Source organism: Hypomesus nipponensis, chromosome 17, assembly GCF_054491055.1.
Source record: "Hypomesus nipponensis isolate SF chromosome 17, ASM5449105v1, whole genome shotgun sequence".
NCBI lineage: Eukaryota > Metazoa > Chordata > Actinopteri > Osmeriformes > Osmeridae > Hypomesus > Hypomesus nipponensis.
In genome coordinates this window covers 13,659,800-13,803,978 of record NC_140377.1, presented here as the reverse complement: position 1 = coordinate 13,803,978, position 144,179 = coordinate 13,659,800, and the positions used below count along the sequence as shown (strand labels likewise).

Genomic DNA, 144,179 nt, shown 5'->3' with positions numbered 1-144,179 from the left:
CCTGACTGATTCTCTGAAATGTTCCCGGGAAAAAACACTAGCTCTTCTCCTTTTATGGTATGCTCATTAATATTTAGATAAGCTGCGCGCTGATTGGTTGGTTTTCAACGAGTGAAGCTGGGGGGCTAAAACGCAACACGGCCAACAGCAGCACTCGCTGAAACATCGAAGTTGGACTTCAAATAAAAATGCGCAAATAAATCTATTGTGTCTACACAACACTGTTTTCAACAGTTTGACTATATATAATTTGAAATCATAACATTACTTGTTTCCACTTCATTTGTTGAAGCCAACTGGATTGACTTAGGTGGGTAGAACGTTAGGCTACAGCTTAGCAACCAAACCATATCCTGATTCTACTCGGCTTCAGTTAGCTAGCTAGCTCTAGATATCTTGCTGAAAAATAACATGACAAAGATCTGGACAAACATGCATCATGAATTGTAGATTTACATTACACAGGTTATTTATTTGAATGAAACACAGTCAGGAACATGAATCAACGTTAGCCCCATTGCCAATAAACTAGGCTAAATTATCACACATTCTACCTATGCTCTTGTGTTAGCAAGCTAAACTTGTTTACATGCCTACAGTTTAGGTGTTACTACTAGTAACAGTAACTAGCAATGCTAACGTATCCTGTATCTAGCACACTGTATCTAGCATAGATTATCTATACAGGCGTTAGCAATAAGCCAGACTGCTGTTCGTTTTCTGGCAATTTTTTGGAAGCTTCCCTTCTAATGCTGACTACAGCTAGTCTAGCTAGAGTCATTTGATGTGTGTAGAAATGTATTTAGCATTCTACCTGGTATGCTATCTACAGGAAACGTTAGCATTGTGTTGAATGATCGCCCGGGGACTCGAAGGTGTGCGCTGACCAGGGTGCTGATCCCCCGGGAAACAAATAGTCACTATACTATTCTAATTTTGCACCTCTTCCCAGTTCACGCTCGGGGTCTCACGAGTTTGCATAGGCCGCGTGCGCGGAGATCACACGCCTAGTCGAGTTACGAGTTAGTCGGAGACTCCCTCGGGAATCACCGCACCCAACATAGCGACCCCGATGTCGCAGACGTTCACCGGGCCCTCGATCACAACCTCAAGAGATCACCTTTTTATAGCAGCAAATGTTTATAGGCCCTTTTTTGGGCAACACATCATAGTTTATCGATCACTTATTACTCGGTTGTGTCTCCCTCCCGGTTAACGTCCTTCCCACCTGGGTAATACATAAAACAAAAACGCTTTCCTCCCCGTTAGTTTTATCCCACGTGAGACGCAACACCGCACCTATCGAGAGAGTACATGTGTCTGAACAGACGAACACTTCAGGACCCTGTGTTCGCGTAAACACCAGCTGGACAGTATTCGTGTCTAAATGACTGGTCGCGAATCCCCGGGGAACTCACCTGATGTCTAGGCGTGTGGCGCTGAGTGGATGCCTTGGTCTCGAGCAGGGGGTTCGCTTATGGGCGGTAGGGCAACGACTGTCTTTGTCAAAAAAAAATTATTGGCTGAAAAATTATAGGAATAAAATCAAAGGGTCAAAACAAAATAAAAAAGGAAGCTAACCTCTTTGACCAAGGGCGTACAGGAGAAAATAAGAAACGCGGACCCTAGAGGCCACTAATAAAACAGAAATTAAAAGGTGGTCAGTACAACTGAAGAAAAGAAAAACTCAGACAGAGAGAGAGTGTTCAGTGTGCGGAAAACAAGAGAGTTGTGTATTCACACACAATTTTTCATTCTTATATCTTTCAGTATGGATGGCCCTGTCTAGACTTCGGGCCATATATGACGTAGACTTCTATCTGTTCACACCGCCCATCACACTTTTCCTGCACTCCTCAAAAGGTCAAATGTGGTTTCACCAATGCAGCATTCACTAACCACATCCTCTGCATCTGTCATACTGAAACATTTTTCTTAAACTTCTACACATTAGCAGTTATACATTTTTCATCTATTTTAAGATGCACATCTATTAAGCATTTAAAAACTCAAAAAGGTAAAAAAGTTCAAAAAAACATTTAGCAAGCTATTCTTAAAATACATTTGCCAATGCACATTCTGAAAATATATGCAAGCACTTTCTTAAACATTTGCCAATGCACATTCTGAAAATATATGCAAGCACTTTCTTAAACATTTGCCAATGCACATTCTGAAAATATATGCGTATACTAGAGATCAAAACTTCTCTTGAAAACACAAAACTTGATATAAGTATGCATGAAAAAATGCTAGAACTTTTATATATGTCTGCAAGCATTTAAAACTTCTTTAATGCACAACTTGGATATACGTATGCACAAAGTCAAACACATTTGCCAAATGCACATTTTTCGTTAATAAGCATTATTTTTATTTATTTTTTCTCAAAATTATTTCTCCAAAGTCCATCAAAACGAAAGCTCCTTCAGGTGCGTTCGACAATTGCTAATAACTGTTAGCACAACATCATACTGTCCTTATAGCTTGCAGTTGCAATGAGCATAGGGTCGGAACAGCACCTCTTTCCAGGTTCAGCTTCCTAGCAAATCCTGCTTGAGATTGTCCAAGGTTGTCAAAACTGTCTTGGGTGAAATGTTCAGAGCAAATGAATGAGTGTCGAACTTCGCCGGGATCTTCTCATAGACAACAGCAGCCATGCCTGTTGAATGTTTGGCTCCTTTGGAAGACTGTGAGTGTTAGCCTTACCTGTACAGCCTGGAACACAGCATTTACGACCGTGGTCCATTTTAAATATCCTTGTTATAATTCAAAACGTTCTTCTTTGTAATTCCTTGTAAGTAGCCTACACAGAGCAGCGCGCAGCTAAACTAGTATCGGAGATAGACGCTACCTTGGGCTGGTATGGATGTAAATTCTGGGGCGTGACAAAGATATAGACCAGAGCCAAAAGGGGCGGTCCCCGGTCCTACGTAGGACCGGTGGCTTTGTTGAAAAGCTAGCGTTTTACAGCCACATTTTTTCTTTTTGAGATTTGAATAGGAAAGAGGTGTCAATGGACTTTGATATTCATTGTATGTTCATTTTACCCACCGAACTGTCGTTATTCAACTATGACAAGGTAAAATCGGTTTTGCAATCAATTGCCCCTTTAAAAAAAAGTTTAGTTGAGCACGGAGCGGAGGTAGAGGAAAGGCCATCGAAAAGATGTTGTTGAGGAACTTTGTTTAGAAACACATGGCGGAGGCAGAGAAATCATTATGACCCAAGTCATCCAAGGTGTGGGAGCATTTCACACTAAGCACATCGAAACAGTGTGTTAATTGACCGAGGTGAAGTTATTTTCATATTCGACATCCGTCTCACATTCGGAAGATGCTACTTTGCAGCATCGCGTTAGGGACTGGGTGAAAAAAAAACATACCATTTTGAAAAATTTAGACTTTTAAAATATTTTTAGGAATATAAAACCTCATATTTTTAGGAATAAAAAACTTCCACAGCCTTTACCTTTTCAATGAAGTTTCAAAGAAAATGATAGAAAATCACTAATCTTTGAAAATAGCTTAATCCTCACAAATCGTAACTTTTTTCAAAATGGTGTCAAACTAATTCTGAAATATACACCAGATTATTCGAATAAAGATCGGCCTTCTTCCACAACCTTTCAATTTTCAACAGTTTTAAACAAAAGGCAAATAAATTACTCATCTTGGAAAATAACATTAAATCCACGCTAATATTAATAACTTTTTCAAAATTGTGTCCCTGTTTGTGCACATTCTGAAGATTTTTTGCACTGTGAATTTGCACTGTCAGTTGTGTTTTTGAATAATGGGTTTGAAATTAATGCTTTTTAAAATTTTATTTTTTATCCGATTCATCAATGAATCAAAAAAAGAATCGACAGATTAATCGATTATTAAAATAATCGTTAGTTGCAGCCCTAGTTTACATAGTAAAATGCTATATAGATACCTAATGGGACTGATTGTGGCAACTGGTCTGAGCAGTTTAGATTTTTGAGCAATTTATTATCGGGCCATTATTAATAACTAATAACAACCAAGGATCAGTGATGTGAAAAATTAAAGGTCACATGACATGAAAACTTCATTTTAGGAGGTTATTTAACATTAATATGAGTTCCCCTAGCCTGCCTTTGGTCCCCCAGTGGCTAGAATTCTCGATAGGTGTAAACCAAGCCCTGGGTGTTCTTCTCCGCCTTTGACAAAATGAAGGCTCAATTGCTCTGTTTGAAAATCTCCTCCTAGTGACGTAGATAGGAGGAAGGTTACCACCCCTCTCTCTGCTTTGCCCGCCCAGATCATCTGGCCCGCCAATGAGAAACTGAGCTACCACGTGCAAGGGCGAGTGCGATATCGGTTTTTCCTGCAGAGACATCATGGCGAGCAAACAAACGAAGCATAACAGTTGCTCAGTGCTTGGATGTACAAATGCAAGCACAAAAAAAAAAAAAAAAAAAAAAATTCATCCGAGCCTCTGCACAACCAGTATCATAATTGTATTTTCCCTGGAAATGCGCTGACACAACTTCCCAAAGTTTTGTATGTCTGCGCCAAACATTCAGCTACTACTGTTTCCTCAATTTGAGCCAATACAAAGCTGGCCGTCCTGAAATTAAATTCTGGATCATTACTAACTCTCTTTGGTCAAGCTACAAACCTTGGACAAGTAAGTTAACTAACGCAATCATTTTGTTGCTTTACTGTATATGGTTACCTAGCTTGCTACCCTTAGAATGTGGCTGTAACATTAGCGCTGAAGCTAACAGCTGAGTTACTGTTGCTAATGTAAAGGTAGATGGCATCAAGTGTGTGTGTGAATACAAACGCTGTAACGCGAGTGTTGTACACTTCTTTGTTATTTGGATAACCGTTCTGCTGTTGGTGTTATCGCTGGCGATATCCGCCTTTCTCCTCATTGAAATGACTATGAGTGTGCACCTCTGCAAACCAGGGTGATCACATGAGAATGGCTATATTCGAGGCATCTTACAGCAACGGGGGCTACGAGCCATGCGATACATCTGTTGTAAACATTAGCGCATGTTGCCGGCCCTCTCCTCATTAGCATTTAAAGCTACAGACACAGAAACAGCGCGTTTTGAGGAAAGCTCATTGAGGGACTGCTCGTAGTGGCTGTAACTATGCACCAAGGCTGAAAAAAAGATACTTCAGACAACAGTATTAGGGAACCACTAAGGCCTATATAAAAGCATCCAAAAACAGCATTTCATGTGACCTTTAAGCTATAACTTTGACTTTTTTGTAGCAACATTGTAATGTAGATATGCTTATTGTAACAGAACGCATTTGTTTAACCCTATGTATTGCAAATTATTAGGCTACAAGTTTTTTTCTCGTACTGAATAAACATTTTCAGAACTCTTATTCTTTCTCACACCAAACTCAACAAAATATTTCTGTATGGACCTAGCTTTGTGCATAGGAGCTTAATAAAGCCAATAAACAGGAAAGGGCCTTCTCCAAAATATTGCCACAAAGTATGAAGCACAGAATTGTCTAGACTCTAGAGTAACATTTTATCTTTCAGCACAGATACGTCCATCAGTAGAACTAAGGTTACATCCCAAAACCATGAAAAACAGCTTCCTTTCAATTTTCCACTTTCCAAGCCAGGCCCCCTCAACATCAGTGTTTGACCTCACAAATGCTCATTCTTTTGGCCATGTATACTTGGAATGAGTTTAGTCAATTCACATCGGCTGCACATTGTATACAATAGTGATGGGAAGTTCGGATCATTTTACTGACTCGGTTCTTTGCATCTCCTTCAGTAAAGTGAACAAATCTTTTTTTTGAGTCATTCGTTCATTTCAACGGCACTAACATATTTTCATGTATATGTTAGTGCTAATAAACCAGCAGATACTATTTTAAAACAAAAATTCCTGCATTAAAATAATGCATCATGACAGTTTGTAAGATTTGAAATAGTCATTTATCATCACCAGTGGCGACTGGTCATTAGGGCAGTGCCCCACCTGTTATCAACAGAAAGAACTGCAACAAAATTGTTATTTTTAATTTCTCTAACATTTATTTTTTCGTTTCCTTCCAATAATTTAGTATCTATGAATATAGCGTCTTCCTAAATTGTTTTATTTCATTCGTTTGTGTTAAGATTTTATTTCATGTTCATTGGTCCCTGCCTTGTTGCTTCACACTGCGTTCTGCCAATTCGAGTTAGCATAGGCTAATCGTGAAGGTGGGGCTCTGGTGGGGCTAGCCCCTCTCTCACAATGCAATGTACATTGGACGTGGGAAAGTATTAATACGCATGCTCAGAATATAATGTAATGTAAAGTAGATCACACAAATTTGATGCTAGTGGGGCTGAGAGCCAGTTGCCCCACCAAAGCGTCATTTCGTATTTCAGACCTGATTGGCTGCTTGTCGCCAACATTAGTCGGCAAGAAGAACGAGGAGATGTAGCTAGATTGTCTTAGCTAGCTTGTTAGCTTCACAAACGCCAGATAACTTGAGAAAATGAATAAAGTGGATTTCATACTTGAGCACTGGTTATATACCTTTATATACCCTATAAACCCTTAATTTGGAGGATAAAGTTGAAGTTAAGCAGCTTAAGTGGTGCCCATCATCCACAATATTGTCATCGCTCAAACTGCTGGTAAAAGTAACCGCAGGTTTAACGTGGAGTGGTTTTTGAAGAAAAAGAAAAACGGTTAGTCTACATTTAGCATACAAAAGAAGGCACCTTTCTCTTCAAGTGAGCTCTCAGCCTTGGTGAGTGAAAGCATATTTTGTCATCCTGCCTTTGTGGCGCTGGTCCGTGCAGTGGTCATATTATGGGGCTGGATCGATAGATAAAGAGGGTGACGTGTCAGTGTGTCCATGCTTATCTGGTTGTTGTCATAGAATGGATCTGTATCCCTAAAAAGTTGTATTTCTGCTTCGTTGTGGCCTTCCTGTTGTGTTGAGCTCATTGCTGTTTGCGCATGGCCATGTAGGCACATTGGTTCTGAGCTTGGTTGCATTCATAATTTAGGTTTGTAAATATGACAGTGGTAATTGTGGTAACGTGTGTGAGAGAAGAGGAGAGCAATTACACAAGAAGGTCTCTCTCCAGTTTGTGTACTACAACACCTGGGGCCTGTACTACGAATCAAGATTTGGCGTTAGCGAGGTAACTTCAGGTTCAACCCAGGGTTTTCTGTACTACGACGGTGGATCACTTGTTACCGGGGTAGATCGCCATGGTAACACATGCTGAACGGCTAACCTGGTCGGGAGCAGGATAAGTTGGAGATCAGAGATCAACCGGTATAAAAACCCCGCTCATTAACTCATTCTTGACGATAATGTCGTCACCGTTCATAGTAGATCCTGTGCAGCTTGGTCCGCGGATAGTGAGAGGTGCGCTCAGAAGAACCAGAACATTTAGAGACCGACAAAACCCTTTTGCATTCCCTCATGAGTACCTTTCTGAAAGATATAGATTCTTAGCAGAGGGAATTACGTATAATTGACAGCTTCTTGAGCCGTAGCCTATGTTGCCAATGCGACGCGTTGAAGCTGTGCACTCAGTCCCACAGACTGAATGCATTGCGTTTCGTTATTTCGCTATGGGTAGCTAGTTTTATAGTGTGGGTGATGCGGAGAACCTGAGCAAGAACACGGTCTGCCGCGCAATTTTGAACAGATTTTATTTAATGGCTGTTGCCACCATATTCTGATTAATGGAGTGATGAAAAATAGATATTCAAAGTGCCCTTTGTAAAAACTTTGGACTCCTAAGATGTTGACAAAATGGTTTTTCACTCAATGTTCTGATTTCTGTTCTGGAAATGTATGCTAAGAATATCATATTTTACAACGTCATCATTTGCTCATTTAAACATAGGCCTACATTATAGGAAACTAGTAATGAAAACATTATTTGACCTACTATTAGTTATCAACTTGGGAGGTTTCATGTTGATATGTTATCCCTATTCACTGTGTCTCCCCTTAACCCTTTTGTGCTTGGGTTGCTTTGACCCATTTTCTAATCATTTCCATATCAGAAATTGGGGTTTCTTTCAATCAAAACCTTTCAAACCAAAAAGAACAATGGGTATCTGTACAAAGCTCTTCATGTCACTATATGTAACTAAGTTTAGTGTCGTTCATTCAGTCATGTACAATCTCTTCTCATATTCCAGTTTTTCTGTCTCCAGCCTTGTTTTTTTAAATTAAAAGCTTCTTATAATCGAGCTCCAGGGTTCTTTTATACAGGGCCCTCACACTGTCTGCTCCAACCTGATACAAATGAAGAACATTGTCCCTTTGCAAGGCACACTTGGAGAAAGTTGAAGGTGTCCATTTGACTACTGTGGTTTTTTTCTTATACCTTGTGTCTTTGTCTTGGCCTTGAAGTGGAGGCCCTAGGCTCAGGGGGAGGAAGAAGTTCCTCTTCCTGCTGAGTTCAACACCATAGAAATGTAATCAATTGAGTCATATTTGAAATGAGCACTTTAAGGACTTGTGTCTTATGTTGAGACCACCACAATTAGTAAGTCATTACAGACACTTCCATCACAGCCACACGTTCACATACTCTCACCATCTGTGTTGCAAGTGGTAACTAAAACTCAAAGGTGTACCCCCAAAATGAGCAGGCAGACACAGTTTCCTGATCATCTAGGACCTCCACTTGAGAAAATAAATGGTATATCTGATCCATATTCAGCAACCACATATGGCATACATACTGGCGTATGACTATTAGTTTCACTGTTACCTCTGTATGGCACAGTGGGACGACAGTGGGTGTTGGCAGCAACACCACTGTATTTCCTGTCACTGCAGAGAACAGTAATACATTTCACTCCTACAATATTCATAAATAATTGTTGAATGAACATGGTCACATAGATTACTTGAAACATACATATGCCTGGGCTTCCAACCTGCTGCCACCAGTTGCCTAATTTTTCTTCCTGTTGGCTGCAGGCAATTTCATTGTTCTATAGGCCTTTTGTAGCTATACAATATCCTACAAAAGAGATTAATTCAGGCAATTCAGCCTTGTACTTGTTGGCCTTAAAATATGTGCAAGTATTGCCTACTGCTACTTACCGTTTTGAATTATGGTTTTATATTTATTTAGCATTTGCTCCCACGATCGTTTGCCACTGCAGGGTTGCAACTAAAATAATACAGCAACAAAAGTTTAACGTTGTGGAATGCACCCGTGTAATTATGGTCACATCTTCAATAAGTCATGTAGCTTACGCATATTCAGCGTATGCTATTTTTTGCCAGCTTGGCAGCAGCGACTTTGTTGAATTTTGCCTGTATTATGTCTGTATTCCTGATATGCTTGTATTACAATATTTCACGCAGGAGGAGTAGACAAAGTTTGTAAGATTATTATCTGCTCCTCCTGCGTGAAAAATGGGGCTCTTGTTTCGTCCAAGTTTGCGATTGGACATACGATGCAAACACCGCCCCTTTATGTGAACGCGCACGTCTCTAGATTGGAAAGATCTGGGTTGAGTTAGAGAGTTGATAACCGCCGTTGTAGTACCGCTTATCGTGACTGCGATTGTTAGGCTTCGCGTAACTGGGTAACTGAAAGTAATCCAGAGCATGTTGATCTTGATTCGTAGTACAGGCCCCTAGTAGAAGCAAGCAGCTCTGTCATTAAAAGTGTTGTGTGGAGCCACGCTGTTTGTAGACATGTTAAATAAACGCATCAAGAGGGACTTTTGTAGCTTACTGGTATCCTATATTTTGAAATGTTTTTTGCCCCACCAATTTTTTACATATAAAAACGCCACTGATCATCACACTAGCATATAATCATGACGGCAAATAATTATACCGTAGGTAAAGTACAAAAAAGGTAAAAATAAACAAAACCTGTAATTATTACTTGTGAACAAATATCATTAACGTCTTACTAAACCTAGTCTCCGGGTTAAAGATTTGTTCATCTGTTGACTGTGTCTTCAGGTATTTTATTGGTCCCCCGTGCACGGCTCAAGCGTAGAGGAGAGCGTGCCTTTTCTGTGGCCGGCCCTAGACTATGGAATTCCCTGCCACTAGAGATTAGGATGGCAACCTCCACTTTGCCCAGGTTGTGGCTGTTTGTAAATGTGCTATATAAATACAATTGAACTTGAACTTCAGGTTAAAGATGAGTTCTTCTGCCAATCCGTGTCTTCGGGTCAATAATTCATTCATCTGCCGACAGTGTCTTTGGGTACGAGTTTTTGGATCGTTTGTGACCTGTATAGGCTCAGTAGCCTCCTGGTAGAGAAAATAGGGGTGGAAAAAAAAAAGATTCTAATTTGAATTGCGATTCAGTGTTCTAGCGATTCATATCGATTCACAAAATTCGATATTTTTTATAATTATAACAATGAGATTACTAAACTGCAAGTGCCTATAACAGTCAAATAGACGTTTTCGGAGTTTTCGGGCTCCACCAATAGGCTAACAGTGTCTGAGAAGTTGTCATGCGCTATGATTCACCGTAAAGAACAATCGAATGCCAGGGTCATGATGAGATACTAGATTAGCATTCATGAGGTGCTTTGCATTGACTATTTATGGTAAAAAATTGGCTTGTTCAGCAACATTGCGTACAGGTGTGCGTACGCACGGTTTTATAAATCTGAATTTTTGTGTGCGTACGCCATTTTAGGCTTTTGGGCGTACGTACACTTTTAGTAAGAATCCTACACACAGTTTTACAAATGAGACCCCAGGGTTGGGAACCACTGAGCTAAAGCATTGCAGTAGAGTCAGAAAACTGGCAGAATGGGGTACAAGTCCGATCAAGAAGCAGATAGGCCTACATTATGTGAACTTAAATCAACGCTGAATATGATACAGTTCACTTGGTTTTTTAGAAATATGGAACTCACCACATCGGCCTACAGTGTTTGTTTTTTTTGCTCCATGTTTCGAGTATGATTGCCAACGCATTTTAACGGATTAAATAAACTGTAAACTTGAATACTTCGCTCTGTCATTGTTCTCGCCTGGCAAAAAAGCGAAATAGCTATTTGGTTAACCGAAATTTCCAATAATGCACACTTTCTGTAGCCTACTGTCAACTTTCTCTTCAAACGAAATGTCTAAATATAGCTGCAAGCAGCGATGCGGGTCCCTCTACAAAATGGCAAAATATTATAAAAATGTACATTGTAGAAGATCAGGAGTTGAACAACAAGGGAGCAAAATTACTTAATGTTTGGCCAACAACAACAGGCTGAATGGAGATTGAGCATGATACTTCAGAATGATGTCATCCTGTTTAACTAAACAGATGGATCAGTATCATGACCGGTCCAAAGGCTGTGGCTGGATTTGAACCTGTGACCATGCACATTGCAGTGCACTGTCTCAACCCATTGAGCTATTCTCAGTGTTAAGAAATGGTGCGGTCAATTACTATATAAAAAAGTAAGCTTTTTCGCCTGTGGTAAGCGTTGTTAGATTTGGCCAAAAATTTAACAGCTCAAATTCAATCATATTTTGACATACCAAGGTGGATTTGTTTATGGTACTTCAGAGTGATTTCATCCTGAAACCTATTAGGTTTGAAAAACAGGTTTTACACAATTTGGACAGTACAGCAAAATCTATCATGGCAGACTTAATGGGTCCCTGAGGCATTTTTGTTCCCTATGAGAAATAAGGCATGCATTTTCAGACATTTTGGAGTAATGGGGTGCAGGGCAAAGTGTTAACAGATCTAATTCAATCATATTTTGACATACCAAGGTGAAATTGTTTATGGTACTTCAGCAGGACTTTTCCTGGGTCAAAATGGGTCTTCGCCCCCCGCCGAAACTAAACCTATATTTCGGAACAGGTTAATGCAATAGTCTAATAGCTAATGTAATATTGCACATATTTTTGTCCTATTTCCCATAAAGCGATAAAGTTAGGCTACTTAGACACCTTACTCTCATAAATTATGTTCTAAATGTCATAAATACTGCCAATTACAGAGGATCCGATCAAGTTTTTTGGTGCCGATCACTGAAATCAGTATCTGCCGATCCGATAATACCGATCACAGTGTCGATTGAAGCATTCTATTTATTGTGTAGCGTTATTTATGAAATAAATTATTCTTAACAACATTGATATTGTATTTTAAGTATTTAAATTACGAGACGAGAGAGTATTATGAATTGACAACCATCCATTTTATTGCAGGGAACATGCAACATTCCAGTGTAAAATAACTCACTCTGGTGGAAGCGTCTGAAATATTTTGAACTCACGCATCTAAAAGGTTAAAGAATCATTTATTACCATTGGCGGCCTGAAATACCCATCAATGCCTAACTTTTTATTAAAACGGCGCTGATAGTAGTTTGCGCAGATTTTATGTCATTTGATTGGCCATGTTTGATCGGCCGATCAAAACCTATAATTGGAATATCGGCCGATATGGATCGGCGCCAATCAGATCGGAGCATCGCTACTGCCAATTCATAATTGACGTACCCACTTTTTATTAATTAAAACTTCTTCAGCACAATAATGCACCTAAAATACAAACTTGAGCAAGGTGTAGCAATCGCTATCTAATCAACAGACGTGCAATTTAACTAGCAGGGGAAGAATACAAACAACGAAAATCACCAGTTAAATTGATTAAAATGTTCAGGAACTATATACTTATACAATAACAGGCTTAAATGACCTGACAACATAATTTATACGATTTACAATTCTGAAGGACGCACAAACGCAATGTCAACTGCGGTGTGAAGCGCGTGTCCGTGCAATTTTCCAACATGCACTCAAACAATCACTGCTGATAGACGGCCAAAAATGTTGTACAGCCAGATTTCTGATACAGTGGCGGCAGAAATGTTGACATAGAGGAAACACTGCACTATATATTATCATTCCAGGTTAAGAATACCAATGGAAGCTGCGTTGGAAATCGTAAATCAAACTTTTGTCAGCATTTTGAGTGGAAATTTCATTTGCATTTGTACAGGTGTATTCGTGCAAGTCGGGCTGGCCCTCACAGCGGAACGACAGTTTAGTGGCCACTCTGTCCATTCGCGCACCGCACAGTTGCGTATAGATCAGACAAGAAGACACACTTATCAACTCGATTACTGTTGATCAAAACAGAACGAGGGTTTGGCTGTAGCCTACTTGAAACAAACTATTGAGGAAATATTTGCTGACATGCATTGCACGCATGATGAACACAGCTTATATATTTTTTTTTCTTTATTGCAAACTTTTTTTTTGCCTTTGGCGCTCGGGATTTGTCATTGGCGCTCGAAAACGGCTTTGGCGCGCGCCAACATTTTCTCTATGCAGGAAAAAGCCTGCTTCAGAGTGATGTCATCTTGAATCCTATTAGGTTTGAAAAACCATCAGTCAAAATTATATTTGATTTATTGACACAAAGATATTGAGGCAATGTGGACATTTACATACAATGCCTGAAAATTGGTATACATGCCTTATTTCTTATGGGGAACCAAAAAGCCTCAAGGACCCATAAGGTCCGCCATGATAAATATTACTGTACAGTAAAAATTTGGGTAAATCTACAAAACGGCTCTGCTCCTGATCCGTAAGTCCAACTGTCTTCAAACTGGGTATACATGTATAAAATACGTGTCATCCTATAGGGTGGAAATGAATAAGGAATACAATGCAAAATGGCTGAAAGGGGTTTATTTATGGAAATGTCCACATTGCCTCTATCTTTGTGTCAATAAATGATACAACAGGTCACTCACTACTCCCTGACTGCTAGTGGTCCACACATGCCCATAGGTGGCGCTATAAGCCACGCCCAAAGTCTAAGTGATTTCCCCTGCGCCCCATTACTCCAAAATGCCTGAAAATTGGTATACATACCTTATTTCTCATAGGGAACAAAAAAGCCTCAAGGACCCATAAGGTCCGCCATGGTAGATTTTACTTTCCAAAATGACATGAAATAAGAAATGCAATACAAAATGGCTGAAAGGGGTGTATTTATGTAAATGTTCACATTGTCTCAATATCTTTGTGTTAATAAATCAAATATAATTTTGACTGATGGTTTTATAAACCTAGTAGGGTTCAAGATGACATCACTCTGAAGTACCATAAACCATTTCACCTTGGTATGTCAAAATATGATTGAATTAAAGCTGTTTAAACTTTGGGCGAATCTAACAACGCTTACCACAGGAGAAACGGCTTACTTTTTGATATAGTAACTGACCATGACAATTCCCAACACTGATAATAGCTCAATGGGCTGAGGCAGTGTACTGTAAAATGCAAGGTCATAGGTTCAAATCCAGCCATAGTCAGTTATGACTCTGTCATAATTTTGATTATCTGTTTACTTTAACAGGATGACATCATTCTGAAGTACCATAGCAATTTAATCTTAATATGTGAAAAAATCAATGAATTACAGCTGCTTAAACTTTGTCCCAAAGCTGACCAAAGCTATTACTCTGCCTTTTCTATTCATATGAACTGAACAGTTGATGTGTAGCAGAAGATAGAAAGGCTGACTTGCAAGCACATGCTCTTGAGTTCGAATCTCCATTCTGCCTGTTGTTGTTGGCCAAACATTAAGTAATTTTGCTATCTTGTTGTCCAACTCTTGACCTTCTACAATGTACATTTTTATAATATTTTGCCATTTTGCGGAGGAACCCGCTTCGCTGCCTGCAGCTAGATATTTTTTTAAATCTGCTTTAAAATAACAGGAATAAACTCTATAAACAACATTTAATGTATGTGTGCCAACTATTTGCAAAACTGGCTACAACAGGACAGGCAAATGTAGATTATCAAGCCCTTTCTCCCTGTGCTCAGTCATCTCCAGGTAAATTACCAATTGCCAAGCCTCAATTGGTAGAGCAGAGCTCAAATATTTGCTTTACGATTACAATCTGCCAAAATATACCCTGACTGTGTTGGTGCGACATGTTTTCTTTTCTCCACAGGTCTCACATCTTGCAGTCTAGAGCCCTGTGGAGGCATTCTTTAAACTTTTAAACAACTTAACTTCAAGTATATAGACACACTTGAGTGAGTGTAGTTGCATAAACCATGTGTTTTCCCAGTCCAGGGCAGCCTTGTCTCTGCTGGGTTACTGCTACTATCACATGCAGGAGTTCACCAATGCGGCGGAGTGCTACGAGCAGCTGACCCAACTGCACCCCGAGGTGGAGGAATACAAACTGTACTATGCCCAGTCTCTGTATGGGGCCTGTGCATACCCAGAGGCAATGAAGGCCACCTTCCTCCTGGACAACCCCAACAGCCATACTAAGGTAATGTAGGTCTTAAAACACACCTGTACATTAAGAGTAATTATAGTTATTTATATAACGACTGCAGTTTTGTTATTGCTGTAATGATGGAGTAAGTTATCTTTTTTATTCCTCTTATGTCTTCTTCTTTCTTTTTTTCCTACCCAAATTCTATTAATCTGGCACCCAGATGATTAAACTGCAAGCAGCTATCAAATATGGTGAGGAGGAGTACTCTGGAGCAAAGGTGAAACGTTTCAAGTTACTAATAATCTACTTGCATTACTTAATCTTTACATTATAGATTACTGTATATTACTGTTTCCCTCCCCTCTTTTTTTATGTATCCTTTTATTTGGAGACATTGTTTTCTCCTCTTCATTTCTCTCTTTCCATATTTTCCCTCTCCTTTTGTAACTGTTACTACAACATACAACGTTTTGTAGGCTCTGTTTAGCCTATATCAAAGTAGAAAGCTCTGTCATGTCCTGTCCGTGTAAATTTTCCCTCGCTGTCTGTCAGACCTCGCTTCACGCTCCTCTCTCGGAGGGCCAGGTCAGGGGTCACCTCAGCCTGAGATTGAATCTCCTGTAACATGGAATGTAACAAAGCTAATTACAATAAGTACCTACTCACCAGGAACTCAGATGGAAAAATGTGCTGCTACAAAATCATTGCCACCGCTGCTTCAGAATTCTATTAAATATCACAAACTGTTCGCTCCACGGAACTCAAACTAATTGTCTTCTGCTGCTCTGTCCGCTTGGAGGATGAGCAACTGAACAGTGACAGGACGTCAATCACTCACAAAGTCATGACAACCTAATAAACAGCAGCAAATATATCGAACTATATATCAGCAACTATAGCGAACTCAATGAAAATACTAGTAAAGTTACTTCAGTAAAGAAAATAAATAAATACAATTTATTTGAAAAATTGTTTAAATATTTTTTATTGTATTTTTAGATGAGTTTGTAAAATAAAATCTCTCAGAAGAGAAATATGCCTGATTAGAAGAAAGCTGTAGCACTAGTTCCATCAGGAGAGACCTGGGGCCCGTTTTCCGTACGTCACTTAATACATCCGAGATCAAATGACACATCCCAGATGACATTATTTTGCTAATCATAATCTGGCTAATTCGGTTCTTCCAACACCCTTGTTGTTTATGATTAGTATAGCTGGATTGATTTATGCGTTGGTCTAAAAGGGGGTATGTATCGATAGTAGAAACCTTGATCAGCAACGCTGCTATTGGCTTATCACATAAGTCTATGGCTGCTCACCATGGCCAAAAAGAGCGGCCTGTGTTTTCCGCAACATAGCAAGAGCTTGCCCGAAGGCTACTCCAAATTGGAAGATTTAACCAAACTGCAGGGAACACCTCAGTCTGCAAAATCCAGGAGAGGGCTGGCAAAAAGTTGCAGACTAATTACATGTAGTGACCACATTAGATGTTTTATCGTGTATTACAGTAGGCTATTAGTCTTTGTATTTTCTTATTTTCATAATTACTTTGTTTATCATCTAATGTCATATAATAATTAAATGTGGTTCCAACAAATTTATGATGTAAATGACACCCTCACGAGAAAACCAATAGGCTGTCTCTCAAAAAGTAGGCTATAGTAGCCTGTCTGACTGTGCTAATTGGATCTATCTATCACGCAATGTGCGATTAATTTTAAATTCTGCTTATTGAATTCCCGCAATCTGAATGTCAGAAATGTGTATTTCTGGATCAAAATAATTCAATTTTTAAAAATTTGGATACAAATCATTCAGATATGATATATTCAACAGCAAAATATTTCAGTTTTGTGAAATTCAACACACAAATATTTCAGATCTTTCATATTCAAATTCAGATACTTTTGTCAGCTCTCTAGCTCCATAGTAAAGCCACAATCAAATCCTGTATACATAAAATAAACCTGCTCCCGAGCAGGTTCAAGCTTAAGGACCTGTTACTATGACAGCAAGTCCAGGATGAGCTTCGAAGAACCGAACAATCCAAGATCATGACAAATCGTCAACAATCAAATCCAGCTAACTGAGTTAGCGAAATACGGAGAACAGGCCCCTGTGATGAGTAAAGTGATGTTTATTACAGAATGATAAATGTACTACAAGTGTTTGGAGCTTAGACCTCATAGGGAATTATTGACAAAAGGGCGCCTGCCCAACATCCTAAGAAGAATCCCCCACCAAATCCAGACACTGGTGGCAGCTGACAACCCAGCCAAGGAGTTGAAGAACAGAGACAGGGCACCGGGTGGTGACGGGGAAATGGAGGGTCGCGCACTTGATAGCATGGACAAACTTAACAGGGAGAGAATCGTATTTAAAGGCACGGGATCATTGTGATAGGCTGACAGCAACAAGGAAGATTTGACAGCGTTGATTGATAGACGGTTGTGCCAATCGCTGAAACCCAGATAACAGTGTTCTTAGCGGGGGGAGTAAGTAGTGAAACATTATTGAGTATGCCCGAGTGCAGGGATCGGTATTGCCTGACTGAACTTGCGCTAAGCTTCATTAGTACAGTACGATTCAGATAGCGAGGGGCTCAGAGTCTATTTATGCCCAAACATTTTTAAGGATAATTTAAAGTTTTGCTAGTGCTCCTAACTTCTTTAAGTTGGGAGCACCAATGCTACCAAGTAAAAAAGTTAATTTAAAGCCCTGCTAATGGATCTTCACTCCCTGTGGTTTCATGGTGTAAGGCCTCTTCTCCTCTGCGCCAAAGCCTCTCCAGGGCAAGACTGGTGATGATGGCTGTCCTTGCCTGTATCTTCAGCCCTACTCCTCCTTTTTTTTTTTGTTATTCTGTCTCTCAATGTTCTAATAAACGTACCCTTAAAATTATAGACTGATAATTTCTTTGCTAGTGGGCAATCCTACAAAAATCATCAATACATGTTCCGCTCACTGTACAGCTTAAATGAAAACAGGTGTACTTTCCATTTGCCAGAAAAGTAAGAAAGGGTTGGTCGAACATAGTAGACAGGACGCACTAATGAAATGATGGATTAAGAAAATGAAAGAAAGAAAAAGAAAGGTCTGCAGAACTTCCAGCGTATTCTTCTGTCTCAGTTTTCCCATCCCCTCGTCTGTTCCAGACACTGGTGGAACAGCTTCCCCAAGACGACCCAGACTATGACGTGGACATGGGCTGTCTGCTGTACCAGGAGGGCGAGTACAAGGAGGCCTGCAAGAAGTTCATGTCTGCCATGCAAGTGCTGGGCTACAAACCAGGTGACCACATACACAGACACACATACACACAGTTGATGGATAGAAACAAAAGCACCATTTGTAATGCACGACAACTAATCCGCGACCGTTTCACATAAAACACCATTTGGATGATGGTAAAAATAACTCTTATTCCTCTCTTGATGTCTTTGTCTGTCTCTCTCTCTTCCTTTTCATCTCTCCCCCGTCTGTCCCAGACCTCTCCTACAACATCGGCTTGTGCTACTACAGCATGAAGCAGTATGCTCAGGCTCTCAAGTACATCAGTGAGATCATAGAGCGTGGGATCAGGGAGCACCCGGGTAAAAGCAGCGGCCATCTTTAGTCTTGTTTTAGAGGGATGGATCGTGTTATGCGGGTATCCTCTCCTTTCATCTGTCGATCCATTTGTGTTGTCTGACTCCCTTGTGTGTGTGTGTGCAAGACCTGTCTGTCTTTGTGTGTTTCTGTGGCCTATGAATAAGTGTGTGTGTGACCCGTGTACTTCCATGTGACCTGGAAATGTGTGTGGCTGGTGCACCTGTGTGTGTATACGTCTTCAGAGCTGAGTGTGGGCATGACCACGGAGGGCATTGATGTGAGGAGTGTGGGAAACACCCTGGGACTTCACGAGACCGCCCTGATCGAGGGCTTCAACCTGAAGGCCGCCATCGAGTACCAGTTAAAAAACAGTGAGTGTCTGATCGCCAGCAAGATCAAAGGCCACCCTCCACTCCCAAGGACACTCCACCTCCACATATGTTAAAGGATGTCAGACAGGACCTCGTTCAGCTCCTCTGTGCCCTCTAAGCTATATCAAATGACAATGAAGCAGGATCTATTATGAGTATATAGAAATACCAAGTGTAGGCCAGAAATATGGAATGAAATGTCAAAGAATAATTTTTTTAATGAAGTGGCAAACTACTGTGTACGCAGAGTTTCAGGACTGGGAATGGATTTTCAAGATTGGAAGCTGATTATCATTGCTAGTTATGTTATATATAGACATATGCTGTATAAAGAAAAGTATATACAGGCTATGATTGACCAAATAACACGGTCTGACTTTGAACGTGACTCTGACTCTGTCCTGATATTGAAATCCTTGCAGATGACGGCGCGCAAGAAGCATTGACGGACATGCCCCCCAGATCAGACGAGGTACCGTGTGTTTATGTGTGCGCGACCTTGCCCATTTCTCTATCATCCTCAGCCTTATGTGTGTGTTTTTTAAATAATACAGCAAGATGCTATCCTACTACGTGGAAAGTTATTCTCTCCCACCCCTTCAATACGTCAGTGCTACACGCATGCAAGCATGTATAAGTATTGTGTATATAGTGTATGGGTGTTAGATAGAACATGTCTATGTATGGGCAGGAGCTGGACCCGGTGACCCTGCACAACCAGGCGCTGATGAACATGGATAAGAAGCCGTCGGAGGGCTTTGAGAAGCTGGCCTTCCTGCTGCAGCAAATCCCTTTCCCCCCTGTCACATTTGGCAACCTGCTGCTGCTCTACTGCCGATACGAGGTAGCCATACTCTAATGGGACTTTAACTGTTGCTCTGTGTACTTCTCTAACGTCCATTCATCCGTCCATCCATCGTCAACCGCTTATCTGGTTTCGGGTCGTGGGGACAACAGTTCCTGCAGGGGGCCCCAAATTTCCCTATCCCGAACCACATTGACCAGCCCTGACTGGGGGAACCCGAGGTGTTCTCAGGCCAGTGTGGAGATATAATCTCTCCACCTAGTCCTGGGTCTTCCCCGAGGCCTCCTCCCAGCTGGACGTGCCTGGAACACCTCCCTAGGGGGGCAACCAGGGGGCTTCCTTACCAGGTGCCCAATCCACCTCAACTGGCTCCTTTCAACGCAAAGGAGCAGCAGCTCTACTCCGAGCTGCTCACAGATGACTGAGCTCCTCACCCTATCTCTAAGGGAGATGCCTGCCACCCTCCCGAGGAAACCTATTTCGGCCGCTTGTACTCGCGACCTCATTCTTTCGGTCATGACCCAACTTTCATGACCATAGGTGAGGGTAGGAACAAAAATTGACAGCTAGAATGAGTGCCCCCTCACAAACAAGACCCTGAGGTACTTGAAACTCCTTCACTTGGGGTAAGAATTCATTCCCTACCTGGATTAAGCACTCCATCGGTTTCCTGCTGAGAACCATGGCCTCAGATTTAGAGGTGCTGACCCTCATCCCAGCCGCTTCACACTCGACTGCAAAACGATCCAGCGAGTGGCAGCGGTCACAGACCGATGATGACAAGAAGACCACATCATCCGTAAAAAACATTGATGAAATCCCCAGCCCACCAAACAGCAACCCTTCCCCACCCTGACTATGCCTCGATATCCTGTCTACGAATATCACAAACAGGATTGGTAACAAAGCGCAGCCCTGGAGCAGACAACCCCCACATGGAACAAACTCAACTTTGTGCCAAGGACCCAGACACAGCTCTTGCTTTGGGTGTACAGGGATTGGATTGCCTTAAGGGCCCCCCTCACCCTATACTCCCGCAGCACCTCCCACAGTATCTCCCGGGGGACTCGGTTATACTCCTTCTCCAATCCACAAAACACATGTAGACCGGATGGGCATACTTCCAGGATCCTTGCGAGAGTGAAGATCTGGTCCGTCCTTCCACAACCAGAACAGAACCTGCATTGTTCCTTTTCAATCCGAGGTTTGACAATCAGCCGAACCCTCCTCTCCAGGGGTCTGTTGGAAAAATTGAAGATGTAACTGTTATCCTGTATAAGAATGATTCTGTGTTCAGTATTCCCTGGTGCAAAGAGAGGCCTACCCCCATCTCTAAATTCTGTGTAAACATACAAGACTCTTATCTTGGGGCTGAGGACTAAGAAGAGGGGAGTTTTGGTTGTTTTAAGGATATACTGTGTGACAAAGACTATAGGTGGAGACGCAAGGTCTGGTGACCATTTGTTGACACTTATGTGACACTTTAACGACATCAGGAGATCCTGTTGTGTTTCAATCAGGATTGAAGTCGTAAACACGCACACACGTAAACACGCACGCACATCCGCGCCAGGTCTATGCAAGGAGCCAATGACAAAGAGCCATGAAACATTTGCATGCTTTGTCTTAACCAAGGACAGTCAAGAGTGCTTGTGTTTATATAGCTAGCTAGCGCAACATGCTAGCAGACAAATTTTGTAGCACAATGGCGTGTTAGGTTTTTGTCTCCTTTAGGGCTGCCACTAACAACTATTTTTCTATCGATTAATCTGTAGACTTTTTGTTTTTTACCATTTCAGTTCATTTTATTTTGAAAACAACAAACTGTATATATCATTGACAAACAAACAAAGGCTTAGAAATTAAAGTGCAAAACTGTAGGTTTAAACTATAAACTTCAACGTTAATTAAAATATTTAGATAAGGTACATAACATATCCCAACATACACGAACACACACCCCTTTTAAACCAAAAATTCCAAGGTGCTGGTTCTGGGCTGGTGCTTATGCCAGTTCGGTAATGATTCGATAGCGATACTCGCCAATTATCTAAGAACCAGGTAGTGTACATTTACCACACACTAGAGCCGGAGTAGGGCTAACGTCTTTAAATCACTTCATACGCCTTCATTGTCCTAGCAACGCGTCATGGTTACGGTTAACAAGTTAGCTAAATAGCAAGAGCTAACCTAGACAGCCATCCTATCAACCAACGTAAAATAAACCCAGATTTTAACCTACCTAAACATTTATTCAATGGAAACTCTAAGGTAGCAGGCAGACAACTTTTTAGCTTTAATAATGTGTGTATTTAGCAGCTACAATGACAACATATATTAAAAAGGCATTTTCAGCGTCAACATCGACGATAACGTCGACGAATCGTGGCAGCCCTAGTCTCCTTGCGACCACAAGCAATAAAGCTTTCTTAAACTTGTTCACCGACGGAATATGCAATGCTTTATAGATTAATATTTTTGACAGGGTCTCATTTATAAAGGTTGCGTACGCACAAAACGGGGCTGAAATGTGCGTATGCCACTTCCCACGCAAAGGTTGTGATTTATAAAAAACTAAGTTGACGGGAGAATGTGTGGTCCTCCACGCAAACTCTGACCCATCCGTAGGCCTACGCACATTTTGGAGACAGTTGGTAATTGGCGACTTAGTTGACCGTACTGTAGTCAGACTGCAGAAAGTAAATGTGGGAATAACAATTACTTGTAATATTTATATATTTTGTTTTCAGCACCTTAGAGTAAACTTTATCAGGGAGACTGAGAAGTGTGATTCCCCTGTAGTTGGCACACACTCTCTGGTCTCCCTTTTTAAAAAGGGGAACCATCACCCCGTTCATGCCACTCCTTAGGCGCTGTCCCAGACTTCCATGCAATGTTGAAGAGGCGTGTCATTAGGGTTGGGTACCAAAACCCGGTTCCACTATGGAACCGGTTCCTACACAACCGGTAGGAATTGGACCGGATTAGAACGCAAATTTTGGTTCCTCATTTAGGTTCCATATATTTTCCCTCTGTCGCTCCAAGAAGGACGTAAAAGCATATTAACCTTTCACTGCACATGATCGCTAGTAAAATATTACACTTGCTCTGCTAGTCTATTGTAAGCTATCTAGCTTTTAATGCATTTAAAATGCCTAAAGCGACGCAAAAGTCGAAAGTGTGGCTGTATTTCACAGCCAAGGATTCCGACATCGCAAAATGCAACAAATGTTTCAAAATGATTACGTGCAAAGGAGGAAGCACGTCGAATTTATTGAAACATGCGGCGACACACAGGATACTTCTTCAGAGGGATGCACTGTGTACTGATGCACTGTGTTCGACAGCTTGCGGACATCAGTCCGTGGTCCCGGGATAGCCTCCCCAATTTGTCTGCCCTTTCAAACTCATACTTGTGTGTACAGGCCTCTTGACACCACCTGAGAGAGTTTTCTCCTGTGGAAGACATGTCATAAGTCAGAAGAGGTGTCATATCTTGCCGGAGAAGGCAAATATGGCAAATATCTGCACATGCTTAAGTTTGAATCTGGTTTAGTTAGCATACCAACTCAACATGTATTTTGTTGTTACTTGTCAAAGAGGTCCTGTATCGCCCGCGATACAGAAATGCTGCGCCCCCTCCCTCAGTGAGAACGCACTCAATTCAAAAATATATTTTTTTAGACGGCTACACATATGATACCTTGTTGGAAAGCTACGATTCTTGTGCTTCCATTGAAATAAACCAATTCTCAAGCTCAACTCGCAACAGAAAGTACCGTCAACGTCTTTGTCCGGTGACCGTTCCTTCAACAATGCCAGAGAAAAAAGTTTGACTTACCTACGATTACTTCGGAATGTTCCAGGTATGCACACAACTCATCAAAACCTCATCTGCTTACATTCCCAAAGGTCCAAAGTATCAAACCATGTTGAGTAGTTGTCCAAACAATGAATTATATCCACACATAGCCACGATCTTGTTGCTTCATTCTTCCTTCGTCAAAAAATGTTTTTCCAGTGTCTCACAAACAATCGCTCATAGGATAAGATGTGAGTAGAGTACAAATCCGGGGATAGTCTTAAAATGGCCGTTACACTCTAACCCTTTGAGTGACACCTTGTTCGACCCAATTGGAGCTTCCATGCCCCGGTGACAGCCCTCTAAAGCCAACTAGGTCTGTGCGTCCCGCCCCCTCTACACAATATTTTCTAACTGGCTTCGACTGGCTCTGAAATTAGCTAGTTATCCTTGTAGCTTAGAGCTAGCTGCATACCCCATATACTAGGTGTTGTGGAGCCTTCAAAATAAAAGTCGATTGCGCAATATGTCAGTGTTCTATGAGGGCCAATCCAGGGAATCAGATAAAGCTCTCCAATGTGTTCATGCTTCAGTTTTTGTGTTTCAGTAATACTAATGAGGGATTTAGTTGTTATATATGATAGTTCTAAGTACCACCTTTCATTAGAGATAACAATTATACCTTTTTATCCTAAGAATTTGACCTTGGTTACAAGGGTCATTTGGGCGTCTCCAAAAGAAAACGCCTGGATGTACTCTTATAAAAACATTTTTCAAATCTGAATATATTGTGGTATTATGTTTGACTTTTGATTTGAATTGGGTAAGGCTTCAACCTGTGGTCCAATGTTGTTAAATTGTTGTAGTTTTGTGTTAGGTGACTTAGGCATAGGCCTACTTATTATATATTTAAGTAGGCTACTTTAAAACGTTAATATATTGGTAAATTAAAATAATTTTCAAAAAAAAAAAAAAAACTATAAAAGAGCCTTTCTTTGATGGTATTACTTCAGTTTTTCAAGAATCTGAATAGTTTAGGAATTGGAATCGTTTTAAAAGTACTGCTTCGGCATAGAAATTGTAAAAATCCAAACAATACCCAACCCTACGTGTCATCCATGACACCCCCTCCACATCCAAAGCTTTCAGCATTTCCGTTTTGTGTTAATTGTGTATGATCATGACCCAGATTGTATTTCCATGACCTTTACAGATGTTTCAAGTGGCTTGCATTGTAATGTTGGAATTCACCATCATTGTGATAGTGGGGTGCCCCACATAGTATTGCTGCATTCTGTTTTACCCAGTTGTTACGAGAGCCCATGTTGAGTTTTAATTAAAGGATCAATGGCAGAGTGGCCTTGTGCTTTTGGCACTAGTGTGAGTCTTAATTAAAATTGTATTACTGTCTCTGTTGGGTTCTCTGTGTTCTCCCTGTGCCTATTTCTCTCTTACCCCCCTCTTCTTTTTTCATCCCTCCCTCTATTAGTACTTTGACTTAGCTGCCGATGTGCTGGCTGAAAACGCTCACCTCACCTACAAGTTCCTCTCACCGGTATGAAGTATACCTATCTTGTATTTGATCATTCTTCCTTTTTTCATATCTAACCTTAAATAGTTTTCCTCAAACTATTTGTTAAAAAAGTTGACAGGTATTTTTCACCCTTCACTGCTTAGTGGTATTGGATAGAGCAAGAAAGTCTGTGTTAATAGATGGTTCATATGGTGTATTGTTTGTCATTTCAGTATTTGTATGAGTTTTTAGACGCCATTTTGACCTGCCAGACAGCCCCAGAAGAGGTAATACACACACATGAACTAAAACAGAAACACAAGTTTATGTTTACGTTTTTTTCGTCCCAATGCCATTCATAGGCATCATGTGGCTAGTTTTATCCGACAAGAACTGTATATTTTCTGTCAAGAAATTTGAAGACATTCAATTTGATTATACTTGAGACTCATTCTCCATGTAAGAATCATGTGCTTCTCTTGTGTTTAACCAATACAGGCCTTTAGGAAGTTTGATGAGATGAACGCCATGCTCACAGAACAATTGCGCAAGCTAGGAAAACAGGTTAAATTCTTCCATTATTTTCTGGCTAGATCCACTCATTATTATAAGGATTTATAAACTTATAAACCTTAGCTCCAAAATGAATTTTTTAGTCACCAATAAAAATCTTGCTGTGTGCATGATGGCAGTGTTCACAATGGGCCTCATTCACCAAATGTTCTTACGAACAAATTTGTTCTCAAACCCCACTTACGCAGTTTTCACGAAGATTCTGGCATTCACCAATGTTTATTTGGGATTTTTTCTTAGGTAAGAACAGAATTTACGCACACCCAAGAGCACTCTTACGCACAATTGAGAGCTGACATGTTTGCGCAAAATAAGTAGTTATACATTTTTCGTCCGTTCTAATTTAAAATTGAATATTTCTCTCCTTTATAATTTTCCAACTAATAATTTTCATAATTTTACACTTTTGTTTTGTTTTGTTTTAATAAATACACACTACACTTACACTTCTGCTCATTTGTAATGCACTTGGAATTTCCATTGTGTATGAATTGTGCTAGGCCTATATAAATACAGTATTTTACAATCGCTATGAAGGTTTTTTCAATAACTTTAACAAGTTTCCTAAACTCTTAACACAGTGAGCACAACATCCGTCTGTGTAGGCTGTACAATTAACACATTTCTTGTTGCTTTGACACAAAATGCATAGAGTAAACACAAATTTTAAATGCTTGAACTTCTTTTACACACAAGTTCAACCAAGACCAAAACAATCGATTTTTACTTTACCAATGCTTTCACACTGTCAGCAAAACAGATAACATCATGTTCAAAACCTAAATTATTGGCTAAAGTCAAAGTGAACAGCTGTTTATATTGTGAATTGAAACAGAAATATATGCCCTGTATTTTATTCTATTGCTACTGAGAAACAGCTTAAGTTATGCAAATACTGTACATCACAGCTGATTCCCAACTAGGAAACAATCAGGTGTTGAGGTTCTTTCAATTGCATGACCATATGGTATAGACAGTAAAGAGAACCTCTTTGGGCTGATCTGGTGTGGGAAAAGAACAATATAGAGCAACAATATAGAGCAACAAAAGAAAGTAAGAATACACTAATGCTTGCACAAGGGAGAGGAAGACAAGTACCAGGACAAGGGAGAGGAGTGGGACAAGGGAGAGGGAGACAAACACCAGGACAAGGGAGAGGAAGACAAGTACCAGGACGAGGGAGAGGAGTGGGACAAGGGCAAGCGAGGGGAAGACAAGTACCAAGACGAGGGAGAGGAAGACAAATACCAGGCCAAGGGAGAGGGAGAGGAGTTAGAATGTGTGGTGGCGCCCAGAGAAGGGCCAGAGCTCGGTTAATACTGTAAATGGAAGCTATATTGCAAATTTCTTGTCGTGTTGCAAATGAAGCCTTTACTGCAGCAATTATGTTTTGTCTTTTTTTTCAATACAGTAACCGTACATTCTATATGGCTATACTCTGAGATGGGTCATTCAAACACTGTAAACTAGCCTTGCTTTGCCTTCAATATAAATCAATTATGTTAACAGGGAACTTTGCCATCAAATAATATGTGACTTATCACTGTATTTATAGACCCAAAGTAGGCTTATTCCGTACACTAGGACTACACCACACAATGGCGTATTTATTGCTGCTGCAAAATGTTGCAGATCGTTCCCTGAGGAGGGATCACGTCTTCCTTGACCATCCCGATTTATTTGCAGAGAGCGACGAGTAGGCTACCTGTTGGAACGCTTTAGGCTACCAAGAGCAGTCCTCATATTTGTAACAGTCAAAAAAAGCAGTCAGTTTTTTTGCTTAAGAATTCAGATTTAAGTTTAACCATTTATTTTTTCATTTCATCAGTTCTGCGCACTTCTCCAGATACAGCGTTCACTGCATGAGTAATTGCATACCATGCATCGGTTTTATTTACTGATTTGTATCCACAGCCGACGCTATTACGTAAATATGATGTGTCGTTTGTCGCTAACTTCTTGCAGCTGTACCTCCACTTCAGAATTATTATTAAGTTTTTCTGTCTTTTGTCGAGGCCTCCACCGTCTTTACCACGTCGTTTTGACATTTCTCTGAGTGTGCACACAGCCCTGCCATATCATGCCCTTTTATGGGAATTAACGGGGCGTTGACCTATGCTAAATAGGAGCAACGGGGCACGAGCTTTCAACTTACGAAATATTGGGATTCATCATTCTAAGAACACACCTGCGAACAATTCTGCTGTTTAAGAACGCTTCATGAATCACACGTAGATTTTTCTTAGGAACTTTCTTAAGAACAAATTTAAGAAATAACTATATTGGTGAATGAGGCCCAATGAAGATTTGTTCTCAATAGCTCCTCCTCAAGCATACTATGTTCTATGGTAAGAAAACTTCTTGGCATATTTGAAGTCTCGTAATATTTTACTATGGAGGATGGGGAAGCCAAATGTGTTCTGAGCATGCGTTTCAAAAAAATAAAAACATTTGGACAATATTTTTTTTGTGTGTTACAGCATTTGCATCCTGTAACTGTAGAGGAGTTCAAAGGGACTTTTTGTGTTTGGATTCCCATTAGCAGTGATTTGAGACAAATACCATATTTCTTCGCCGCCCTCAAATAAACGCTGCCCTCGAATAAACGCTGCACCAAAAATGAACATTTGTAATAAACGCCGCCCTCGATTAAACACTGCACAAAAAAAACTGAAAACGGTTATCTAATTGTTTAAATTAAAACACAGTATTTATCACACAAGTAAATCACAAGTGTTTTATAATTCCCTCGAAGCACTGGCAGACACAAGTGGCTTTCTTGCTACAGGTTTGAAGCTTCTCAAAATGCACCATGACATTTTTTTTTTTTGTTCATTTTATACTAGGCTTTGTGTTTGACCTCCTAGTCTATTCTTTGTTTGTCTATGGCCGCACTGCAGCTGCAATTCTCTAAATCTCTTACTAATTAAACGCCACCCTCGAATAAACCACACCCTCAAATAAATGCTGCACCCAAAATTATCATTGTGTAAAAATTGCCGCTGCGTTTATTTGAATAAATACGGTAGTACACACATGGAAACAGCCCGAAATGTTTCATCTTTGATATGTTGAAAAAACATTAGGTTTTATCCGGCCCTGATTTTTATTTTTAAAAATATTCTAAGGTGCAGGAAGCCCGGCTAGCGCGTGACGATGAAGCCTTAAAAAAAGTTCTGCAAGACTATGATGGAATATTGGAGAAGTGAGTAGAAAAACAAAGCTGTTAGTTTGTTGTTGCAAACTAAAACTTGTGTTAGCGTACACATACTAATGTTTACATTAGCATGGCTGACTTGTTTTGCCTACTCAGCTTCTTTCCTGGTTCACGGTACATTGAGCAAATGTTTGTGTTAATGTGCACGTCTACAGGTATATCCCAGTCCTCATGGCTCAGGCCAAAATCTACTGGAACAGGGAGAACTACCACGTGGTGGAGAAGATCTTTCGTAAATCGGTGGAATTCTGCAACGAGCACGACACATGGAATCTTAATGTGGCCCACGTGCTCTTCATGCAGGAGAACAAGTATAAAGAGGCCATCGGCTTCTACGAGCCCATCGTCAAGAAACACTACGACAACGTGAGTTGACGGCTGATGCATCCAGTGAAATTTTCCCGGGAAAAAACGCTAGGTTTTCTCCTATTTATGGTATGCTCATGAATATATAGATGAGCTGCGCCCTGATTGGTTGGTTTACAACGAGTGAGGCTGCAGGTTATTTATTTGAAGGTGATCACGTAGTTTTTGCCCATTTGAAGCCACGCTCGACACGTTTGTGTTGGTACCAATTGTTTCGAAACGTCGATACCGCTTCGTGAACACGGTATCGAGCGTAACATCACTACCCTCCACACATTTGCGTGCACCATTTCACCAAGGACGGTTTTGAAAACCTGGGACAATGCAAAGCAGGATTTGCTATGAAGCTGTTGCTGAAAAGAGGTCACAATCGCAAGCTGTAGTATGATTTTGTCTGTAACAGTTATTAGCAATGCTAACGTATCCTGTATTTAGCACCTGCCTTTCTCCAGTTCTTTCAAATAGATAATCTAGACAGACGTTAGCAATAGGCTAGACTGCTATATTTTTACTGGCTATTTTTTCGGAAGCTTCCCTTCTAATGCCGACTACAGCTAGTCTAGCTAGAGTCATTTGCTAAGTAAGGTATGTTGATGTGTTTAGAAACATTTTTAGCATTCTACCTATGCTAGATACAGGAGACATTAGCATTACTAATAGGCTAACTGTTAGTGACAAAATGATACTTACAGCTTGCGTTTGTGATGAGCATACGGTTGGAACAGCACCTCTTTTCAGCAACAGCGGCTTAGCAAATCCTTCTTTAAATTGTTCAAGGTTTTCATTCAAAACTGTCTTTGGTGAAATGGTTCGAGAAAATGAATAAATGAGTGTCGAACTTCACAGGAGTCTTCTCATAGACAAACATCAGCCATGCCCGTCGAGTGTCTGGTTCCTTGGGAAGATTATTAAAAGTGTCAGCATTCCGAATCAGAATGGGATTTATTCGCAATGAAAGTTTGCACAGACAAGGAATTTACTTTGGCAGGAAGGTGCATACAATAAACATATAGGAGCCTAAAATGTAAATATGTAGACTATCTATACTAAGGGTACATAGGGTACATAAACTAGCAGTACTAAGTGGATTTAGAATTAAATAAAATGTACAATAAAATAAAATATAAGTTGTCATAAAATAAAATATAATTGACCACTTACAATATAAAAATACAAATATTATAAAAAATACAAATGTGCAAGATACAATTGCGTAATGTAATGTGTTTTAAGTAGTCATTAGAGTCAGTGTGGACCCTTGGCCTTGTTGAAGAGGCCAACAGCGGAAGGGAAAAACATTTTTTTGACCGCAGCCTTCTGCCGGAGGGGAGTGACTGAAACAGGGAGTTTCCAGGGTGGGAGGAGTCGGCCACAATCTTCCTCGCTCGCCTCAGGGACCTCGAGTTGTGCAGATCCTCGAGGGAAGGCAGATTGCAGCCGATCACTTTCTCAGCACTGCGGATGATACGCTGCAGTCTGCTCTTGTCCTTGGCAGTGGCAGCAGCGTACCAGACGGTGATAGAGGAGGTGAGGATGGACTCAATGATGGCTGAGTAGAAATGCACCATCATTGTCTTTGGCAAGTTGATTTCTTCAGCTGCCGAAGGAAGTACATCCTCTTGTGCTTTCTTGATGAGGGAGCCGATGTTCAGTTCCCACTTGAGGTCCTGGGAGAGGATAGTGCCCAGGAAGCGGAAGGACTCCACAGTGTTGACTGGGGAGTCACTCAGGGTGATGGGGGTGAGTGGGGCTGAGTTCTTCCTGAAGTCCACAACCATCTCCACTGTCTTAAGAGCATTGAGCTCGAGGTTGTTCTTGCTGCACCAGGTCACCAGGTTGGCCACTTCCCACCTATAATCAGACTCGTCTCCACCAGAGATGAGCCCAATGAGGGTGGTTAACTTCAGGAGTTTGACGGATGGATGACTGGAGGTGCAGCTGTTGGTGTACAGGGAGAAGAGCAGAGGAGAAAGAACGCAGCCCTGAGGTGATCCAGTGCTGATGGACCGGGAGTCAGAGACTTGTGTTCCCAGCTTAACGCACTGTATCCTGTCAGACAGAAAGTCTGTGATCCACTTGCAGGTGGAATCAGGCACGTTCAGCTGGGAGAGCTTGTCCTGAAGCAGGGCTGGGATGATGGTATTGAAGGCAGAGCTGAAGTCCACAAACAGGATCCTGGCGTAGGATGCTGGGGAGTCCAGGTTCTGTAGAGTGAAGTGTAGGGCCATGTTAACTGCATCGTCTACAGACCTGTTGGCTCTGTAGGCAAACTGCAGGGGGTCCAGTAGAGGGTCTGTGATGGATTTAGGGTGTGCCAGCACCAGGTGCTCAAAAGACTTCATTACCACAGAGGTCAGGGCGACAGGTCTGTAGTCATTATGTCCAGTTGGCCTGGGCTTTTTGGGCACAGGGATGATGGTAGTGGACTTGAGACAGGCTGGCACATGGCATGTCTCCAGGGAGGTGTTAAAGATGTAGGTGAACACCGGAGACAGCTGGCCAGCACAGTTCTTGAGGGTGGCAGGGGAGACAGCGTCTGGCCCAGCTGCTTTGCGTGGGTTCTGCCTCTTGAAAAGTCTGTTAACTTCACTCTCCCGAATGGAGAGTGTCGTCACTGAGTTGGTGAGGAGGGGGGGGAGGGAAGGGATGATTCAGGGCAGTCCAATTGGCTTACAAAACAACAGTAGAACTTGCTCAGGTCGTTGGCCAGACGAGAGTCGTTAGTGGAGTGGGGGGCTCTGGGCTTGTGGTTGGTGATCTGCCTGAGTCCTCTCCAGACAGAAGCAGTCGTTAGCAGAGAACTGGCGCTTCAGCCTCTCTGAGTACAGTCGTTTAGCCTCTCTCACTTGCTAAACCTGTTCTTCGACTCATTGAATCTGTCCTTGTCCCACTCCTTAAGTTTAGCTGTAAACCAGGGTTTGTCGTTGTTGTAGCTCACCCTGGTGCGTGTTGGTATACAGCAGTCCTCACAGAAGCTGATGTATGATGTCACAGCCTCCGTGAGCTCATCCAGACTATTGGAGGCAGTCATGAACATATTCCAGTCAGTAGAGTCCAAGCACGCCCGCAAATCCTCCATAGCCTCACTGGTCCACTGTTTCGATGTCCTCACTGCAGGCTTACAGCGCTTTATCTTCTGCCTGTATGCAGGAATCAGGTGGACCATGGCGGTGGTCTGAGTGACCCAGTGCTGCTCGGGGAACCGCATGGTATGCTTTACTGATAGTAGAGTAGCAATGATCCAAAGTGTTCCCTTCTCTGGTGGGGTATTTGATGAGTTGTCTGTATTTGGGGAGTTCTTGAGTGAGATTGCCTTTGTTAAAGTCGCCCAGCACAATAACCAAGGAATCCGGATTTTCATGCTCCACGCACAATATCTGGTTGGCGAGTACACGTTGAGCCTCGTTGGCGCTAGCCTGAGACGCCATGTAGACGCTGACCAGTATGAATGAAGCAAACTCGCGTGGCAGGTAAAAAGGTTTACAGTTAATAAAAAATGATTCCAGATCAGGAGAACAGTGCTGCAGAATCACTGTCACATCTTCACACCAGCCACTGTTAATGTAAAAACAAATACCACCATCTTTCATTTTGCCAGAGAGCACAGGGTCACGATCCGCTCTCAGCAGTTTGAAACCTACTAGCTGTAGTGCAGAGTCTGGGATCAGTTCACTCAGCCATGTCTCCGTAAAGCACAAAACGGAAGATGAATGAAAGTCTCTGTTTTTCCACACCAGTAGCTGAAGCTCATCCAGTTTGTTGCTCAGTGAACGCACGTTGGAGAGAAAATATCCCAGAGTCGCACCAGTACACCGGCTCGTTTGCCTCTCCTACGGCGCTTCGCTGCTAAGACAAAGCCGAGGGTGGCTTTGACTATAATTCCCACTAATTCTGCCGCTAGGAAGCAGAAAAGTGGGAAATAAATCCACAGGAGTTGTAGTCCTGATGTTTAGAAGTACTTCTCTTGTTAGGGTACTTCTCTTGTTAGAACCCACTACAGCCTGGAACACTGCATTTATGATGGTCCATTTTCAATATACTTTATATACTTTCAAACGTTCTCTTTTGTTGTTTGTGTGGAAGTACACAGAGCAGCGCACAGCTAAACTAGTGTCTGAGATCCTGGGCCAGACCATAGGGGTGGTCTGTATGTAAATGCTGGGGTGTGACAAAGGTGATGCTGCACTGTTTCAAAAGCTAGCGTTTGCCAGTTGCAGTTTCAAAATAGTAGTGAGAAGTGTCATTTTGATAGGAAAGAGGTTTCAATGGACTTTGAGGCCCCTTTAAAAGAAACAGAAGGTCTTATTTTTCAGAACTATAAAGTTGAATCAACTAAACACAGCTTGGTCATTTTATTGTCTTCTTTGGCACAATTATTGTAAGGGCTAGACTTTTAAGAAAGCATGACCAAAGCAATTTGGAGAGGGAGGGTTCCTCCATAGACAGTTTGTGACAGAGAATTTCAGTCAATAACTTAAACATAGTCTTACATTAAGAGTAGAGTAAAAAGAATTGAGAGTAAATGTGCTAATGGTTGTTGAAACTCATTGCTCTGAGTTGGTGCATGTCAGTTTAGGCAGTGGTAGCCGTTTAAACCTCTAGGTTTAAACACATTTCTGATTTGATTGGAATTCTATTTTTTTCACATTTATTGTTGGATTTTACATTTAACTGATATTTTATTCATTTAGTAAATGTTTAACAACTATAACTATCATTGAATGACGTATTCAATTAATGAGAAAACCTAGTTTACTGTTAAAGTCCATGTACAAAACTGCAGTCAGATTTGGCAAAATTGCTAGCTTGGATGTTATCTTTACATATAAATGGGTTCTTGTGTTTACAAACAATGAGGATGCACACGCAGCTTCAAGGCAGACAGATGCGTACCATTTCACCTTTACTGTATGTTCCCACCACCCCCCTTTTCTGAGAAAAGTTTGTTGATTTCTGTTGCTATGAAAACCAGTTTAGCCAAGCTAAACTTGTTTTAGCTAGCTTACATTAACATTCAGTTACTATCAAAATATTAGTAGAAATAGTTTGCTCATCAGGCAGAACTGGTTCATGCAGGAGACTCCGAGACCTTAGCTCGTCACTAGCATCTCGTCATATCGCGCAGTCGGGGCACACTTTCTTAGCAAGGCAGACTATTTAAAAAGGATATCACTGCATTCTGCATTGCTTAGTGCGACACAGGATGCTCACTGTTTCAATCTACTGTGTTACTTTAGTAGGGGGAATGCATTCGCTGCTCTCTGCTCGGATGTCGAGACAGTGTCTCCGTTGGGTGTGGCAGGGAGCCGCTGCTAGCAGAACAATTATTCCAAAACATGTATTGTATCATGTGTAAGAAAGGATCAAGTAATCACTAGTACTGAGTCCTCCTGCCTGAACCTCAATCATGTCATACGTTACTGGCTGAACTGGTTTCAATGACAAGGAGTAAGCTACATGCAAAAATTGGTACTAGCTGATGGCAATAATATGCTACATTAATGGTTAAATGTGTGTAATGTTATTGGCCGCGTTTCCCAGATTCGTTAAGAAGCTCTTAAGCGCTAAGAGCTTCTTAGGAGCACTTTTAAGAGCGCTGTGAAAGAAGGATGTGTTTCCCAGAGTCGTTCTTAGCTTAAGATCTTTCACTAAGAAGGAAATGTAAGATCAGCCTGACCCACTCTTAACAGCCTTCTTAGCGACCAAACGCTCACTGCAGCCGCGTCAGGGAAAGTTATATCTGACACAAAGGAATACTAAAACCATGCATATTGATAAATGCAGAACAAGAAAAATAATAGCATAAGAAGAAAAATAACGATATAAAAATAAATAATTGCCCATGTGTTCCTGTAGCTACATAAATAAAATGAATCATCACTACTATCACTCATTACGTTTTCACAAACATTCCGCATCTGCATGAGTTTACATTAGATATAAAAACATCAACAACCCTGTGGTATTTCACAGATATCAGGGAAACTGACAGGTGTAATTAAACTCGGCTGGAACCTCATAGTGAAGCCAGATAGTTTATATAAATGCCTATGTGCGTCAGCACTTCTCCCCACTGAATGTGCTGTCGGACCGGGCTGTCCAGTCCAAGTACCGGCTTCCCCGTATGGAGATCCAACGCCTTGTCACGGTAGTGTCACCACACATCCGGAGGGCAACCCGCTGCAATTTTGCCCTCAGTATCCATCGTTCGTCGGGGGGGCTGCGCTTGTTACCTGTAAAATGTTGCCGCGTGGTTGTTGTCACAGCCATGCTGCACAACAAAGCAGTGCGCGTTGGAGCAGATGAGCGGCCTCCTGAGGATGAAGATGGGGAATCATCGGAAGATGAAGCCCCCTACCTCGCCCCCCGCAAATCCCGAGCAGCACGCACTCCACCAAGCTGGTGTCCAGACCAGAGAGGAGCTTGTCAATCTCTTTTGATGTCTATCAGCCCCTAAGCCGTCACCAACAGTCACCAAGCACGGATATCAGCACCACCCTACTCCCAACAATAAACCCACTACCATCACACAACCCATATCAACTATCATGTATAGGGCTCAAGGCTGTAGCCATGGAGTCAACATTGGGGGGTCCAAATTTTATTTTTTATAATAATTTCGGACAGCGTGCGTGGTTGCCTGTCGTAGCGTAGCACATTTTATATTTTTATATCAATATATTGGGGGGGACATTTTGACCAGATTTGAATATTAAGGGGGATGTGTCCCCCCAATATGTATTATGATTACGGCCTTACACGGTGTTGTGTGTGATTCATGCGCTGATAAAGTGGTGGGTGATCGATTTTCCTGGCATCGATTGATTTAGTTTCAACACCACGGCGGTGGACAGCTCCCACTAAGAGCTTCTTAAGAGGCTTCTTTGGCGGGATCTTAAGAAGGCAGTTAAGAACGCGTCTGGGAAACACCCCTATCTTAGCGCTCCTTCTTAGCCGAACCCTTCTTAAGAGCCTTTCTTAGTCCTTAAGAACGATCGAATCTGGGAAACGCGGCCATTGTTTGTTAGTTAAGATTATCCTGTTGGTCACCCGGATTGTGCATGTTGTGTAGTTTAATGGGACCAGAGGGATATTCGTCGTAGCTTGCTAAGCGGCTTAGCGAGCTAATTTTCAGGCTAAGATAAAAAACGCCTCTCTTTTTGGTTTGTGGAAGCAACTTAGGATAAATCACCATAGTAACATATCAATTAGCACTAACTTGCTCCACAGCAGGCTAACGTAAGTGTAGCTAATAAGCTTGCCACACCCCCGGAAAATAATTGGCAGCTCCCCTTTTGAGAGACGCAGTTGACCAAGGAGATATGTTGTAGTTCGATTGGTTTTCCATACCAATAGTTTTTCGCGATCGCCAAGATCCTTTATTTCACACGGATGAGTTCTTGTTTGATTGATTCAGCCGACAAGGACTCATTTATTTGCAAGACCTTCTCGGGCCGTACATTGCAAATATCACACGCCGCAGCAAGCTTTATGCTTTATGAGCTTATGCTGCTGTATGTGAATATGTAATGCTATGTTTTAAGAAATGTCTTGTCTTATCTGTGTGCCTGTACTTTTTATGTTTTTATGTTTTACTGTGGGAGAATGGGAAACGTCTTATCGATTCCTTTTTATGTCTTAACATGTGAAGAAATTGACAATAAAGCTACTTGAAACTTTTACTGTGCTTCAGATTCTATGCATAGCCTTGAGGTTTTTTGGGTCAGGTTTTTTGCGTTAGGTAAAAAACAGTATAGGCGATGTAGAAAACATTGGCAAAGCTGCAGCATGCGTTGCTGTAAGAAAAGTGTAGGCTATTGGCGCTTAAACAGCTGAGGAATCAATTCATCATTTTCACTGGCCATGTCCCAGTCAATGAAATCAAAGAGGGATTTACACATAGGCCTACATGCATATACACATTTATAGTACATGATATAAGCGCTTTCAGTAGGCCTACATATATCCTCTTAAGTATCTATGAATTCGTATCAATTAGATACTCTTTGGCCTTGTTTTTATACTTATTCTGAAAGAGTTGATATCCTTATTTTCGCTAGCAAGATCTCATTTGATGATTAATTTCCATTAAGCCTACTGCCAGCAGGCACATTTAAAGAAATGTGATTGGGGTAATAAGGCACTAAAGATGAGCCTATACATTTGACCAAAATACGCATTTAGTTTATCGGCCATTTTTTTGCCAAGCTGCCCGTCTTGTGGCGGTGTTTGACTTAGCCATGATAATATGCTTATTGTCTTTGTAGAGACTCATTATAATAGTTTGCTCAGATGGCGAGAATATCACCGCTCTCTCTTTCGTCTTTTCCGCCATCATACCGTTAGAAAATCACGGTTTTGGTGATCGACCTTTCCTGCCTTTTGAAGTAGGACATGCTCGTGCAGTTGCCCTGATAAGTTTAGCCTGATTGAAATTAACCACATGATTAGGATGCGGATCAGCCGTCGACGAACCGATATTTGCGGTTCTCAGTTAGCTCGCTAATGTTAACGGGCTAAAGGGACAATTGATTAACTTAGCTTCAACCCTTACGACGAACGGGCCCCAGAGAGTCTAAGGCTGATTTTGTATTTTGAGTTTGCTGTACTCTCCCCAGTTACATACACAAACAGCTGAACATGCGCTCTGTCCTAGCCCAATTGTCCTCATGACTAGTCACTTGTGCATTGACTGAGATTTTGGATAAAGATCAACTTAGGAAAAGTTACAATATCTGTGGTTTTCCTGCCTAGTCGGGGCTTTTTCACAGGTTTCACAGGTGAAAATGGACTGGTCACAGATGTTTGGGCTACTTTCGGCCGCCGCATTTCTGCATGGCGTGACCTGTGCTGGGAGAGAGGGAAACAGCATGGATGGGGAAAGTGTGTGGGCAGAGCGAGCAGTAGTAGTTCATAACCTACACACACTTCCTTTAGTACAATGTATCGCATTTTCAGTTGTTTTGAAATATCAGTTGTAAAATGTAATTTCAATACAGACCCCTGCAACCAATGCAAGCAAGCACACCCTACAATTTCCCCTGATGTGATCGCAAATTCTGAGTAACCTTCGAGCAAGCTGTTGCTCTGTTGGCTCTGTTGCGGAAAAAACGGGGTGCTCTTTTTGGCCACGGTGAGCAGCCAAAGACTTATGTGAGCAGCCAATAGCAGCATTGCTGATCAAGGTTTCTACTATTGATACATACCTCCTTTTAGACCAAAGCATAACTCAATCCAATTATAATAATTATAAACAACATGGGTGTTCGAAGAACCGAATTAGCCAGATCATGATTAGCAAGATGATGTCACCTTGAATGTGTCATTTGATCTCAGATGTAATAAGCGACGTATGGAGAACGGGCCCCTGGGCTGCGTTTCCCAAAAGCATCGTAAGCCTAAGTTGATCCTAGAATCCATTGTTTGATTGATCTTAGTTTTGCGGTCCGTTTCCCAAAACCCTCATAGCTAAAGAGGCTCTTGAAAATTCTCGTAGATTAACGAGAGTTCACGAGCAGTCGTAGATCGCTAAGTGCGACACAAGGCTACATGGGATGCGTAAAGATAGTTTGAGATGATAAAAAGATAATTCTGATAAATAATTTTTTATATTATTAAATTATATCAGTTAAACTGAAACTGGGATATTTTTCAATTAACTAGGCTACACATGTCTTCAATCAATAATGGTGTGTGAATTACGTAAGCATTTTATAAATGCATCACGCTCAGGGCTCGTAATTAACTTTTTGGCTTACCAGCCAAAATGGTTGGTAGATTTAAAAAAATACCAGCAAATAATATTTTTTACCTGCCAAAATTAAACCTGGCATTTCAGACTTACTCTGAAATTGTTTAACATAAACAATCTTTACCTATGATTTTAATATCATTGTAAATCACTCTCAGAATGGATTAAACAAAATCAACCAATTTTACTTTTTGAAATAATGTATTAATTCAGGGGGTTCCAGGAGCCTACTACTCCTCTTGTTCAATGTGAGATGCATCGGACCAGCTGGCTAAAAGCAGAATTCCCATATCTCTTGAAATGCCCTGCTTGACTTTTTTGGTGTAAAACCTTTGTTGTAGAATTGACCAAATTGTAAAATTATGAACTTTGTGACATGACAAGACAGATACATGGCTGCCGCCTAGTAAGACTATGGGGTCTATCTGGCGACGCACTCACTCATATTTCAAGACTTCTGTGACCCAAATCAAAATTCTGATGCGACAGATTAATGGGGAATTGCTTTCTCTCTTAAATGCTGTCATCCTCTACCTTTTTTGTCTTTTGAAATCTAACTATTTGTATTATCCGTGTCATTCTCTAGCTCAAGGGTACTCAATTAGAAATTCAAAAGGTCCACTCACCAAATTTCCATTCAGTCGAGGGTCCGGAACGGACCATGGTTTATTTTTCTGGCCCTTACCTCTCCCATTGACTCACATTCAAAATTGACTTAAGTTTAGGCACAATGCCTGTGCCCCTGGGCATCTTTCTCCCATAGACCAGAGTTCTGGGGGTAATTTTGTTCAGTGTCTATGCTTTGTGTCATAGTGACGTTTCACGTTAGCTCTACCACTTTTGACAAGGGCAACCGTCTCATTGCAGATTCAACACATCGGTTTTGTGCTCCCCACCAGCAACACAAATGCGTTCTTGTCAGGCCATTCTGTCTGAAATTTGCGATTTTTCAGAATCAACTTTTTGCTGGGTTTTGTCACGCCATTATTTTTGCTAAGGAAGAAACAGGTAGGCTAGCCACTGTTAGCAAATCGATTAGCCTGCATGGTTGCGAATGACACACAAAACCTGCGTTACCCACAGAGGTTGCGGCCAGTGTTGAGTGAGTGAGTTGTCATGGTGATTGCTATTACAGCTCCTGATTGGATCTTTGGATTGGACACCAATCCACACCAATTAGAAACCACACCTAGTAGGACAACGCAATCTCAACTGCGCGGTGAAGCGCGTGTCCTTGCTATTCTCCGACATGCACTCAACTGCTGATTGACGGCCTGTCTTGTACAGCCTGTCTTGTACAGCCCTATTTCTGATACCGTGGCGGCAGAAATTTAGCCGTGGCGGGCCGCCACGACAAAATCAACATAGGGGAAACACTGAAATGGTTACTGAGATATGCCCTTGCGTCTCATTTGGTGGCTTCGCCACCGCTTTTGATCGGCTCTATTGAAGAAACGGTTTTGAAATTAGAAAATCCATCTGATACCTTTTGTGAAGCTTGGTCTGAAGATAATCTGTGCCAAATTTGGTAAACCTTGGACAGAAATTGAGGCGTGCAAAAGTTTTTTACCCTTTTCCATGAAATCCAAAATGGCGGCCGCGTCAATTCGGTTATTATGAAAAGTTATCAATGCTCAGGCTTAATATCTCAGACATCAAGAGACAAATAAATGACTTTACTAAGGTAAACACTTCAACAAGTTATTAGCCTAAACACGTTTATGCTTCCGGCCACACCCACTTTTAGTCACATGACATAATTTTTGGAGGACATCCTCAAAATAAGGTTCCGAGTAAGCGTGCCAAATTTGGGGGCTTTTCTGCTGAATTTGATTGGCTGTACCGGACAAACGGTTGTGAGGATCAAAATTATTTTCGATAACCTTTGTGAGGCTTGGTCTGAAGATCATCTCTGGTAATTCTGAAGAAGATTTGACAAAAATTGTAGGAGGAGAAGGCTTTCAATTTTTGTTATAACCTGAAATTGCAGAAAATCTACATAACCGGAAATTGAACGTCATAGGGTGTGTTGAACTCGTCTTGATCCAGGGAATCCAATGGTACCCCATTTTTGAAAATGGGTCATACGGTTCAAAAGTCGCATGTGTAAACACAAGTCCAACTTTGACCCATTGGTGGCACTAGAGTGCCCAAGTATGGGACATGAAACTTTGTGAATTGGACCATGGGACTGTCCCCAATGAGTGTGCCAAATTTCACAACTTTCGACTAAGCGCTTCTAGGGCCTGCCATAAGACCCCATGGCGGAAGAAGAATAATAACTGGAGAGGGTACAATTTCTGGGGAAATTGTAGGGTGTGCTTGCTTGTGTCAGTTGCAGGTGGGTCCGTTTTCCCTTCTAGTGATGTTTTCAAGCATTTAACCTACTTATATTGCATGATTAATTAAGAACACCCTTTGAAACAAGGAACCCCCTTTGAAACAAGCTACTGTAACAACGTTGTCACTGGCAGTATTTCAGATGGAATTGCGATTCAAGTAGTACCGTTTGCTAACTGATAATAAGCCCCCCAAAATGTAAATAAGTTCGATATTAATTTAGGGGGACATGGCTAATTAAAAAGCAGTTTGCTAGAGGCAAGCCAGCTGCCGTTGCTATCCACACTCCACTGATTGTTTGAAAGCGCAGGAAATTAGAACGTTTCTTTTGTTAGGGATAATGTATAGTAGACCCGACAGGGCGAACAGCAGCAGTTTTGTTTCGCCCTAAAGGGGCTTATTTTCCCAATAATGACCGGCGTTCTATACATTATCCCGCTTATTACACGGCTACTTGCCAACAAAAATAACTTAACACAGTGTGTTTTTTTTACAATGTATTTGTTACCATTCGTATTGTTGATCAGCAGAGAAATAGTTTGCCAGACGTTGAACTTCATAGACTTTGAGCATTATTTAGGCTTCAAATCAGCTGACATCGCTAAGCAACAGAGTACGCTGGGGTTGAAAAGTTACCGGACTACTTGCGGAGTGCTACAAAAGACGTGAATCTGAGGCAAAAAGGCCACTTCCCTTGACAGCGGTCAAATATGCATAGCAACTGTCAAATATGAGAAAATTGTTCACCGCAAAACGTTGGGAAGCCCCATTCAAGTGAATGGAGCATTCTACAGCATTAAGAACAGCCGTGTAATAAGACATAATAAAGTTTAGCCATAGCTGTGGCATTGTAGACAGTACTGGAGTCTAATACTACACACTGCCAGTGGGCGAGCCGAGTCTGTGACTCTAAGGCTAACGTCAAAACAAGACGCGGTCTCACTCAAATTCCAAGTTTTACACAAATAACAAACATATGCTGACCCGCTGGCTCGCCATATCTTTAAAACACTGCTGTCCATTTGGATGTAGAATTGACCCTGGTACAAAATTAAGAAAATACTCAGCATTCGATATGGAAATTCAGTAGCTAAAGAAGCAAAGCAAAACTTTTCACAAAAACATTCATGTCATTTTGAGACAAAATGCGCTGACAAGATGAAGCAGCGTTATATCTACAAAGCACAATAAATCTGACTCTTCATGAGTATAAATGTCCTGAGAATTAAACATTATCGTTACCATTATGATTATACTGCTAGACAGCTACTGTGGCATGACTGGCTTCGCTAAACAGATAATCTGGTTTCAAGACTTGCCTGTGGCTGGTTTTGATCCCACGACCTTGCGTTTCAAAGGAGCCCGTCTTATCAAAGTGAGATATTCTCACTGCCGGGAAATGCTGTGTTTGGTTACTATATGAAAAAAAAAGGAAGCCGTTTCTCCCGTGGTGAGCGTTGTCAGATTTGACCCGTGTATAAACAGCTGTAATTCAGTCATATTTTGACGTATCAAGGTTATTGTGGGAGGAAGATCATTAGATGACATGCTCGTGATGACATTATCAAAGTTCCGTCTCCATATGGTAAACCGTCGCAGAGACAAGGCCTCAAGCCGCTTTGGCGTGCTCCTTGTCAAAATCGTTGGCGCGTTACTCGTGAACGGTTTGACTTATCGATAAAATTCTAAATATTTTTTGGCGGCATGGTCTGAATATGATCTTTTACGATTTTCATGAAAATCGGAGCAACCGCCTAGGAGGAGTTTGAAAAAGTTGGCATTTCTTAAAATACAAATGACTGAAAAACCTTCAGGACGACAATGACGCCATAGGGTTCAGTCGAATCGTCTGCACCTAAGGAATCCAATGAAACCTCACTTAAGAAAAACAGTCTCATGGTTCAAAGGTTATGGGCGTAAACGCACCTCCAAATTTGCGCCTTGGTGGCGCTATAGTGCTTCAGGGATTGACATGAAACTTGGTGACGATAATCAGGAGACCATTCCAAATCAGTGTGCCAAATTTCAAAACTTCGCACCAATCGGTTCTATGGGCTGCCATAGACTCCTACTCCTAAGTATAATAATAATAAAACTAACAAAAACAATAGGTGCCACAGCAGCTTTGCTGCTGCTTGGCCCCTAATAAAACTAACATTTACATTAGGTGCCTCTCAGCTTCGCTGCTTGGCCCCTAAATATAGCTGCAGGCAGCAATGGCGGGTTCCTCCTCAACATTGCAAACCATTACAAAATTGACATGACACAGACATGTATTTCATGTACATTCATGTTTTAGCCTGGCTTCCAGCCCAACTTAGCCCTGCCCACAAAAACATTTGGTCGGGAAGTTGGGTCTGGAGGGGCTCGTATTGGGGACAAACTATATAAAACCAGGAGCTGGGCGGACCAACGAAAGAGTGCTTGGGTTGAATTTGTTTTCAACAAACAACATATTACGTTGCTCTGATTGGTTGTAGGTCTATCCAATTGAGCGAAGAGGCATTTGTTCGGTTGAAACATGCCCCATAGTCACAACCCAACGGAGAGTTATCAGACTCATATTCTGACTAGAATTATGAGTTGACAACGTCAGGCTACAAAATGGCTGGTAGATTTAAAAAAATTCCAGCCAATAATATTTTTTACCGGCCAAAATTAAACCTGGCATTTCAGACGTACTGTGAAATTGTTTGACGTAAACAACCTTTACCTATGATTTTAATATAATTGTAAATCACTCTCAGAATGCAATAATATATATATATATATATATTCTAATCAATAAACCAATTTATTCCCAGGTGTTTTGCAACTTCCTTTAATTTTTTCTTCGTGCTTACACTATCATTGGTTAAGAATACCAATGGAGCTTTTGTCAGCATTTTTTGTGGAAATTTCCTTTGCATTTGTACAGGTGTATTCGTGCACGTCGGGCCGCTACTGTCCATTTGCGCACCTCACAGTTGCGTACTGAACAGACACGCTTATCAACTAAATTACTATTGATTCAAACTGAACGAGGGTTCGCCTGTAGCCCACTTGAAACATACTATTTCGAACATATTCGCTGACATTTTTCATAGGCAACATTTTTCATTTGCTTGGGAATTTTCATAGGCTCTTGGGAAAACAGCTTAGGCAGCTTATTCTCTATGCAGGAAAAACCCCACTTTCGTGACCCACATCAAAATTCTGATGGGATAGATCAATGGGGAATTGCTCTCTCTCTTAAATGCTGTCATCCTTGACCTTTTTTGTATTTTTAAATCTAACTATTTGTATTATCCGTGTCATTCTCTAGCTGTTATAAAAGCTATAATCTCGGTTTTCTGCCACCTAGATGCACGCACAACTGTTCGTGTTGGCGGTGCAAGGTTTTTTAGCCATAACGGGCGCGGTAGTCGGGAGCTATACTCCGCAATTTCAATCGCCAAATGGCGGAGCATCGGACACAATTTAGTCGCCAGCCCAGAAATCTACACGCCATTGGCGCTTGTCGGTGCCAATTTCAAGCCTTGTCATTGTGTATTAACGCTGCAGTGTTTAATCAAAGGACACATTTGGAACTCACTATACTAATTAAAATGTCATCAACAATGACATGTAAAAACAGAAAAACCCAACCGCACAGTTACGTACAGTATACTAATTTCAAATGCGTCTAACAGAAGCAAGTATAATGCTCAGCTAGCCAAGCTAGATGAGCTGCTATCCTGTTTACAACAGTATAAAAGTCTTCAAGTTATCATACAAATTCAAACGCTAAAATACATGTTTTGTACTGCCGTTGTAGGCTCTTATTACTCACTGTCAAATGTAACAATGAAAATCTCTGAGGGCTGCAAGGAGCCTCGTGAGTCGTTGTCTTCAAGTCTTCTCCAACAATAAAAACAAATGGTCTTCTTCTTGTGCGTCGTAGCAAGCTCGCGCACATGTGTGAGAATGTGGAGCACGCGCGCACAGGAGCAGGGGACAGATGATTTGGGGAAACAGCCCTAGAAATTATCCAAGCATGCATATTTTAAATATTCACAATAAATCTACTTTTCATCTTACATTGAACTATTTTTCAGATTTGTGGGGGTGGCCGCTATAGGTTCTAGAGGCTTTTTTGTTCATCATGAAAAATAAGGCATATGTAATAAATTTCAGAATTTTGTGACAAATGGGATGCAAATGGAATCACTTTGAAAATGGACAATTGGGGGGTGGCCGTAGCGCCACCTATGGATAATGGTGGGTCTTTTGTGGTGTGGTAGTTACTCATGGCCTATACTATCAATGTTTCAGCATTTGGACAACTTTTTACCATTGCATACAAAATCGGAAATGCATTACTATCAAGATCCACAAGGCCTTTGCTAAAGACCAAAGAATGAGTGGGGCCTTGGTCAGCCCACACTCTCCTGAAATTTTCCGTGTGCGTCTTTCCAAGGGAAGGCTGAGTGTGTGAGAATTTGGAGCACGCGCGGGTAGGAGCAGGGGAGACAGGGGTTATGCGCACATAACTGTTTGTGTTGGTGTTGCAAGCTTTTTTTAAACCATGACGGGCGCGGTAGTCGGGAGCTGTACTCGCAATTTCACTCACCAAATGGTGGAGCATCGGACACAATTTAGTCACCAGCCCAAAATCTAGACGCCATTGGCCCTTGGCGGTTGCTTATTTTGAGCCCTTATCATGCTGATTATAAAGTAATGTAACCTGGTATATGCACAGGCCTACATCATGTGAACTATTTTTAACCACATTTAAATAAAAACGATAATAATGATAAAGGTCAAATGTTTTGCGTACCAACAGTAAATAATCATTTTTGTGTACCGTGAATAATAAATTATTTTGCTTAAAGTTTATTTGACAAAATTCCTGAAGTTTGGACAGAACAATAACATTTCTGAATCCGGAAAGCGTCTTAAGTAGTTCTTAAGAGACAGGTATGTCCGTTCTTGTGAAGGGCATGTTTGGGAAATGCATGTAAAATAAAAGGATCAATTGTTATTTTGCTCGTAGAGAACACTCTTAATAACTAAGATCAATCATTATCTGTGAACGCAGCCCTGATCTTTCAAAGGCTTTTGCATGAGAGGTTTTCGTTTAGCAGTTTTTCACAAATTGGATTGATCTGCTCTTTTCTGTTACAGATCCTAAACGTTAGTGCTGTGGTCCTGGCAAACCTTTGTGTATCCTACATCATGACCAGCCAGAATGAAGAGGTACGTTTGGAAAAATCACGAGTGTGTGTACATGTAGCACATTACCTGTACACCTCTGTGGTTGTGTGCATGCTGTATCCACATTACAACCTGTGAACATTAGTTTGTGTGCACGTCTAACTGAATTGAATTGGTTAAACTTACTCCTCAGTATAAATACCATACACCCTCCTCTTCAAAGAGCTAGCTTTTCGGTGGCGTAGCTGGCTGAAAGCGATGTTTACAGAGGTGGTTGTCGCGTTCGTACTGTAGGTCAGAGGGCCCAAGTTTGAACCTCGATATGGGCTCATGGGCTGGTGTGTATGGGTGAATTTAATGAAGAGTTATTATCTGTATCTTGTTTTTCATTTTTTTAAACAGAGGGTGTTATGAGGGTAAAATGTGTTGTTCACTTCATTCCCATGCTCGCAGTGATTAGATGCGTCTTTCCCTTTCGTTCACCTGGCCCATTTTTTTAATTCAGTATGATAATATTATAAATGCTACTTAAGCCTAATTTATACTTAAGTCGCCGACACTTTTGAAATGGTCGCCGACGAGAAAAAAAAGTGTAGCTCAGGCTGCTGCATTTATACTTCGGGAAACAGTCGCCTGTGCTCAAGGTTTGCGTGGCTATGGTTACATTGTTTATGCTTTACCCTAGGTGATCGATGGGAGAAAATGGCTGTAGCTAATTTTTAGAGGCATTATAAAGGTGTGGATGTGTTCTAACTTGCTCCGCCAATCTCTCCTCTACTCCTTCCATCATAAACAGCTGTTAAGCGTTCACTGAAAATTCAAAACAATGAAGTCAACGACGTGTGCCGTCTATCTAGCCAATCACACTTGCGTGACACTGTGACGACATCAGCGCCAGTAGAAATTTCTCCTGGTAGGCGACACTTTCAAGCGACAGTTAAGTGTCGACCGTGACGCCATTTCTGTCGGCGACCTTTTGTGTAGACATAAGTATAAATTGGGCTTTAGAGTTATGGAAAATGTGGATAAACTTCAGATGCATTACATTACCCTAGGCAGGGCTCCAGAGTGCGACCAAAATTTGTACGGGTGTGACAAAAAAAAATCTTAGGTTGCACCGGTGCACCTAACCTCCTCACACTCATGGTTGGATCATATCGTGGTCTAAACTAATCAGAGACAAAGATGGGGCAGGTCTTCGCCTCTGGTTGGCTGTGGTCCAGATATTCCTGTAGGCCTACACTGCTCTGTGCTGTGTGATTAAAATTATGACCTGAGCACCAGAGAATCAGTTATGGCAGACCTGGGCATTGTAAGGCCCGCGGGCCACAACCGACCAACAGGCTGTACCAATCTGGTCCGAGTGAGGTAAATCAAAAATTAAAAATAAATAAATGTGTTGAGCTGTAGTAAATATGTAGTCCTCAAAGACTAGCAATCAGGCAATTTACATATGTGCGCTTGCGCAACCTCACCGACAGGAGACTTAGCATGGAGCTAGGATTTTGATTCCAGGGAGAGTGTGGCAAGCTGGTTTAGCCAAGGCCAAAGGGCAAGAAAGCCAAATGACAGGTGTTGGGCATCTGAAGGGCATGCGACAGCAAGGGGGGACCCGCTATAAGACTTTGAGCCATGAAACTTTTAAACAGCAGCATGACACTTTTAAACAGCAGCACTTTCTATCTTGAAATGTTTTATTTTGCTTGCAATGTTTTAGTTTGGCTGCTCAGTGTAGCACTTAAGATTTTAATTTTTATATACAGTTTAATTGTGCTTCAAAAAGGGATGGGCATAATTAATTGACAATAATGACATTATTTGTTCATCGATAAAACTAATGCATGTTCTGTTGCGTATGTGTGAGTCTTGAAGGAATGCAATGGTTTTTGCTATGTGGCAGCAAGTAAACACGACGGCAATGTTTGTAAAAAAACACCACAGGCCTACTCAGTTACCGGCGAGTTTCCATGTATTTAAAGGGGCAATTGACTGGGTTTTTTGGGTATTTCACACTGTTCCTTAAGGTCTCCAAATAGGGTATGTAACATTGGTTGGGTTGAAAATGGCCCGGGTGCTGTTCTATGCCCCTTGACAGATTCTCTGAAATGTTCCCGGGAAAAAACACTAGCTTTTCTCCTGGTATGCTCATTAATATTTAGATAAGCTGCGCGCTGATTGGTTGGTTTTCAACGAGTGAAGCTGGGGAGCAAAAACGCAACACGGCCAACAGCAGCACTCGCTGAAACATCGAAGTTGGAGACTTGAAATAAAAATGCGCAAATAAATCTATTGTGTCTACACAACACTGTTTTCAACAGTTTGACTATATATCATTTGAAATGATAACATTACTTGTTTCCACTTCTGTTGTTGAAGCAAACTGGATTGACTTAGGTGGGTAGAACGTTAGGCTACAGCTTAGCAACCAAACCATATCGTGATTCTACTCGGCTTCAGTTAGCTAGCTAGCTCTAGATATCTGGCTGAAAAATAACATGACAAAGATCTGGACAAACATGCATCATGAATTGTAGATTTACATTACACAGGTTATTTATTTGAATGAAACACAGAAACATGAATCAACGTTAGCCCCATTGCCAATAAACTAGGCTAAATTATCACACATTCTACCTATGCTCTTGCGTTAGCAAGCTAAACTTGTTTACATGCCTACAGTCTAGGTGTTACTACTAGTAACAGTTACTAGCAATGCTAACGTATCCTGTATCTAGCACCTGCCTTTCTCCAGTTCTTTCAAATAGATATCTATACATCGTTAGCAATAAGCCAGACTGCTGTTCGTTTTCTGGCTATTTTTCGAAAGCCTGTGAGTGTTAGCCTTCCCTGTACAGCCTGGAACACAGCATTTACGACCGTGGTCCATTTTCAATATCCTTGTTATAATTTAAAACGTTCTTCTTTGTAATTCCTTATAAGTAGCCTACACAGAGCAGCGCACAGCTAAACTAGTATCAGAGATAGACGCTACCTCGGGCTGGTCTGGATGTAAATTCTGGGGCGTGACAAAGATACAGACTAGAGCCAAAAGGGGCGGTTCCCGGTCCTATACGTAGGACCGGTGGCTTTGTTGAAAAGCTAGCGTTTTACAGCCAAATTTTTTCTTTTTGAGATTTGAATAGGAAAGAGGTGTCAATGGACTTTGATATTCACTCTATGTTCATTTTACCCACCGAACTGTCGTTATTCAACTATGACACGGTAAAATCGGTTTTGCAATCAATTGCCCCTTTAAGTAAACATGAAGACGTCACGGCGAAGTGTAGCGTGAGACCATTTTGACTTAAAAATGACTTTGTTCACTGCCAACACTGCAAAGTTAAATATAAATACAACTCCTCCACAACTCAAATTATGTTCCACTTGAAGAACATACATCCGACCCTGGTAAGTGGCGGTGCATCCTGCTCTCAGTGTTAGCACGGAAGAGCTGCGATGCACAACGAGCAGAGAAAATTACCCAGCGGATCTGGAAGTCCATCGAGAGGGATATGCTACCCTTAAGTATTGTTGAGGGCGAAGGTTTTTTGAAGCTGTGTTAATTAGTCGGGAAAAAAACTAGGCTTGTGTTTGAGTACTGGCTTCTAGCTGTCGGCTCCGCTACTAGAATGACAGAAAGAGTTGTTCTTCTTGTAATACAGATCTCAATGCGGAAACACGCAGTTTTTTCTATTATTACTACATTTTAATATAACCTATAAATAGTGAATTGTTATATAAAATATTAATGATTAATCGAAAATCGATCGTTAATTCTCTCGACGATCGATTAAGACAATTTAATCGAATGTCCATCCCCAGCTTCAAATAAAACCAATATTTACCTACACCTATTCTTGTTTAAGATCATTTACATAATAAATGTGAATGTATATGGAGCTTGATAAAAAGGTGACCTTGAAATTGTGGCGACGCTGGAAAAATGTGGGTGCACCTACGTTTTGCACTTTTATTTCTGCCTATGTGCTTGAGGGCTGTGTAAACACTAACCAGGACAGGGGCATGCACGTTAGATGTACACAGTCTGTGAATTTTTTGGCCCAATCACCTCAGGCAGAAGAACTGATGAGGAAGATTGAGAAAGAGGAAGAGCAGATCTCCTATGATGACCCAGACAAGAAGGTCTTCCACCTCTGCATAGTCAACCTTGTGATCGGGTAAGTGCTTTGACTTGTTGGCTGTTTTGACGAAGATGAAGCATCATCAAAGCCTCCTCATTTAAAAGTTGACCACAGCAGACACTGGGAACCCCACCTACAGCTGTGATAGGTACAGTAGGTCTTATATGAGTTACACTTTGGTTATCCTTACCCCTACACCTTGTAAGTCACCCCCAACTATGCAATCCCAAATAGAACATACTACAGCCATGGCGTGCAATCTTAAATCCATGTTTATTTTCCAGTACCTTGTATTGTGCCAAGGGAAACTATGAATTTGGCATCACCCGCGTGATCAAGAGCCTGGAGCCCTACAACAAGAAGGTTGGACATCTTGTTTATAGTTGACAATCCCCCATCAAAGGTGTCAGTATAACTCATGGTCTGAACCATTATTTCAGAAACCTGTTGTGGAATTAAAAGAGCACTGTGCAGAAGAAACGCACTGGATTGTGGGGGAGGGTATACAAATAGTGTCAGGTGTTAATCACAATTGTGGGATTTTTTATTGGGATTTTAAACTACAGGAAGTTAACCCACAACTAACACTTTTGTCACCAGGCCACCTGGGTCCCCCTTGTTTCTCATAGTAGTCAAGGGTGCATTTAGTTTTTCAGCCAAGGTAGCTGGTGGTTGGAGTTCAAACCAATTAAATAGCCTATGAAGGGGAATTATTTCTCAGTGGTAAACTGTGTGAATAAGATCAGGCAGACTGTTTGAGAACCCAGTCCATAAACTTCAATTTCTTCCCCTCCGCTAACTGGTTCTTCATTCTGGGGTGTCAAGCTGGGTACAGACACATGGTTCTATGCCAAGCGCTGCTTCCTCTCCCTGTTGGAGAACATGGCCAAGCACATGATTATGCTGAGGGACTCTGTGGTGCAGGAGGGTATTCAGTTCCTGGAGCACTGCGAAGGTACGACCTAGCTTACACACACATACACATAGACTTTTCACCAAAGCCTTTTTGCATTTCCACAACCGTCCTCTTGAGAATGAAGTGTTTCCCTCACATTCTCTCGCTTTCCTCATCTCTATACCTGACTCTCTATGCTTCTGCAGTGTATGGTAAAAATGAGCCAGCGATGATAGAGCAGCCCTTGGAGGAGGACCACGTGCACATTGGCAAGAACACGGTCACCTACGAGTCACGCCTGCTCAAGGCTTTGTTCTATGAGGTTATCGGATGGAACCAGTAATCAAATGGAATGAAATGAATTATGTCATTATACCAAGGCATGGATAGAATTTGGGATGTACAAACTAAAAACTCTTTATGATCCTCAATAGAAGACAACTACCACAATGGACCTTGACATTACTCTTCCCAGTCTATATCAGTAAATGTATAGGGAGTTTATGATAGTTGCTTTGACTTTAGTTTAGTTGGGACAGTTTTGGAAATTTGTTATTTAAAACATGTTCAAACCTGTAATAATACAAACCATTGTTGTTTTTTTGTTTTTGTTTTTCTACAGAATAAAAAATGTATGTACAAGATAGTCTTATGTGTTCATCTATCAAATAGTATGCAGGTATTGCTTTTTAGTGGTCCCAAGTTACTGAAATGTGAGAGGGTTGCATTCAGTAGGCACAAATGTACAAATTCTGTAACCTTTTTTTGCTGAACATTTTCTGACTATCAACCTTTCAACCAAAAAATGACATGTTAAGTAGAACTTATTTGAAAAATGTAATGGTGGTCTAATGGTGTAATCATTAATATGAATTATTATATGGCAATGACGGTACGAGCGTTCTGATAGGCTAATGGGTAGTCATGCCAGCCGCGTATTGCTCGCCGATCTGATACGGATCCGTATTCCCCTCTGACGTCATCTTTAAAATGAGCGATATTGATAGTGTGGTAGAAAATGTGGTCATATGCATAGATGTATGTGTATAAAATCTATAAGCTTCTACGTTCATTGGTAAGAGACTGGAAGGGAAGATAATTAAGTTGAGTTCAAAGGAATGTGAGGTGCTGATGGCTCTGTGGGCATTTTACTCTGGGGGATGGGTGAAGCATCTTATATGGCCTTCTGTCCTCTGGTCAGTGTAAGGGGCTATAGAGGCAGTTGCTCTGAACTTTGGCTAGAGAAGGACTGTGTCCTGTTTCATTGTTTGTGTTAATTAAAAGTATTGTTTGAAGATGACCACACAAAGGACAGTTGACCATTTGGCTGGCCAACTCCTAGGGCTTTATTATATACTGCCCTGGAGAGAGATGCCACATCAAAGAACAGTGAGACAATTTATATGGAAATGTATTGTTTCAAGCTGTCACTGAGTTGAGTTAGCCAATCACAGAGTTTGCTTCATTGATTGATTAACCTTATAGAATGCCATTTGATCTAAAGTTTATATAAGGCAGTGCATGTGTGATAGTTCTCTATCAATCTTGCAAACGATTTGTGACTAGCGCATCCTTCATAATGACTGATCAGCAAAGCTTTGTTTAATCATATGTAATTGTATAGTCTAAATAAATTGTATTGAAACCGCCAGCTTCGACTATTCAGATCTACACAGTCCAGCTAGAATTTTCTTTCACAGTAGGCCTAAATAAACACACAACGACGACGACTTCCACACAGACAGTTTCTCTAAGGTCTTCTTCAAAAAATTGCGCCACCAACTCTTCTGGCGGTGAATTGTTTTCAGCACAGCCTACGGAGAACCATAAACAAAAAAGTGTCTATTGCATCCGTCCGTATCCGTCCGCCTGCCCATCCGTAAACGGATTCGGAGTAGCATATAAAGGCCTTTACAATAGACTCCTTTTTGTTAATGGTTCTCCCTAGGCTGTGGGTGCTGAAAACAATTCACTGCCTTAAGGGTAGGTGGCGCTCAGAGAGGACTTTCCACCTAGACAAAGGCATTCCAATGCGTCAGTTTTTGGGAAAACGAAAAACCCTAAATCGACCTGAAGGCGTTCCCATGTGTCCATTTTTTGGAAAACGGAGTACCCTAAATCGATCTTTAGATTGTCCCTTTCCGCCCCTCATAATCTTTTCCACCAGATGTTTTCCCTACTTCAGTACGGACCCACAAGTCTGGTAAGGTAACAAATGAAGCATAGCGCAAGCGCCATCAGGCAAGACCGCTCCCCACACTCGGGCATCTTTGACTATGTTTCACAACTAATTCCCCCCACTAAGAACGCTCTTTTTTTCCTCTTTCCTATGTTGGGCTGTCAGATGGTACGGCTTAATCATTGTTCTCGTCTATTGTTTAACATTGTCGAAGAATCACATGATCGTGCCTTTAAATAAGATTCTCTCCCCGTGTAGTTTCTGCTGGCTATCAAGTGCGCTACTGTGTGATGCGTTGGCTGGTCTTGCTATTGTACTTAGCTTTTTGGGGATCCTTCATAATGTCTGATTCCGAGCCGGAGCTCGAGGAAGTCGTCTCGGTTTCTCGCCGTAGCCCTCCGCTTGCTTCCCGTCGGGGCTCGGACGGGTCTGCGGCAGCTGCGAGCTCGGGGCGTCCTTCCTGCTCCCGGGTTGGGGCTCTCCCAGCTCCAAGCGCTGACCCCCGAGGCGGATGGCGTTTCCTCCGACCAGGTCCAGTCGCCCCCAGATTCCAGGGTCATTGGCTCTCCTTGTCGGAAGCGTGCAAGGAAGTCGCTTCACCAGGAGCTCCTGCATCTGGCCGCCGGCTCGTCCACCGGTCCCGCCATTGCTCCCCCGCCTGTTCCCGCTTGTACTCCTCCTGAGGAGGCCATGTCCTCCACCCTGCTGGTCCTGGCTTCTTCTTTGCAGTCCATCAATGTCCGTCTGCGGTCGCTGGAGAGCGCCGGGGCGTGTACCTCCGCTGCTGGGATGATCACGCCCATGGGCACTCCACCTCTTGCCCCGGCGTCCCTGGTCCAATCGAAGAGCCGCTTTACACCCTGGCCTCTGCTGTGGCTGCACCGTTTTCGGGTAGGCCTTATGTCCCTGTGAGGTTGCATATATTGCAAGGCCGGAACATAAATCGAATCCGGCCTGATCCTCCCTTCCCCCGAGTGCGACATGCTGTCATTAAAACAGCCGACCCAAGGCTGGCCAGGGATATGTCTATTGGAGAGTTTGTGGTAGCATTCGGCATATTCCGTGAGGTTGTGTGCTCTGTCTTCCCCCAGAGAAAGAAGGAACTGCATGGGTACCTGACCATCATTGGCGATCTCAATTCGTTTTATGGGAAAAATGTCATCTACCTGTACCCCACAAGGGGTTCTCCAGCAAGGCTGCCCTCCATGTTACCCGATGCAACACGCTGCTGGACTGGTCCGTGCTGGACACTGAGCTCCTGGTCATGCTGGTCGGGGGCTCGCAGGCTGTGTCGTGCAGCTTGTGCGGCGACCTGGGGCATACTGCTACTCTCTGCCCATTGGTGCCTTTTCAGGCGAGGGATCCCGGGACCCTGCCTCATGCTCCTCGCAGGGCCAGCGCGACGGGCGTGGATAGTCGTGGCCGCAAGGTTCATGTTGCACACAACAAACCTTCAGCGTCATCCAGCTGCCTTCTTTCCCTGACTCCTGTGTATCACTGTGCTCTGAGGTTCATCACTGGTTGTAGCCGCCTCACTCATCACTGTGAACTATATGTAAAAGCTGGCATGCCTTCTTTGGAAATGAGACAGTACACACACTGGATGACTCTGGTGTATAAGGCTCTTCTTGGCCTAATTCCCACTTATTTATGCACTTTCCTTCAGAGAACTGAAAGTCGTTATGCACTACAATCAAATGACTTTCTGCATCTTTCTGCTCCTCGAGCCCGAACTTAAACGGGAAAAAATGCATTCAGTTTCTCTGCCCCGTCTGCTTGGAATACCCTTCAATCAGAACTTAAAGTTGCAAACCTTTTTCCTCTGGAAGCATTCTGCTCTATAAAAAAAAAAAAGACAATGGGAATCTTTTGAACGGTTTCTATGCTCTTAAATTGTTACTGTATTGTTATCTTCTGCACTTATTTGCTTATTTTTCTCCTTCTTAAGATTTAATATTGTTGTTTGTCTGTTTTGACCACTATGACGTGCGCTGCTGCCTTTCTTGGCCAGGTCACCCTTGTGAAAGAGGTCTTGATCTCAATGGGCTTTTTATCTGGTTAAATAAAGGTTATAAATACAATTTAAAAACTTATATGCAACAATTTCAATGAGGGTGTGTGCGCATATGGCAACTTCAGTTTTCTTCATGTTTGCAGCAGCTGTCAGGAAACTCACCCCCGGTCTGTGTGCCCGTGCCGGGTCAGTCCTCAGGGAGGGCGTTGTGGTGGCACTGGCTTTCGAACTCTCTTCTCATCCCAATTCTGTGTTTGTCGATTACCTGTTAACTGGGCTGACTCAGGGGTTCAGGGTGGGAGTGTCGTGTCCATTGTCCTCCTCTCTGGTCTTGGGTAACCTTCATTCGGCGCAGCGAGAGCCGGACGTTGTGTCGGGGCTTTTGGCTAGGGAGTGCGACAGGTGCTGCGTTATAGGCCCGTTTGGCTCTTCTCCGTTTCCTCTGTTTCGCTGCAGTCCCCTCAGTGTTGCTACGCGGAAGTACTCCGGGAAAAAACGGCTTATCCTGGACCTGTCTGCTCCGCGTTCTAGTCCGGTCCCCGGAATAAACAGGCTTATTCCCCTCAAGCGTTTTTCGTTGTACTACGCCTCCGTGCTACTTCATCTGCTGATGATTTTCTGTTGGTAAATCCTCCGAACGATGCTTCTGGCTCTTCACTACGGCTTCTCAAGAACCTTTTCTGCAACAACTTCGCTGCGCCCGGTGCTTCATCAGCTTTGCACGAAATATACCCGGTAGTGGATGCATGTCACCTGTGGGGCCAGTCGTGGTGCCGCAAGCGTATCGCTGTTTTGTGCGACAACCAGACTGTGGTTAGCATTATTAACAAAGGCCGCTCAAATTGCCCGCTAATCATATCATTCATGAGAAGCATTACATGGCTCTCTGTTTGTCATAACTTTATCCTCACTGCACGTTTGCTTTTGTTTGTCACTGCACGTATGTTCGCCATTTCCAGCCGTGATACATTTATCCAATTCAATGCCAGATGGCTGGATCCTTCTTTTCCCAGCCTCTTGTCCATTCCTGCAAACAAATTGCTGTTCAAAGGCATAGGCAAAGCTTTTCCCCCTAAGGTGGATGACAGAGTCCCTTTTACTCTATCTATTCTGCATGCCATGCTTTCGGTGCTCAGACGTAGCTGTTTCTCCCGCTATATCGCCTCCCTTTGGAATGTTCGTTTCTAATGGCTTTCTATGGGTTTCTTTGGTGCTGGGAATTCCCCACTCGGGCAAATGTGTTTAATCACACCACAGAGGTGTGCTTTTCTGATTTGGCGTTTCACCCTGAATTCTTCAACCTTCTTCTCAAACACTCTAAAGCTGAAGGCTCTTGCTCCGTAGTCATTGCTCGCATGGGGGGTCCTTTCTGTCCTTTCTCTTCCATGTTTAGGTATGTCAAGATGAGGGCTTCCTCAGATCCGCTCTCCCCTCTCTTCATTACCCCTGCCAACAAACCCATGTTTCAATCCTGGTTCAGTCATCATTTAACGCAGGTAGTGTCCAAGCGCAACCTTCCCCCTGGAAGGTATTCAGGCTTTTCGTTCAGAATAGGTACTGCCACGTCCGCTGCCGTACAAGGGTTGTCCACGGCAACTTTGCAACAGCTGGGGCGTTGGTCTTCCTCTGCGTACTCTTCCTACGTCCATCCAGATGCTGCTGCCGACATCGAGGCGCAAAGATCCCTTCGGCCTTGAAGGCTCTCTGTGAGTATTTGCAAATAACTGGTGGTCGGTGGTGTTTCGTGTCTCGTGTTAACTGTCTGTTTTCTCAGGCTTGACGGCCCTTCGTGCTGGTGGAACCTGATCCGGCCTTCTGTATTGCTACTGAAGGCTTGGGGTTTCAGCCACATGCTATCACATAAGGCTACCAGTCCTCCAGCCAACGAGGCTTCTCGACGGGGCGTCGGCCCGCTAGCGTCTCAGGCTCTACGCACACAAGGACGTCGGTCCTCCAGCCGGCACAGGCTGTTCACATAGATTTAAGGGCGTCGGCCCTCTAGCTTACATAGGTCATGTACGTGTGGACGTCGGTCCTCCAGCCGGCACAGGCTGTTCACATAGACTCAAGGGCGCCGGCCCTCTAGCCGCCAAAGGCTATCTATCACCTGCATAAGGAGGGCGCGGGCCTCAGCCTGAAAGGCTATCTCCGACAGCATGAGGGTGTCGGCCCTCTAGCCTACTTAGGTCATGTACGAGGAGACGTCGGTCCTCCAGCCGGCACAGGCTGTTCACATAGTCTCAAGGGAGCTGGCCCTCCAGCCGACAAAGCCGCCAAAGGCTATCACCTACATACTCGAGGGCGTCGGGTCTCAGCCGCTAAAGGCTATCTCCGACAGCATGAGGGGTGTCGGCCCTATAGTAACACACGCCCATTCTGACACGAGGGCATCGTTCTCTGGCCGACGGGCCATCGCACTTCAGGGCATGCTGCCCTCTAGCTCTGTCAGGCTGCTGCCTTCCTCGCCCTCGTCTGGTTTTGTCGGTACAGGAACAGTTAGACGGATCTGTCCTTGCATAGCCTTCTCCCGCAGGATCCGGCCCGGGTTTAGTATGCTTAGTATATTATGTTGATCTCGTAAATGTGTTTGTGTTGCTTAGAGGGTCATTGGTCTATCCCACTTGTGAGTATGTTTGATGGTTTCAACTTCTTACCCTCTCATCTCTTTTGGGTATCTTCTCAGATGTCGGGCAGGCGCCCTCTGATCCATGATTCCCCACGGGGTTTAAGCTCCAAACATTGTAGCACAATTACCATTCCGTAATAAACATCACTCTACTCATACCTGGGGCCCGTTCGTCGTAAGGGTTGAAGCTAAGTTAATCAATTGTCCCTTTAGCCCGTTAACATTAGCGAGCTAATTGAGAACCGCAAGTATCGGTTCGTCGACGGCGAATCCGCATCCAAATCATGTGGTTAATTTCAATCAGGCTAAACTCATCAGGGCAAGTGCATGTGTACTTCCTACTTGAAAAGGCAGGAAAGGTCGATCACCAAAACCGTGATTTTCTAACGGTATGATGTTGTACAAAGTGTTCATTAACTACTACTGAGTCTTACTGCCTGAAATAAGGGGAATAGAAACATGCTAATATATTGTAATGCCTTTTTTTGGTAACAGATGTTAAGGGATATCAGTGTTAGGCTACATGATCTGATGTAGAGCATGTTGTTGATAAAACAAGTACATAGACCTAAAGCAAGAAAAGTAAAATGTATTGATTTACAGTCAAGAAATTGTTCTAGAAAAGCATTTATTTGTCTCACAATACCCAAATTCAAATGCATAACATTGATATTCTGTTGATGCCTAGGTGTTGACATCGTCGTCATCATCTGAGCTGGTGTCAGAGCTTAAACATTCCTGGCCCTCTTCCATGAGTTCTTCCAGGTCCAGGTCGGGTTTATGACAATTATAGGCTACATACCAGATGTTGGAACGTGCCAGGGGAATATGTATTCCGGCTGGAAGATTAACTCCACTGACTCCACTCTTTCGGATGGCTGGACAAGTTTACTATGTTCCAGGACCAGGGCAGCCAGCTTCCCTTTCTCCTCTCTTTTTTTGGCCTTCATCCTGTGGCGGCCCTTGTTTGTGTCTGAAAAACATTAACATAGACATGTGTCCTAGATTGACATTATGGCCATGGCTGGTTTCTTGAACCGATCTTTTCTCTAACAAACCATTCTGCCTGTACAGCCGATGTGTTGTCTGCCTGATCATAAGGCCCCTCCATCTTCTTCTGCAACTCCACAGGTGCATCACTGTCCTCCACTGATGCTGGTTAAGAAAAGAGAACATCCAAGTACAAACATGAGTTGAGGACAGAAAATACTTTCATGCTTTCTTGCTAAACCCAGATCGACAGTCATTCATATGACATTTGTAGTCTATCAGCAGTAGTAAAATTATATAATGTTCATTTTGTGTACAAACATACCACGCTCAGCCCACTCCTGAACATCGGTCACCCACTGCAGGATTGTGGAGTTGTCGACTGACAACTCTGTCTCTGTCGTTAAGGCCTCCAGGCTGTCTTTTTGTTGTTTCAGACCATGGGCGTCGCCACAATGTAACTTTAAAAAAAAATAGTAGTTTGGACCCCCACACTTTTGCGATCAAAATATGAGTTCATGACTGGTCTACTAATCCAGCAATCTTTCCATTGCTTCACAATCAAATCCGTTCCACTTTATCATTAGGGAAAATACCCATAGCAATAGAATTCCACTCCACGTTTTTTAGACAAACGGCATCACGCACGCAGATTCAACTCCCATACTCTTGGATCGACGCATCGCGCTAGCCGCTAGCACTTCAGACATGACTGTTCAACAGACGAGATGGACATCGAGGTTTTTAAGTAGTCAGGAAAGTAGTCAGAGTTGCCAAAGTTTTTCCTTCAGTGGCCAAAGCACCCTTATGAGACATTCTCTGACTATAATGCATAAGTTAGCGTTAAGTCACAAAGATCCTTCTGCCAGCATTAGGATTATGAGCTAGATAAGCAAGCTTTTTACCTACATCCAGCACTAGGCAATAGCATACTTTATTTACCCATTACAAGTGGAACAGCATTTGTTGATTTCTTAATCTGGGTCTGAAATATGTTGTGCTTTTGGCCCTGTTTTTTTGATGTTTTTTCCAAGTAGCTACAAAAGAAATTGCTGGTGTTTTTTTTATTGACGTAACAACCGTGAGCTAATCTGGAGTTAACCTTAGCTAACAAGCTAGTTTTGCTAAAGACTGGAAAAGAAAGAAAACCCCTTTTTCAAAATTGTCTTCCAAATTTAACAAGGTTGCTCAACTTGTAATTTTGCAATTCGTAGCATTTAATTACTACTGTAGAGTTGAAACATAAAGTGTTCGGTTGTCAAGTTATAATGTTTTTGCTAAGGCCGGTGTGGCAGGTTGATGACGTGAAGAGAGAGCGTCAAGTGACGCGAGGTGGAAAAAAGGAAAATAAACTGAGATTATTATTGAGCACCAAGAGTATCAGTTCTCTGAGTTTTTGTCCAATACCACGAGATATTCAGGCCTTACACCTCGGATGCTACATTAGTGACAGCGGTATTTGGAGTGTGTTTCGTTGAATTTGTTTTCTCGTTGGATAATTACTGAACTTACTAGTCTATCGGCTGGCTAGCGCTACGGTACTCGGTTTGCTAACACGTGTTAAGTTGGAGCATATCATGTTGGGTGGACTGAAATGGTGGTTGGGTGAAAAAAGGTGCAGACGACGATATGGTGGACGGCGCGTTTTAAAACAGCGCTGCATCATTTACTACCTCTGTGAGTAATATCAGAGTGGAGCTTCCACCACAGTTCTGTGGCGACGGCAAGAAACCGTTTGCTACATGGGTTAAACAATTTCAAGCCGCGGTGCGTGCTCAGACAACAGGGCAGCTGGGCATGAGCTACACGGCGAACTTGGTGAATATTCTCCCTAACGAGACTGGACAGGGCAGCCTTCCTGCTTTGGGACAGTTTTCCAGGAGAGGTACAGTGTGATTACGAACGGATGAAAGAGAAATTAAAGGAGGCGTTCGGACAGCGGCAATTTCTCCTATATTTCTAGACGTGCATTAGTGCTTATGAGAGTTTGGAGGTCTATGCTGCAGACATCGCAAGACTGGTAGCCAAAGCTTTTCCTGATTATGACCGTGCTGCGGTGAATGGGGAGAAATTTAGGCGTTTTCTCGCTGGTCTAGACCCCGCTCTCCAAGTTAAGTGCCACGAGCAAGGGGCGTCCGACATGGAGGAGACGATGATGATGGAGGGCCATTGCGAGCGTGCAAGACTAGCAGTTAGGGTGGGCGCACCAGGGTCGCACTACCCTCCTACCCCACCTGCTGTGGTGGCCTCTCTGAGTTCTCCACCTGCTGCTGCGGTGGATGGCAGTGCCAATGCCACGAATATGCTTGTTGATGTTGTTGAACGTCTCACTTTGAAAGTGGACAATCTTCAGACGGAAATTAGGGAACTGAAGACTCACACACTTAGGGCTGACAGCAGCAGATGGAGTTTCCCCATTCGGAAAGATGACACAGGACCACTCGGGGTGCACCAGCGTGCATGTCGGTGTGACTGTGGCAAGCGGGGGCTGTAGATCTGCTACCAGGGACCCCCTGACGGAGGACGGTAGAAGGGGTCGCTCTCCACTGCGCGGACCGCGGGGGGGATACAACAGCAGCGGCTGGTCTCCTCGCAGGAGTGGGTCCCGTGACACAGCTGACTCCTCACCACCCCGACCAGACAGTGGGGGCCAGCGGAGGTCCTACAGCATGGACGAGCAATGGTCAAGACGGGAAGTGAGGTTCCTGTCCCCCTCTCGGCGTTCACCGTCTCCGGCCTCATCCAGACAGATGCAGGGAAACTTCCAGTGACTGGCATTGAGACCCGGATGCCAGTTTTGTCGCCTCAGGGTCCACAGAGAGATTCACCGGAGGTAACCCCTAGTCCTAGAGTGGACTCATGTTCAGTGGGGGAGTCTAAGTCTACAGCCTATGTCAAAGGACTGGTAGAAGGGGTTGATGTGACTGTGTTAATTGACTCAGGATCCAATGTTTACTGATATCTGAGGAGTTCAGAATGTCCATGCCTGCATTGCGTAAACATGTGTTAAATAAGCAGCACAACCTTGCCCGCGCAGTGAATGGACAATTGTTGGACACACTAGGGACGTTGACCCTTCCCATACAGCTGGGGGGTGAACATTGGGAACATGTTGTTCATGTAGTGCGGGGGGCAATGCAGACTGTACTGATGGGTTTTGATTTTTTGTTACAGAACCAGGCTATTATGGACATTGGACAGGGTTTGGTCCGGCTTGGGAAAGATGTAATTCCTTTTATGCGAACCCCAGATTGTATACCAGAATGTTGTAATGTGTCTATGTCTACCGATGTGATTGTTCCACCCTTTTGTGAAATAATTGTTCCTGTACAGGTGGAGCACCCTCAGGCAACTGGAAAGCACATTGGTGATTACTTAGGTTATTTAGAACCTGAGGTGCGTGACAGTACGGGCCTTGTAGTGGCACGTACAGTGGCGCCAGTGAAAAATGGCTGCACAGTGGCGCAACTTCTGTACCCCACCAACCATGAGCTCAAACTGCACCCCGGTTCCCGGCTGGGAGTATTTTACCATGTTAACGGGTGTGACGTAATATCCCCTGCTGAGGTTTGTGATGCCGACAGACATCACACATCTTTTCCGGAGATACCTGATTGCCTGTTATCTGCTGACCAAAGACAACAACTGCGTACCTTGCTGGAGAGACACCAAGGGGTATTCAGTTCCATACGAGGGGTAGTAGGAAAACCTTGCCTGATCCAACATCACATCAACACAGGTAACCATTCCTCAGTGAAAAAGCGGGCCTATCGAACTTCCCCAGATAAACGGAGGGAAATTGACAGGCAGGTGCAGTGTCTATTGGAGGATGGCATCATTGAGGAGAGCTGTAGCCCGTGGTCCTCTCCCGTGGTGCTCGTCAAGAAAAAAAACAATACATGGCGTTTTTGTGTGGATTACAGGGGTCTAAACTCTGTTACCGTCAAGGATTCTCATCTACTGCCAAGAGTGGACGACACGCTGGATGCTCCACCTAGTTCAGCACCCTGGACTTCTCTGACGGATACTGGCAGGTTGAAGTGGCATCAGAGGATCGAGAGAAAACGGCGTTCTTTACTGGCCACAGTCTGTATCAGTTCAGATAAATGCCCATGGGCCTCACCAATGCACCTGTAACCTTTCAGAGGGTCATGGAGCTGGTGTTGAGGGGTTTGCCATGGCGCATATGCATGGTCTACTTAGACGACATACTAGTCTTCAGCAGGTCGTTAGAAGCCCACCTCAGGGATTTAGAAGAGGTTTTTACCCGGATTGGAGGTTAAACGCCAGGAAATGTCACCTGGCCTGCAACCATGTGGTTTTTATTGGCCACGTTGTCTCGGCTGAGGGGCTCCGCCCTGACCCTCGGAACACCGATAAGTTGAAGGCATGGCCAGTCCCACAGTCTGCTACAGAGGTACAGGCGTTTCTGGGGCTCGGCTCATATTATCGGAGGTTTGTTAAAGGTTTTGCCCAGCATGCTGCTCCCTCTTCATGTGCTCACGGGAAAAGATGTCCCTTTCCGTTGCCAGGAGGCATGTGTTCTTGCGAGACGCCCTGTGCTCAGAACCTATTGTTGCCCGTCCAAACTTTTCCCAGCGTTTCACGCTCTACACTGATGCGTCACAGATGGTGGTGGGGGCTGTGTTGGCACAGGAGACGGAGGGCCTGGAAAGAGTAGTGGCCTGTGCGAGTCACTCCCTCACTGCCACTGAACAACATTGGTCCACATATGATAAGGAGTTGTGGGCCATGGTGTCGGCTGTGAGAAGTTTTAAACATTACTTGGGTCTCCTGACATTCACTAATGTCACAGACCACCGGCCATTGTTGGGCCTCCGGCGGCTTCCCAGCGACAACGACCGGACAAGACGTCGCAGCCGCTGGGCTTTGGAGCTGGACCCATACGACTGGATCATTGTACATAAAAGTGGGGCTCAGCATACAAACGCTGATGCCCTTTCACGCAGGCCGGACCGTGGTGGAGTGCAAGAGGACGGGGATTTTCCCAGCGCCAACCGCAGTGGACTCCAGCACCCAGACAAAACTAGACAACTTTCTGGTACAGTGTGTTCTGTTGATACACAGGCCGCTGATAATGGCTCCTGCTCCAAGGCAGCCCCTGACCCCGACACTCTCACAGACCAGGCCTTGATGTATACGCTGTCTCACGATGGCTCAAATGTCAAGGAGCTGCAGAGGAAGGATGCAGACATCGAGCAAGTTCTGTCCTGGCTGGAAATGGGTCAGAGACCACCCAGGTGGAGGTTAAAGGGTGCCAGTCAGGGTTGTGGCATGAAATTACGCGGTTGACATTCGTGGACGGTTTCTTATGTCGAGCGGTTTAGCGGGCTGAGGCCGGTCAGTCCAACCAGGTCGTTGTTCCTGCTGTCCTGGTACCCGAGGTCCTGAAAGCGCTATGTTTGCATATTTCTCTGTGCTTTTGTTTCCATTTTCTCAGGGTATAGGCTATATATCAAGATTGTTTTTTTGGGGAGTTTATGCATTGTTGTATGTATACATGGTATGTTTTGGTTCTGTACTTTTGGGATTGAAATGTGGACATTTCTTCGCAGGCTGCTGACTTCTTGTCCCTCCTGACTGCCTTTGATTTGACGCTGCTGAGCACACCGGCGACCCACAAGGCAGGCAAACAGCTAGACCTCGTCCTGACACGTAACTGTATCACTGACTTAACCTCTGTAACCCCACTGCACATATCTGATCACTACTTTATCAAATTCTCTGTCTCTCTCCCTCCAACTCCTCCTACCTCCCCTCCCCTCGTAACTTTCCGGCGCAACCTCCGCTCCCTATCCCCCTCCCATTTCTCCTCTGTTGTAACATCCTCCATCCCTCCCATTGACGAGTTCTCGTCCTACCCCACTAACACTGCCACCGACACCCTGTTAACCACGTTAACTGCATCACTTGACTCTCTCTGTCCCCTGTCAACCAGGCCTGCACGATCTTCTCCCTCCTGCCCGTGGCTTACGGATGTTATTCGTGAAAAGCGGTCCACCCTTCGAGCAGCTGAGAGGAGATGGCGCAAGTCCAAAGACTGTCTGGACCCTGATAAGTATCACTCCCTCCTTAAATCCTTCTCTTCTCACATAACTGGTGCTAAAACCCTCTACTTTCTTAACAAAATTAACTCTGCTTCTAACCCCCACAAACTTTTCTCTACCTTCTCCACCCTTCTTAACCCACCTCCCCCACCCCCCCCCTCCACTCTGACAGCAGACGACTTCTCCTCCTTCTTTGAGGAAAAAGTCTCCGACATTAGCAGTCGGTTCCCTAAACCCACCTTTCCTACCCCCTCACCTTTAACGACTGACCCAACTAAATGTCTAAACTCTTTCTCTCCCCTGTCCGAGTCAGAGCTCTCTGACCTCATTCTCTCTCATCGCCCCACCTCCTGCCCCCTTGATCCTGTCCCCTCCCCTCTCTTTCAAACTATCTCCCCCTCTATCATAACTTTTCTGCTCCATGTCCTAAACTCCTCTCTTACCTCTGGCACCTTCCCCTCTGCCTTCAAACAGGCCAGAGTTGTTCCTCTACTCAAAAAACCCTCCCTTAACCCTGCCGTCCTCCAGAACTACAGACCGGTATCACTGCTACCCTTCTTTTCTAAAACAATTGAACGTGCTGTATCTAACCAACTGTCTAACTTTCTCTCTCAGAACAACCTGCTTGACCCCAACCAATCGGGCTTCAAGACCGGCCACTCCACAGAGACTGCCCTCCTTTCAGTCACCACTGCCCTCCAGTCTGCCAGAGCGGCTTCGAGGTCATCCGTCATCATTCTGCTGGACCTTTCTGCAGCGTTTGACACGGTTAACCACCAGATCCTGCTCTACAGACTTGGAGAGATGGGCATCACTGGCACTGCACTCCAGTGGATCTCATCCTACCTCTCGGGAAGATCCTACCTGGTCTCCTGGGGAGGCAAACTGTCAGACCCCCGCCAGCTCTCCACCGGTGTCCCACAGGGCTCCGTCCTTGGACCCCTCCTCTTCTCTCTGTACACCACCTCACTTGGACCAATCATCACCTCCCATGGCTTCTCCTACCACTGCTACGCTGACGACACCCAGCTGTACCTGTCGTTCCCCCCGACCGATCTGGGGATCTCTGCTAGGATTGAGGCCTGCCTCGCAGACATCTCCGCCTGGATGACCGAGCACCACCTCCAGCTGAACCTCGCCAAAACAGAACTTCTCATCATCCCGGCTAAACCCTCCATCTCCCACGACCTGTCAATCACCCTGGGATCTGCGACGGTGACCTCCTCATCCTCTGCCAGGAACCTTGGGGTTACAATGGATGACGAGCTCTCCTTCACGGCCCACATCGCCGCAGTCTCCCGGTCTTGTAGATTCACCCTCTACAACATCCAAAAGATCAGGAGATACCTGTCTGAGCACTCCACCCAGCTGCTAGTCCAAGCACTGGTCCTCTCCAAGTTGGTAAACTTACTGCAACTCGCTGCTCGCTGGTCTCCCAGCATGTGCAACCCGCCCTCTTCAGAGGATTCAGAATGCAGCGGCCCGCCTGGTCTACAATCTACCCAGACGCTCCCATGTTACCCCGCTCCTCATCTCCCTCCACTGGCTACCCATCAACGCCCGTATCAGATTCAAGACCCTGGTACTGACCTTCCGAGCAGTGAACGGGACTGCACCCATCTACATCAAGTCTCTCCTGCAACCTTACACCCCCACCCGTCACCTACGGTCTTCTTCAGACAACCGCCTGGTGGTCCCACCGCTCAAGACTGCCCGGTCCCAACACAAGCTCTTCTCCTGCCTGGCGCCCCAATGGTGGAACCAGCTCCCCACCTCCATCAGGGACCCTGACTGTCTCCCCACCTTCAAGAAAAGGCTCAAGACGCACTTGTTCCGGGAGTACAACGGCACTTAAGAATGCTTGGCTGGACTTGTTAGTTTCCTCCAGGATCACTATGACTCTTATTGAGTGACTTGTTGCTATTGTAGGTTAGATATAACGAAGTTAAGTCTTGTACTTGCTGTGTAATATTTTACTGTTGATTGTTCTTTTACAGGTACAGTCCTGCACTTTTGTGGTTCATGTTGTTTTTTTTTGTTGTAACTTGTATAACTACATGCTCTTATGGGTCTTCCCTTTTGGCACTTGTTTAGCTTTTTCATAATGTATGCTTCATGTTTTGGCTGCTTGCAATGTTTGGGACTATCTCGTTGTTATGATCAGTGACCTATGCTCTTTTGTAAAGCTCTCTCTTGGAAGTCGCTTTGGATAAAAGCGTCTGCTAAATGAATAAATGTAAATGTAAATGTAAATGTTTGGCCAACGACAATACGCTGAACAGGGATTTAAACTCATGAGCATAAGGTTACAAGTCAGTCTCTCTATCCTCTCTGCTACACACCAACTGTTGAGATTTAATGAATAGAATAGTCCAAAAACATGCCTCCCACAATTTACACATTTTCCCCAAGATGCCTGAAAACAGCAGATATTTTAACTCTACTTGAGTTGATCTCTTTCCAGATTTCAGTCAATGCACAATTAACAATAGTCATGTGGGCAACCGGGCTAGGGGAGAGCCCACGATCAGCACCTAGCGAGAATAGCTTATGGCAGTACAGCAGCCGACTCTCTGGTCCTATTAAAATACACAACATGCACAATCAGGGTGACCAACAAGCTATATTAACTGATAAGCAATAACATTACAAACATCTAACTGAACAAACACAACAACTGAAATCCCTCGCACGGTTTTTGTAACCGCACTATTTTCCACAAGTCTTTGCCTATTTGACATACCGCACGGCATGCTGGGTACCCAAGGGGCGCTGACGCTGATTATCTAGCTGTGCTCCGACTGTGATTTGAGTAATAGCTTTGGGACAAAGGTTAAGAAACAGTTTACATTTTAAAAGTGAAATTGCACATGGTATATCAGAATTATGTCATCCTGTTTAACTAAACAGATAATCAAAATTATGACTGAAATTATTATTTGAACCTGTGACCTTGCAGTGCACTGTCTTTGCCTACTGAGCTATTGTCAGTGTTGAAAACCATTGTGGTCAGTTACTTCATAGAAAAGTAAGCTATTTGTACTGTGGCAAGCATTATAAGATTTGACTGAAGTTTAAACAGTTGTAATTCAGTGATCTTTTGAGATATCAAGGCAGGGGCAGGCAGGCAGGCAGGGCAGGGCAGCTGGATGAAGCTGTCTTGGGGGCAGGGCTGAAGAGAAGCTGTCCAGGTAGAGAGGGGTAGTCCAGCAAGGGGTCTGTGTTGCTCCAGCATCCTCTGTTGCATCCTCTGTTACACTCAGCATCTTCTCTTGTTGCTCTCAGCATGGTCTGTTGCACTCTGTTGAGCAGGCCTCTGCATGACCTGTAAAAGTGAAGAAAGGGTCCATGTCAGTGGTGAAAAATGAAGCTTTTTCCATCTACACTTGATACAGACTTCAGTTTTGACAGTGTAATGCAGTGGCAAAACTTGAACTTGAATCAAAATGTGTTGGAAACCCATGCAAAGTCACTCAAAACACAGGCTCTAACAAGAGTATTTAGCTCTAAACTGGTCCATATATACACATCTGACAAAAGACCAGCTCAACCTTTGCCTGTAAACAGTTATTCTGACTGTCAAAGACCTTTAAATAGGCTGACCGAGTGAAACTAGCCTGGCTAACGTAGGTCACTTTCTCAGGCAAATGACGAATGAAATAGGATTGTTTTGAAAGATCCTATATACTGGCTATCTTCAGCAGGCTATTGCCTACAAAAAGCAGCCCCCTGACGTTTTAGGAGTAGAATTGAGTGAACTACAATATTGTTTACACACTGCCAGTGAGCGAGTCTGTCTCTGAGGCTAAGTCAAAACAATGTACCCCCGGGATGCAGTCTCACTCTCCAGAAATCACAAAAATAATCGGAGCATCTGGCTAAAAGCACCATTCCCACATCTCCTAAAGGCTGCCCTCCTCAACATTTGTGGTGTTGACCAAACTGTAAAATGGTGAACTTATGACCATGACGCGCGTGTGTCAAGTAGGTTGACCACCTGTCTAGAGAATGTCTAATAAAGGGAGAACTCCCACTCTCGGGAAACTTCCGGGTTCTGAACTGGTTGCAGTTGCACTCTAGTTCCATATGAGGGCGCTAACTGTCGAGTGCAGAATGAATGAAGGTCTATAGAGCTATACCCCTCAAAATCTACAAAAACAATTCTCAGGATATATTTTTTTGTCTAGTAATTTGAATTCTGAAATCGAAAGGGGAGGCAAAAAAAATACACACCACTGGGTGTTAGATTTTTTAAAGTTGCCTTTCTGTTCTAAAAAGCCTTTGAAAATGGCATTGACGTCATACACATCATACGACCAGAGCTACTGCTTGACGGCAAGCTCTGGTTACTTCCACTTTTCTCTCGAGGCATCGACAATACAGCTGACAGGTTCAATAGTATGAACCTGCAGAGCAGTTTCAGGACCGCAGTTCTACGACCCTGACAGCGCCACCTAGCGAATTGAAAGGCAGTGTCACTAGATCGCAACAAGATATTTGAATGGTTTGCGAGGCAAGAAACAAGAAAAACTCGTGATGATGTTTGATGACACATTTATATAGAAAGGTATAATATTTGAAAATATGTTCTAATAATATAGAAAGGTATAATATTTGAAAACATGTTCGAATAATAAATATTGGATAGTTTATAAATTAAATAAATTAAAATCACATACAATTTGAAAAAAATACATATTTCATAGATGCCAAGATCCAGTGTAATTTTATAAAATTATGTAAGCAAATTAAGGAAGATAAAGTAGTCTAAAGAAAAGGTGGAAAATATATCACTGTGATAAAATGAATTAGGCCTAAGTAAATTAAGGAAGCTAAAATAGCCTAAAGAAAAGGTGGAAAATATATAAATGTGGACAGATGTGTGATGTCTGGAGTGGCCTTAAAAGTTTTCTGGGACTACAGAGAACCAATGTACACCCTGCAACATGAGCCTTAAGGATTGTGGCACCTTTGCAGATACTCTGAACTCGTTCTAGAGGGCTTAACTTCACCAAATAGCCAAAGTCAACAAAGCATTATGTCCTGATAACATCAGTAATAACAATCTCCTGGAGACCTGCTACAAACAACTGGCCTTGTCTTCGGTGAACTGTTCAACTGGTCCTTGGAGGAGCTGGAACACACAGTTCTCTGCCATCTGCCTTGTTCCAAAGAAGAGCAGACCCAGGATTCCCAATTACTTCCAGCCTGTAGCTCTTACATCAGTGGTGATGAAGAGTTTTGAATGTCTGATACTTTTGTAACTACAAGTGACAATCCTTTAATGCAATTCCCAGATAATACTTCATCAAGTCACATAAATGAAACAGTATTGTTATCACCTCTTCCAACAGTCAATAACTATTCTCAAAACATTCAAACTTCTGCCCTAAAACATAACAAATCAACTGGAACATCTTTACTTAACTGGTAGAACGTATCATGATAGGAGTGTTTGTACCTACATTTTATTCCACAGAAAGGTTTCTAATTTATATCAAGATTAAAACATCACTTCTGAATCCATTTAACATTTGCATTGTTACCAATGAAACAGTTAAATCATTATAGTAGTAGTAGTCATAGCACCATTTAGTCTGTAGTGGAAAAAACATCACACTGCTGTAATTATGAAGTTGAAATGATTATAGATTATAAGATTGAAAATGAACCTCTTAATCACCTTTTTACTTTTATATGCTATATTATTGAAAACCAGATGCAAAGCTGTTGACTGATTAGTATTACCACTAAAACATAGAAGACATAGAGGCCAAATGTGGAAGACCAGATAGATAGAGTTTGAGAGCAACAGAGAGAAGTGTGTATGTAGGCCTCTCCCATGAAAGACTACAAGGCCCAGATATTGAGAACTACAAGCGCCAGACATCAGGGGACAGATTTATGTCCTTAAACTCTGTATGACCGTGCAGCTGGGCTGCAAAGCCCCACGTGGGCACTGGATGGGAGAAAGTTAGGGAAGGTCCAGGCTATGCAAATTCTGTGACAATGGACCAACCGAGTGTGAAAATGTTTATATTTGTTAATGTTTAGTGGGCTTGGGCCTGATGAAGGTTAATTCGTGCTTTTGTATTTGTTAATGTTCAGTGGGCTTGGGCCTGACGAAGGTTAATTTGTGCTTTTATATTTGTTAATGTTTAGTGGGCTTGGGCCTGACGAAGGTTAATTTGTGCTTTTATATTTGTTAATGTTTAGTGGGCTTGGGCCTGACGAAGGTTAATTTGTGCTATTATATTTGTTAATGTTTAGTGGGCTTGGGCCTGACAAAGGTTAATTTGTGCTTTTATATTTGTTAATGTTTAGTGGGCTTGGGCCTGACGAAGGTTAATTCGTGCTTTTATATTTGTTAATGTTTAGTGGGCTTGGGCCTGAAGAATATTAATTCTTGCTCATATTTTCGTTCAATATCTATTGGGCATGACCCCGAAGAATATTAATTCTTGCTTATATTTTTGTTAAAGGAGGAGTCAGGGAGTCAGGTGGCTGAACGGTGAGGGAGTCGGGCTAAAGCTGGGGAACATTCGTCTACCTGAGGGGGGGAAGAAAGGAAAGGAGGGGGGAGAAAGGGGGAAGAAGAAAAAGGAGGAAAAAAAGAGGGAAAAAAGAGAGAAAAAAGGAGAGAAAAAGAGAAGGAAGGGATTTTTATGGCCCATACCTACATCAACAATGTTTTTTAAATGTTGAGGTATATCAGGAATCACAATTAAAACCTTATATTTCTATTTCTATAGACATATATATGGGATAAAAGTTAATCCCAAGGTTTTGGTTTGACTAAATTGTTGCTAGAAATTCAAGTGGTTATTTTGTATTCTTGGAAATCACAATCACTGTTTGGTTAATAACAAAACAATGATGATACTAATAACTGTTAAGTTAATATTTAAAATTAAGTTGATGTATTTAGCAGAAACTTTTATACACAAAACAAACAAACGAAGCATAGGAAAATACATTTATGTTGTGATAAAACTTTTATCTTCAGTCATCACAAAGCCATTATACAGCAGTAAGTGAATCCCTCCATTCACTTATTCAACAGTAACTACAGACAATAACTTAAATATATACCGAACAGTAGTGAATCCCTCCATTCACTTATTCAACAGTAACTACAGACAATAACTAAATATATACAGAACAGTAGTGAATCCCTCCATTCACTTATTCAACAGTAACTATAGACAATAACTTAAATATATACAGAACAGTAGTGAATACCTCCATTCACTTATTCAACAGTAACTATAGACAATAACTTAAATATATACGGAACAGTAGTGAATCCCTCCATTCACTTATTCAACAAAAACTATAGACAGTGACCTAAATATATACGGAACAGTAGTGAATCCCTCCATTCACTTATTCAACAGTAACTATAGACAATAACTTAAATATATACGGAACAGTAGTGAATCCCTCCATTCACTTATTCAACAGTAACTATAGACAATAACTTAAATATATACAGAACAGTTGTGAATCCCTCCATTCACTTATTCAACAGTAACTATAGACAATAACAGAAAACATTAACAGAACTATTGACAAAATTAAAGTGTTCAGTGTCCATGCCTCTGGGAGGGGGGTAGAGGGGCACTAGCCCAGCGTCCATGCCTGCTGGGTAGAACACCCTCACCCTCCAAAGGCGGTAGGGCATCCACACCATCAGCCGATGGGCGAAGAAGCGGTCGGGTGTTGGCATTTGATGATATATTAGTGCTGGAACAGGGGGCTCGTACCACAGCTTCAAATCTGGCCGCAGTTTGCCAGAGTGAAATAGGGTGTTGGAAATCCACCTCTGATCTTGAACAGGGATTGACTTGCTCAGCTCACCCGGCAACCATACAGAAGCTGTAGCCCCAGTAGCAACTGGATGGATTTCTCCTGCCCCGTCCTGTTTAGAAGACAACAGCAAATAAGAATGGTTTTTTTGCATTCAAAATGGCTACTCTCAAGATGACTTGAAACAACCAGACAAAAAGGAGATGCTGTACTCACAATGGCTACTTCCAGGCAGGTACTAACAGCAGGGCTGGGGGTCTTCACAGAGGTGGTAGACGGGGTCCTCAGTGAGGATGGAGAAGGAGCAGGGCTGGGGGTCCTCACAGAGGATGGAGAAGGAGCAGGGCTGGGGGTCCTCAGTGAGGATGGAGGAGGAGCAGGGCTGGGGGTCCTCACAGAGGATGGAGAAGGAGCAGGGCTGGGGGTCCTCAGTGAGGATGGAGGAGAAGCAGGGCTGGGGGTCCTCACAGAGGATGGAGAAGGAGCAGGGCTGGGGGTCCTCAAAGAGGATGGAGGAGGAGCAGGGCTGGGGGTCCTCACAGAGGGTAGAGGAGGAGCAGGGCTGGGGGTCCTCACAGAGGGTAGAGGAGGAGCAGGGCTGGGGGTCCTCACAGAGGGTAGAGAAGGAGCAGGGCTGGGGGTCCTCACAGAGGGTAGAGAAGGAGCAGGGCTGGGGGTCTTCCTCGCCACAATGTTGGGCTTCACTGAGGCAGACTGTGACCCACCAAAGCGTGATTTAGTGAACTGCAAGGAGAGAATTAATTTTGTTATTCAGCACATACAAAATTATTTATATAAAACATGAATAACCAAGAAAATATTTACGATTGCCACACTCAGAGGGGGCAGCAGGAAAAAAGGCAGGACTGCAGCACCAGTGGATAAGTCTGAAGCCACAGACTGTGGTGCCTGAGGTGGCTGAGTGGCAGTCTGCTAAAACAACAGCATGTCATGTAATGTAACAGCAACAGCATTGTAAGAGACATGAGATGCAACATAGTCAGATGTATGTTTTTATACATCACCTTAACAGCATGGAATTACAGACCATGGACCCTCCAAATAGGGTGGTCTGTCCACGGGCCTGCATGGGGCATTTCTCAATCTGAAACAATCAGAATAGTTATTCAGCCAGAGTCACTCAGTGTATAGTCCATTGTGTGATATTATCTGCACCATTGTATTGACCATTTTTCATCAAGTGACCTGCAGTCTAATGACTTTAAGTAATAATAATAAGCACTAATAAGCACATATTTTGCAGTACTTTACCTTTTGATAGAGGTCATGCCATTTCCGCTGCCTTGGGGCAGGTCTATTGCCTCCTCCAGCAGGCCAAACCCCTGAGCCAGCTAATGCTCTCAGCCTCGCCATCCACTCTCCATCTCCCATGGATTTGTGGCTCTTAGGCTTGGTGCTCATCTAAAATAACAGAGACATATTAATAACTGTACTTACAACTAAGTATGGAAGTGCTGAACCAACTTGTGCATGCTCATAAGTACAGTAACATAAGCAAACTAGACTGCTAAAGGTTTTTGTTTCGTTTTTAACAGCTTACTGTATCTACAATGATGGACAGCTGTCATTCTTACCAAAGCTTCAAGTAGGATCATTATGAATTCCATTATTCATTGGAGGTAGACCCACTTTAAATGAATTTAAGTAGCTAAGCTACAGTAAAGGACTGGTTAATACTTACACTAAAACCGTAGAAGTTTAGACTAGGTACTGTAAGCAGACCCCGCAATGTCGACAAGTTAATACTAAATGTTGGTTACTGTACGTTACTGACACTGTACTGCACTGTCTGTACAGTACAGTACCTACTGTACCTCCGCTTGTCAGACGTAATAGACGTAGAGCACGTTAACTAATTAACTAATCTGAATCTGATACTAACACTAACTTGAATTATTGCGAATATATCCGGCCTGTTTCCTCTGACGATTACATTAGAAATTAGCGTTACTGTACAGTACAGTAGTAGTGATTGCTACTATTAGCTAAGGTGACTAAAGTTTAACATGACACTGGACAACAACATGTTAAAGTGACTTTGCTTGATAGATGTAATATAATATATTCCTATTTAAGTACAAAATAAAATTAATGTTCACTTACTTTATGCTTTCTTGTACGTTTGTACTGACAGTAAACAGTATGTGTAGTAGTGACAACCAACGGACTTTTCTTCTGACAGAAAGTTTTCCAACGGACTCACAATGGAAAGAAGCGCTGTGATTGGCTGTATCCATTCTCACTCAAAGACGTGATTGGCCTAAATCCAATCCACATTGGACAGTTAGTATCCTGATTGGATGGTGAGATTGGAGTTTAGGTAGCCGATCCTAATCAGAAGGTCGTCAGTTCGATTCCCGGCTGTGCCACATGACGTTGTGTCCTTGGGCAAGGCACTTCACCCTACTTGCCTCAGGGGGAATGTCCCTGGACTTACTGTAAGTCGCTCTGGATAAGAGCGTCTGCTAAATGACTAAATGTAAATGTAATGTAAATGTCGTCAGGGCTTGGACCCGAAGAATATTGATTCTTGCTTATATTTTCGTTAAAGTCTATTAGGCTTGGGCTCAGAGCATATGATCTTGCATGTAAAGTTCGCTTGCGGCTTCGATTGAGTAGATTTTAGATCAAAGTAGTTATTAGAAAAATTATAAATGTATATATATATATATATTACTGTATAGCTAAATATAAATACATAAATAATTAGTTTTAATCACAAGCCGCCCCGTAAATAGAAATAGTTGTTCCCTTAACCCGAAGAAGTGTACTTTAGAGAGAAACGCCTGTAAATCTCTGGAGTCGAGTCCGTTCGGCTTGAAAAAGAGCAGACCGCTAACCATTGCACTCAGGAGACAGAGTCGGGCTGTTAGGGAGAGAAGTCTGAAAGATCTGTAAAAAGCCAGGCTTTCTCTGCCCCAGACAGAAAAACACAAAGCTAAAGATAAAGACAGGGAATAGTTTGTGTGAGCTTACGGAAAGCACAATTCCAATGTTTCTTGGGTCCTAAGTTGTGAGGCATATGCTATACAAGTCTAAAGCCTTTGGGTGGGTGATTGAACAAAACTTGGACTGGGAGCAGAGAGAGCTTGTGTGGGGAGGTCGTATGAGCGTTTTCTCTTTGCCAACTTGTGTATCTGAGCTCTGAGACCCCTCACTCTCTCCCGCTCACTCAGAGCAAAGCTTCGCTCAGCTGATGACTCAAAACTGGAGTTGCTATACTCCCATTTTGCCCCCACTCTCTCAACTCTCTCTCTCGCCCCCCCCCCCTCTCTCTCTCCCTCTCTCTCTATCAGAACTCTCAAACTATCTAAACTCTATCCTATCTAGACTATATCTAAACTCTTAACTCTCTCTCTCGCCCCCCTCTCTCTCTCTCTCTACCTCTCCCTCTCCCTTTCTCACCCACACACACACACACACACACAGACACACACACACATAACCCCCATACTTTCTCCCTACTCCTCCCGAACACAAACACACTCACCTCTCTCTCGTAGATAGAGTTAAGGAAGACGGTAGAGTAGGGAAAGACAACAGATTTCGATTTATTTGCTGGACTGGGCGGCAGGCAAGCTAGCGTACCTCCCCTGGAACACCACTCTCCACTTAACCATGGTAGACGTGGCCGATAGGGACTGGCGCTGTTTGCTTTCTGCACGGGCAGCAGAGGATAAAAAAATAAAATAATATATTTGTATCTCCTTACTCTGTTAGTGGTGAGATCCCTCAGTATTACCGTTGTTCCCAGTAGGTTAAGCGAGGATTATAAAACCTAACCTCAGAGAAACAATATATCAGAGAAGCTGGTGTACCCCAACCGAGCTTCAGAAAGATTAACTAATAAGGCGACTAATAAGCCATTTGGTAGAAATTAAGAAAATCTGGGAAAACCGACGACCAACCAGATCTTTCCAGGTCCTTGGTCAGCAGAAAACACATTTATACGGGGATCATTCATGGAAAAACAGTGGGAAGGCATTGGACAGCCAGGTGACGGCTCCAGTGGAGGTAATACAAATAAATAAATAAAAAACGCCACCCAGACGACAAAAAGTTAATTCAACGTGAAGAAAAGCAATTCAGTTTGGCCGAAAGGAGGATCCTTTGATTTAGCGTGCTGTGAGGAGGTGGAGGTCAACATAAAGCCCCATACATTTTAAAACCAGAGCAATAAGAGATTAAGACTAAATGACCAAGATTAAATAACCAATCCTACAGAGACAGGAATAAAGGAAGTATAGGGACAGAGCCCCACCAGTATGACCATTGGAGCCACCCCATATTTATACAGTAAATGCTAGTAAATTCATACCCTTAGTATAGTTTAGACCTCATATTTAAATTTTAAGATTCCTATATGTTTAATGTAGGCACTTTCCTGCCAAAGCAAATTCTTTGTCTGAAAAAAAAAATACAAAAAAAAACTAATCTGATTCTTATTCTAAAGAAACTAATGCAGCACCCCCAATGCAACAATCAACAGATCACTCATTAACGCCCCAAACAAAAAGCAGAGAGCGATCGCTGGAAGAGTGGGACAATATAAATAAAAAATGCCAAGACTGGGAGGAGTCATTGCAAAGGATGCAGTATGAAATAAATGACCTGACGACAAAATTACCAAACCACTGTGACGAGATGTCCCCACCCAGGCCAACACCTGAAGTCAGACCAAACGAGGACCCCCACAGCGCATGGCAACAGCTCAGCAGCAGAGGGGCCGTGCACTTAAGTCATACCGCAGCAGCACTGGGTGAGAGATGGCGGCAGACAGGGGAGCAACGCAGGTGGAGAAATGACACAGAACAAAAACAGGAAGCGGAGACCCAGGTTCCCGAGAACCCGACACCCCAGGTCCCAGTGATGTACCAGCCACCACCCCAACCTCCTACTCCACCAAGACCAATGCAGACAGCACCAGTCAACCCCCCAGGTCCCATACCGCCATCAATCCAACTGCATGGTGGTCCCTCAGACAACTACCAATCCTGGAAGGAAAGAGGTGGACCTATGCAACGTGGAGGGAGGCCCCGTGGGGGAGGAGGACAAGCCCCACCCCCACCGCGGGACGGACAATTGCAGTCCAACCCCAACCCTACCTACAGTCAGCAGGGGAAGGAATGCTGGGGATGTGGACAACCAGGACATCTCAAAAGGGACTGTCCAACAAATCCATATGTGAAACCAACAAATCAATATGCGGCGCCAGCTGCAGACTGGCAATAGAGGTGCCAAGCCCGAGGGGGAAAAGATGTCACCAATAATCTCACTACCAAACAAAAGAAGAGAAAAAATCTCCCCCTCTAAAGTTTATCCATCTGAACTGTAGGCTTTACTAAGCACAATGCAAATTGAAGGAAAAACCATTGCAGAGCCCCTACTCAGCACACACACCCATCAATCTATTAGGAAGAGACATTCTCTGCATATTAAAAGCCAATATTTTGTGTACCCAAAAGCGGCCTGTGAGTGGAGTTCCATGAAAATCCCTCAGCAGACCAGATAATGACAGTGAAAGGTTGAAAAAAGAACTACAACATGTCGTAAGTCCACTAATGATTGTAACAGACCCCCACAGCCAGGTATAACCACCAGCGTACTGGTTACACAAGAATCTTCACTGACCCAATCATGGGAAGAGTGGGAGCCATGGGTCCAAGTATTAGTAGGGAAACCAAGAACACTACTCCAGACATATATCCCCTGACACACGTTCTTAGAATTATAGGAAAGTTACGACGTAGGGACAGCTGAGACAGTGGTAGTGAATATAAAAACACCAACAGAACTATGTAAATGTAAAAATATAATGTAATGTCAACCTTTTGTTGTCAATATTTGTTAGGACAGGTATCCCCAGCGTTATGGTTCCCTACCAGAGACCTTACCCACTCGGACACCACGCTATAGACGGGATTAGACTCACTTAGGGTCTAGTGACTGCAGAAGCACCAATAGAAACAAAAAGCTCCTGTAATACACCCATCTTTCCAATAAAGAAGCCACACTAATGATTATCAATTGGTACATGATCTACAGGCTATTGACTCCATTGGAGACTTTCCAGAGGCGATTGTTTTTGATCCACACATATTACTTTCCAACATTCTGCCAGGCACAAAATGATAAACAGTTGTTGACCTGTGCACTGCATTCTTATGTTTCAGTACATCCAGACTCACGATGCCTGTTTGCTTTCACTTTTGAAGGAAGACACAGTACTTAATCCCTGTTACCCCAGGGATTCCTGGACAGCCCAGCTGAGTTTGATCAATGTTGTCCAGGACCTGCAGAATCTGCCGGTTACCAGTACCGTTGTCCAGTAGACCACATAAAGTAAGTAGAGTAAGTTACAGTTTTGTCAGACGACAGTAGATTATCTGGGAAAGCTGCTCAGTGGGGATAGGAGACAGATAGCCGTGTTACAGATAGAAGCCATAGCCAAGGCACCGAAACCTCAGACGGTAGGGTAAATGCTTACCTTGTTGGGAGTGGCGGTATACAGTAGACCATGGATTTGTGATTATGCCCTCAAATCAGCACCTTTCCGAGCCCTTACTAGGGCTGCAGAGCAGACAAGTAATGCTGCTACATTGCAGTGGACCGAAGAGACAGAGGGAGCTTTTTTAGCTCTTAAAAGTGACATGCAATCCGCCTCCGCCCTTGCCAGTCCCGTTTACTCAAAACCATTTCATCTATATGTTGCGATCTGGATATGCTACTGCTGTATTGTTACAGGACACGCCCATGGGGAAACAACCTTAACCTATTAGAGTACACAACTAGATAGAGGCAGGACTGCCACCCTGCAATCAGGGACTGGCAGCCGCTGCTTTTGTTCAAAACAAGCATCATCAATGACGATGGGACACCCAGTAACTTTTGTACATACACATACCATCAACTATACACCTTACTCACAATCCCACATTTTGTCTTAACACAGGCCGGAAGACCTGATTACGAGGTCATACTGTCAGCCCCAGAACTCACCATACAAAGGTGCGACACAGTCAACCCAGCAACTAAAATGGTGTTACCAGTAGATGGGACACCACACACTGTGTTCATGAAACCAACATCTTTATGCGTGCACGACAAGACCTGTACAATGAACCCTTTACAGCAGAGCTCACTCTGTTTGTGGATGGATCTTGCTATAGAGATACTGTGGGTAGCCACGCTGGCTATAGTGTTGTACAGTTTAAAGATGTTACCACATTTGAGATCATCCAATCTGTAAAGGTTGACCAACCAAGTTCTGTCCAATTGGCTGAAATAAAGGCACTTACAGCAGCATGTCAGTTGGCAAAGTCTTATTGTTTACACTGACTCTGCATGTGCATACGGCGTCTGTCATGGGTATGGTAACATATGGAAGCAAAGAGGCTTTCGCAGAGCCGATGGCACTGTGATCAGCCATGGACAGTCCATTTTGCAGCTGTTAGAGGCCATGTGCGTTCCAACAGCCCTGGCCGTTATTAAATGCCCAGCCCACCAACAGACTGTCTCGCTCATCGCCAGAGGTAAGAACATGGCAGAAGAGGCAGCCAGGCAAGCGGCAGTGGGGACTGGGGCAATGATGGGACCTATGCAGGTAGCGGATGATCCAGCCCCACTCACCACTTAATCTTCCCTTGTGCTAGCGCAAGACCGAGTTAGTCCTCAGGACAAAGATATGTGGTTGAAAATGGGGCAATACAACACACCCAAGACGGACCCAACAAAGGTCTATGGAGGAGTAGTCATGGCCATTTTGTTTTACCAAGTACGTCGCTGTGCTTTGCTTTTAGGAATGCGCATAGTGGTCACCATTGCGCCAGGGGGATAATTATATGTCACCTTTTAGGTCGTATGGGGGACACCATATTTAGAAGCCACAGTTGATAGTGTACTTTGCACATTATAATGTTTCTCAGTTCAGTTTCTGCTCCCATTTCACACAGTCCAACACCAGATGGACCATTTAGGCATCTTATAGACCAGTGCTTCTCAATCTTTTTTCAATAATGTACCCCCTATACTGGCCCCAAACAGGTTAGATAAAAGGTATATATAAATAATATATATATATACACATGTATATCATGGTCAGTGTGAATACTCAATTCTGATTGGCTGCAGGGGTGGTGGACACCTACTAAGTAGCTCCAGAGAAACTGTTCATCGTTCCAAATTATTGTGCTGGCTACATTAGTATGAGCCTGTTAAGAGTCTGAAATAAGTACCCATAACAACAGGGACACAAAGCCTCCATTTACAATTTTGAAAGACTTTAACAAGCTAACATGTAATTACAACAATGAGTGACTTCAACATTTATTTAAACTTTTTCTGAATTTACGGTGTCAGTGTCACATACGCTTATCTCACATCCCATTCACTATTCACTGCGCTAGTCAATCTACTTCAGACAGGCTGCTGCACAACATGCCAATTACTTTTTCGTAAAAATCTTGATTTGCGGACAATGACGTGGCTAGCTAGCTAGTCTTCTTGTCAAAAATTGTAATAACATTTTAGTCATCATGGAAGATTTTGTATCTATTTTTCAATAAACTTGTTTATATGAAATCTCACTTACCCCTTACAGTACCGCAGCGTATCCCCATTTGAGAATCACAAGATGCAACAAGCCTATAGGAAGACTGAGATACATTTTGGTACTAAGTGATCTGTCGCTCCAGTAGATGGGTAGAGAGGCAGTGCCAACTACCTCCTGCCTTTTGTTAAACAAAAAACCTGTCTGCCATGAGAGGCGATAGTTCCCTTTAGGAAAAGCACTTTTGGTAAATCCGCTTTCTCTGTGAGAGATTCAAATGTCTGGAATACACTGCCATCAGACACACATAACTGCACCACCTATCACACTTTTACCAAAAACATGAAGACATGGCTAAAAGGCAACCAGATTTGAAAACATAATCCCTAGCTGTGTATTGTCGCTTTCCATGTTGTTTGTGGCTTGTAAGGTGTGGAAACGCTTTGTTGCTTTTATGGATTTTGTCTTGTTGCTAATTGTTCTATGTTGCTCTATCTGTATGCTATGTCTTGCTTGTCCTATGTTGCCCTCCGTATGTTCATTTTTCACAATGATTGTCAGTATTGTAACTGTTTTTAATAACTTGCCCAGGGACTGCATATTGGAAATTAGCAGGCTGGCTAAAACCGGCACTTTTACTTAATTGTGATTAATGTGCACTTTCCAATAAAATGCAGATCTAGATTCCCGATCAGTAGCAACATTTTCTTTATAGAGGTTCTTCCAAGATTTGAGATCGCAATGGACCGCAAGTTGTGGGCGAAACATCTAATTTGGCATTCAAACTGTTAACAATCAGGCAAAGGTCTGGCTGTGTGTATCATCCACAGTCACAAGGGACAGTCGAGAGAGCCAACGGTACCTTGAGGATCAAGGTAACAAAGATCATGGCTGATGGTAAGGTAAACTGGGTAAGCCTACAAACCTTACCGCCGGCACTAATGGTAATGCGCCCGAGTACCAACCGCCTGAATACCAACCGCCCGAGTAATAACCACCTGAGTACTAACCACCTGAGTACTAACCACACTGAGCACTAACCACCTGACATTTCTAACACTGCATGAGATGCTACTGGAAGACTTTTTCCAGTTCCTTATTTGGAATTGGTGAGGGAGGTAGTGTTTCAACAGGCAAAAGGTGCCACAAAGGAAAAGGAACCGGAAATTCCAGAGAATCTGCAGACGGTTACACCTGGAGATTGGGCCTACGGCTGAATGACCAACAACCCAGACCGCCAGCAGAGACCCATCTCCACCAGCCCTACTGGTCCAAGCCCGTTGTGGCCACCATCATTCAGTTCACCAGGACCATCACACCGAATCCAGCGGCTTGATGACTCAGGAACCACCAAGCTATGATCCAATGACCAACCACCACCTTCAGGAGTCCAGACCATGGAAGTTGAAGCAGAGGATCCAATGGGAGGAGAATCCCAGATGGAGACACGGATGAAGATACGACAAGTTGCTCACCAGACCCTGAACCGCCGAGACCACACAGCGGATTGGAAAAGTGTCACTGGCTAAGTTTAAGGGCCTCCAGTGACGAGGGTCCAAAAAATATGTTGCAACGTTTCAATACTGCATTGAGAGGACATGCAATTCTAGGGTGGAGGTGGGGTGAATATCAACCCGTGCACCCCATGGTTCCACCAACACAAGCTTATGAGTACGAGTGATTGTATTCCTAAAGAGAAGCCTTGGCTGTGGAGGATGTCATCCAACCACTTGGTCTGTCCCACCCTGGACAATTCTGTTCCCCAATTGCATACACTGCCCTCTCGTGGACGCCCCTCCTTGGAGAACCAGCCCCTTCCCCAGAACCTCATCACACATCCCCTTCCCCAGAATCTCATCACACATCCCCTTCCTCAGAATCTCACCACACATTCCCCTTTTCCGTGGACATCATCAGACATTCATCTTCATCATCCAGTATTAGTCACAATGTTTCACAGTCACGCACCGTTATTATGTGTTGCATGGAGCGCTGCCCCACTGTCACAATTCATTCAAATTCAAGTATATGTCATCTTCATGTTCTTGTTCCCCTGTTTTGTTGTCACCATATTGTTTTGTTGTCATTGCAGCATTTTTGTATTAATGTCATTGTTTGTTTTGTTTGTCGTGTATATAGTTCAGAGATGCCCTTAAAGTTTAGGCCCTCAGCACGAGGATGCAAGGTTATCTGAGATAGGTATAGGTGTTATTGTTAACTGCAGCTTACTTCTGCAGGGTACAGTAACGATACATGACTCGGTAACACTTTACAATAAGGGTGCATGAATTATCATTCATTAATGCATTAACTAATGCATGAATCATCATCAGTTAATACATAACTCAGAAAGTACTTAATGATGCATTGATCATGAACACATCATTTGGTAATAGGGAGTCACATATGATTTACTATTAATTAAATCTGGAATCATGTATCAATTCCTATTGACATTAACACATTAACTGATAGGTGAGTTAACTACTTTAGTTAATCGTGCAAACTATGACTGTTAGTTAACTGTGTGAACCAAAACCCTGAGTTAACAGGGTAATTCATGTGTTAATTTCTACAATGGATTGAGACGCTAATTAATCATTTGTTAATAGTAATGTGCCTCCTCAAGTAAAGTCACAACATGAGTTACATTCACTAATAATTAACTAATTATTCACTTGACAAATAGGCTTACTTACTGTTTTTTCAGAGAGAAATCTTTTAAATAAACTCTATTATGAGTTGGAATCCTGCATTACAGTCAAAATAACTTTGACGAATTGATGACTACCATGCCGTTTGCAAAACGTTTTATTTCACTGGAACAACACACGCAAGGCCACCTTTCTAAGAAGTCTCCTCGAAATATCGACCAGATCTTCCGTAGAAAATGCCTGGCTGCAACAGATCCTGGATTCTGGACCGATTCATGACGGTAAACTTCTATTTTTGAATGTTAACTTTCCACTATCCCCTAAGCTCAGCATTATACATCAACTTGAAAAGGGTGAAAGCTAACAGAGAATAATTAAGCATTTGAATGGTAAAGGCAAACTACGTGGAGCTGACTGACCTCACTCACATACAAACTTAACAATGCTTTTTTACCCATTATAGTTAGACCTAGACTAGCTAGTCAGCCAGTTGACAGGCTCTAAACCTATCTATTTAGAGACGCTGAGGTGATTATCGAAATGATCAAAAACAGTATATACTAAAATGAATGTGGCTAGCAATTTCGCCAAGCAAAAAAACAGAAATAGTTTGCAGCAGTTTGTCTGTACTACAGTTTAAATCCGCGATGGGACTGAATTTAACCCTTCGTAGGTTCGGCGACTTTTTATAGTACAAAATAGCTGTCAATCAAAAGGAGACGCAGTCTTTCGACACACCCTCCAATCATCACGCAGAAGCCCAGCGTCCAGGCCAGCCCACTCCTCTATTCACCTCCAGAGACGCTGAGCGTCCATGGCGGGACATAATCGCAGCATTTATCCAATGAACGTATAGTTTTGAAACACTGAAACATTTCTTCAGAGAAGCTTCATGATGTCCATTGAAGCTGGGCTTCAACAGGGGAAAGCACTGTGACGCAACGGGAATGTATGAGAAGGAAATTAGTTAGTCGACCTGCTACTATACGCAACTGAATAAATTCGTCTTCGAGATTAACGTGTTCTAACACATTTAGCTTCCTTTTCAGTCTTAAAGAAATCGTCACTGGTGGAAAGTTAACATAAGAGTTCACCGTCATGAATCGGTCCAGAATCAAGGATTTGTGGCAGCCAGGCATTTGGAAGATCTGATCGATACTTCGAGTGGACTTCTTCTTAGAAAGGTGGCCTTGCATGTGTGTTGGAATGAAATAAAACGTTTTGCAAACGGCATGGTAGTCATCCATTCGTCAAAAAGTGATTTTGACTGTAATGCAGGATTCCATCTCATAATAGAGTTTATTTAAAAGTTTTCTCTCTGAAAAGACAGTAAGTATTTGTCGAGTGAATAATTAGTTAATGATTAGTGAATGTAACTCATGTTGTGACTTTACTTGAGGAGGCACATTACTATTAACAAATGATTAATTACCGTCTCAATCCATGGATACCGCCATTGTAGAAATTAACACATGAATTACCCTGTTAACTCAGGGTTTTGGTTCACACAGTTAACTAACAGTCATAGTTTGCACGATTAACTAAAGTAGTTAACTCACCTATCAGTTAATGTGTTAATGTCAATAGGAATTGATACATGATTCCAGATTTAATTAATAGTAAAACATATGTGACTCCCTATTACCAAATGATGTGTTCATGATCAGTGCATCATTAAGTACTTTCTGAGTTATGTATTAACTGATGATGATTCATGCATTAGTTAATGCATGAATGAATGATAATTCATGCACCCTTATTGTAAAGTGTTACCCATGACTCTGTTGCTCACAAGCCCATCATAGGACCAACAGACCTCGTGTGAGAGATATTAGCTGTCATGATGAACCGTAACAAACACTTATGCTAATGAAACAGACTAATTTGATATGAGTAATAGGACCTCAGTGCAGAGCTACTTGGTGTGGATGGTAAATGAGCAGGAAGGTACAGTATGACGACTAGCAATGACTTAGTTTGTCACACATACTTAGGAAAAGGCTGGAACAGATACTCATGTCGCATAATAAGCATAGTTTACCCTGATGGCTCGCGCTATGTGTGTCATCAAGGTTACGGGGAGTTTCTATTTCCCCATACCCTTAAACTTTCACTCCCCCGCTATATGTGCAATTGTCAGGGGTTGAGGGGTGACCTAGTGGTCACTGCATGTCATTGCAACGTTATTTCTATTTTCCTTCTCACCACCTGTTCCCTGTTTGCATTGATTACACCCCTTATAAATACCCTCTGTTTTCCCTCCTTCTTTGCCGAATAGTTTTGTTATGTTTGACACCAGTTGCTTTTCATGTGATACGCCCTTTGTTCCAGCCACGTCGAACCGCTGCCTTACCCTTTCCTGGACATACCGGATTGCCTTCCCGATCTCAGACCCTGCCTTCCCTGACTACGTTTTTCGGATCATCCCTTTTGAGTTGCCTTCTGCGGCTTGTTTTCTATTTTTGTTCCAGAGCTTTGCTTGTGAGATTTCGGTTATTCTTTAATAAACTTTCAGTTCCGTACTCCGCTTTTGGGTCCTCCTTGCAGCCAGCCCTGACAGCAATAAGCTGGAAGCTTAAGCGAGTGTAGGAAAGAAGGACAGACCACCAACCCACCAAGGTTGAGCTTTGCACATGATGACATTTATATATAAGATGGAAATTAACAATACCCTGTTCTGTATTTGTGATGGTTCTACTTTTACAATGCATACTTGGGAAGTGTATGAATTAGTAGCCTAAGGTGTTATTGAAAGTTTTGTATTCTATCAACAGTTATATTCTTCCAGTTCTGCTTCTATTGCATAATTACAGTAGTGTTTCCAATATGGGTTGTGTTGGGACTTTGTCAGTCCCACAGGGGGAAATGTAGTGGAAAAAACATCACACTGCTGTAATTATGAAGTTGAAATGATTATAGATTATAAGATTGAAAATGAACCTCTTAATCACCTTTTTACTTTTATATGCTATATTATTGAAAACCAGATGCAAAGCTGTTGACTGATTAGTATTACCACTAAAACATAGAAGACATAGAGGCCAAATGTGGAAGACCAGATAGATAGAGTTTGAGAGCAACAGAGAGAAGTGTGTGTGTAGGCCTCTCCCATGAAAGACTACAAGGCCCAGATATTGAGAACTACAAGCGCCAGACATCAGGGGACAGATTTATGTCCTCTGTATGACCGTGCAGCTGGGCTGCAAAGCCCCACGTGGGCACTGGATGGGAGAAAGTTAGGGAAGGTCCAGGCTATGCAAATTCTGTGACAATGGACCAACCGAGTGTGAAAATGCATACATGAATCTGTGACCACATATAATGTACCAATGATAAAATAGCATAAAATAATGGAGGAAAATATACAAGCAAATGTCCGGAGAAAAGTTTCAGTCAGACTCCGGGGTCTACTCGCGTTTGTTGGAATCAATCCTTTGTGTTAGATTCGAATAAACACTTTGCATCAAACTTTGCTGCCGTTTCCGTGCTGTTCTACTTTTTGATATCGGTTAAAAACTTAGACTATTTTTTCGACTACAAGTCCACACGTATTTCAACATACAAAACGGAAAGTCATTCCCAAGACAATTCTCATTATTATCAAAGTCCAATTTGCTGAAACTGATGCCATGATTGTGTCCATGGTGATTGTGTAATCCTCTCATAGAAAATGTTGTCTAGTTACAACGGCAACCTCAACGCACTGTACTATAGGCACAGCACAGAGTTTTCCTTAATTTGACGTCAAACAAAATGCACGCTTGACTCACGTGTACCATGCCATCCTCTCTGAAACTAGCCAGGAATTACCCGTTCACCTTGGGTAATGTTCCAGGACTTAACGTGTCAAATCCGTCATCACAATCCAGTCTCCTTAGGTCAGGGACTTCTCACTAGATTGAGACAGCATCTCTCTCCCGTCTGCAAATTTCAGAAGAAGTAGAGTACACAGTAATTAAAATTACATTCTCACAGAGGTCAGTTGAAAGCAACTGACTTGCCGTTGATCCATTCCTAAATCTTTACAACATTTTGTTAGCTCAATAAAGTTCATGCATATCTTGTTCTCTCTCAAATTGGGTATGCTAAAAAAGTTTTTTTCTTACGGTTTTTCTTGAATAGTTTGCAAATCCATGAGCTATGAATACTTTTGTTATCACTCCCTCCTGTTGAGACATGATTTATCTCATGGCTCAATATTATAGCATAACGAAATAGATTTTTTAGTAACACAAGTTCCTCCTGTGAATTTACATAGCCAATAATTTTTGTGACACGTCTCCCATATCTTTCATCCACATTATACCTTTCCTAATGTTAAGACAACCTGTATGGCTGCCTCTTTTGTTGCCACATCTGCTTTAGCATTCCCAGAAAAATTAAATCAATGTTATCAGTATGAACTTCTAGTTGAACAAACAAATTCTTCATAATCAATATCTTTCCTTGTAGATAGTCACTGAGGTTAAAACATTGCATCTTTTAACCATAGGGAACAGCAATGAGATGCTCTTGTATTGTTCAGTAACATAAAACTATTGTTATAATGTTGAAGCACACATTATAAACCTGTGTAATGTTCTCTTTTGTTGCCACATCTGCTTTAGCATTCCCAGAAAAATTAAATCAATGTTATCAGTATGAACTTCTAGTTGAACAAACAAATTCTTCATAATCAATATCTTTCCTTGTAGATAGTCACTGAGGTTAAAACATTGCATCTTTTAACCATAGGGAACAGCAATGAGATGCTCTTGTATTGTTCAGTAACATAAAACTATTGTTATAATGTTGAAGCACACATTATAAACCTGTGTAATCTGTTTAATCACTCAGCTGGAATAGCACTGTGCCTAGTTGAGGTCTAGCTTGGCGCATGCAAGACAGTTGGACTGCCCTTTTTTTGCGAGCAGTAAACATTATCCATTCCAACCACTAATTTTCTGTCAGTAAATCCAATTCTTAATACTAGTTTGTTCTGCTCGTCTCAGCAGTGTTGTCTTTATCTGTCCTATTGCTTCCTCTAGGGTCATCATACAGGAGCAATCACCTTTTCAAACCATAGTATAGGGAAGACTATTATAAATAGTAGAAACAGTAAGCTAAATATGGTAACACGGATGTCACAATACTATGGACGAGGAAATAGGTCATCCATCTTTTCTACCTTTCCCTGCTTACTGTCTCCTATCTTTTTAGCCTATTTAGTCTACACCCTATGTCTCTGTTGGCCGTTGATTTCTTCACTGAGTTTGAGACGTGCCTTTCAATTTAAAGAAAGACTCCCCTTTGTAGTCAGACTTGTGCCTCAAGACTGTGGTGAGTAACTAATCTGTCCCTGTATCAATGTCCCTTACTTCTTACAATGTGACAAGCATCTCCTAAGTGTCCTCTCTGCTATTTTGACTGCAGTTGGTGTGGTGAGTAGTACCTGTTACGGTTCCTCCCACCTGGGTTGGACCAGTTCTTCCTTTTAATAACTTTATCAATACCCAATCTCCTCCTTGACTCATCCACTCTCTGGTTTACTGCTTCACCTGGAACAGAAGATATCTCTTTTCTAGTTAGCATTTTGTATAAAATCGGTTAACTTTTTGATCCACCTCTTCAGGAATTTGGACTACTTCTAGTAGACCCAACACAAGTTCTTCAGAATTTTTATCTTTCCAGGTGATCATTGCCCTATTTATCCATTGTTGAGCAAACATATATAACAAGACAATACCTCATCATTTGATATTTAACTCCTATTACTTATGTCTAGAAATCTGTTTCTTTGTTCCCTTATAAACAAAATCAACTGTTAGTCTAATTTCTTTCACTCCAAAAAACTTTTCTTTCTTTAAAACCTGTTAAGTTTAAGACCTATGTCATTCTCTGTTTATCCAAATCACACCTTTTAAAAAAAAATCAAAGATAAGATAAAATACCATTGTCAACCAGAATTAAATCTGTATATTTCTCAAAGGAAAATATAGACCACATAATGTTCCCAATGTAGCTTTTAGCAAAACATTTTTCCAACTATATTTTCCATAAAAGTCAGCTAGGTAGAACTTCATAACTTGCTTTGGCTGCAGTCCAAAACAAGCTAATTAGCACAAACCATCATAGCCACAATCTATCAGACTTAATGAGTCTTCCCAAATTATTTCAAACAAAGGTTATAATAACCGTCCTTATGCACTAATACAACCTTATCACAACCTTATCACAGCTGTTTATCCCAAACATTGTGTCAGGCTCTTCATGAAACATCCAATACAACTTAAATCAAATTACAATCAATCTCCAAATAAAAGTATATTTTAGTTATTTTCTCTTTCTCATTTGTAACCAAATTGCATCCAATACCTTTATCAAAACTCTTGAAAACGCAACATTTTACTATTTTGATTTTAAACGTTTTCCCATATACTTGAAGTATATGCATAGTTCCATTTTCAGAACATCAAAGTGTTTAAACCAATCATATCTTCACAATCACAAAACGTTCTCTTGTTTCATTTCATTACCTTTCATGATCCTCTTAAAGCAATATTTTATGTAACTTTCTAATTGTTTTTCTTTACATACATTTCCTCAAACCAAAATAAAACATTTGTAAAAACACAGCTTCAAAATAACTCAACTGAAAAAGTGCAATCAATTGATTTCATGTCAATGGATATTTGTGGTGCACGTGGTTCTTAAAATCAGATAATAAAGTTACAATTTCAAATAAAATAAAATCCTTAAACAAAACAAATTCCTTCACCAAATAAAAACAACCTTCCTGTCTAAACACAAACTTCCCATAAGTTCCCATAACACACAAGGTTGCCATTATTGACTAAATCTCACCGTTTGATTTCAAAATTAGACTTCTACTAATTCTCTGACCCATATTTTAATTTGGTTTAAACTATCGATATCATAATGTTGTTTCATCAAATCCATGTTCGGACAGTTCAAACTGCTCCCAGACCTAAGTCACTCATGCCAGTATTATGCTCCGTAATCACGTCAACCAAACAATGCCCTTAACAAAGGTCAACGAAAGTGGGCGTGGCTTACAAAAAAGGTCAATTGCATTTTGGATATCAATAATTTGAATTTTTGATTTAAATAATTGCTTTTAGATTTAAATAATTCGAATTGTTGATATCAAAAATGCATTTATTAAATGTTAATACGGCTTGCCATAAGGTTGCAATCCTTGATGTGCTTATCGCTTGATGCTTATAGCCCGAAATCATTTGATCTGGCAAATAAGAGACAGGGAATCTGCGTAAAAATAGCAACTGGAAGAATATTTATCTTAAAAGAAGGCGGACGCATAAAGACTAGACTCACTACTCTTGGCATAGAATAATTCAATTGGCTGCTCATGCAGTCTATCACCAACCTTCAAAAGGCTTCTTGCGATTGGATGGCGGCGTAGAGGCAATGACGTATTTGGGTCTTGCAAAAGTTCAATACGACAGACAACAGGAAATGAGTAAGAAGTTAGAGATATGACTGCAAACGAGCCCTGAACTAGGTAAGATTATTTCTGGGTACTCCATTATTTCACTACAAACCAACCACCCCTTTCTTAATGCTTTTCTGAACTGCTTTTTTCTTAATCCGTTTTGGTCACGCATGTTTTTAGTTGTGGGCCATTGTCTCACTACACAGAGCAAGTGGCCCAACCTTTGCAATTGAATAATTAACTATCCACAATTTCTCAGGATATATGTGGTCAAATTACTATCTGAATGGGCAGAAATATGTTGTTAAAACAATAAGGATTGATGTAGGGTGGTTACCTGATAAAATGTTGTGGATTACGGAAGTACAGTTTAGAGCGAGCCAGGACATGTCATGTTGCGCAAAGCTATGGGTCTTGTCACTTAAATGATGATAGTAGATGCAGTGTGGTCTCCAGTCGTAGCTTAAGTTTTTGTCGTAACATTAGGGTTGGTTTGAAGTGTCAATTGGGCCAGTAAGGCTGTTTTTGTATGTGGCCGAATTTTTATGTGACTGGTCTGAAGATGTTTTTTTCATAGGTGAAATACCACACGCAGGACAATATATAGACTTGGCGTTATATATTTTAGTACTTTAAATATAATTTACTTGGCGTACATACTATTTAAATGATATCATAAACAATTTTAACATATTATGAAATAATGATCAAATCTGTAATTGCATTAGTGTTGCAAAGAGCTGTTGTTTTACAGAAAACTATGGATTGGTTTCAACAATCTCAACAATAGACATCCCTCCTCACCCCCTCTGCTCTTCTCTCTGAACTGGATAGCCCTCCCTCTCTGGGTTGAATCTTGGGTTGCTCCAGGATTACTAAAATCACAGTTATTTGTGTGTGTGAGACAAGGATAGGTCTGGCCTGAAAAGTGGGACATTCAAACACACTCTCACTCGTACTCTCTCTCTCACTCTCTACATATATTTTCACAGACACATGTTAATAAATGTCTATTTACAGTTAAAAGAATGCTTTGGCAGGAGGCTTGTTGTTGCCTTGTGAATCTAGGTCAGTGCACCCTGAAAGCCAGCTTGCCCAATGTCATATGCCTCTATGCTAAACTACAGCTAGCTACCCTGCCCTATGTCATATGCCTCTATGCTAAACTACAGCCAGTGTTGGGGTAGTTACTCAGAAAAAGTAACTAGTTACAAGTTACTAGTTACTTCTGAAAATCGTAACTAGATTACTTAACTAGTTACTGCATTTGAAAAGTAACTTCACTACTAGTTACTTTACTTTCAAATGTTTTAAGCAAATGTCCAAATTTATGGCAAAGATACATGGAAAAACATCATGGCCCTTTCATAAACTTTTTTTTTCAATTTTCAATAAAGGGCATCTCTTAGCCTTTCCACATGGTGTATTTAAATTTAAACATGTAAAACAAAATGGCATATAAATCTGAAGGTCGCCAGTTCGATTCCTGGCCGAGCCAAATAACGTGTCCTTGGGCACAACACCCTACTTGCCTCGGGGGGAATGTTCCTGTACTTACTGTAAGTCGCTCTGGATAAGAGTGTCTGCTAAATGACTAAATGTAAATATGCCTCACTTTAAAATCTCATTGAGTTGACAGCAGTTGAAAGACACCTCTCGTCTGGACATAGAGTGCATTTTACTGTAATATTTTTGTCCTTGTGAAGATGACAGCTGTGTACAGGTGTTTTGTTATTTAAAGCGTGGTCATATTTTTTGTGTTTTAGGTGGTTTGATTAAGTCTGAGTATTTTAATATGTTGGGTTATATTTCATATCGGTATTCTTTTTAGTTGCTTTTCTGTGTTTGGTTAAACCTTGGGAAAATCTGTAGTCCTGAAAGACTACAGTGATCAGGCGATTTACGTATGTGCACTTGCGCAGCCTTACTGACAGGAGACACTGAGTTGGTTAGCCCTCAAATGTTTGCTTATGGTAAAAAAACTAAAAGTTGATGGTACAGAATGTAGAGTTTTTAACAAGACATGGACTTTTAAGTATCTGTTTAGAAAAGTCAAAGGCAAAGCTGTGTGCTTAGTTTGTGGAGAACAGGTCGCTGTGTTGAAGGATTACAATTTGAATCGGTACCACGGGACGAAACACGCAAGTAAAAGAACTTGACTGATGCAGAGTAGGCGCAGGCCGCTGATGGTTTGCTAGTTAAGCTGCAGACCCTGATGATCACCTCAGCTGTCCTTTGCATATCTACCTCAGACATTAAACCAGACTTCAATGCACTTGTTCAAGCCCAAGACAGACTGGATTTTTCTCACTGAGTAAGAAAAACTGAACTGAACTGGAAAACATCAAAAGCATTTATTGCTTTTGTATAAAGTTAATCAATTGCTGGTCTTTAACATACATCTTATGTATTTTTGGAAGGTTTAAAGGTATGTAAAAAAAAAAAAAATCTAATACACTTTTGACATATTTTCATAGCCTAATTGTATTTCCAGTAGCAGCTCAAAACCATGTTTTTTTTTGTAATAAAGTAATACAATTAATATTGAGCAGAATTAAGTTCGGCCTATTGGTTCGGCCTGCCACAACAGTCCCAATTTGTCATGTGCTGTGCAGGGAGAAAATTACATTTACATGTATTCATTTAGCAGATGCTTTTATCCAAAGCGACTTCCAGGAGAGAGCTTGACAAAGTGCATAGGTCACTGATAATAAACACAAGATAGCCCCAAAAACATTGCGAGTAGCCAATGTAGCCACATTTGCTGGGAGAAAAGAAGAAGCCTATCTGCATTGGCCTCATCTTAGTTTGTGGTGTGCAATGAGGGAATCAATGTTCTGGCATGATGAATGACAGTGGTTCTTGTTTTTATGGACTGAAACACATACACACCTCATTAATGGTTCTCTGGGACTGGGACACACACATGTCAGAGAGAGAGACAGAGACGATCTGAGGCCACATAGTTGCAAACATCCTCTGACCACATGGGTGTGTTTGTGAATGTGTCGGGGCATAGGTTTCACTTTTTTTTACGGCAAATCTGTCCCCCCTCTTTTTATTAGGATTCCTCCATCAGGAAGAACCGTATTATAATTGTTGGTATTATTAGAGTTCCTCCAGTAGGAGGAAACCTATTGTTTTTGTTAGTATTCTTATTATTATATTTCTCTGTGAAATGACTCAATAGCTCAGTCCTTCACCCAATTTTTTCAAATTTGGCCCAATGATACAACAGGTCACTCACTACGCCCTGACCCTTAATGGTCCACATATGCCCATAGGTGGCGCTATAAGCCACGCCCAAAGTCTACGTGATTTCCCCATCGACTCCAAAATGCCTGAAAATTGGTATACATGCCTTATTTCTCATGGGGAATAAAAAAGCCTCAAGGACCCATAAGGTCGGCCATGATGGATTTTCCTGCACAGTGAGATTTTGTAAAAAACTTCAAAATTGGTCTGCTCTTAAAACAAAGGTCCAATTGACTTGAAATTTGGACAGATATGTACAATTGATGTCTTTCAAAACGTTACTTGGGGGAAATGAATCTAATACAAAATGGCTGAAAGAGGTGTATTTATGTAAATGTACACATTGCTTCAATATCTTTGTGTCAATAAATCAAATATAATTTTGACTGATGGTTTTTCAACCATTTTGGCTTCAAGATGACATGTAAGTCATTTCTCCTATTTTTACACATTTTAAGCTAGAATCAATGATGGGGTTCGTGAAAATACACTACTCTTGAATTATGGTGAAGGTTTGAGCACTTTTAGACCTTTTTAGATCGTGAGTTTGAAGTAATGGAAAACCGAACTCGAACCGAACTCGAAAAGTAGCTATATTTTTCTCTCTGTGTTTATAATTAGTGAATCATTTTGCATCTCGGCGAATTATTCACCAAAAAGGTTTGGGTCGTGAAAGTCTTTGTAATTGGAGTGAGTTTGGACGCCAGGAAGACCGCATAGGCTTAGGCGGCAGCCATGTTTTGGTCGCGTCATGTTCACCATTTTATTTACAGTTCGGTCAATTCTACCCCCAAAAAGGGCAGGGCAGCCTCGAGATGTGGGAATTGTGCTTTTAGCCAGATGGTCCTATTATTTTTGTGATTTGTGGAAAACTTGCAATTTCAGGGGGGAGTGCATTGTTTTGACGTTAGCCTCAGAGTCAGACTTGGTTTGCTCACTGTATTTCACTCAATTCTACTCCAAAAACGTCAGGGAGGTGGTCCAAACATGCTGGGGCACACAACAAGTTAGTCTGCCTTGCTTGCAAGTACTGGGCAACACCTGCCACATCAGTACCATGTGAGAGGTTGTTTTCTCTCTCTGGGCATATTGTGCAAAAGAATCATCTGTCATCTGGAAATGTGAACAGACTTGTGTGTCTGAGCAGCTGGCTTGGGTAAACAAAATAGAACCTGTAGTGTTCAAAATTTAAGCCAATCTGTGGTTGTTAAGTATCTGAAGTATGTTCTATTGAAAGGTTTATTGATTGGCTTTTGTAAGGGCTTTACTCTGTTGCTCTGTTGTTACTCTGTTCTGTTGAGTAAGATTTGAATATTATGGAGCAGGATATTGTAGTATGAGACTACATGTCTTAAATGTATTTTAAGTCAAATTTTATGGATTTTTATTATAAAGCAGTTATAAGTTAATAAAACACTCACTATTTAGGATTCCTCCGTAAGGAGGAAACCTATTGTTATTGTTAGTTTTATTAGGATTCCTCCGTAAGGAGGAAACCTATTGTTATTGTTAGTTGTATTCTTTTTTTAATTAGGGGCCAAGCAGCGAAGCTGCGAGGCACCTATTGTAATTGGTAGTATTATTAGGATTCCTCCGTAAGGAGGAAACCTATTGTTATTGGTGGTTTTATTATTTGTAATTCTTGTACCATGGGAGTCAATGGCAGCCCCTAGACCCCATCGACAACTTTTTGTGAAATTTGGCACACTCATTAAGGACAGTTTCTTCTATACCTACACCAAGTTTCATGTCTCCCATTAGACCACTCTAGCGCCACCAATGGGTCAAAGTTGGACTTGTGTTTACACACGCAACTTTTGAACCGTATGACTCATTTTCAAAAATGAGGTACCATTGGATTCCCTGGATCAAGCCGAGTTCAACGCACACCATGGCGTTAATTTCCGGTTATATAGATTTCCCGCCATTTCCGGTTTTATCAAAAACCTTTGAAAGCCTACTCCTCCTACAATTTTTGTCATATCTTCTTCAAAATCACCAGAGATGATCTTCAGACCAAGCCTCACAAAAGTTATCAAAGGAATTTTGATCCTCATAACCGTCTGTCCGGTACAGCCAATCAAATTCATCAGAAAAGCCGCAAAACAGGATGTGAAGTCATGTCTCAGCAAATCTTTGAGATATCAACACTAAACTTGGTAGATCGGAGGAAGACACTACAACATGTTACCATGTGCAAAGGCAAATTCATATCTCAAAAAATGATTGATATAAAGCAAATTGAACTTATCGCTAACGCTAAAATTATGCTTTACACATCAGCCATTCAAAAACTGATACTCTGATTCAATCACAAGTTCATATGAAAACTCTTGAGAATGTTCATAACACAAATCTGTGAAAAAGTTGACTGTAAGATGAAAGGTCGATTTTTGGTGAATATTTGAAACATGCTTGCTTGGCTAATTTCTAGGCAAATTTCCAATGAATGTCTCCCTTGCTCCTCCCCGCGCGTGCTCCAAAATCTCACACACACTCAGCCTTCCCTTGACACACGCGCGGCCAAGACGCACACGCAACATTTCAGGAGAGTGTGGGCTGACCAAGCCCCCACTCATTCCTTGGTCTTTAGCAAAGGCCCATGTGGCTCTTGATGGTATTGCATTTCCGATTTTGTATGCAATGGTAAAAAGGTCTCAAATCCTGAAACATTGATAGTGTAGGCCGAGAAACACTTTAACAAAAGCCCATGTGGATCTTGTTGGTATTGCATTTCCGATTTTGTATGCAATGGTAAAAAGTTATAAAAATCCTGAAACATTGATAGTATAGACCAAGAGTAACTACCACACCACAAATGGCCCACCATTACCCATAGGTGGCGCTACAGGCCACGCCAAAAAGCACAAATATACAAGGCTTTCTGGAATGGATAGGCTCACCAAGCCCCCTCCCTTCACTTATTGGCTTGAAAAAAAGGCCCATGTGGCTCTTGATGGTATTGCATTTCCGATTTTGTATGCAATGGTAAAAAGGTCTCAAAATCCTGAAACATAGATAGTATAGGCAAAGAAACACTTTAACAAAAAGCCCATGTGGATCTTGTTGGTATTGCTTTTCCGATTTTGTATACAATGGTAAAAAGTTATAAAAATCCTGAAACATTGATAGTATAGACCAAGAGTAACTACCACACCACAAATGGCCCACTATTACCCATAGGTCTTCCCTTGACACACGCGCGGGCTTGGCAAGACGCACACGCAACATTTCAGGAGAGTGTTCCTTGGTCTTTTGCAAAGGCCATGTGGATCTTGATGGTATTGCATTTCAGATTTTGTTTGCCATGGTAAAAAGTTATCCAAATCCTGAAACATTGATAGTAAAGGCCAAGAGTAACAACAACACTTTAACAAAAGCCCATGTGGATCTTGTTGGTATTGCATTTCCGATTTTGTATGCAATGGTAAAAAGTTAAAAACATCCTGAAACATTGATAGTATAGGCCAAGAGTAACTACCACACCACAAATGGCCCACCATTACCAATAGGTGTCGCTACAGGCCACGCCCTAAAGCACAAAGCACTTCACTTCTTGTGAAGATTAAAGCGCTTCACTTCTTGGCTTGAAATAAAGGCTCTTGTGGATGTTGATGTTATTGCATTTCAGATTTGGTATCCCATTGGAAATTCTGCAGCATTGATTTTTCTATACAGTTACAATTTGTCAAGAATATACATTTTTCAATGGTTCGCAATGCTTTACACGTAAGCCAGTCAAACAAGTTCATATGAAGACTCTTGAGAATGTTTAGTACACAAATCTGAGAAAAAGTTGACTCTAAGATGAAAGGTCGATTTTTGGTGAATCTTTGAAACATGCATGCTTGGCTAATTTCTAGGGAAATTTACAATGAAATGTGTCCCCTGCTCCTCCCCGCGCATGCTCCAAATTCTCAGACACTCATTCTTCCCTTGACACGCGCGGGCTTGGCAAGACACACACGCAACATAACAGGACTGTGTGGGCTGACCAAGCCCCCACTCATTCCTTGAATATCAGCATAGGCCCTTGAGGACCTTGGTGTCATTGCATTTCCTACTTTGTATGCAATAGTAAAAAGGTCTCCAAATCCTGACACATTGACAGTACAGGCCAAGAGTAACTACCACACTTTACCCAAAGCCCATGTGGATCCTGTTGGTATTGCATTTCCGATTTTATATGCAATGGTAAAAAGTTTTTAAAATCCTGAAACATTAATAGTATAGGCCAAGAGTAACTACCACACCACAAATGGTCCACCATTACCCATAGGTGGCGCTACAGGCCACGCCTTAATGCATAAAGATACAAGGCTTTCTGGAATGGATAAGCTCACCAAGCCCCCTTCCTTCACTTACTGGCTTGAAATAAAGGCCCTTGTGGATCTTGATGGTATTGCATTTCAGATTTGGTATGCCATTGGTAATTCTGCAGCATACATTTTTCTATACAGTTACAATTTGTCAAAAATAAACATTTTTCAATGGTTCGCAGTGTTTGGAGGAATCCGCCATTACTGCTTGCAGTTATATTTAGGATTCCTCCGTAAGGAGGAAACCTATTGTTATTGATGGTTTTATTATTTGTAATTCTTGTACCATGGGAGTCAATGGCAGCCCCTAGACCCCATCGACAACTTTTGGTGAAATTTGGCACACTCATTAAGGACAGTTTCTTCTATACCTACACCAAGTTTCATGTCTCCCATTAGACCACTCTAGCGCCACCAATGGGTCAAAGTTGGACTTGTGTTTACACACGCAACTTTTGAACCGTATGACTCATTTTCAAAAATGAGGTACCATTGGATTCCCTGGATCAAGCCGAGTTCAACGCACACCATGGCGTTAATTTCCGGTTATATAGATTTCCCGCCATTTCCGGTTTTATCAAAAACCTTTGAAAGCCTACTCCTCCTACAATTTTTGTCATATATTCTTCAAAATCACCAGAGATGATCTTCAAACCAAGCCTCACAAAAGCTATCAAAGGAATTTTGATCCTCATAACCGTCTGTCCGGTACAGCCAATCAAATTCATCAGAAAAGCCGCCAAACAGGATGTGAAGTCATGTCTCAGCAAATCTTTGAGATATCAACACTAAACTTGGTAGATCGGAGGAAGACACTACAACATATTACCATGTGCAAAGGCAAATTCATATCTCTAAAAATGATTGATATAAATCAAATTGAACTTATCGCTAACGCTAAAATAATGCTTTGCACATCAGCCAGTCAAAAACTGATACTCTGATTCAATCACAAGTTCATATGAAGACTCTTGAGAATGTTCATAACACAAATCTGTGAAAAAGTTGACTGTAAGATGAAAGGTCGATTTTTGGTGAATATTTGAAACATGCTTGCTTGGCTAATTTCTAGGCAAATTTCCAATGAATGTCTCCCCTGCTCCTCCCCGCGCGTGCTCCAAAATCTCACACACACTCAGCCTTCCCTTGACACACGCGCGGCCAAGACGCACACGCAACATTTCAGGAGAGTGTGGGCTGACCAAGCCCCCACTCATTCCTTGGTCTTTAGCAAAGGCCCATGTGGCTCTTGATGGTATTGCATTTCCGATTTTGTATGCAATGGTAAAAAGGTCTCAAATCCTGAAACATTGATAGTATAGACCAAGAGTAAATACCACACCTCAAATGGCCCACCATTACCCATAGGTGGCGCTATAGGCCACGCCCAAAAGCACAAAGATACAAGGCTTTCTGGAATGGATAGGTTCACCAAGCCCCCTCCCTTCACGTATTGGCTTGAAAAAAGGCCCATGTGGATCTTGATGGTATTGCATTTCCGATTTTGTATGCAATGGTAAAAAGGTCTCAAAATCCTGAAACATAGATAGTATAGGCAAAGAAACAGTTTAACAAAAAGCCCATGTGGATCTTGTTGGTATTGCTTTTCCGATTTTGTATACAATGGTAAAAAGTTATAAAAATCCTGAAACATTGATAGTATAGACCAAGAGTAACTACCACACCACAAATGGCCCACTATTACCCATAGGTCTTCCCTTGACACACGCGCGGGCTTGGCAAGACGCACACGCAACATTTCAGGAGAGTGTGGGCTTACCAAGCCCCCACTCATTCCTTGGTCTTTTGCAAAGGCCTTGTGGATCTTGATGGTATTGCATTTCAGATTTTGTTTGCCATGGTAAAAAGTTCTCCAAATCCTGAAACATTGATAGTAAAGGCCAACAGTAACAACAACACTTTGTCAAGAATATACATTTTTCAATGGTTCGCAATGCTTTACATGTAAGCCAGTCAAACAAGTTCATATGAAGACTCTTGAGAATGTTTAGTACACAAATCTGAGAAAAAGTTGACTCTAAGATGAAAGGTCGATTTTTGGTGAATCTTTGAAACATGCATGCTTGGCTAATTTCTAGGGAAATTTACAATGAAATGTGTCCCCTGCTCCTCCCCGCGCATGCTCCAAATTCTCACACACTCATTCTTCCCTTGACACGCGCGGGCTTGGCAAGACATACACGCAACATATCAGGACTGTGTGGGCTGACCAAGCCCCAACTCATTCCTTGAATATCAGCATAGGCCCTTGAGGACCTTGGTGTCATTGCATTTCCTACTTTGTATGCAATAGTAAAAAGGTCTCCAAATCCTGACACATTGACAGTACAGGCCAAGAGTAACTACCACACTTTACCCAAAGCCCATGTGGATCCTGTTGGTATTGCATTTTCGATTTTATATGCAGTGGTAAAAAGTTTTTAAAATCCTGAAACATTAATAGTATAGGCCAAGAGTAACTACCACACCACAAATGGCCCACCATTACCCATAGGTGGCGCTACAGGCCACGCCTTAATGCATAAAGATACAAGGCTTTCTGGAATGGATAAGCTCACCAAGCCCCCTTCCTTCACTTACTGGCTTGAAATAAAGGCCCTTGTGGATCTTGATGGTATTGCATTTCAGATTTGGTATGCCATTGGTAATTCTGCAGCATACATTCTTCTATACAGTTACAATTTGTCAAGAATAAACATTGTTCAATGGTTTGCAGTGTTTGGAGGAATCCGCCATTACTGCTTGCAGTTATATTTTTTTTTATTCTTGTACCATGGAAGTCAATGGCAGCCCCTAGAACCATATGGTAACTTTTTGTGAAATTTGGCACACTCATTAAGGACAGTCACTTCTACAGTTACACCAAGTTTCATGTCTCCCATTAGACCACTCTAGCGCCACCAACGGGTCAAAGTTGGACTTGTGTTTACACATGTAACTTTTGAACCGTATGACCGATTTTCAAAAATGAGGTGCCATTGGATTCCCTGGATCAAGCCGAGTTCAACGCACACCATGGCGTCGATTTCCGGTTATATAGATTTTCCGCTATTTCCGGTTTTATCAAAAACCTTTGAAAGCCTACTCCTCCTACAATTTCATTTCAATCTTCCCCAGAATTGGCATACATCATCTTCAGAGCAACCCTCACTCAGGCATTACTTTTATATTGGATTTTCAAAACCGTTTGTCCGCTACAGCCAATCAAAATCGGTAACAAAGCAACCAAACAGGAAATTGGATCAAATCTCGGCAAATCTTTGAGATGTCAACACCAAACTTGGTATGATGACTCGGAACTCTATTCTGAGGATGTCCACACAATTTGGTGTCATGTGATCACTGGGCGTGGCCGCAGGAAGCAAAAATGTGTTTTGGCCAATAACTATTGATTTGTTTGCCTTTATTAAGTGATTCCTTTGTCTCATGATATCTTGGGACATCGAGTGTGTGACTCATAATAATTTGTGATAATAGCCGAATTGATGCTGCTGCCATTTTGAATTCATTGAAAAACGTTTTTTCTCTACTCCTCCTACAAATGTTGTCCAATCTTCACCAAATTTGGCAGATAAAATCTTCAGACCAAGCTTCACATGTTTTTTTTTTTCTTTTTCGAAACCGTTTGCCCCCTACAGGCAATCAAAATGTGCCATTAAGCCAGCAAACAGGAAGTTGGGTCGTATTTCAGCAAATCTTTGATGGATTCACACCAAACTTGCCGCGTGTACTCTATACCCTCTGGTTCGCAATGTTTGGAGGAATCTGCCATTACTGCTTGCAGTTATATTTCCTCTTGTTATCCTCCAGTTATTTAAAGTTTTGAAGTACACCCTTTTAATGGTATTTCACAAAAAAAATCATTTTTGGGGTACAATTTGAACAGATTAAATGAAATACATTTGCGATTAATCATATGAAATAATGCGATTAAATATTCTTATCGCTTGACAGCCTTAGTAAAAAGTTTTGAAATTTGGCACATTGATACTATATGCCACAACTAACGCCCATACAAAGACTGGCCCACATCAGACCATACGGGGCACCACAGGCCACGCCCAAATGTCGACTTTTCAAAGTGATGGCATTTCCACCCCATTGCTCCAATTCTTCTGAAACTTGGTGTACATTTTTCATGAGGAACAACAAAGCCTCTAGGATCCATAAGGTCCTCCATGATGGATGTTCCTGTACAGTGATAATTTGGGGAAACCTTCAAAAAAAGGTCCACCACAAAAGGTCCAATTGACTTGACATTTGGACAGATATGTATAATTGATGTATTTAAAAACGTTACTTAAGACAATCAAATCTAATACAAAATGGCTGAGGGGTGTATTTATGTGAATTTCCACATTGCCTCAATATGTTTGTGTCACTAAATCAAATGTCATTTTGAATGAGGGTTTTTCAAACCTAATAGGCTTTAAGGTGACATCCCCTTGAAGTACCCAAGTCACCTTGATATGTGAAAATATGACTGAATTACAGCTGTTTGAGCTTGGACCTTGCCATAGGAGAAATGTCTTATTTTATTATCCAGTTACTGAACATGGCAAAGTCCAGATCTGGGAATGGCTCAATTGGATGATATGTTGTACTGGTAAACAAAGTGTTGTAGGTTCAAAACCAGTCAAAAGCTTTTTTTTTGGACTGAATGGTTTCTAGTCTCCCAGTCAATCCTCCGGTTGTAAAACATAGCAATGAGTGTTTATTTGAGCCTATCACAACACTCGATCATCTGTTTAGCGAGACTGTGTAAACCACTGCAAAACAAGCCAGGGGGGTAGTCCAGGTAGCGGGTTTAGTGAAAACTTTGAGTTGTTTAACCCTGAAAAGAGGCATACTCCGGGTTCCACGTTCCAGAAAGAGAGGTAACGGAACCTTTTTGGTACGTTTCCATGGTAATTTACTCCGTAAAACTAACCTGCTCGCTGGCAGGTTTTCCATGCCAAACTCAGCTTTTCTACCGATCCCCTCCCACTTTGAGCCCCATAGCTTTGGCAGACACGGCATATCATTTCCTGGTTCAGCCGAGCGATCTCAAACAAAATTTAATTTGCTTAGTTATATGCTGGGAGACAATTTTAAGATTGTGATTTGATGTGCTTTATATCCCTGATGAATACCTAAGTTAACGTTACCGTTTCGCGTCACAATCTGTAATTTATTTTAGCAACATTCTCAGCCCTTGGGCCTTCGTCGCTACATGCCGTGGACATGCACTCAGAATTGACCAAAAGCTTTTGGGCACTGAAATAAATACAAATAATTGAAATTGTATTTGGTCTTATCATTGCCTACAAATAGAAATCACAATGAGTAGCCTAGCCTATTTCTATTGGCTATTGTTCCTACAATTTACATGATTCCGATGATTCCTACAATTTACATGATGTACCATCCTGAATCTGGCATTTCAGCATATATATTTCAACATTGTAGGGGGTCAATATTGGCCAAACAACCAGAACTAATTCCCCTATGGTTTGAAGGAAGATGGGAAACTGAACAGTGTATTAACATTAACCAAATAATTCCAATACCAATGGAATTACAGTTATTTGACTATTTAGATTTTTGGGTTAAATCAGAGCAAGAATGGTCAAATTAAGGTTAAATCATTTTTATCATATTGCAAATGAATTATATCAATGAAGGTTAACTCTTATGCATATTCTACCATGATTATTGTAAACCAGAGATAGAAAGCAAGAGGTGAGGAAGAAGGAGTAGGACAAGCTAGAGCTGAGGAGAACGTCTCAGGAGATCAATAATCCACAGAACAATGCTTCACAATTCCTTAAGAACAACTACAATCACCCCAGAATCTTGACCCTTACTTATCAACATGACAAGCAATGCTACAGTAAGTTACCCAATGAGATGTGAGAGCCATCAAGTTGAGACTCCATCCAGTAACTCCATGTTTTACCAAATGAAAGGTGGGGGCAGGTTGATAGCCTTACAAGATCAGCCTTTATTCTTCTGCCCCAAGTACACCATTTCTTGGTCAAAATAGAAATTCAGAAAATTCTACTATAAATATTCATATAGGTTATTGTTCCTACAATTAACATCACCTGTGACCATGCATTCTCTCGTAAGTGGTGTTCCGGTAAATCTTTTTCGAGATTAGCCTTTATTCTTTTACCCTAAGTAGGCCTACACCATCTCTTGGTCAGTTTTTGGCACTTTCTTCACGAGGTGCAGTTTGTACAACTAATTTATGTTCACCAGGCGAAATTCACCTGCCATTAAATGAACATCTCACTGTATACAGCATGCCCTGTTGTCAGAATGTGAAAATCATTTTGAAATGAAAGGTGGGGGCAGGTTGATAGCCTTACAAGATTAGCCTTTATTCTTCTACCCTAAGTAGGCCTACACCATCTCTTGGTCAGTTTTTGGCACTTTTTTCACGAAGTGCAGTTTGTACAACTAATTTATGTTCCACATGCAAAAAGTTTGTCATCGGTTGCCATGGTGAATCCTAGTATCGGAGCTCCATAGATGTTGGCTTTTGGTAGTATTCATGCACGTGCTAAACTCAGAGTTGCCGTACTCGAGTTGAGTTAACAAATTCATATCAGCTTTTCTGGAACCGAATCTTCGGAGTTTCCCGTGTTAGAGTAACTCAACTCAGAGTTCAGGGTTAATCTCTGAGTTTGAGAATACCCCCCAGGGGCCTGTACTACGAATCAAGATTTGGCGTTAGCGAGGTAACTTCAGGTTCAACCCAGGGTTTTCTGTACTACGACGGTGGATCACTTGTTACCGGGGTAGATCGCCATGGTAACACATGCTGAACGGCTAACCTGGTCGGGAACAGGTTAAGTTGGAGATCAGAGATCAACCGGTATAAAAACCCCGCCCACTAACTCATTCTTGACGATAATGTCGTCACCGTTCATAGAAGATCCTGTGGAGCTTGGTACGCGGATAGTCAGAGGTGCGCTCAGAAGAAACAGAACATTTAGAGACTGACAAAACCCTTTCGCATTCCCTCATCAGTATCTTTCTGAAAGACATAGGTTCTTAGCAGAGGGAATTATGTATATTGCCAGCTTCTTGAGCCATATTTGGCCAATGCTACACATTGAAGCTGTGCACTCACAGTCCCACAGACTGTATGCATATCGTTTTGTTATTTCGCTATGGGTAGGCTATTTTGATAGTGTGGGTGATGCAGAGAACCTGAGCAAGAGCAAGAACAAGGTCTGCTCCGCTATTTGCAACAGATTTTCTTTAATGGTTGTTGCCACCATATTCTGATTAATGTCGTGATGAAAAAGAGATTTACAAAGTGCCCTTTGTAAAAACTTTGGACTTTGGAATATGTTGACAAAATTAAACAAGGTTTTTCACTCAATGTTCTGATTTCCCTTCTGGAAATGTATGCAAATGATATCATATTTTACAACTTAACCCATTCTGTTGTCCTTGGGTTGCTTTGAGCCATTTTCTAATCATTTCCATATCAGAAATGTGTTTTTTTCCCCCAATCAAAACCTTTCAAACCAAGAAGAACAATGGGTACAAAATCTGTACAAAGCTCTTCACAAGTGATACATAAATGATAATTTCACTACTTTCATTGAATTTTGATGTTTCATTCACTTTTATAGCATTTTTAGGACATTGAAAGAGATAAGTGGTGAAAACCCCCAGAAAAGATTCAAACGGCACAACAAGAAAGCCACAAAAAGGTATTAAAAAGACCAAAACGTGAAACAAAGTTTAACAAATACATCCTCATGTGTTCTCCCTTCCCTAGGAATACAGAAAAATAGGTCAGTGTAACTAATTTTAGTGTCATTCATTCTGTCAATTACTATCTCTTCTCATATTCCAGTTTTTCTGTCTCCAGCCTTGTTTTTTTAATTAAAAGCCTCTAATAATCGAGCTCCAGGGTTTTTTTTTTAATACAGGGCCCCTCACATTGTCTGCTCCAACCTAATACAAAAGAACATTGTCCCTTTCCAAGGCACACTTGGTCAAAGTTGAAGGTGTCCATTTGACTATTACAAGGTTCATTGCATATACCTTGTGTCTTTGTCTTGGCTTTGAGGTGGAGGCCCTAGGCTCAGGGGGAGGAAGACGTTCCTATTCCTGCTGAGTTTAAAACCATAGCAATTTAATCAATTGAGTCATATTTGAAATGAGGACTTTAAGGACTTGTGTCTTATGTTGAGACCACCACCATTAGTAAGTCATCACAGACACTTCAATCACAGCCACACGTTCACACACTCTCACCATCTGTGTTGCAAGTGGAAAATACAACTCAAAAGTGTACCCCCAAAATGAGCAGGCAGACACAGTTTCCTGATCATCTAGGACCTGGATGAGAAAGTAAATGGTATATTGGATCAATATTCAGCAACCACATATGGCATACATACTGGCGTATGACTATTAGTTTCACTGTTACCTCTGTATGGCACAGTGGGACGACAGTCACTGCAGACAACAGTAATACAATTCACTCCTACAATATTCATAAATAATTGTTGAATGAACATGGTCACATAGATTAGGCTACTTGAAACATACATATGCCTGGGCTTCCAACCTGCTGCCACCAGGGTCTGAAGAAATGCCCCCTTCCACGCCTTCCATCATGGGGTGACCCTGATAGATATCCTAAAAAAGGGACGAGTTCAGGCAATTCAGCCTTGCACTTGTTGGCCTTAAAATATGTACAAGTATTGGCTTACCGTTTTGAATTATGGTTTTATTTTTTATTTGCTCCCACAATCTTTTGCCACTGCAGGGTTGCCACTGCAGGGTTGCAACTAAAATAATACAGCAACAAAAGTTTAATGTTGTGGAATGCACACGTGTAATTATGATCACATCTTCAATAAGTCATGTAGCTTACGCATTTACAGCTGCTATTTTCTGCCAGATTGGCTGCAGCGACTTTGTTGAATTTTGCCTATATTATAGGCCTATGTCTGTATTCCTGATATGATTGTATTACAATATTTCACGCAAGAGGAGCAGACAAAGTTTGTAAGATTGTCTGCTCCTCATCCACCTTTATGTCAAAGCTCACGTCTCTAGATTGGAAAGATCTGGGTTGAGTTAGAGAATTGATAACCGCCGTCGTAGTACCGCTTATCGTGACTGTGATTGTTAGGCTTCGCGTAACCGGGTAACTGAAAGTAATCCAGAGCATGTTGATCTTGATTCGTAGTACAGGCCCCAGGTTCACCACAGTAGCTACTTGTAGGGTGTTGACAAGTTATGGGTTCTAATCCAGTCAGGGGTATAAACATTTGTATTATTATTATGACAGAAATGACAGTTTCAAGTCTTCTGGTTCATCCCAGTGTAGGGCTGTTAAAATTCCTCAAAAATGACGTTGGAATATTCCCTTCAAAAAAACACATATTCGAATTTCTGGTTGCGCATTGGGTACGTCAATAACAGGACAAGTTAATACAACGAAACATAACTACTTGTATACTGTAGGTAGGCCTAATTTACTTAAGTTTAAACATATTTGACAAATTACCTACACAAAAATAAGTAGCCTAAATGAACTAATGGCCAAGACCGCAGACCTTGGCCTCTCGATCGCACACACGCAGTCTTTCTTTCTCTCTCTCCTGCACCGTCGCGCTCTCTGCGCATAGCGGTGTAAAATGAACGACAACAATAAACAATGCGAGTTCTGATCAAGAGTTTTGTGCGAGCAATATAAGGTTGCGATTCTTGTCCCAAATATGGCAGACTTCATTCAGTGATTGAAACAAATATTAATTACATTAAGGTTTTAAAGTATAGAACCGACATTGAACGCTCCAAGCGAGCTGTGCTGTGGTAAACATTTGTGGAGATTTAGCCTCAAGTTGTTAGTTGTTGAATGGTAAGCTAACTCTAGCTTACATAACTTACACACTACTTTAGCTGTAGGCTCAACAAGTTAACCATCAACTAAGGAAAATCTGAAATATTTCCAGACAACACTCTTTAGATTTTTTGGGGTTACAATCACTTTCTCTGCTGTGGTCAAGCTGGGTTCTGCACTTACTGCCATCTTCCACGCAAGTCAACTGTCAGCAATGACGCTCAGGCGCTCGCCCATCCGCAAAGCAGACAGACGCAATGTCGCTGCGGTTGTGTTTTCTTTCTTTTTTACATTCGAATATAAATTTTCACATTCAAAATTCGTTTTTTTTTCTAACCACTATTTGAATATATATTCGAATTTAGAATATTTGTTGACAGCCCTATCCCAGTGTAACTATTATTTTTCCATTTTGAAGGAGGAATCCGCCATTGTTGCTTGCAGCTATATTTAAGAATATTATATTTAATGGTAATCCTCGGTTATAAAAAATAAAGAACTAAGCTGTCCCACTGCCATTTAAAAACATATACTTATGCCCCTGGAATGTGTGTGTGCACACTCCTTGAGATATGTGTTAAGATAAATTATTTATTGAATCGTCAGATTCAAAGAAAGTAAAATAGTTTAATGCTTGCCGGCAAGGAGACAAAATCTGATCGCAATACAAAGTTTGTCCGTTAGCATGTTGTGATAGCTACCGAGTTAAACAGAACCGCTCTTGACAGTCATTGGTTAAAACAAAGGCATGCAAATGTCCCATGGCTCTTCTTTCATTGGCCTCCTTGCATAGTGTGCGTGCGTGTTTGCGTCATCAACCGTAATTGAATCTCTGGTTCTGGGGCCTGTACTACGAATCAAGATCAACATGCTCTGGATTACTTTCAGTTACCCGGCTACGCGAAGCCTAACAATTGCAGTCACGATAAGCGGTACTACGACGGCGGTTATCAACTCTCTAACTCAACCCAGATCTTTCCAATCTAGAGACGTGCGCGTGCACATAAAGGGGCGGTGTTTGAACCGTATGTCCAATCGCAAACATGGACGAAACAAGAGCCGCATATTTCACGGAGGAGGAGCAGACAATCTTACAAACCTTGTCTACTCCTCCTGCGTGAAATATTGTAATACAAGCATATCAGGAATAAAGACATAATACAGGCAAAATTCAACAAAGTCGCTGCTGCCAAGCTGGCAAAAAATAGCATACGCTGTAAATGCGTAAGCTACATGACTTATTGAAGATGTGACCATAATTACACGGGTGCATTCCACAACGTTAAACTTTTGTTTCTGTATTATTTTAGTTGCAACCCTGCAGTGGCAAAAGATCGTGGGAGCAAATGCTAAATAAATATAAAACCATAATTCAGAACGGTAAGTAGCAGTAGGCAATACTTGCACATATTTTAAGGCCAACAAGTACAAGGCTAAATTGCCTGAATGAGTCCCTTTTGTAGGATATTGTATAGCTACAAAAGGCCTATAGAACAATGAAATTGCCTGCAGCCAACAGGAAGAAAAATTAGGCAACTGGTGGCAGCAGGTTGGAAGCCCAGGCATATGTATGTTTCAAGTAATCTATGTGACCATGTTCATTCAACAATTATTTATGAATATTGTAGGAGTGAAATGTATTACTGTTCTCTGCAGTGACAGGAAATACAGTGGTGTTGCTGCCACCACCCACTGTCGTCCCACTGTGCCATACAGAGGTAACAGTGAAACTAATAGTCATACGCCAGTATGTATGCCATATGTGGTTGCTGAATATTGATCCAATATACCATTTACTTTCTCAAGTGGAGGTCCTAGATGATCAGGAAACTGTGTCTGCCTGCTCATTTTGGGGGTACACCTTTGAGTTCTATTTACCACTTGCAACACAGATGGTGAGAGTGTGTGAACGTGTGACTGTGATTGAAGTGTCTGTAATGACTTACTAATTGTGGTGGTCTCAACATAAGACACAAGTCCTTAAAGTGCTCATTTCAAATATGACTCAATTGATTACATTTCTATGGTGTTGAACTCAGCAGGAAGAGGAACTTCTTCCTCCCCCTGAGCCTAGGGCCTCCACTTCAAGACAAAGACACAAGGTATAAGCAAAAAACCACAGTAGTCAAATGGACACCTTCAACTTTCTCCAAGTGTGCCTTGCAAAGGGACAATGTTCTTCATTTGTTTCAGGTTGGAGCAGACAGTGTGAGGGCCCTGTATAAAAGAACCATGGAGCTCGATTATAAGAGGTTTTTAATTTAAAAAAACAAGTCTGGAGACAGAAAAACTGGAATATGATAAGAGATCGTACATGACTGAATGAACGACACTAAACTTAGTTACACTGACATATTGTTCCTGTTCCTAGGGGAGGGAGAACACATGAGGATGTATTTGTTAAACTTTTGTCTACGTTTTGATATTTTTATACCTTTTTGTGGCTTTTTTGTGTGCCTTTTGAATCTTTTGTGGGGGTTTTCACCACTTCTCTCTTTCAATGTCCTATTTATTATTTTTGAAAAATGCTATAAAAGTGAATGAAACATCAAAAATCTATGAAAGTAGTGAAATTATCATGTATGTATCACTTCTGAAGAGCTTTGTACAGATACCCATTGTTCTTTTTGGTTTGAAAGGTTTTGGTTGAAAGAAACCCCAATTTCTGATATGGAAATGATTAGAAAATGGGTCAAAGCAACCCAAGGACAAAAGGGTTAAGGGGAGACACAGTGAATAGGGATAACATATCAAGATGAAACCTCCCAAGTTGATAACTAATAGTAGGTCAAATAATGTTTTCATTACTAGTTTCCTGTAAATGTAGGCCTATGTTTAAATGAGCAAATGATGACGTTGTAAAATATGATATTCTTTGCATACATTTCCAGAACAGAAATCAGAACATTGAGTGAAAAACCTCCTTTCATTTTGTCAACATATTAGGAGTCCAAAGTTTTTACAAAGGGCACTTTGGATATCTATTTTTCATCACTCCATTAATCAGAATATGGTGGCAACAGCCATTAAATAAAATCCGTTCAAAATTGTGCGGCAGACCGTGTTCTTGCTCAGGTTCTCCGCATCACCCACACTATAAAACTAGCTACCCATAGCAAAATAACGAAACGCTATGCATTCAGTCTGTGGGACTGCACAGCTTCAATGCGTCGCATTGGCAACATACGGCTCAAGAAACTGGCAATATACGTAATTCCCTCTGCTAAGAATCTATATCTTTCAGAAAGATACTCATGAGGGAATGCAAAAGGGTTTTGTCGGTCTCTAAATGTTCTGGCTCTTCTGAACGCACCTCTCACTATCAGCGCACCAAGCTGCACAGAATCTACTATGAACGGTGACGACATTATCGTCCAGAATTAGTTAATGGGCGGGGTTTTCATACTGGTTGATCTCTGATCTCCAACTTATCCTGCTCCCGACCATGTTAGCCGTTCAGCATATGTTACCATGGCGATCTACCCCGGTAACAAGTAATCCACCGTCGTAGTACAGAAAACCCTGGGTTGAACCTGAAGTTACCTCGCTAACGCCAAATCTTGATTTGTAGTACAGGCCCCTGGTGTCGTAAAAGCTCAACCCCCCAAACATCCTCTCAGCCTTAGTCTGTAACAAATGCTCACCCTTCTCCCAGGTCAAGATAAGGGCCCAGTATGTTTACATAAGCCTAGAGTTAATTCAAGGGTAGCCTCTCCTTGCACACAAAGCCAAACACAGTATCATTCTTATACAGGATAAAGACTTACATCTTCAACTTTTCTGACAATATGCATTTAAAAAATCGAAATAATTCCTATCAGGATTTAATAGTGATTTTTACTGTGTGGAACATGGAATATGTTTTGTGTACATATTTGCTCAATTTGACTGTGAGAGCAGGATGGAGAATCACAAAGAGGGCAGTATGGGATTCGTCAACAGAAAACGAAACATAAAGCAGGCTGTGTGTGTGTGTGTGTCAGGCAGGAGGATGTCTATCGAAGCTGAGGTGTTGCTGCAGGAGGCCAAGGAAAGCATCGAGGCGGCCCAGAACTACAGAAGTGAGCTCCAGCAACGCCTGCATGGGCTCAGCCAGGCACGCAAACAGGTAGTGAGGCCCATCTGCTGCTATACAGATCTGCATATTAATGTAGACCGCACAGACACATGCATTGGAGACAACTTCGGTAGTGTCCTTTCCTCTCTGGCTCCCTGGCTGTCCATCTCTGCCCTCACCCTCACCCCCCCCCCCCCCCCCCAGCAGACAGTAAACAATGCTGTTATATCCACTTATGTGATTCCAAACCAGAGACGGAGAGAGAGAGGATAAAAGGAAAGAATAGTCTGTTTCCAATATTCGAACATTCAAACAAACCTGGTGTAAAACTAAGTGTAAACAATTGCATGTAGCCGAATCCTCTCCTCTTTGGCTCTCTTCTTTCCCAGCTGTTTATGTCTACTGTTTGGCCTTTTTCCCGAAATTCCTTACTCCCTCGGGTGTGAGCCACTAGAGGACCGTAATCGGAGATGAACCGTGGAAACTAGTCAGCTAGATCACACACAAAAGTAAACAAAAGTCATCCTCACTTTTTACAATCTCATAATGCATTGTGTCAGACTGTTTTAATCTTTTGCAAAGCGATTCTTTGTCAGCTCAAAATATTGTTGATTCTTATCTGGACTAGACTGGACACACACACACGGTGTCTTTTGTCTTCAAAGTGCCTGAATGTTTTTCCCTCCTGATCTTGTTTCCTCCTGATCTTGTTCATCAGTTGCTGTTCCTCCTTCCGTTTCCTGTTCTCCGTCTGTCAGCTTCTCACTCTCCCCCACCCTTTCTCTTTCGCACTCCTCTCACACTTTATTAATAGAGACTGTCTCTCAATTTCTGTCAGGGGTTCTGTGATATATGACAAAAACAAGTAATTCTATTTTATAAAGCGATTCTGCTTGTATGTGTGTCTGTGGTATAGAGGCGAGTTCGGTTAGTCGATTATGAGGAACTGAGACCTGAAGACGGCAGCAAACCACTGTACTTCCTGTCTCTATGGGTGCCAGTCAAGGCCAATTTATACTTCTGCGTTTTTACGGACACGCACACAGGGAACTCCCTCTCCGTGCCCTCTCCGAACCCCTCGGCGAGCTCTGCGTGCACCTCCTGATCTTCCTGACTATCCGTCCGTCATTTTACGGATACCCCTTGGCTGTGATTGGTCCATATTAAGAACTGCTTGAGTCAGGGGCGGGGTTGCCGTGACCAACAAGAGAACAGAATCCTTTGACCGCCATTGTTGTAAGTTTTTACAATTCATATTTCAGCAAAACAGTACATGTAAATCAGCATCTGAATTAAAATGTGACGAGAAATGGGCAGTATAGTTGCTGAAAATTGGCTTATTTTATTGATGAAACGACTAATTTGTAAATTTGCGCCGACTTTTCGATAACCTAGCTAGCATTGCAGTGCAGCGCTATCTACTGTTCTGGCGGTGAATTGCTTTCAGCACGCAGAGCCGTCGGAGTAGTATAAATTCAACCAATCCGTCCGACTCTGTGCGTCTGTCCGTAACGGAGGTGAAGTATAAATCGGCCTTTACACACACACACACACTTATTTCTCAAGCAAAATATAAAATGGCTTTTTGCAATAAGTGATTGGTAAGATTTTTATTTAGCAAGTTTAGGCTGTACATGGATGTCAACACCAAAATCCAGACTAAACTACAATAACGCAGACAAGACGAGGACTGTCCATTGTTTCTTAAACTTTTTTTAAGAAGGATTAAGAAATATTGATAATTCAAAAATATTGTTCATGTACTTAAACAACCCGAAAAAAAAGATATCCCTGCTCAATTTATGCTAATAATTTGTTTCAACAGGAAAAATTACCACCACATATAGAGGTATATGATATCCCTACAGTCACAATGGGCCTCATTCTGTTTCTTCTGAAATGTTTCTTACGGGCTTCGGAAAAACAACGTACGAAAAACACATCCGGCAAATTCATGAACGCTTGAAAATGTGTTCCTACGCAGCAGAAGTTTTCTGAGCTGTGCTCCCCGGGAAGAGTTTTTTTTTATTGAAAGCACGTCCTCGTGCTCCTGAATTTCCATACATACACGCCCCGACAGCCTCATATAAGGGCACGCAACAGCAGTGACGTGTGCAGTCAGAATCGACACAGGAACGCTATGGAAGTTATGTCCAAGCGAAAAGCAACCGGTGCACATGTGCATCGGTGCAATATCATACCAGTAAGATGAGCAGTGGAATTGTTCTCCACTGGATCTAACAGTGTGCACACTAAGCAAGGTTAATTATTATAATTATTTAAATCCGAGGATGCCTGTTATGGCAAGATGTTTTATCATTTAACCAATGAATTGTTGATATCAAGAATTCGAATTCTTGATATCCAAAATTCGAATTGATATCCAAACTGCAATTCTGCATATCAAGAATTCATTGGTTAAATGATAAAACGGCTTGCCATAGTCTGTATAGTTGAACACAATCACCAACGAGTTCTCATAACTTCATTAGCACTTCAAACACAGAGTTTTCTTAAATGCGATTCCTTTGATCCTTGTGTTTTTTTAAGGAATCGCATTTGAGACAACTCTGGCCGATTTACGACTGGTATTTCGAGTTCGGAAAGTCTTCTGAAGTCCAGAAAAATCCCAGATGAAAAAACTTTCATGAATGCCAAATATTTTCCTAAATCCAATCAGAAGAAATTATTTCTTAAATTCTTCCCAACTGCATTCGAGAATGAGGCCCAATGTGTTTATGCACCAACAAGCAGAAACTACAAGTTTAAATGGAAACATCCCCCCTCCTTCCCCCCAGGTGCGGGGTAGCTCCAGCCAAGCCCGCGAGGCCCTAAAACGGCACTTCTCCGAGCTGCAAATGGCAGCGGCGCGCCTGCTGGCCGAGCGGCTGGCCTCCCTCCTGGCTGAGGTGGACGCCATTGAGCATGACAGTGTGCAGCCGCTGGACGACTGCCAGAAGCTGATTGAGCAGGGGGTTGGCGCTGCTGACGAGCTGCTCCGCGAGGGTGGGTTTGAATGTGGCACAAGCACACTGGGGTGTTAGTTCAACAAACATGCCGCTTAGACTGAAAAAGTGGATGTAATGTTAAGCATTTCTAGCGTTTGCTCTCGATCATTAACCATTCACCTGACTGTGAACAGAAGGTTTATAGTGGATTAATCTAACCTAATTAAATCAAGTGATTAAATAAGGTATTAAGGGGGGGGATAAGATCTCCTGTAGACATCCAACCCCACAATGCATTTTAGAATTCTGATTGGTTGTTCTGTTGATAATCCTTTTCCCGGTGAATGACACCATGATTGTCACTGACACTTACACAAATACACACAGCATGTGTACTGTGTTTTATTGTTGTCATGACCTGATTGTTGTCTTGACCCTGACTTTATGACTTTTGTTTTATCTTATCACACTCTTATCAACTCTTATCAAACATAAGGGTGATAACAATTTCTTATGCCAAGTAATTTATTTAAGTCTAATCTCCAGGCGAGGTAGCTATCCGCTGTGGGCTGGCTGAGAAGGAAGACAAGCTTGGAAGCTTCACCAAGAAGGCTCTACAGATCCAACTAGACAGGTAACGGAGAGGGGTATGGGGGGTGGAGAGAGAAAGACTGGGGGGGGGGGGATTTTAAATCTAGTTTGTTTCTAGGATAAATGGCTTACATTTAGTGACTTAATTTAAATGCATGATAGGCAACTTTTTTTTTAAACGTAACTTGATTAACTTGAAATTGACCCATGAGTCTACAGACATGGGCGTTGTTACTGACATGTAATGATCGCTAGATGGCGCTTGTGGCACGGAGCAAAGGCACGGTCTTAAAATGAAGGTGCCTTTGTCAATCTGTCATTTATTTCCGCTTTGTCAGTCAGTGATTATTTCATTAGAGCATTTGTTGTCTAGCCCCTCAATCATACAGCAAAATGTAATTTATTGAATAAAGAATGTCAAACACATTGCGGGTTAGGACTGCAATTGTTCTATAGTAGCCCGAAGTATCAACATTTTATAGTCGGTTGACAAGATCGCGTTGTCCCCAGTAGGGGCGGTTCTACACGGGGGCCTACAGGGGCCAGGGCCGCTGTAAAAATGTCCCTGGCCCCCCCAGTGGCCCCCCTGAGCTGACTGACTTTTTTTCTTCATCTAGTAGTCATCATGAAACAAGGAAGGGACATTGCAGCCTTTTTTGCCCCAGTAAATAAAAAAAGTTAAAGAAACAGACATTTACATTTATGCATTTAGCAGACGCTTTTATCCAAAGCGACTTCAAAGAGAGAGCTTTACAAAAGAGCATAGGTCACTGATCATGACAACGAGGTAGTCCCAAACATTGCAAGCAGCCAAAACATGAAGAATGAACATATCATGGTATTGAGAGAGCTGAGGAGCTGGAAGAGGGAGAGCAAGAGCCGTTTGTATGATTTTAATGTAAAGCAAAAGTATTTAATGTTTAAATATCATTTGTTTCCGCTTTTTGATGTGCCGCTCTGATTAAAAACTGGCGCCCCCTTGGCCCCCCCAGTAAAATTTGTCTAGAACCGCCACTGGTCCCAAGTCAAAAGTATACACAGGGACATCATAAACATTCAATGGTCTAATTAGATCCAGTTATACCGGCAAAACATGTAGTCTTAATGTTATTCATTTATTGTCAGAACACAGTCCAAGTATTGCAAAAATGAGAGCAACGCATAATTGTTTGGAAATTTTACGCTATAGGGCTTACTTGATGTCAGGCTGTTGATGCTTAGCCTATTCAATTAAATAACTTTCGGAATGACAAGATACAATGGGTAATATGTCTGAAATAATCAAACCGGTTGAGAACGTGTATTTTGGTTTTATGTAAGCAATTGTAATACTGTAACATTGGGAGTAGGCGGCCTATCCACTGCAACTAGCATGACAGATAATTTAGAATTTTGTTTTGTTCTCTTTACATCTATGGACGAAATAGAATAAATCGGCTAATCTTGGATAGGCTACTGCGTTGAGCACAGGATCTCTTTTTTTGTTCTTTTGAGCTGGTAACCCGTGATTTCATCTTCCAGGCTGTTTTAAAGATGCAATCTCATCCCCCCCTAATGATCAATTGCGTAGTGAATTACGTTTCCATGATGGTATCAATTTGAATCTAGCTTTATTCGGACAATGCTATTTTTTGGGGCAACTGCTATTATTCTAATATATATGGCAGTGAATAAACCGAATCATTGGCCGAAAGCATGTCATATCTCAGTACAATACGTGGCGCTGTTTTCATTACAACTAGTGGGGATACAGCCCTTTCCGCTTGACCTCTTTACCACTACCAACAACATCAACATTTTGAGAAAGACTGCGAACGGAGAGCAAGGTGAAGCTACGTCCCTCTACATTTCGTGCATGATGACAATGCAAACGGAGCTATTGGCTCGCGTTGTTTTTGTTTCTGCCGGGCCGAGGTTGTTGCCCAACTACCACGCTAACAGTGCACTTACACTGCAGCGACACAAATTGCTTGCCATCGCTCCCCTTCCCACAGTTCACCACGCTCAGGGGCTTATCAAACAGATTAGTGTAGAATTGTAGTTCTCTAAAGTCACTCTTGTAGTTGTCATGGCCAAGTGTGCAGACTTTGGCTTACGTACTCGCAACATCGATCAAAATACAACTTCTATACAAAATACAAAACTGTTGAAAGGTCACATGAAATGCTGTTTTTGGATGCTTTTATATAGGCCTTAGTGGTTCCCTAATACTGTATCTGAAGTATCTTTCCCGAAATTCAGCCTTGGTGCATAGTTACAGCCACTACGAGCTGTCCCTCAATGAGCTTTCGTCAAAACGCGCAGTTTCTGTGTCTGTAGCTTTAAATGCTAATGAGGAGGAGAGGGGCGGCAACATGCGCTAATGTTTACAATGGATGTATTGCAATGGCTCGTAGCCCCCATTGCTGTAAGATGCCTCGAATTTAGCTATTCTCATCTGATCACCCTGGTTTGCAGAGGTGCACACTCAGTCATTTCAATGAGGAGAAAGGCGGATATCGCGAGCCATAACACCAACAGCAGAACGGTTATCCAAATAACAAAGAAGTGTACAACACTCGCGTTACAGCGTTTGTATTCACACACACACTTGATACCATCTACCTTTACATTAGCGACAGTAACTCAGCTGGCTCGTAGCCCCGTTGCTGTAAGATGCTTCGAATTTGCCCATTCTCATTTAATCACCCTGGTTTGCAGAGGTGCACACTCATAATAATTTCAATGAGGGGAAAGGCGGATATCGCGAACGTCCATAACACCAACAGCATAACGGTTATCCAAATAACAAAGAAGTGTACAACACTTGCGTTACAGCGTTTGTATTCACACACACACTTGATGCCATTTATCTTTACATTAGCAACAGTAACTCAGCTGTTAGCTGCAGAGCTAATGTTACAGCCACATTCTAAGGGTAGCAAGCTAGGTAACCATATACAGTAAAGCAACAACATGATATAGCGTTAGTTAACTTACTTGTCCAAGGTTTGTAGCTTGACCAAGGAGATTTAGTAATGATCCAGAATTTAATTTCAGCAAGGCCAGCTTTGTGTTGGCTCAAGTTGAGGAAATAGTAGTGGCTGAATGTTTTAAATGTTTGGCGCAGACATACAAAACTTTGGGAAGTTGTGTCGGTGCATTTCCAGCGAAAATACAATATACTCGTTGAGATACTGTTGTGCAGAGGCTCGGATGAAGGAACTACAAAAAGATTTGTGCTTGCATTTGTACATACAAGCACTGAGCAACTGTTATGCTTCGTTTGTTTGCTCGCCATGATGTCTCTCCAGGAAAAACCGATATCGCACTCGCCCTTGCACGGTGGTAGCTCAGTTTCTCATGGGCGGGTCAGATGATCTGGGCGGGCAAAGCAGAGAGAGGGGAGGTAACCTTGCTCCTATCTACGTCACTAGGAGGAGATTTTCAAACAGAGCAATTGAGCCTTCATTTTGTCAAAGGCGGAGAAGAACCCCCAGGGCTTGGTTTACACCTATCAAAAATTCTAGCCACTGGGGGACCAAAGGCAGGCTAGGGGAACTCGTATTAATGTTAAATAACCTCCTAAAATGAAGTTTTCATGTCATGTGACCTTTAATAGACATACACGTTGACGTGTAAAAACGTTTTATAATATTACTCAAAGTCTCTGCTAATCTGTTGATACGGCCAGATGGGCTACTACTGTAACTAGCTACCAGAACAAAGTTGCGTAATGTGACGAGAGACTGAATTTGAAAGTACAAAAAAATCCACCAGGAGCACTGACAACGTTGGCAAACCTGCGCCAGGCCTCAATCTTTTTATTAATGTATTTGTACAAATACAGAGATGTAGCGTAAAGGACTGGATATGCAGCCACACAGGCAATTAGTTTCTCCTCCATCTTAAAAACTGAAAGCTAGAAATGTTTACCATGGTTGCTATGTTACAAAAAACAAGAAAACACTGCGATTGGCCATCGCTAGCGAAAATCGCTAATTTGCATAAAGTTAAGAAAATCTCAACTCCGTCGAGTCGCTACCCACAATGCACCACACAAGCGATACGCCTGGCTCCATTGAAAATGAATGAAAAACATGTTGTCGCTCGCATCGTGTCGCTGCAGTGTAAACGCACTGTAACTGGTTCCCCAGCAGTGCGTTCACGTATCAGTCTTCCTCCATCACCAGATTTGTCACAAATTCACAAACATGTTACTGGCGATTTTCAAGTCGGATCTCATATTTGCTGCAGGGGAATATAAAGGTATGAAAGTATAGGCTAATTGCGCACTACATTACATCCACTCACAACAAAATAAATGGAGACAAAATAAAACATTTGCAGGCTTGCATGAAGTGGGAATTGATCGCACTAGAGCAAAAAAACGTTTACACGAAGGCCAATTGCTTACTCTGCAAGCTATTCTGGCTCATGAAAAAATTGCTAAATTGTTACGTATTTATTTACCACGTTTGCCTAAGTAACATCGTGTTTTGGCATCTTCTAAAAAAACTGGTTCCCATAGACACTACCCAAATGGAGGCTACTAACCACGTATTTGGGGTTGTTTCGAGGCAATAGCCGTATTTTCCACAACATCACAGTTCCTTCTGGTACCACATATTAAAAATTCGTAGGCTAAGAACGTCGCTGCTAACCCAGACAATACGATCAAAATAGCCCACGGTAATCCTTAGAAACACATGTTTTTTTGTTTCCTATGCAATTTTGTGTATGGCTGAGTGTTTCCTCGCTGTATCTTTTGAAATCAATACATTTCATAGTTGTATATGTAGCGAGGACTACATTACAGACATTTGCCACGACAAAATAAATGGACTTCAATAATGGATGTGTATTTGCTCGTGAGATCGAATTTATTTATTTTGTCATGACGAATGGCTGTAATTTTATGCTCGCTACATATAGGCTACAACTATGAAATGAATTGATTAGAAAAGATTTACATTTAAATGTTTTCATTTAGATGCTTTTATCCAAAGCAACTTCCAAGAGAGACCTTTACAAAGTGCATAAGTAACTGATAATAACAACAAGATAGCAGCAAAACATTGCAGGTAGTTAAAACAAGAAGCACACATTGTGAACACCTAAAACAATAAGTGCCAAAAGGAAGATCCATAAGAGCATGTAGTTAAGCAAGTTACAATTAAACAACCTGAATCGGTAAGTGCAAGTGTACCTGTAGAAAAGCAAGCAACAGTAAAAATACAATTACAAAAATAAGATTAACTAAAATAGAATATTTTGCAGCGAATACAACAGTTTAAATCAGTTACCACTAACCAACAACAGCAACAAGTCTCTCAGCAAGAGTCATTGTGATCCTTGAGGAAACTAGTATTGGGTTCAGCAAACCATTCCTAAGTACCGTTGTACTCCCAGAACAAGTGCGTCTTGACCCTGGCTCAAAAGATACAGCGAAGGGGGAGGGCGGCGGGATCTCAAGCATGCGCAAAGACGCAGAGTCCACTTCATAGCCCAATTCACCATTGACGGTGTAGCTTACTCAAATCCAGTTATCCAACATTCCAAGCATTTCATTCTGATAGGCCTATTTACAGCTCAATAATACATTTCATTTAGCTTACTGTATGCAAGGAATAGCATAACAGAGATGTGGTTTTAGTAGCCGACAGGGTTGTCACATCTGCAGTTTTCTAAATACTGTAATGACCACCATTCTGTGCATTCCTGTGATTGGTAGATAGCAGGTTGATCGGCATGTTAGACCCCGCGAACACTGAACCATGGCCACAAAACTCAACAGCCCAACATGCCACACACCTCTGTCTGTGCGGGTCGCTACACAGCCCCCCCACCACAAAGTCCCTCGTCCCAGAGGGAACAAACAAAGTCTCTGAAGCGACCCGGAGGTCTCCTTCGCCTGCGTGACCGTGAAGGTTGCAGAGTGTCCAGATGTGGAACAGGAGGCTCCACCCGTGGCAGAGGGCTGAGCCTCTGAGAACCAGGGGACAAGGGTAGGGATATGGGAGACAAGGAAGCAGGAACGGGGAATACAGTCCATGGCTCCGGGGAACCACACGGGGACACAGGGAGGGAGACAGGGGGCGTGGGCCGTCTTGAGCCTGGTCTGCGGCGCTTAGGGGTGGGTGCCTGGGGAGTGTCATGGCCAGAGAGGGGAATTGTGGGGGTCCCTGGGGTTTGGGGTGAAGAGGCCCCTCTGTATGGGGCTAACCTGTCCCGGTGCAGTGTCACCTTTCTCCCCCTAGGAGGAAGCTGCACCCGGTAAACCCCCTCTCCAGGACGCTGCAGGGTCCCACCCAGTGACTGTCCAACTTGGGGCATCTGCCCTTTTTCCTAAGGGGACTGTAGACCCAGACCAGCTCCCCAGCCACAAAGTGCCTACCCCGGGTGTGCACGTCGTAGTTCCTCTTCTGCCTCATGCCTGCATTCACCAGTTGCCCCCTGGCGAAGGTGTGGGCTGTCTCCAGCTGGTCCTGGAGTCTCCGGGCATATTCCAGTCCCGGGGGAACAGGAGGGCTATCCAGGGGCTGACCAAACGCCATCTCCGCAGGGGTGCAGATCTCTCTCCCCAGCATGAGGAGGGCAGGCGTGCAGGAGGTGGAGTCTTGGACAGCGGAGCGGCATGCCATGAGGACCATAGGCAGGTGCTTGTCCCAGTCACGCTGGTGTTTGGCGGAGACGATGGCCAGTTGCTGTCCCAACGTTTTGTTGAAGCGTTCCACGAGGCCATCACTTTGAGGATGGAGAGGGGTAGTGCGGGTCTTGTGCATTCCCAGCCTCTCACACATGGTGGCAAACACATGGGGCTCAAAGTTTCTGCCTTGGTCGCTGTGGATCGCCTCTGCTGCTCCAAACCTGCTGAACATCCCCTCTGTCAGGGCGTCGACGATGGTCTCTGCCTCCTGGTCAGGCAGAGCATAGGCCTCGGGCCATTTTGTGAAATAGTCCATGGCCGTGAGCACCCAGCGGTTTCCACTCTCTGTGGTGGGGAACGGCCCAACTACATCCACTCCCACCCTCTCCATGGGAGCCCCCACTGGAAACTGTTGGAGCTGAGCATGAGAGCGGCCTGTGGGGCCCTTTCTCGCTGTGCAGTTGTCACAGCGGCGGCAAAAGTCCTCAACATCCCTCTTGTGCTGCCGCCAGTAAAAGCCCTGACGGAGGCGGCGGAGTGTTTTTGTGACTCCAAAGGGTCCAGTCCCCACCCCTCCATGAGTACTCTGGAGCACAGCCTCCCGCAACGCTTTTGGGACCACCACCTGCCACCTTTCCTCCCCTGTAGCTGACTCTTTCCATGCCTGCTGGAGCACGCCATCCGCCAGCCGCAGTCTCTCAAACTTTGACCACAACCCTTTGGTTGCAAGTGAGAGCGCTGTTACCTCCTCCCATGGTGGCCTCACCTGTGCCTCTACCCACTGTAGCACTGGCTGCAGGTCTGCATCCTGTCCCTGCTGTTCCCCCCCATGCAGCCACATCGACAGTCTGCAGCTCACAGCTGACAGGCCCGCTCACCCGACACCCTGTGGCAGAGACCCCCTCCTCGGCACACAGCTCCCTCTACCGTTCCTCTCTCCGCTCACAGTGGCGGCAACCGTCTGCAGCACAGGGCCGGCGGGACATGGCGTCGGCGTTGGAGTGGCGTGCCCCTGCCCTGTGCACCAATGTGAAGTCATACGGCTGAAGCTCTTCCAACCAGCGAGCCACCTGACCCTCTGGCTCTCTGAAAGACATGGGCCACTGGAGAGCAGAGTGATCAGTCCTAACAGTAAAGGGCAGGCCACCCAGGTAGTACTTGAAGTGTCTGACAGAAGCCACAACAGCCAAGAGCTCCCTCCGGGTGACACAGTAGCGGCGCTCGTGTTTGTCAAAGGTTTTGCTGAAGTACGCCACCACTCTCTCCCCCTCTGGCCCCACCTGGGCCAGCACCCCACCCATGCCCACATTGCTTGCGTCTGTGTCCAGGATAAAGGGCAAGGTGAGGTCAGGGGGGGCGAGCACGGGGGCCCCGCTCAGTGCCTGTTTGAGGGCGTTGAAGGCCTTATCACACTCCATTGTCCAAGTGAAGGCCTTGTCCTTCGGAAGCAGGCAGTTCAGGGGAGCAGCGATGCTTGAGAAGCCCCGTACAAACCTCCTGTAGTAAGAGGCCAGGCCCAAGAAGCTCTTCAGCTGTCGCTGGTCGGTGGGGATGGGCCAGTCTCGGACAGCCCCCACCTTGTCTTCCATGGTGCTGATCCCCTCCTTCCCCACTTGATGGCCCGAGAAGCACACCTCCCTCCTCATGAAGTGGCACTTCTCGGGGTGGAGCTTCAGACCTGCGCCAGCCACCCGCTTCAGCACACACCTTAGCGCCCCCAGGGCTGACTGGAAAGAGCTGCCATGGGCCAGGATGTCATCCAGGTTAACTAGACACTGCTGTCGGGGAATGCCATCCAGCACCCTGTCCATCAAGCGCTCAAACGTAGCTGGCGCGTTGCACAGGCCGAAACACAGGACTGTGAACTGCCAGTGTCCTCTGTGGGTGGAGAACGCAGTTTTGGCTCTGGCCTCTGGGGACAGAGGCACCTGCCAGTAGCCGCTGCGGAGGTCCAGTGAGGAGAACCAGGAAGACCCCCTAACCAGGTCCAGTGACTCATCGATACGAGGTAAAGGATATGAATCCTTCCTGGTTACCTCATTCAGCCGCCTGTAGTCCACAGAACCTCGACTTGCCTCCCTTCTTAGGAACCATGACGACTGGTGCCGCCCAGGGGCTGTCAGAGGGTTCTATGAAACCCGCCCGCTGCATCTCCAACACAGCCTTGTCTGCCGCCTCCTGGCGTGCCAGCGGGATACGGCGGGGTTGCATCTTGAGTGGTCGAGCATCACCTGTGTCGATATCATGTTGCACGAGATGAGTCTGACCCACCTCATCCTCACTCAGCGCAAAGCTGTCTCTGAATTCAAACAGCAGCTGCCACAACTGTTCCTGCTGCTCGGGGTCGAGCCCAAGACAGTTCCTCTCCCATATTTTCCTCACTGCAGACTGTGTCCCCTCCTCACCTCTTTTGGATAGCTGGGCTGGGGGGGCGCAGTCCAGGCTCACCAAGGGATGTGTCATGGAGGCAGCTGGAGGGACGTAACACACAGCCATGGGTGCCAGGGGGGTAGGGGAACAGTCACACACAGACGTGGGGGGGCGGGGGCAGCCATGAGTCTGCTGCTTTAACAGTTGGAGTGAAGGGTTCAATGGATTGAGTGAATGTAACATTAGGGGGAGCCATGGTGACTTCTGGCCCTCCCTGAAAGCTCAGTGTGCCCCCATGTAGGTCTAACTGGCAGCCTGTAGCCCTAAGAAAGTCCAATCCCAGGATACAAGGGTCCTGCACAAGGACCAAACTGGGCTCAAACTGAGTCCAACCTGGCACAATGTCTGGCCTCACCAGGGCAACCGTAGACCCAGTGTCCACCAAGGCAGAGCAGGGCACCCCCTCCACCGTGACAGGGACATGACAAAAGTCCCCAACACAGGTCCGGCCCACCACAACAACAGGCTCCATCCGCTCGCCCTCGTCTGCTTCTGGGGAAAGTGAAGCCTCGCTTCCCCGGAGGGCCTCTCCCGAAGATGATGGTGGTCGGGAAAGGAAGCCAGGGGTCCGCACCACCCGGTTTATGCGGACCCCGAGCCGTTTCCCGGAGCTCTGGGGGACATGGGGCAATCCCGCCGCAGGTGACCTGGCTGGCCACAACCCCAGCAGACCCTGGGACCCGGGCGTGTGTTTTGTGCCGCCTGTAGTGACACAGCCCGAATCAGCTCTGTCATCTCAGCTACCCATGCAGGCATTTCCGGCTCTGGGCTGCTCTGACCACCAGCCCGCACAGAGGGTCCGTCCCCCTGCAACCCCATCACAGCCCCAGCTGAAGCCCCAGCCCCCACCAGTTCCCTCTCCAAAGCCATCTCCAAAGCTACCTGCAGTGACTCAGGATGAGCCAGCTGGGTCTGTATGCGCCGCTCCGTAGGAGAGACCGCCTGTATGAACTGGTCGCGTGCCAGCTCGTTCTGCACGGATGGGGGCATGTGAGCATATGCCCGACGAGAGAGGCTCTCAATGTCATTAGCCAGCACCCGCAGAGACTCTCCAGGCTGCCTGCGTCTACCACTCATTTCGGAGCGCAGCAGCCCAGGCTGTACACACTGTCCATAGCGCCTTCTCAGGGCTCCAACTAAAGCGCCATAGTCATGTCTGTCCTTGGGGCTAAGCAGTAGCAAACAGGACAGAGCATCATCCGTGAGGCATAGAGCCAACTGCAGTGCCCTATCTTCTTCTGACCACCCCCGAAAATGAGCCAACAGTTCAAACTGAGCATGAAAAGCTTCCCAATCCGCTTTACCGGAATACTTTGGGGTCTTAACAGGCACGGAAGATAGCGGGGACTGGGCGCCGCCATGTTTGCTTACCATCCGAGCCCCAGATTCCTCGTCCCGCCGAAACGTCGACGTCACCACTTCGGTCCGCCCACCAGAATCCGCGCGAAGCACAGTTGAAGAAGTCCCCATGCCCGCCTCAGCCGCCATCGTCCTAACGTCTTCCCTCAAGCGGCCTCTGATTTCCGACGCCCCGGCGATCTTCTCAGCCATATCCTCCGACGTCCATGCACATGCACCTCCTTGGCCGTAATCGTCCTCCACTTTCACCTTCGGAGTCCCTCGATGCATAATCAACTCCTGTTCGGCCACGGCAGCTAGCCACATAAGTCAGCTAGCTAGCTGACTAACTTTCCCTTTCTTTTTTACTTCTGACACCAATGTAATGACCAGCCTTGGTCTGGAAGCAACAGGCATGGAACAACGTTACAGAATACATATCGTTTATTCAAGGTAACAAAGGCTATTGTTTGGCCGTAGCCTACGCCAAATCAACTAACAGACTCGTACTCGTATTAAGACACAAAGAACAAACGCGACCAGCTCTCTTGAAACCCAGGCGTAAGAGAGAGCTAAAAAGGTTAACCCTGGTCCTAACAATGCCCCATCCCTTCAGCCCAACCCCCCTCCCATGTCCCTCCACCAACCACCAGGATGCCCTGCAACTGAACATTCTGTGCATTCCTGTGATTGGCAGATAGCAGGTTGATCGGCATGTTAGACCCCGCAAACACTGAACCATGGCCACAAAACTCAACAGCCCAACATGCCACACACCTCTGTCTGTGCGGGTCGCTACAATACGTTGAAAACAGTGTCGCGGGTGAAAATGTATTGGTCTCAGCTGGCGCTAGACAGCCCCTTTTGAAAGCAGATGAATATCGATTGTAAAAGCGAGGTTCCCTATTTTTCTTGCTTTCTTTCATTTCGTTGTGAATGCCTTTGTTAATTGCATTAGTTAAATCGCGGTAGGCTACTTATGCAATTTCAACATCAGTGAACACATTTATGTAACAAGATTCATTGATACTGAAAGTAGCCGATATAGGCCTACACTTTATATTGTTGCTTGCCAGCCCCTTTGAAAGCAGTTGATTATCGGTTGTAAAGGCGAATTCGCTTCTAAATGACAACAGAAAGTCCCCATTTTCCTTACTTAGCTAGTTTTATTTCATTGCGACTGCCTTTTGCATTAGTTCAATTGCGGTAGCCTACTACAGGACACCTGCAAAATATTAACTTTGCAGAGTGTCCGGTTCTACAGTTGAGCATGGGCACACACACATATATTTCTGTCATTATTAGAGAGATGACTATTGTATGAAATATTTTGAAGTGAAAGTCTCTTATTCACCAAATGTGTGTGCGTGCGGCTTGTACGGTGGCAGCCTCCCGGAAGTGCCGGCCCTGGTGGACGTGCCATGTGTTTCAGCCCAGCTGGACGATTCTCTGCTGTACACGGTGAGGGAGCGCGTGGCCAAGCACGGCTCTGTATCTTCGCACCCCCCCGTCCAGATAGAGGAGCTGCAGGAGAGGCCTGGGAGTGTGCTGGTGCGCTGGTGCAAGGTAGGAATGGCAAAGCACAACACACACACATAACGACCTGGGGCCTGTACTACGAATCAAGATTTGGCATTAACAAGGTAACTTCAGGTTCAACCCAGGGTTTTCTGTATCACGACGGTGGATCATTTGTTACCGGGGTCAATCGTCATGGTAACTCATGCTGAACACCTAACCTTAAGCAGGTTAAGTTGGAGATCAGAGATCAACCGGTAATGCACCGCCCACTGACCCATTCATTCTTGATGATAATGGCGTCTCCGTTCTTAGAAGATCCTGTGGCGCTTAGTGTGCGGATAGTGAGAGGTGTGCTCAGAAGAGCCAGAACATTTAGAGACCGACAAAACCCTTTGGCATTCCCTGATGAATATCTTTATGAAAGATATAGATTCTCAGCTGAGGGATCTACTTATCTTTGCCAGCTTCTTGAGCCGTATGTTGCCAATGCGACACATCGAAGCCGTGCGCTCACAGTCCCACAGACTGTATGCATAGCGTTGTGTTATTTCGCTACGGGTACTTTTATGTAGTGTCTAGTGGTGCAACTAACGATTATTTTAATTATCGATTAATATGTAGATTCTTTTTTCGATTAATCGATGAATCGGATAAAAAAACAAAAAAGCATACATTTTCAAATTGTATTCAAAAACAGAACTGACAGTAGAAATTCACAGTGCAAAAAATCTTCAGAATGTGCACAAACAGGCACACAATTTTGAAAAAGTTGTTAATATTTGCGTGGATTTAATGCTATTTTCCAAGATGAGCAATTTATTTGAGTTTTGTTTAAAAATTGGAAGGTTGTGAAAGTAGGCCAGACTTTATTTGAATAATCTAGTGTATATTAAAGATTTTTTGATACAATTTTGAAAAAAGTGAAGATTTGCAAGAATTAAGCTATTTAAATTTTCAAATCAAATCAAATGTATTTGTATAGCCCTTTTGCGACGCTTCGCGTCGTGCCTAACAACTCCCCTTACCTGTTCTAAAATCAGCGTAAACCACAGCCTCTTGGGGCTTATTGCTTAACCCGTTAATTAGTAGCGTCACGTATATGTGATCGTTCGAAAGCGGGCCTCACAGAGTACCGTCACACATATGTGATTCTGAACATTCCAACCGACTATTTTCCGATAGACAAAAACTATATGACAAACGCTATAGTATGGCTTCAAAATTTACAATTAGGAGGCTAACAAGTAACACTAGCAGGTAGTATCATTGCTACGAGTATTATGCTAGGTTGCTAGGTAACGGAAGCTAACTAAAAGCTAGCTAGCTTTCGTTTTGAAAAAATAACTCACTCTGGTGGCAGCGTCGGTAATATTTAGAACTCACTCCTCTAAAGGTTAAATATATAATACGAGTACAACAAATTACATCAGTTACTACTAACCAACAAGCGCAACAAGTCTCTAAGCAAGTGTCATTGTGATCCTTGAGGAAACTAACATTGGGTCCAGCAAACCATTCCTAAGTACCGTTGTACTCACTTTTTTTAAAATTAGTGATTTTCTATCATTTTGTTTGAAACTTAATTGAAAAAGTAAAGGCTGTGGACATATACAAGATATTGTTAAGATACTCTTGGGCTGCCATTGACTCCCACGGAACTAGAATAATAATAATAAATATAGCTGCAAGCAGCGATGTGGGTTCCTCCACAAAACGGCAAAATATTATAAACATGTACACTGTAGAAGATCGAGAGTTGGACAACAAAAGAGCAAAACTACTTCATGTTTGGCCAACAACAATAGGCTGAATGGGGATTTGAACTCATGAGCATAATGTTACAAGTTAGTCTCTATCCTCTCTGCTACACAACAACTGTTGAGATTGTATGAATAGAAAGGGCAGAGTATTAGCTTTGGTCAGCTTTGGGACAAAGGTTAGGAATTTCAAAGTGAAATTGCATTAATTTGTGTAGGGTATTTCAGAATGATGTCATCCTGTTTAACTAAACAGATAATCAAAATTATGACAGGCCAAAATATAATGGCTGGATTCCAACCTAATACTTTATACTTTACAGGTCACCATCCCAGCCCATTGAGCTATTCTCAGTGTTGAATATTGTCATGTTCAGTTACTGTATTAAAAAGTAAGCTGTTTCTCCTGTGGTGAGCGTTGTTAGATTCAGCCAACGTTGAAACTGCTCTAACGGTGTGTGTCCACTACAGCGGCGCGGAGCGTCGGCTTCCAATCCATTTAATTAAACCGGGCTTTGACGCTGGTGTAGAGCATTGTGGGAGCGTACACAAGCATCAACGCCCGGTTTAATTGAAAATGGATTGGAAGCCGACGCTCTGCGCCGCTCCGCTCTGCTGTAGTGGACACGCACCGTAATTCAATCATATTTTGACATACCAAGGTGAGATTGTTTGTGGGACTTCAGAATGATCAAATATTGACTGATCCTTAGAGGAGCGAAAATAAACAATAATAAATATATATTAGTGCTGTCAGTTTAACGCGTTATTAACGGCGTTAACGCAAACCCAAATTAACGGCGTCAATTTTTTAATCGCGCGATTAACGCTCTTTTTGGTCTAGCAAACTTTGTAGTTTTTTTTCACATGCTGTTGCAACAACTACCGAAGTTAGAAAAACTACAACACCACACCGGATCTAGCTAGACCGGAAACAAAACAACAGGCACGCCACACACTTGTTTGGCTTGCGATCCGGCTAAGGAGTAGTAGCAGAGCCCGTTTATGGATATTAGACATTCTCTGGTAGTAGGCTAACATTACGTTTGGAGTGGATGGCGAGCGCGAGACGCCGAAATGGATGCCAATAAGATTCTGAATGGAAAGTTTACTTTTAAAAAGTTGCCAAATAGTTCCATTGACAAGACCAAAGTAATCTGTGTGTTTTGTCGTTGTAAACCGAGCTATCATTGCAGCACGTCCAGTCTGAAATACCACTTGATGGCCATACACACAGATGATGCGAATTCTCCGCCCCCTCGTCAAAACCAGGCGATTGCAATAAAAAAAATATTTGCATGAAGCAATCCGAACCACTTTTCCATGTTGATAAGAGCATTAAAATTTGAAAAAAGAATGGGACAAAAAGAAATCAAGGGACATTTAGAATAGATTAAAATGTGCGATTAATTGTGATTAATCGCGAGTTAACTATGACATTAATGCGATTAATCGTGATATTTTTTTTTTAATAGTTTGACAGCACTAATATATATGTGAGAGAACAACGGTTGTGCTCGCCGAAGGCGTGAGCACACCCAATTAAGGCATTGGTTAAAAACTAAGTGTACATTATTATAATTTATTATATGGCAACGACGGTACGAGCTTTCTGATTGGCTAATGGGGAGTCATGCCAACGCGTATTGCCCTCCTCAGCGGTCAATACGGCTCCGTATTGCCCTCCTCAGCGGTCAATACGGCTCCGTATTGCCCTCTGACGTCATCTTCAAAATGAGCGACGAGTGACCTCACTCTCGGTTGACCTCACTCTCGGTTAGTAAGTAGTTAGTAATTGCCACAATTACATTAAGGCCTATAGCAGGGGTGGGGAACGTCCAGCCCGCGGGCCGCATTATTTGGTCCGGCCCGCCATGGCACTGCAGGAACCATATTAAGAGTGCATTATTTGTTGGCAGCAGCACTATTTTAATATGTGGAAGAGGACCGTGGAGGCGCGCAGTGTTGCATACCAATGTACCAAAAAATGTCTGCGCACTCGCATTAAGTGTGGAATTCCTTTCTAGCAAATCAAACCCAGAATAAGTTGTTGGTTTGGCTTAAGCCCCAAAAGTTTACAATGTCTGGCTCCACGCCTGATAAACACTCGGATCGATCAGCAGTCTCAAAAATTGCAGCAATATACAAAATAATACAATCCTTTTCCGTAATCATGATACCCACCCAGAAATGTTCACTGGACCCCCAGTCAAAGCAGGCTGCATCCGTGCCAGCTAACATCACAAACCTCACAAAGAAAAAGCAGTTGCAGCCATCACATTAGGGGTGAGTTAATTAAATGTTTGACCAAATATAGCAGGCCCATTTTTAAGTTGATAATTCTGTACGGCCCCAAATGATTTTATAAATATCCAAATGGCCCTTTGCAGAAAAAGGTTCCCCACCCCAGGCCTATAGGTATAGTTCTATATATATTGTATACAATACAGCGAGGAAGCTGACTCCTAAATGTGCCTTTCATCAACCCCAAGTTTGCATGCTACAGGTCTGTTGCTGCTGGTGAGTTATTTCTGCACAGCTTTCTGTTTGAAAGCTAAAGTATAAGAATGGTTTGGCATTCTACTTCAGATTTTTACACAAAGTAGAGACACGCGCGGCTTCAATTTTACACTCGTCGTTTGTTTGACCTCCTTGTCTATTTGTTTGTCTATGGCTGCACTGCAGCTACAATTCACTGAATCTCTCTCACCAATTAAACGTTGCCCTCGAATAAACGCAGCACCTCAATTGATCATTGTGTAATAAACGCTGCAGTGTTTAATCAAAGGACACATTTGGAACTCACTATACTAATTAAAATTACATCAACAATGACATGTAAAAATAAAACAAGCCAACCGCACAGTTATGTACAGTATACTAATTTAAAACGCGTCTCACAGAAGAAAGTATAATGCTAAAGGTTTCACTGACGTCTTACTTGCAGACTGCATCACGGGCATTGTGCACTATCTATCTATAGTTCCAAGAATCTGTGTGTGTGTCTCACCAACATCACCGACTGCTTCATGGGCACTGTGCATGAGTATACATAAAGTCTCATTCACTCTTAAGGCCGTTATATGGTACTCCGTACTTCACGATTACGGACACATGGGAAGGGCCTACGCATAGATGGAACGCCCTGGAACGCCCTCTCCGTCGTCTGCGGGGCCCTCGGAGAGCTCTCCCGTGCACCGTTGAAATTCCTGTCGATCCGTCATGCCGTGCTGTACAGCGACGGATACCCCTTGGCCGTGATTGGTCCGCTACGACATCGTTTCCAAACGACATCATTTCCGACTTCGACAGAAAGGCGTTTTCTCTAAGGTCGTCTTCTTGAAATACGTCTGTGATGAAAACTTCTTGGAGAGAAAGTTTATTGTGAGCTAGTTTATGCTCTTCTCTAGCGAATTCAGAAACGTGAGTTTGTTGTCTGTGCACTGACTGCCACAGTTTAGTGACCTAGAGTAGTACATTGTAGTTTTGACTGTAGGCTACATAGCCTACAGTTTGTATGAATCTTTTTGTTTTCAATTATATCAGTCTTTTTGTTTATCATTTTTCACATTGGATTATACACTTGGTGGTGGAGAAATGAATTCACAAAACCAGAGCCTTGTCTATATCGCAGGGGTGTCAAACTCATTTTCACAGAGGGCCACATCAGCATTATGGTTGCCGTCAAAGGGCCAGTTGTAACTACGATGTAACGTCAGTAATGATGTAAAAACATGGTGTTTTTGTTGTAGCTTTTGTGAACATAGGGCCTATTATGCTGCAATTGAAGTCCGCCTTTTAATTCTTCGACAATTTGCTGTTTTTCATGGAGGATAAATGTGCATATTTTTCTCAGTGTTTGGTGACAAAATGCAAGAGCGCATAGCGCAAGAGCAAAACTTTTTTTGCCCTTTATTTGAACGCAGAATAGCTTTTTGAGCTTTATGTAAAATAAACATTGCCGTTTTCCAATTGGTAAAACCTTGTCTAATGAAGGTGATGTCTTCATCATTTCTGGCTCCAAAATGTCAACAAGGGAAGCAGAAACATGCTAGCTTGGCTGAGTACTCTAACCAAGTTCGAGAGCGATAACAACTTGGGTTGAATGCCCGAGGACCTTGACTGAAAATGCACATGGGGTACGTTCGCAGAACCGGCTGCATTGGAATGCTGTCATTCAAACCATGCTCGCCTTCACCCAGTTAAACTTTGCGTTTAATGTGCATACACTGCTTTCTAGAGGCGGGATGTCGTCACTTTGCCGTAACACAATAGAAATGCATGGTGAGAGATGTCGTTTATGGTCAATGCACGCTGTAAAGCAGCGTAGACTTATTTCAATAGCCCATTAAGCTTCCGCGGGTCACATAAAATGACGTGGCGGGCCACATTTGGCCACGTTTGCTCTTTCAGGTGGTTATATTGCATTAGACACAGGCTTTAATATAATATTATGCGACTGCACCTGCAGCACTCATCGTCTGACTGGTGACAGCTGGTAGGAGGGTCACACGTGATGAGAGGTGGGAAATAAACAACAACGATTTCTAATTTACCAAAACGCAACAAAGCAACGTGTTTTCGACAAAAAAACGCTTCTCCACCTACTGTTCTGGCGGTGAATTGTTTTCAGCACCCCCAGCCTTCGGAGAACCATAAAGGCAACAGAAATGCTAATTAATCCGTCCTATCCGGCGGCCCGCCCATCCGTAACGGAGTCGGAGTACCATACTGGCACCTTTACACACACACTGACACTGAGAGGGAGACAGGCAGTATACTCAAATGCAGATACATACCTGCCAACTTGTCGCTTTTCGGTCAAAATCGCAGTTTTGAATGGGAAAATGTCATCCACGTGAATCGTGTAGGGGGGGGGTACAATTTCCCATAAAGGGGAGTTTCAAAACCTATTGCGGTCGTCTTCACATTAAAACATCTTTGGTGAAAAGGCATTCGATTTGGTAAATTGGGAATTCTTATATAAAGTATTAGAACGATTTGGATTCAATAGTAAATCAATACAGTGCATAAAGACATTATACCACCAGCCCACTGCTAGAATCAAAATAAATGGAAACCTTACTGACAAATTTAGTATACAGAGATCAACTCGACAAGGCTGTTGTTTATCACCCACTCTTTTTGCGCTTTTTATCGAACCTTTGGCACAAGCGGTACGCCAAAATGAAGAGCTTCACGGAGTTATAGTAAATGACAAGGAACATAAAATAGGACTTTTTGCGGATGACGTCGTAGCCTTCCTCGAACAACCAAATAAATCACTACCTGTATTGATGAAACTGCTGGAAATGTACGGACACCTTTCGGGATATAAAGTAAATGTTTCAAAAACACAAATTTTAACACTTAACTACACCCCACCAAAGGAGATTCAGGAAGCATTCCACTTAAATTGGAACCTAAAGAAAATTAGATATCTGGGAATTACCATCACAAAAGGACTATCTAAACTTTATAAAGCCAATTATGATAAGATAAATCAGGAGATACAAAAAGACACGGAAAGATGGTCTACTTTACCACTAGATCTTAACTCAAGAATTGAGATTATCAAAATGAATGTACAACCAAGACTTCTTTATTTATTCCAGTCCCTACCAGTAGAAGTCCCCCAAACCCAATTTGTGACCTGGGACAGGATAATATCTCGGTTTATTTGGGGAGGCAAAAAACCAAGGGTTAGGTACGAAACTCTCCAGTTACCAAAAGATAAAGGAGGTATGGGTCTCCCAAAACTGAAAGAGTACTTCTACGCGGCCCAATTTAGGCATATTATATGCTGGTGTATGCCAGATTACACGGCTAAGTGGAAAGACATGGAAATAGAATTTGTAAAATATCCCATCCGGAGCCTTATTGGAGATCAAGACATATACAAAAGGATTAAAAACAATATAGATTCAATTACAACATTTACTCTTGAACTATGGTTTAGAGTTATTAAAAATTATAAGATAAAGAAAGAAACAACAGTTCTTAGATGGGTAGCATTTGACAGTAATTTTAAACCAGCTGAATATGATAAAGGATTCAAGCAGTGGGTAGACAAGGGAGTCACGGCATGGTGTACTTTAGAGAAGGATGGGGCACTGGAGAGTTTCCAAAACGTGAAAGATAAATATAGCTTGGATAAACAGGAATTCTACAGGTACCTACAACTAAGAGATTATTATGAAAAAGAAATCGAGATAGACCCCTCCACAGAAGTGAATGGTGTGATCCAAATTATAATGAATACATACAAAGGAAAGAAAATAAAAATCATATCTGCTTTATATCAAGCATTGACAAAAACTAAACATTCAACTAAATACATAAAGGAAAAATGGGAATCAGAGTTTAGTATGAAAATTTCGGATGATGATTGGCAAGACATGTGGAAAACACATCAGACGACCACTAATTCGCGGATATGGAGGGAGTTCTCTTGGAAAAATCTGGTCCGTTTTTTTATCACGCCCAAGGTCAAGAGCAAATATAATAACACAAATGTATCATGTTGGAGAGAGTGTGGAGTAAAGGATGCTGCAGACCACTCACACATATTTTGGAAATGTAATAAAGTATTTAAGTTTTGGGGAATTGTACATGAAACCGTACAAAATATATTAGGTTATGATATTCCAATGAGCTATATGGTACTATACCTTTGTAATTTCAATTTTACCAAAGAGAGTATAAGAGTGAGAGATAAATATTTGATTAAAATACTACTGATAGCTAGTAAGAAGGCTATAACTAGAAAATGGGGTAAAGTGGAGCCTCCTTGTAAGAAAGAATGGGTAGACATAGTAGAAGAAATCTATGTAATGGAGAAACTGACACACCGCCTAAGACTACAACAAGCACAGCTTGAAGAAAAGTGGGAGAAATGGACAATATTCAGAACCAAAACCGGCGACGAGGAATATGGACAGAAACAAATTACTTAGATGAAGACATGAAGAGAAAAGAAGTACTGCGAGAAATGTAACTCCCAAGCCAAATTTTTCTGTTTGGTTCCTGTTTTGTTTTTTGTTTATCGTATTATTTTTGATTGTGAACTGTGAATTTTGAAATAAAAATTTAAGTGAAAAAAAAAAAAAAAAACATCTTTGGTGATATGTCACACGAGTCATTTGGCCCATCACAATCAAGATAACGGCAACGTTTTCTTTGAAAAGCCCCTGGCTGCAGCTTTCCCGCGGGTGAAATTAACTTTTCACGCTTCCACTACCAGGCAGAGGCCGTTTATGGAGAACGGTGTTGTTGACATGTTTAACGTTTAAATGAAAAGCAAGCTTGTCGGCTGAATAAAATGTATCACCTTTTTCAGCCCTTCTGGGTTAAAGCAAAAAAGTAGTTGGTGTATATAAAGAGGTACCTGTGTTTTCCCTCCCTCAACACGTGTATGCTTCTGTGTCTACATGCTCATGTGTTTGTGTGTGTATAGGTGGACGACGACTTTGCAGCACAGGACTACCGTCTGCAGTACCGACGGAGTGCGTCGGACCAGTACAAGGATGCCTACATCGGCCATGACTGCGAGTTCCTGGTGCTCCACCTGGACACACACACCGAGCACCTGTTCAGAGTGTGTGCCCGCGGTGAGGGCCGCACGGAGTGGAGCCCCTGGAGCGTCCCCCAATCCGGATATACCACCATGGCGCCGCATGGTAAACACACACACACATAGAAATTTGTACGTCAACAGTACAAACAGCGAGGCCCTGTGCGAAATTGATGTGCAAGACCCTGCTCATTGACACATGCAGATGAATTGGGGCCACATATGAAGCATTGGTTAACTCACTCCTCAACATAAATAGTCCCACGCCAGGTGGCGTAACTGGGATTGGAGGTCTCGAGTTCGTAGCTTGGTGTGGGTAAGCTTGGAACAGAGAGACTTGCGAGCAGCAAAACGACCCTTTTACACAAATCTGGGCCATACATTTTTAACAAGCAGAATAATACAGCATCATCATTTACATTTAGTCATTTAGCAGATGCTCTTATCCAGAGCAACTTACAGTAAGTACAGGGACATTCCCCCCAAGGCAAGTAGGGTGAAGTGCCTTGCCCAAGGACACAATGTCAGTTGGCACGGACGGGAATAAATCTGGCAACCTTCAGATTACTTGTCCGATTCCCTAACCGCTCAGCCATCTGACTCCCTGACATCATCTTACACATAGTCCCAGCTACGACTTTTTCTCTCTCTTCCGTGTTTTTGCAATTGTAGTCTTTTAGAAAAACAACAACAAAAATGATTTAAAACCACTGGCTTTACATCATCACCACATTGAGCCTACCACATCTTCCCTACAAGTGTTGACAAATGTATCCAGCAATCCTCGCAGTGACTTCTTAAATTCTACCGTTATATAAAAAAAAAAACGAAATTCTCAACAGCCGACTCATGCCTGCGATATCAGTCCCGCTCTCATGCAATCAATATCTTTCTCCTTCATTGCAGTGAGTGAGCAGGGAGATGAAGCGAGCACGCATTGCATACTGAACAATCAAATAATTGACAAATCAATAAAAAAATAAAAAATAATCCTGGGACCTAGACTATGCATAAGGTATTTCATTTAGAAGCATGTTGGGTCAAAACAGTGCTAAACAATTATTTGTAAAAAGGCCAGAAACAAGGCCCTTTACAGGCTCGATGCCCTGTGCGGTCATACAGTTGGCAAAGCCCTTGCGACAGCTTTGTATACAGGTATTGTATGACCATACAGAGATACACTATACTATATGTTACACACTTAGTACAATTGCCCCTATGACAGTTGGCACATGTACAGTATGTATAATGTGTGTCTGCTCCATCAGAGTGGTGCCCAAGCAGTGAGGGCTACATCCTCAGCAGTAGACGGAACATCGCCATGCGCAGTGACTCATCCTCTTCCAGAACCCCGGTCCTCTACTCCAATGCTCCAACCTACTTCTGTGGACAAACTCTCACCTTCAAGTGAGTGCACACATATACACACACACTCTTAACACACTTTCACTACTGTTAGATAATTCTTTCATGTGTGTGAGTCAGTAATTTTGTGTGTGTGTATAGGATCTCAGCCATGGGTCTGGTGGACAAGCAGGACAGCATTGGAGTGTGTGTGGATTGTGAGAGTGGGGCGGAGTCTCTCCAGAGAAACCAGGCTGTCTGTATCTCGACCAATGGTAAGCACATGTGCCTCATTCCATATCCACTCCTTGCATTACTTAATGTAGACCTAATAGTATTACCATCACTCCCTTCTCCCCAGGTACAGTGTTTGTCAATGGAAAAGAAATGACCAATCAGCTTCCGGCTATCACCTTGGGCTCTGCTGTGACTTTTGAAATGGAAGTTGTCAATCTACTGCCTGTCAGCAACAACAACTTGAGTGATGGGGGCAACTTCAAGCTAAGGGTGACAATTGGCACAGGGAACAGGGAAGTGGTCTTTGATTGGCTGCTGGATCAAGGGGTGGACTGTTTATTCTTTGGCTGCTCCTTTACCCATACTGGTTGGAAGGTGTTGGTGTTTTAAGGCCTCTCATTGGACAGGAGGGCTGTCAATTAAGTAAATAGCACTGGCAGCATGACAATCCTGACTGCTGGACTTCTCAACCTGCTTTTTTGGCCCAGTCCCAAACCAATGTTTTAACTCCTACCCCCAGATATTTTTCCTTCCCTTTCTTCCAGATACTCACTGATGCTGCTTTGTAAATCTGATGGATGAGGTGGATGTGTCAAAGTCAGTTGGTGTCCTGATGAAATGACTAAAGGGCTACATTGGCCTCCACCAAAATGCAAACATGTTTGATAGATCAGATAGAGAGATTCATCCATCTGGCTTGTTTTATGTTTTCAAGGAGCCATTTGGTTTTGGGTGTAGGTACCAAATTAGGTGTATGTTTTTCAACACACACAATTCTGTGTGTTTTTTATTTGGACCTGTCTTGCATCAAAAACAAGAGCGTTGTTTACAGCTTACACCTTTTTTTGCTGATGATAGCCCATCTGTGCATGTCCTCAATAATGAGTCATTACTGTGGTTATCTCACCAAGGAGGGGTAAAGCCCACACAATAACAATCCTTGGGGGCACAAAATGGCGGATGTGGCAGCAGTAACCTGTAAGGAGGATAGTGTGGTCTCTGTCTCAGTGGTGGCTAGATAGATCACAGGAAGAGACGTACTTTTACACTGTACGACATCAAAGGGCCGGACTGCAAAGCATCCTGGTCTGGCTCCACCACAGCCATTGTGAAACGTATTCTCCTTTTAGTGATGCAAGTGTGTGTCGACTGTTGTAGATTTTGTGACAGGCATTCTGATTTAATTGAGTGAATTAATTTATTTCTGTAGTTCTGTCCTTCTTTTACTTTTCCCACATTCTTTTTTTGGCCAATTTACAAAACAGTATTTAAGTAACTTGTAATCATTGTATTTTCTGGTAGGAAATGTGTTTTTGTTGGTTGTTGGTTTTCTGTGAACCTAGGATGGAAGGAGCCTGTGATTGGTGAATGTCAAACTTGCTGCCTAATAGGTGAAATGATGGAACGAATGAGTAAGATATTAATGTCATAGGAGTATGAAATTTACGACTGATGTGACTCAATTCAAAGTGTGTCCTTAAAAAAACAATGATCTTAACATAGTGGAAACTTACTTTGACCTACTGAACTATGTTGCTTACATGAAGGTGACCATGTCAGAGCAGGGTGTATACTGTAGGTCATTCCTGGATGTGTTGGTATCGAAGCTAAGATACCAGTGGTCAAGTACGAGAAACCCTGTTCAGTTCTTCATGCCCAACTAATCATGACTGCTTAAGGCTGTAGAGGAATGTAGAAGAACGAGTTGAAAGTGTTTTTTTTTTATGAGAAATTGAATTCTGACCAGCAGACATTGGGGAGGGAGGGGGGGACGGGTGTGGTATTATAACTCTGTTAAGTATTTCAATATTTCATTTTCACATATTTAGCAACTTTACACTATTCTGGAATCTATGTAAAGGATTAGGACATAGAAGGGCTGTTAATACTAGGTCTTCTCATTGTATTGTGCTTCACACTTAAGCTAGGTTCCATAGACCTTTTTCACAATAGCCAGAAATGCGTCAGCAATGTGGAAGTGGACTTCCTGTCAAGCGTCAACACATCAGAAGAAAATGGATCCGAGACTCTCTTGAGAGTCTTCACAACTTCGCTCACAGATTTACCAACAATTACATTTTCTGACGTTGCAAGACTGGTGGAGTAAAACTCTGTCACAAAAAATAATAAAATAAATAAAGGGTACACATTTTTCCATGAGGAATTTGTCCATTAATATCAATGTAAGTGTGAGCGATCAGGCTAACTGTTAGCCACTGAACTGGGCAGCGCAACAATCAAGCAAAAAACGAAACCATCAACATTCTTACGTGCGTATCCCAAACATGCTCATAAGGAGTAGGCTAATCTATGCGCTTTCAAGAGCTACACATTTTAAAGAGACACTTAAGCTACAATGTCTTTGGTAACGGCCCGTAAAACTAAGATTTGTCCTACAATAGATTCTACGATCAACTTAGGGTGCGTTCACACTGCGGGCACAGCGGGGCGTCGGCTTCCAATTCATTTTCAATGAAACCAGACATTGACGCTCGCGCAGGGCATTGTGGGAAGGCGTGCGGCGCGTCAACGCTCGCGTAGGGCATTGTGGGAAGGCGAGCGGGGCGTTGACGCTCGCGTAGGGCATTGTGGGAAGGCGAGCGGGGCGTCGACGCTCGCGTAGGGCATTGTGGAAAGGCGAGCGGAGCGTTGCAAGTTGGATTTTCTCAACTTTATGCAAATGAAGAGCGTGAAAACGCTAGCGTTGGCCAATTGGGTTGGTTTCTTGTAAAGTAGCAACTAGCAACTGTTTGTCATGGTAAACATTTCTAGGTTTGACAATTTCAAGATGGAAGAGCAACTCATTGTATGTGTGTCTACGCACTCAGTCTTGTTTTATACGCCTCTGTACTATTAAAGAGACGTTAACAAAAAATGTATACCTGGCGCGAGGTTGTCGGTGTCCCTGCACTTGTCCATGACACCGTTTTACACAAACTACAGTGACCTTAGAACTACAAATCTGTATAAACCTTTCTAACACGCCCCTGAGCGTGGTGTACTGTGGGAAGGCTAGCGGTGCAGAGCGTTAAAAAACGCTGTAGTGGACACGCACCGTTTCGACGCTTTCAGGAAACGCAGCCATTAACTAGAATGACATAATTAGCGTGTCCACTCTGACATAATATATGTAGAGTATAGACTAGAGGATATAGACTACCATAATAAAGCATTAGTCTGCTTTTAATGAAGAATGATGGTATCAATTAGTTCTGTATGGATGTCCAAGTGAATGTCTTGTGTGTAGAGACAATAATGTTAGCCGAATGCTATCTTCAGTTAAACATTTTCTCTGGCAATGTCTGTTGATGTGCGTGTGTTTGCGTGTCAGTATCAATTGTAGTAGACGGGCAGTTTTTGTGAGGGTTAGATGCTACCCATCTCAGAGGAAAAATGAGGATCCTCACAAACTAGAGGTTTGATCACTGAGTGCACATGTTCCCTGTTCTTGTATTGGCAACCTGAGCTTCTTACTGCTGTTGCAGTATTGTTCACTAGCTGCAGTTGCAGCTCCTCTGGTTTCAAGAGGCGAACAGTGATCCCTAAAACGTAGTCGTCTAGGTAAAGTGTCTGCTGCAGACATAGTGTAAGGGGCCCCATTATCGTCCACAACCGTTTCTTCCTCTAATTTCTTAAAGAAGATTACATTTACATTTATTCATTTAGCAGACACTTTTATCCAAAGCGACTTCCAAGAGAGAGCTTTACAAAAGAGCATAGGTCACTGATCATAACAACGAGATTGTCCCAAACATTGCAAGTAGCCAAAACATGAAGCATACATTGTGAAGAAGCTAAACAAGTGCCAAAAGGGAAGACCCATAAGAGCATGCAGTTATACAATACAATTAAAACAACATGAACCACAAAAGTGCAGGACTGTACCAGTAGAAGAATAATCAACAGTAAAATATTTCACAGCGAGTACAAGACTTAGCTTCGTTATATCTAACCTAAAAGAGCAATGAGTCACTTAATAAGAGTCATTGTGATCCTGGAGGAAACTAACTAACAAGTCCAGCCAAGCATTCTTAAGTGCCGTTGTACTCCCGGAACAAGTGCGTCTTGAGCCTTTTCTTGGAGGTGGGGAGACAGTCAGTGTCCCTGATGGAGGTCGGGAGCTGGTTCCACCATTGGGGGGCTAGGCAGGAGAAGAGCTT

At 42.6% G+C, this 144,179-nt stretch overlaps 3 protein-coding genes and 1 pseudogene across 7 annotated transcripts in view; 3 read left to right on the top strand and 1 right to left on the bottom strand.

Annotated features, from left to right (window-relative positions):
* Positions 1 to 52,418, top strand: part of ift70 (intraflagellar transport 70) — a 54,638-nt gene extending 2,220 nt beyond the window's left edge. Inside the window, exons 3-19 of one of the 4 annotated variants that reach the window (XR_014731726.1) lie at positions 15,077 to 15,286; positions 15,456 to 15,512; positions 18,391 to 18,526; positions 18,724 to 18,828; positions 19,069 to 19,197; positions 19,620 to 19,669; positions 19,889 to 20,041; positions 25,294 to 25,359; positions 25,551 to 25,604; positions 25,816 to 25,881; positions 29,019 to 29,095; positions 29,263 to 29,473; positions 46,710 to 46,781; positions 50,814 to 50,917; positions 51,166 to 51,247; positions 51,687 to 51,836; positions 51,983 to 52,122. Coding sequence is in view for 3 of the 4 variants with exons in the window: in XM_084677235.1 (XP_084533361.1) it covers positions 15,077 to 15,286; positions 15,456 to 15,512; positions 18,391 to 18,526; positions 18,724 to 18,828; positions 19,069 to 19,197; positions 19,620 to 19,669; positions 19,889 to 20,041; positions 25,294 to 25,359; positions 25,551 to 25,604; positions 25,816 to 25,881; positions 29,019 to 29,095; positions 29,263 to 29,473; positions 46,710 to 46,781; positions 50,814 to 50,917; positions 51,166 to 51,244; positions 51,707 to 51,836; positions 51,983 to 52,119 (1,836 nt within the window). In the remaining variant the exon portion in view is untranslated. Of the gene's footprint in view, positions 1 to 15,076; positions 15,287 to 15,455; positions 15,513 to 18,390; positions 18,527 to 18,723; positions 18,829 to 19,068; positions 19,198 to 19,619; positions 19,670 to 19,888; positions 20,042 to 25,293; positions 25,360 to 25,550; positions 25,605 to 25,815; positions 25,882 to 29,018; positions 29,096 to 29,262; positions 29,474 to 46,709; positions 46,782 to 50,813; positions 50,918 to 51,165; positions 51,248 to 51,686; positions 51,837 to 51,982 lie in introns of all 4 variants that reach the window. The other 3 variants (XM_084677235.1, XM_084677236.1, XM_084677237.1) reach the window with 3 other exon arrangements.
* A 1,878-nt stretch (positions 52,419 to 54,296) lies between these two features.
* LOC146253641 (uncharacterized) lies at positions 54,297 to 57,666 on the top strand (annotated as a pseudogene).
* A 14,998-nt stretch (positions 57,667 to 72,664) lies between these two features.
* Positions 72,665 to 75,078, bottom strand: LOC146253640 (uncharacterized). The gene is made up of 6 exons (XM_084676905.1): positions 75,058 to 75,078; positions 74,735 to 74,884; positions 74,511 to 74,567; positions 74,288 to 74,395; positions 73,679 to 74,206; positions 72,665 to 73,574 (listed from the first exon to the last, which is right to left on the bottom strand). Exons 1-6 carry the CDS (start codon positions 75,076 to 75,078, stop codon positions 73,188 to 73,190), a joined length of 1,251 nt encoding a protein of 416 aa, XP_084533031.1. The 3' UTR covers positions 72,665 to 73,187.
* Positions 75,079 to 92,117: 17,039 nt separating this feature from the next.
* Positions 92,118 to 142,171, top strand: crlf3 (cytokine receptor-like factor 3). 2 transcript variants are annotated; one of them, XM_084676701.1, is made up of 9 exons: positions 92,118 to 92,207; positions 113,579 to 113,703; positions 116,451 to 116,658; positions 117,147 to 117,234; positions 128,976 to 129,153; positions 138,322 to 138,544; positions 139,707 to 139,845; positions 139,945 to 140,057; positions 140,144 to 142,171. In XM_084676701.1, the coding sequence occupies exons 2-9, from the start codon at positions 113,587 to 113,589 to the stop codon at positions 140,407 to 140,409; spliced, it is 1,332 nt and encodes a 443-aa protein (XP_084532827.1). In that variant the 5' UTR covers positions 92,118 to 92,207; positions 113,579 to 113,586; the 3' UTR covers positions 140,410 to 142,171. The 2 variants fall into 2 exon arrangements, with proteins under 2 accessions (XP_084532827.1, XP_084532826.1); XM_084676700.1 differs by having other exon boundaries at positions 128,961 to 129,153.
* The last annotated feature ends 2,008 nt before the right edge of the window (positions 142,172 to 144,179 follow it).

Excerpts from the sequence above, each read along its gene's own strand:
- LOC146253640 (XM_084676905.1), bottom strand. The coding sequence starts at position 75,078 with ATGATCCTACTTGAAGCTTTG. Across the intron at positions 74,885-75,057 it reads TGATCCTACTTGAAGCTTTG|ATGAGCACCAAGCCTAAGAG; the intron begins GTAAGAATGACA and ends CTGTTATTTTAG. Across the intron at positions 74,396-74,510 it reads CCCTATTTGGAGGGTCCATG|CAGACTGCCACTCAGCCACC; the intron begins GTCTGTAATTCC and ends CTGTTGTTTTAG.
- crlf3 (XM_084676700.1), top strand. The coding sequence starts at position 113,587 with ATGTCTATCGAAGCTGAGGTGTTGCTGCAGGAGGCCAAGGAAAGCATC. Across the intron at positions 139,846-139,944 it reads GGACAAACTCTCACCTTCAA|GATCTCAGCCATGGGTCTGG; the intron begins GTGAGTGCACAC and ends GTGTGTGTATAG. Across the intron at positions 140,058-140,143 it reads TGTCTGTATCTCGACCAATG|GTACAGTGTTTGTCAATGGA; the intron begins GTAAGCACATGT and ends CCTTCTCCCCAG.